Source organism: Grampus griseus (genome assembly GCF_964374135.1).
Source record: "Grampus griseus genome assembly, chromosome: 14".
Taxonomy (NCBI): Eukaryota; Metazoa; Chordata; class Mammalia; order Artiodactyla; family Delphinidae; genus Grampus; species Grampus griseus.
The window spans coordinates 7,162,197-7,295,383 of NC_139008.1; the positions used below are offsets into that span (position 1 = coordinate 7,162,197).

Genomic DNA, 133,187 nt, shown 5'->3' on the forward strand with positions numbered 1-133,187 from the left:
CTGAAATAGTTTCTCATAAGTTAAAGATGCATATTATAGTCCCTACAGCAATCACTAAGAAATGAGTTTAAAAACATAGAAACAGTGGAATTAATGTAATACAAATATTTTTAACACAAGATAAGGCAATAAAGAAGGAACAGAGTTTCTTTGTGTTTACGGGACAGTTCTGTATCTTGATTATGGTGGTGGTCGCATGGTGGTCATACTTGTGATAAAATTGCATAGAACTATACACAACACACACACACACACTTGAGTGCACGTAAAAACTGGTGAAATCTGAGTAAGGTCTGTGAGTTCACAGTATTGTGCCAATGTCAGTTTCCTTATTTTTATATTATACTACTGTATAGCATGATTATGTTGGTAATTATTTGACTATATACATTGTCAAAACTCATTGAGCTCTACATTTATTATTTTTTTAATAAATTAATTTATTTTGTTTATTTATTATTTTTGGCTGCGTTGGGTCTTCATTGCTGCACACGGGCTTTCTCTAGTTGTGGCGAGCGGGGGCTACTCTTCGTTGCGGTGCGCGGGCTTCTCAATGCGGTGGCTTCTCTTGTTGCGGAGCACGGGCTGCAGACATACGGGCTTCAGTAGTTGTGGCATGTGGGCTCAGTAGTTGTGGCTCGTGGGCTTAGTTGCTCTGCAGCATGCGGGATCTTCCCGGACCAGGGCTCGAACCCGTGTTCCCTGCATTGGCAGGCGGATTCTTAACCACTGCGCCACCAGGGAAGCCCAGCTCTACATTTAAATTGGTGATTTTCATTGTATGTAAATTATACCTCAGAAAGCTAATTTTAAAATATAAAACAATTTTTAAAATAAACAAAATAAAATATAAAACAATGAATACTACAGTCATCTAAAGAGGAAGCCAGGGAGGGAAGGAAGGAGGAAGGAAACCATAACTTGGAGGTAACAGATACTGTGCAAGACGAAGAAAACTCACACACACACACACACCCCCCACCACCACCACCAATAACAACAACAACAATAACAGCACTATCGCTTACATCCTCAGAGAGGTAAGAAGATACTGGTACAAATAGGGTACATAAAAAAGGGAACTCATAAATTAACACTGGGACAGCAGATTGGAAAAAACACAAGGATTGAAAGTTCAAGGTGAGAAATCTCCCAGAAAGTAGTACAAAAAGAGAAAGAAATGAAAAATAAGAGAAAAGATAAAATCAGAGGACCATCCGGGAGATGCAACTTCTGAATGATGGAAGTTCCAGACAGGGAAACAGAGAAAACGGAGGGGGAGAGAATCAACAAAATACTTTAGGAGAATCTCCCAGTCCTGAAAGGCACATCGACAAGTAGACAAGAAGTTTGTGCATACTATATATACAGTACGTCACATATGTACAAATAGAGAGAGAGAGAGAGAGAGAGAGAGAGAGAAAGAGAGAGAGAGAGAGAGAGATAGAGAGAGAGAGAGAGAGAGAGATAGAGAGAGAGAGAGAGAGAGAGAGAGAGAGAGAGAGAGAGAGAGAGAGAGAGAGAGAGATATATAGAGAGAGAGATATATATATATATATATATATATATATAGAGAGAGAGAGAGAGAGAGAGAGAGAGAGAGAATTGTGTAAAACATACTCATGTGGACAGAGACCAAAGGAAATACACACAGGAAAAAAGTTATTTTGTTACAATGATGATGAGTGTTTCAAATTTTATTTTAAATTATGCTTATTTGTATAAATTAAGATTAAACACCTTTGCTTGCCCCACCCCCAAGTACTTGCACAACAAAGTCCAAACTTGCCTAATAAAAATTCTGTAATGGCTCCCCGTGACCTTAAGGCCTTACAGGATTGTCAACAGGAAATTTTGAACTTTGTTCTGCCTGCCCGTCCCCATCTCCTGCCGCTTCCTTCCACCTGCCTGCACTCCAGCGGTATCAGAACATCCAGCAGGACAGGCATCTTGAGGAACCCCAGCATCTGGCAGGAACTCCTCCTCCTCCCCGGGTCTCCATGGTAACACTTACCACTTGGTTGTAGCTGAGTTATCCCTTGCCTTGGAAGCCTGTTCTCAGGGAGGAGAAACTGTCTCCCTGGGGCCTGCCACACTGTACGCACTGTAAGCAATTGTTCAATGTTTGGGGAGGCCGGGTAGGGCAGGCATTGTAATGCCTCCCCTTTCGTGTGGCCTTTCTGATTCCCACACCACCACAACACCACCATTCCAGGAGAAATCAGACTTTCCCTCTGTGTTGCCGTAGCACTTTATGTGACCTTGGGTGACTTATTCCCTCTATAACTCAGTTTCCTCACCTGTAAAATGGGGCAAGAATGGTACCTATCTTACGACATTACTGTGAGGATTCAATCAGGTTATGTTTACAGCACCCATGCCAAGCTGGTAAATGCCCAGGAAGAGGAAGCCATTGTGATGATTACTTTGACGTCTTAATATGACATCTGTCTGTTTCCTATGGCAACATGTACAGACCTCACCTCTCCTATGTGAGTATAAACTGCCCGTGGGCGGGGAACCTATCTTGTTGATCTTTGTCTATTGCACAGCACATGGCATGCCGTCTGACTGCAGCAGACATCCAGAAAATCGTCCTTGGATTCACACAGACAAACATACACGGAGCCTTACACATGCGCAGACGTGTGCACACGCTTAGGGACACACATGTGCCAATACATTTTTCTGTGCTCATCTTGGCTGACCGTCGGGTCTGTAGCGTTCAACTGCGCTGCCACCTCCTCCTCTGGAAGTACAGCATTCTCCACCCCTGGCTCCTGGGACCTACTCTCGCTTGGATTTCAATCTACCTCTCTGGAAGTACCTCTCAGCCTCCTTCGCGCCCCAGCTCCTCCCCAACTTGCCCTTAAATGTCTTTGTTCCACATAGCGCCATCTCGGCCCTGCCCTTCTCACTTTGGACCTGTTGGGTGACTTCATCAGAACCAAAGATACATTTGCAAAAGTCTAGAAAAGTCATAATCCGGGTTAGCAGCAGCAAAGCTCTCCGTCCTGACTTCCAGAACTGCAAAACCTGAAGGACTTCCTACCCTCCTCCCGGCACCTCCCTCCAAAGGGACAGTCACAGGACCCACGGCTTCTTTCACCTGTAGCAGCTGCTCATACGTGAGGCTCCCATCCTCCACCCTCCTCTCTGCCCCTAGTGGCGCTGTGTCAGCTCAAACCCCTCCACTTTTCACCTGGACCCATGGTCAGGCCCCCCGTCTATTCTCTTGGCCGCTGCCGGAGTGAGCTCTCACCAGTTCTGTTTCCTCGCGAAGTCCCATCACTGTGGATAAAGCGATGCATACATGGGTAGCGGTGTGACGAATCAACTACGGCAAGACGTTAACTGTCGAATCTAAGGGGTAGGTACAGGAGTGTGCGTTCCAATCCTCTCAACTCCTTTGTACTTCAAAATTTTCAGAAGATGTTGGGGGAAATACCCTTCAATGGTTTCTTTTGGCTTTTGGGATTAAACTCAGACCCCTTCGCGTAGAACATAAGGCCCTCTGTGATCTGGCCGTTGCCTCACCCTCTGTAACCTCATCTGCTACCACTCACATATCCCTTTCCCACAAGCCATCCTGAATTACTTGGATCCCCCAGCAGAGTCGTGGTATTTCATTCCTCTGAGCCCTCGGACTTGCTGTTCCCGATTCCTAGAATGCCTTTCCCTGCGTTCTTCTCGGGTGATCCCTAACCCCCATGCACTCCTCTGACTCATCTCAAGTGACACCTCCTCCAGGAAGCCTTTGCTGACTCCTCAGTTCGAGGCCCCTTATCTGGTTCCCACAGCCCCTCCCGTATCTCAGCAGAGATTTATAGTACGAAGGGCCTCAGATATGCAGCAGCAATGGAACCCTGGCCTGAGGACGGGGCTCTAGTTACCCTACGCCTCCGAATCACCTATGATCTCTCATTTCTTCCCTCAGAGGACGCATCCTCAGGCATCTGCCCTGCCTTTGCGCCAAACACACTTAGCAGGCTGAGCGAATCCTCAGGCTCAAACTGACAAGCCAACCTCGGCAACTCCAGCCGCCGAAGCTGTCCTGGCCCCGGAGCCCCAGAGCCTGCTGGCGGGGGCTGTGCCCTGCTGGTGGTGGAGGCCCCCGAGGAAGCGCTCCAGGCAGGGTAGGGAGGAAGGCGGGGCCTGCGGCTGTACGAGTCGGTGTCCCGGGCCTGGGACGGAAGTTGCAGAAGTACAATTAGTTTCAGTTTTGTTTCTCTTTCAGGAGCCCAGCAACAGCAGCGTCAGGGCCTCGGGGGCCCCCACTCCGGGTCCTGGAGCCCCGGCTAGGTAAGGAGAGGGGCTTGGAGGGCGATTGAAGGGACAGCTGAACTGGAGGGGGTGGGGGAAGGGGGAGAGCGGGAGGAAGGGGAAGGGAGTGGGGAGAGGGACCCAGAAGGCGGGAGGAGGGGGAGGAGAGGGGAGGCTTCCCCCGCGGGGCCAGAGATCCGAGACTTCCTGGGGAAGACCCCCTCCCACTCTCTGAGCTCTCCAGCCAGCCCCTGCTTTCTGGAAGTTTGGGGGAAATCCCCCAAGTTTCTTTATCAAGTATTTCACAGCCACTGTGCAGGGAGCTGGGGGCATTCACAGCTGATCCTCATGTGACTCCTACCCTCCAGAGGCTTCCAGGAAAGCAGGAGGCCTCTTGCAGCAGGAAAGGCTGAAAGAAAAGGGCTGGAGGAGATGGGGCAAAGGCTACGCGGTGACCCTGAGTTTGAGGAACTGGAAGGAAAGAGCGAGGCAGCCCCTTCCTCTCAGGCATCCTTCTGCCTGTTCATTTCAGGATAGTCGAGGCAGGAAGAGGGGCCCTCACAACCCGTGATGCCGCTGCCAGGGCCTAGGAGGCAGGTGTACAGGGCTGTGGGAATTGGGGTCCCTCATACTCCCCCACCCTCCGGGAGTCAAGGCACATCTGCCCACCCAGACCCTCGGCGGGTCCTCTGTGCCCTCCCCTCACCTGGCATCCCACCCCCAGCAGGACCCCCAGGATCTATTCACACCAGACTCGCATCCCATGTGCCACAAGGCCTGTCAGTGGGGGACACCGATCGTTACACCGGCAGGTCTCTAAGGCTGTGCTTCTTGGTGTTGTCATATCTCGCAGGGCCTGACATGCAAAAGCGGCCTTTACTTTTTCATAGTTGCTGAATGTCTGCAGGGAGGAGGGAGGCAGCTCTTTATCTCAAGAGACCAGAAGAAAATTCCTGGCCATTCAGGTGAGACCCCAGACCTGGTGGGGCTTGAGGATGGGGGAGAGGTGAGAGGGCAGGTGGGGGCCACCGTGGAGGTGCCCTCTGTCCTCTGACCCCGACTCCTCGCTTGCAGAATGGTTTCCCAGGGCTCCTCGCCCTCCCTGCTGGAGGCCCTGAGCAGCGACTTCCTAGCCTGTAAAATCTGCCTGGAGCAGCTGCGGGTGCCCAAAACGTTGCCCTGCCTGCATACCTACTGCCAGGACTGCCTGGCCCAGTTGGCCGAGGGCAGCCACCTCCGATGCCCTGAGTGCCGCGAGACTGTGCCTGTGCCGCCCACGGGCGTGGCTGCCTTCAAGACCAACTTCTTTGTCAACGGGCTCCTGGATTTGGTGAAGGCCCGAGCCGGTGGAGACCTGCGCGCAGGGAAGCCGGCCTGTGCACTGTGCCCGCTGATGGGGGGCGCCAGCGCGGGGGGGCCAGCCACAGCCCGGTGCCTGGACTGCGCCGACGACTTGTGCCAGGCCTGTGCCGATGGGCACCGCTGCACTCGGCAGACCCACAGCCACCGAGTGGTGGACCTGGTGGGCTACAGGGCAGGGTGGTACGACGAGGAGGCCCGGGAGCGCCAGGCGGCCCAGTGTCCCCAGCACCCGGGGGAGTCCCTGCGCTTCCTTTGCCAGCCCTGCTCCCAGCTGCTGTGCCGGGAGTGTCGCCTGGACCCCCACCTGGACCACCCCTGCCTGCCCCTGGCCGAGGCTGTGCGTGCCCGGAGGCCAGGCCTCGAGGAGCTACTGGCGGGCGTGGACAGCAACCTGGCCGAGCTGGAGGCCACCCGGCTGGCGGAAGAGGAAGCCTTGGCCTGTCTGCGGGAGCAGGCAGCCAAGGTGGGCACGCAGGTGGAAGAGGCAGCCGAGGGGGTCCTCCGGGCCCTCCTGGCCCAGAAGCAGGAGGTGCTGGGGCAGCTACGGGCCCACGTGGAGGCTGCCGAGGAGGCTGCACGAGAGAGGCTGGGGGAGCTGGAGAGCCGGGCACAGGTGGCCAGGGAGGCGGCCGCCTTTGCCCGTCGCGTGCTCAGCCTGGGTCGGGAGGCCGAGATACTCTCGCTGGAGGGGGCAATTGCCCAAAGGCTTCAGCAGCTGCAGCGTTGTCCCTGGATGCCTGGGCCAGCCCCCTGCCTGCTGCCCCAGCTGGAGCTCCATCCTGGACTCCTGGACAAGAACCGCCAGCTGCTAAGGCTCTCCTTTCAGGAGCAGCAGCCCCAGAAGGACAGCGGGAAAGACGGAGCCAGAAGCCAGGGAGGCGCTGCAACCCCGCCCCAGAGCAGGGACGGAGCCCAGACCCCAAAGCAGGACAGCGCGCAGCCGCCCCAGGAAGATGGAGCCCAGACCCTAAAGGCGGAGAGAGCCGAGACGCCCCAAGAAGATGGAGCCCAGACCCCGAAAGAGGGCAGAGCCCAGACACCCCAGGAAGATGGAGGAGCCCAGTCCCCAAGGGGCGGCCGATCCAACAAGAAGAGGAAGTTCAAAGGCAGGCTCAAGTCCGTTTCCCGGGAGCCCAGCCCAGCACCTGGGCCGAACCTGGAGGGCTCTGGCCTCCTCCCCAGGCCCATCTTTTTCTGCAGCTTCCCCACACGGATGCCGGGGGACAAGCGGTCTCCGCGGATCACCGGGCTGTGTCCGTTTGGCTCCCGGGAGATCCTGGTGGCAGATGAGCAGAACAGGGCCCTGAAGCGCTTCTCCCTCAATGGCGACTACAAGGGCGCGGTGCCCGTCCCCGAGGGCTGCTCCCCGTGCAGCGTGGCCGCCCTGCAGGACGCCGTGGCCTTCTCGGCTGGCGCTCGCCTCTATCTCATCCGCCCCAACGGCGAGGTGCAGTGGCGCCGGGCGCTGAGCCTCTGCCAGGCCAGCCACGCCGTGGCCGCCATGCCGAGCGGGGACCGGGTGGCCGTCAGCGTGTCAGGCCACGTGGAGGTGTACAACATGGAAGGCAGCCTGGCCACCCGGTTTATCCCTGGGGGCAAGGCCAGCCGGGGCCTGCGGGCACTAGTGTTCCTGACCACCAGCCCCCAGGGCAATTTCGTGGGGTCAGATTGGCAGCAGAGTAGCCTGGTGGTCTGTGACGGGCTGGGCCAGGTGATTGGGGAGTACGGGGGGCCGGGCCTGCACGGCTGCCAGCCAGGCTCTGTGTCCGTGGATAAGAAGGGCTACATCTTTCTGACCCTTCGGGAGGTCAACAAGGTGGTGATCCTCGATCCGAAGGGGTCGCTGCTCGGTGACTTCCTGACGGCCTATCACGGCCTGGAAAAGCCCCGGGTGACCACCATGGTGGATGGCAGGTACCTGGTTGTGTCCCTCAGTAATGGGACCATCCATGTCTTTCGGGTCCGCCCTCCTGACAGTTAAAGGGCTGGGACTGGAGAGACACTTCGGGGTGGGGGGACTGGGGGGGTAGAGAGAAGGGAAGCAGGGCGGCCCGAGGGATGTGGTGGCCGAGGGCATTTTCCCAGAGAGCAGGGGTTGGCAACTTTTCAAGGTGAAGTGCGAAACCGCTCTTCAGGTGCGCAGGAATAGGGACCAAGGCGGGTGGCATGGCCGTAACCCTCGGAAGCGGAGGAGGAGGGGTTGGAGGGGTACTGGGCATTAATGCTTCTTGCTTTTGCTGGGGGTGACTGCCACTGCCGCCGCCGTAGAGTCTAGGTTTCCAAGATGTGTAAGCTAGTCCTGATTTGAGTTCTTTAAAACCATTCCTGATGGGGTAGCCCAGGGAGAGTCTTGGGGAAGTGGGTAGAAATAGTCCTTTAAGCCCAGGGCTTGAAGGGTATGTCAGGTATGTACTTTCTGGAAGAGAGCTGAGAACCCCCTCCCCTCTGACTTGAATGGGACGCACCAAGTCAGAAGAGGTCTGGGATTTTGAACCCGGCCATAAATGGCATCTTCCACCAGCCTCGGCTGGGAAGTTGAGGCTCCTCTGATAATGGCGTCCCCCAGTGAAGTGCGGGCTGGACTTCATGGGGGACCAACTGCAGACACAAGCCGAGGCCAACAGGCGTTTACCTTTAAGTCCGTGAAGAGAATGTGCTACTAGAAAATGGAACCCGGCAGGGTTGGAGTCTAAAACACCGGGTTCTGAGTGTGAGACAAGGGGAGACCCTGGGTCTTACCCCCCGACTTCCACCACCCCTCACCTCCAAGCCAACCTGAGGCCAGACCTATGTAGGATTTAAAACCTTTTCTTTTTTGATGTCTTTACACTTCCTGGAGTTTATTTTTAGCCCCCTCTTAGTTTTCTGGCACAATTCCTTTTGAGAAATTGTGGCTGCACTAAGGGGTTGAAGGCATTTGTCCATATTGCCGTTATGGGTGGGGAAAAAACCTAAGCCTAGAGGCCAGGTGCCGGACTCAGGGGCCAAACCGGTTGGAAGACCTGGGAAGTCGGTAGTGGGGCTGGGATGGGCGGAGGGGTGAAAATCTCATGGAGGGATCCCATCAGAAGGGAGCCGTGACCACCGGCCTTTTGCACAGGCTGTGGCAGCGGTGGAACTGAGGTGGACATGTTTAGCCAGGGGCTGTTGAGAGGTGACCAAAGGGAATAATATGTAAGGATCATGGGCAGTGAGTGTTCATGGGAACCAGAGAGATTTTGGACAAGTCCAGATGGAAAATGCAGGACATTAGGTGTAGGGAAAAGAAAATCTGTTTCCAGGGAGGTCGTTGATTGTTTAATGAAGTGAAAGGGGAAATCATCAATGTCAGGTGGACAAATTCAATTATATAAAATTTTGAAATGTATGCACAGGAAAGAAGAACGAAGATTAAAGGAAAATCAATGAGATGAGGAAATGACGGAGCATTGATCTAAGGAGTCTCCAGTATATGGAGCGACTAAACAGATCTACTGGGTCAAATGATCAAATAAGCCGTATACCCAAGGGGAACGCACACAGGCCAGGACACATAAAATGAAACATAAAATAAAATCGACCACTTGCATTCGTCAAAAATACATTTTAAAAAATATGTCGTGGGGAAATAGACCCCTGGCACTATAAATGATGCTTCCTGGTGAACAGTTTGGCAATTCTTGACAAAAGTCAAAGAAGTGATTATAAGACGAAGTTATCTCACTTTGGGGAGTACATTCTGGGAAAAGGATACAAAAGGAAAAAACGTATCTGCACACAGGTATTTGTGGCCACCCTGTCTATTACAGTCTTTGACAGGAAACAGCTCAGCTTAGCTCGCCAATTCTGGCTAGACCAGAATCTAGCCAAGTAGACTGTGTTCTACCAGGACAGTGAGCTGCTGCCTTCATGGATGACAATTATGAGAACTATTTAGGAGAATATGATGTTATATGATGCAATCGTAAGCCAAAAAAAAAGATTTTGGCTTTCTGTTCATGTAATGATAGCCACAAGATAAAAGCATGTCTGAATAGTTACCAAGTGGAAATAGGTTCAAAATGTGTAAATAGTCAGTGATTGGGGAGATTGGGTTCTTTTTATTTCATGCTGTTATTCATATACGCACATTCCTACTTCAGTTATTACTGTCCGTTAAATAACATATATGCTTGACTACTTCAGAAAAATACACTCAAGAATAACTACTGGATTTGTGAATGAATGTGTCCGAATAAGTGAGACTGTTCTGTCAGGGGTAGGGGTGGGGGGCTAGGCAGGAGTCAGGAGGAGAATCCCAGCCAGTCAGGACCCAGCAGGGAGGAAGGTTCGTCAGAGCAGGATCCTGTCTGGTGGCTGACCAAGGAATCTGCCCTGGGAAGTTTGCAGAGGTCAGGTGGTCCCCGTGGGTGGTCCCCGTGGGTGATCGGTCATTGTGGAGTGTCCAGAGACAGGGGAAGGTCTTACTGAGTTCACCAACTAATTCAGACCAACTGGAAACCAAGTGGCGGTTCTGCGGAACCAGATGGTTTAAGATGAGTTGCACGAGTGGGGTGCCGTGTCTGTCTTCTTTGCAGCTCTCTCTACAGAGTCAGCACAGTGACGGCTCCTAGTAGGTGCTCTGTAAACGCCTGTGGAGTGAATTGATGTCTAGAAAATGCCAGGTTGTCCAAAACTTTGGCTTGTGGGAAATCTCCAGTAGGGGGCACTGTGGACACAGCCTACCATAAGCCTCCAGGAGACTGGCTCAGCTCTAAGTCACAAAAGAGGTGAAATTCGCGTGTCCTTCTTATATGTCCTGGGCAGGGGGTGGGGGTGGGGGTCCTGGCCTCTAGGGGATAAATACCTTCAGGTTTGCAGAGCCGCATGGGAGCCACGCGCAGAGGGCCCGGCTGGTGGAATGGCTGCAGTCAAGTGGCTCACCCCTGAGGCAGGAATAGAGAACTTCCAGAGGGAAATATCACCTGGATTCAGGAAGAGAATCCCACAGATGCCCTAAAGATGAAGGAGGCACAGGGCTTTCCATGACGCTGTAGGAAGCCTGGGGAGTCAGGCACTGGACGATTGACAGACTTACTGAATTTTCCTCGTGAAGGGGTAGGGGTGGGAAGACACAGAACATGGCAAAATGTGAAACGGATGAGAAGTATAGCATTGAGCGTAATTTGGAGGTAAAATCCTCAGTGCCCCAACTGTCACCTGGGAATCCTAAATCCCGGCACAGAAAGCACTGCTCAGTGCGGAGAGAGAGTTCTCGGCTCAACTACAGATGTTCAGTAATAGGAACATTGTGAAACATCCGACGTCCGCACCCTGCATTGGACTATGACAATGATCGCTCATTCCTTGTGCTGTCTGGAACTCTCCAGATCGTGTAGGAAAGGAGAATGCCGTTCGGGTAGAGAGAAAGGGAGTAGAGAACCTTGTTCATATTCTCTGTGCTTAAAAAAGGAAGGTGAGGGCTTCCCTGGTGGCGCAGTGGTTGAGAGTCTGCCTGCCGATGCAGGGGACACGGGTTCGAGCACTGGTCTGGGAGGATCCCACATGCCGCGGAGCAACTAGGCCCGTGAGCCATGGCCGCTGAGCCTGCGCATCCGGAGCCTGTGCTCCGCAACAAGAGAGGCCGCGATAGTGAGAGGCCCGCGCACCACGATGAAGAGTGGCCCCCGCTTGCCACAACTAGAGAAAGCCCTCGCACAGAAACGAAGACCCAACACTGCCATAAATAAATAAATTTAAATGATAAATCATATCTTTAAAAAAAAAAAAAGGAAGGTGAATGAGGCAGTGGAGACCTGGGTTGAATGCTGGCTCTTCCAACTAAATAGCTGTGTGATGTTGGTCTAGCTCCCTAACCTCTCTGAACCTCAGTTTCTACATCAGTAAAATAGCGATAATAGTATTCACCATGCCCACCTCACGGGGTGGTGGTGAGGACTGGCTGAGAGGCATAGAGAAGGATTTTGTACCCCATAAAGCTCAAATCTGCAGTCTTGGTTGGGAAAAATTTTAACCGACTTTAGCACTGACTTATTTTCCATCAGGGTAAGCTTGAATGGGGATATTGTGCGCATGCATTGTGAGGGGAAAACTCGAGGACGTCTGGGTAGAGTTGTGACCTGCTTCTCCTTTGGAGGAGACTGTTCTGTTTCGCTTTCCAGCAGTTATTTGGAGAAGCCATTTGCTAAGACACAGCAGTGACCATAGGAGCAGAAGGGACCGATGGCCAGCTTGCTAAGACCAAGGCCAGCTGCGAATCAGGCTGTACTAATGAAGGCCTGATAGCCATAGACATTTAGAAGAAATTCAAAATGGCAAGAGTAGCCCAATTTTTTGGTAATTTAGAGAAAATATAATTTGGGAGAAAATAACTCTTCTTTCGCTGTAGTCTTATTATTATTGTATCTATAATGCCATGTCATCGAATAATCTACAGAGATAATATTCCAGAGGGGCAGACATTCAAGAGAGAAGTCAGAAGTCTTCCGAGGAAATTGATGAGGTTGGTGACCTGAGCTGGGCGAGGTGTGATAAGTGGGTGCCAAGATCAAGGTATTTGACCATTTCTCCTGGGCAGGTCAGCTGAGAACTAGAGTTATCTCGTAAGTCAGGTGGGAGATTGGATGGGGATGCAGAGTTCTGTTTGGGGGAGAAAATAGTCTTGGACTAGCTGGGGCAGGGAGCTGCCAGAGAGAGTGCTCAAGGAGACGTTCCCATTAGGAGAAAGATGAAGTTCAGATGCAGGCTTAGGAAAACAGGTAACTTGACAGAAGGTAACAAACCAGCCTACCCAACTGATTCACGAACGTAGTTTAGTTAAATGAGTCTGGATGGGAACAAAAATAGGTCTAGGAACGACAGAGTGATTGGAGGTGTGGAGAAGGCTCAACAGGGTCTGGCTGACCTCACCCTCACCTGAAGCCTGGGTGAGGAATCTTTGGGACCGGGTGGAGAGGGGACCGCATGTAAAGAGGCAATTAGGAAGTAGTTTGGGGAGGTTTTGGAACGCTATCTGACTTGTCTTCAGAGAAAGTTTGAACTGGCTGCATTAGCAGCTAAGAGAAATGGGCTTGAAAATGGTGGAATTGGGGCCTCTGTACCAGTGGTGTGAGCCCAGCAAGTATTTCTTCGTTGCCACCAGGCTGAAGAATCTGTGTTGTAAACTCTTTCATTCCTTTATACTTTGTATCATTCTTTTCTGTTTCTTAATAAATTCTTTTGAAACATGTGGACCTTCTCTCAGATGGTTCATGGGTCTGGGAAATGATCAACACCCAGGTAGCGGACCTCCCTCGCGGTCCAGTGGTTAAGACTCCGCACTTCCACTGCAGGGGGCGCAGGTTCGATCCCTGGTCGGGGAACTAAGATCCCACATGCCTCGCGACACGGCCAAAAAAAATAAAAATACCCGGGTAGTGAAGGGAATCAGATATCATGGCCGTTCCTTGATATAGCTCCAGAGATGCTACACAGGATCCTTGGGGACATTTCAGAAGCAGGGTGATCAGCACAGTCATCGTCTGTGGTCCCAGCCCTCGTCCCGGGCCACTCCCACCTGTAGGGCAGAGGGGCCCTCTGGGCAGAAGTGTGCATCTTCCAGGCTCACGTTTGGTGGGAGGCAGCCCTCAGGTGATCCGGCCCCGCAGGACCCCGTGGAGGTGTATATGAAGGAGGTGGGCCAGGGGCCCAGGTCAGGATGGCTGTGCCCATCACTGGTCTCTGCTCGTTTTCTGGCTTGTGGGCTCCATCTAACGTGCTGCATTTGTGATCCCACGGTGGCCCCTGCAGGGCTGGGAGGTACCCAGGCTCTAGGAATATCTGCCTACTGGCCCAACCCACCCCCTCTGACCTCCTCTCCAAAGCCCCTCCAGGAGCTCCTGACCCTCCCTTCTGAGTCCTGAGCAGGAAGAGAAAAGATCTCAGGTCTTTATTTCGAATTCACTCAGCCTCCGGCCTCCGCATCAAATACAGGAGTCAAGCAACAGTTATGGAGTGCCACCTACCTGTGCTTCACATCCATCGCCTTCCGGGATGGAAGTAGGCACCATCGTTATTTTACAGACACGGAGACCTAGGCCTGCGAGCTTTGCTCATTTTAAGTAGATTTCGTTTCTGACTCCAAAGGCTGCCCTTCCGACCAGCTCTGAATCCGGAGCCTCATTCATCGATGAGAGAGCTGAACGAAATGAGATCTGAGGTTCTTCCCCGAGCTAACAGGCCAGGACCTATCCCTAAGCAGGTCCAGAATCTAGACCCAGGAAGGGAAGCTCAGTGATGCCCCCCATACCTCCACCACCATCTTCTCAGTGCCAGAGAGGCCCCGCCTCCCCACGGAGCAGGAATGACATGCCACAAGAGAATGCTCTAAGTGGCTCGTGGGGAAGCAGAGGGTGTGGAGGGCCCACCACTGCTGCGGTGACAGCCTGAATAAGAATTCCGCAATTCATCATCTAATGACTCAGCCTGGCTTTGGACCAGAGCCTCTGTGAGCCCTGGGGAGTGTGACTCAGCAGCTGAGGGGGCCGGGCGGGAGAGCCTGTGGGTCCATGTGAGCGGCGGCTGTGGGGAGAACGGCCTGTTCTAGCTCCAGACCCCAAGGCGAAGCGTCTGGCCCTGTGGTCAGGCACATGTGTCCTCGGTTCCCAGCCATGCAGCCCAGCCTCCTCCCTCAAACCTGGGTCTCTCTCTCCTCTGCATTGGAGAAGTCGCAGCCCTGGAGGCGGCAGACCCACTGCCTCTGCTCACAGCCATGGGGTCTGCAGCAAGTTGCCAGGCCAAAGACTCTGCAGGCCTCTCTCCTCTTCGCTGCCCTGCTGGGGTCAGGCCACCTTCGAATAAGGGCAGCAGAGGACACACTGTAGGGGTGGGGAAGCCGGGCTATGTCACAGGCTGGGCACACAGCTCGACAGATGTTCACTGTATCCCTCCTCGTCACTGGGGTCAGGGGAAGGGGGCTCTGGGGTCTCGATTTTGCTCCAGGGTCAACTCAGAAAATGTCTCTTCCCCATCAGAAAGGGCAACGTCTGTTTCCTCTCCCCTGAACACTAATTTAGGGACAGTCTCACCAGAAGAAAAGAGCCAGAGCAAGGAGACATGGAACAGCCCCCGAATCCAGCGAGGGGCCAGGGCACCGAGGCCAGGGGTCCACGTGCAGGGCGGGTGCGCACAGACCCGCTTCTTCCCTCCAGCGCCTGCTTCCCTCCCATCTCTGACGGCCCTGACTACTTTCTCACCTCGATTATTCACACGCAGCTCTTTCCTCACCTGCAAAACCCTTCAGGACAAGAACTTCTGATGCACACTGAATTTTCCATAACCAGGTGTTCTATAAATACTGGTGAGTGAAAAGAACAAATGAGTGAATTTGGGCTAAAATCTAGTCCCTGTCACTTACGTCAGATAGAACACAGAGAGGAGCTGGAAACATTGCTGGGCCAGGCCCGGAGGCAAAAAGGGTTTATCCCTTTTCCTTAGAAGGGAACATGAGTAAGAGTGAAGTTATCTGGAAGAAAAGATAGTAATCTCACTCCGCTGTACTTCTCCCATGTTCCGCAGCACTTTAACCTTCTAACATACTATTCCATTGAATTATTTGTCCTACTAATTGTTATAGTTTGTCTCTTCCTCCAAATTCTACCCCAGGTAGAACGCAAACCCCAGGATGGGGCATTTTGCCTGTTTTGTGCACTAATACCTCCTATGCCCACAGAATGGTGCCTGGGATACGGTAGACTTGGAATGAATGAATGGTATCTATGAAACGTTTACTTGGAGGCAGGCCCCTCTCTACCGGTTATGCATTTATGTGTATTAAAGTCCAGGTAGGTGCATAGTATTATCACCTCTGGTTTAATTATGGGGACGGTGAGGTTAGAAGGTTATGTGACATGAACAGGCTCACCACGAGCTGGGCAGAGGCCAACGCCAGCCGCGGCCGGCCTGGAGCTAACTCTGCAGCGCTCCCTGGCGAGGTGATGCGCACGAAGGCTTCCCAGCAGCCCCACCCCAGTCCAGCTTTCCTGGGCGAGACTTTCTTTCTTTTTTTAAAGATTTTTCTGTTTGTTTTTGGTGTGGACCATTTTAAAAGTCTGTATTGAATTTGTTACAATATTGCTTCTGTTTCATGTTTTGGTTTTTTGGCCACAAGGCCTGTGGGATCTTAGCTACCAGACCAGGGATGGAACCCACACGCCCTGCATTGGAAGGCGAAGTCTTAACCACCGCACGACCAGGGAAGTCCCCAAGGCTTTTTTTCTTTCTCTCCCTTCCCACCAACTTCCTACACGACCCCACTCTAACCCCCAAAAGTTAGCTCTGCCCCAAAGTACAGCTTCTTCTCAGTTGGAAAGACTTTCCTGGCAGGAGAACCACGGAGACATGGGAGCAGAGCGCGGGCCGGGGAGCCTGGGCCTGGCTCTCCCTGCCCGGCCCCTACTCCCCGCCACCTTCCTCCCCCCACCCCACAGACTGCGTGGGAGGCTCCCAGGCCCAAGTTGAGGGCCGGAGGAACTCCCTACATCACTCTTCTGTGCGTTTCGTGCTGCTGGGAGCTGAGCTAGAACCTAAGGAGGTCCCTGCCCACCTCAAGGCGCGAGACTCCAGACGCTGTCTCCTCTCCAGGCCAGCCCTGCGGGGCCCAGGCGGGGAGAGCCAGGCCCCCTCACCTTCTGCCTTTCTCCCCAGTTCCCTTCTTGGCTCCAGTGCCTCCGTGGTTCTCTCGCCAGGAAGAGTCTTTCCAGCCGAAGAGAAGCTACACTTTGGGGCAGAGATATCTCTTGGGGTTGGAATGGGCTGGTGTGGGAAGTTGGCGGGAAGGGAGCTATAGAGAAAACATCACCCAGGAAAGATGAACTGGGCTGCGGCTCTCGGGAAGGCCTTGTGCGAATCACCTCCCCAGGGAGTGCTGGAGAGTTAGCTCCAGGCCGGCCGCAGCTGACGTTGGCCTCTGCCTAACCACTTGCTCCTGTGTGATCCCTGGAGAAAAGAATAGAGATCCAAGAACACCAGGAAGCAGGGAGAAGGCTGCAGGGACTTGAGGACACACACATCCAAGCTCAGGGAGACACGACGCCATATATCTGCATCCGAGGCCTCGGGGAGGCAGCAGGAGAGGAAGGGAAGGATGCTGGGGTGTCTGAGCACCATCTGGAAGTGGTCCATCAGGGGAGGCGGAAGCTGGATTGGGGTTTGTCATCGAGAATCTGTGTCCAGATGTTGAGAAGCAGTGCCACACCCTATGTATGGGTTTGTGGTTGTGGCCAGGGCCAGACATCTTTGCTGGTGTTTAGATGAGGTGTATCTCTATGCTCTGCAAAGCGCACAGGGCTGGGGGACTTGCTGTCAGGGTGCTCCCAGGCAGGGCACCATGCCAACTTTCGCCTCATTAAAGAATCGAGACTGGAATTTCCCTGAAGCTCATTTCCTACCACTTACTACTTAGCGGAGGACCAGAGCTGCCACATCTGTCCTCCGAGGGCAGATGCTGGGTGTGGGCGAGGAGCAGAGCCCTCCAGGAGTGCCTCCGTGCCCTGTTCACCTCTCCACCCAGAGGCCTGTCTCCTAACACAGAAGCACATGTACCTCCCCTCTTGGATTCTTCCTCCCTCTCCTTCAAGAAAGGGAGTCTCAGGGAAGAGATCCACATTTAGTCCCAGCTCCACCGCTCCCTGTGCAGAGGTTCCTTCACCTCTCTGAACCTCCGTTCCTCATCTGTACAAAAGATGCAGTGAGACAGCACAGTGGTTCCCAGATGAATAAACAAGAGGGAGGACACAAACACACTCAGTGCCTGGCACATGGAGGTGTTCGGTCCATGGCCACCCATTCACTCCTCCCCTCACCCAGCCCTTGGGACCACGGGCCTTCTCTCCATCCTTTTAGAGGCAAAACACCCCATGCACCCATCACTCACTCCACCACGCAGCAGGTATTTATTGGACCCTGCCTCTAAATAACCAATGCAAACAGCAAGCACAAAAATGTCCAGGGGGAGCTTCCCTGGTGGCGCAGTGGTTAAGAATCCGCCTGCCAATGCAGGGGACACGGGTTCGAGCCCTGGTCCGGGAAGATCCCACATGCCTCGGAGCAACTAAGCCTGCACGCCACAACTACTGAGCCTGCGTTCTAGAGCCTACGAGCCACGACTACTGAGCCCACACACCACAACCACTGAAGCCCGTGCACCTAGAGCCCATGCTCTGCAACAAGAGAAGCCACCGCCATGAGAAGCCCGCGCTCGATGCAACTAGAGAAGGCCCGTACGCAACAATGAAGACACAACACAGCCAAAAACAAAATAAATTAATTTTTTAAAAAAGTGTCCAGGGACGACATGGCCGGGGCGGAAGGTGGCCGGTCTCCCAGACAAGGCAGCTTTATCATGGTGCTTCACCACAGCCCAGCACCTCCTTCTCGGCTACATGTGCACACCTTGGACAAAGCAATCTCAGGTCCAATTAACATGAACCGGACGCGGAAAGAATAGCTTACAGACCCCCAATTCTGGCTTATTAATTTACAAACAGAGTCACATCCCCAGGCACCTGGACACATCTCTCCTGGGGGCCTCAGAATGTGGCTTTAGTGTGGACATTGGATGATCTTAATGGCAGGATGATAGTCTGAGGCGTCCTCTGCACCTCCAGACACACCCATCCTTGGTCCTAGCCACTGAAATTTGCGGGACGGGACACCGATTGTCCGGCACAGCCTGGAGCCCCAGCACCAAGTTGGGTCTCCTTGGATCCCCCTTTGTGATGAAGAGGAACTTTCCCCTCGTCTTGGCATTTTCCCTCGGGCAGAAGACAATGCAGTTACTTTGCTGAAATGCAATCACAATCTTATCTGCTCCTCTCTGTCTCCTTAATTGGGTTTGGGATATTCACAGACAGACAGTCTCCTAGGTAATTTCTACAGAGGGCTAATATCCTCTCCTAAACTGAGTTTCTTCTTAATTGAATTCTCAGAAGGCGATGTTAACTTCAAGGTACTTGGCTGTCAGACCCAAGTCCCGCCCACGTGGGGCAGTATTAAGGGACACAGGAAGAAAGTTTACACCCAAACAGTTCCTGCCTCTAAACGATGTACAACCCAGTAGGGAAAACAAAACAAACACATGCAATGCAGTCGACGAATAATCCAGTGCTGAACGTGTGATTGTGTGGGTCTGATCATAAGAGGGATCAAGTTCAAAGGACAGACAGCTCAGGATGGCCTGGAGGAGGCTGGGAAGGCTTTGGGGAAGAGGCAGAGCTAAGGCATCTTGGGAGGCTCTGTGGACAGCTGACTTACCTGAGAAAAGCAGGGGAGGGGGAACATTCCAAAGGCAAAAAATGGGTGGGAAAAATGGAAATCAGATGGTCTAGATGGAAGGGGGCAGATGTGACCAATTCACATCCCGCCCCTGTGATGAATGGCTTCCTGCTTCCCTCTTTCACCCCCACTACTTCTGTTCCTCTTCCCCGTGCATGAGCTGGGCTTGTGGAGAAAGTCAGGGACGCCCATGTCCCCCATCCTCCCCAACATACACAAACACACGCGTGTCCAGACGCAGCAGAACTAATGGTCTGCTGGACAGGAAAGCCCTGTCGGAGTGCAGGGAACCTCCACCCCAGGCCAGGAGGAACAGCCCTGGGCCTTCCACCTGCTGCACTGATCACCACCTGATTCAGCCTGAAAACCAGCCCCAGGTGCTAGACACAACATGACCTCTTCCCCTTTCCTACCAGCTCCCTGGGCTTCTCAGAAGTGATAACAGGGAGTTCCCGAGTCAGGGGCTTTCCATCCGGGCTCTGCTGCTGGCTCCCACCTCCACCCCCATTTCCCTGAGTAAGCTACCAGCACAGGCAGATACGGGCAAGATGGAGTTTGGCATGCCATTTCCAGAAAGAGGGAGGACTGGAGGAGAAACCCCCTCAGAGCCCCATTCTGGTGGCTTAGGGTCAGGACCAGACCCTTGAGACACCCAGAGCAGAATGGTTTCCATTAGTGCTGGTCTAAAGCGGGAGCTCAGAATGAGAAGGGGTGACCCCCAATTTCCTGGTGTCCCCTCTGAAGGAGCTAGACCCTGGAAACCAGACAATGGCCCCTCTGCTTCCCCAGACAGCCTGGTCCTTACACAGAGCTGGCCAGTGTGGACCTGAGGACTCGGGAGGGCGAGGTCTCTGCCGGCGAGGCCCGCAGCTCCTGCCAACCCTGGCATGACTGAGGCTGTCTGCGTCTGGGACCAGCCTCACAGAATGGTGAGCTGGCAGGCTGGGCTACACCCTGGGGAAGAGGGAGTGGGCCCCAGAGAGCCAGGTGGTCTAGGCTGTGAATAACAGAGGCCTCATCAGCACCCCAGAGCCACGGGGCAGAAGCACCCAGCACAGGGACTGACTAAGAGCAGGTCCGGGCGGGTGGACGATGACAGGGGAGTCGGGAGGCTCTGTCAGGCTACACACACACACAGACACACACACAGATACACAGACACACACACACTCACACACACACACACACACACACACACACACACACACACACACACGAGCAAATCTCCCGGCCTGCTCTTTGGGGTCCTTCATTTCCAGGCCCTTCTACTCACACGACTCTTTGCTTCTCCAGGCTGACTCATCCTCCCTGAATGCCCCTTTGCCCTATCCCGAAGGTTGGGGCCCTGAACTCCTCCGCACCTGCCCCAGGCCTTGGCTGTATGCCTGACTTCATGTGTCATTCAGGAGGCACTTGGCCCAGCCTTCCTTGGAACTGCTTATCTTTAGAAACGCCTGTCTTTCTCCAGAACAGAGCCCTGAGTCCCTCCAGGGCTGGAGCCATATCTCCAGCCCCAGCACTTTTATATGCCCAGCGGGCAGAAAACACAATGAAAGCAGCTCTGCAGGAATGCCAGCAGATGGCAATTAGGATAGCGACCTTCATTCTTCACAGGCCGTGCCCCGCAGGGAGCCTTCCCGAGCAGTTCACAGCGGGCAGTTCACAGCGGGCAGTTCACAGCGAGCAGTTCACAGCATGGCTCTTTCAAGGCATTCGAGGCATGTTCTGGCTCCTCCAGCCCTGAACCAGCTTCTCATCTCCTCTCTCCCTCTCCACCCATCTCAGAGTTGAGCCTGAAGTCCAAGGTCAGCAGAAAACCAGCTCACAGACGTGAACAGGGCAGGAAAAGTGCTCACGGAGCAACTGGGTCAAAGTTCAGCACACCCATCCTCCTCCCCAGCTCACCGCCAGAGGCTGCAGCTCCCTGTCGCCAGGTGACCCAGCCTCCAGGCCTAGGGCAACACCGACCAGCTGTCAGGTAGACGCCTTCAAGTGTGATAAGGGGGCTCTGCCTCCAACAGCCTCCCCAGGGCAGCAAGTGCTTGACATTTAACATCACTGGCTCATGGGGTCTAAGGTCATAGTCTCAATCCTAGAAGCACCCGAAGAGCTAGTAAAAACAAAACAAACCCCAGTATCCCAGGGTTCCAGTTCAAGATTCCAATCATCAGGGGTGAGTCTGGGTCTCAGGACTTTTCAAAAGCTCTTGGCGGGGGTGGGGGATGAATTTGGAGATTGGGATTGAAACATACACACTACTTATATATACAATAGATAACGAATAAGAACCTGCCGTACAGCACAGGGAACTCTACTCAATTCTCTGTAATGACCTATATGGGAACAGAAGCTTAACAAAAAAAAAAGTGGATATATGTATATAACTGATTCACTTTGCTGTACACCTGAAATTAGCACAACATTGTAAATCAACTATACTTCAATCAAAAATTTTTTAAAAATTTAAACAAAACAAATGCTCCTGGGTGAGCCTCAGGTGCAGTGGGGGGCTGAGAACCACTGGATCAAGGCACAGAATGTCGTAATTCCAAAGTGAGTGTGACTCGGGAGGGTTTAAAACAGTGAATCCTTAAGACCTGAGTTGGAATCAGTTCCTTGCTGGGCAGCAGATCTCGGGGGGTGCGGGGAGGGGAGAGGGGATGAGACCAGGGTCAGAAGAGTTCTGAAGGAAAGAGTCAAGGGTGGTGGGAAGGGGGCAGGGACATGCAGTGAGGGAGGGGCATGGACCCATCCTGGGTTGGGAGGTTAGGGGGGACAGCTGTGCAGGGGACAGCTGTGTGGACAGGTGAGGCACTGAAAAACAGAATGGGGTTAAGAGCTGGGGGCTCTGCAGCCAGCTCCTCTCATTAGCTGAGTGAGCTTGAGCAAGAAATCCGACTCCTTTGTGTGTTGGTTTCCTCATCTGTAGAATGGGGACATCGCCACTCCCCGACTCTGAGCCACAGGAGAACGAACTAAGGTGATGAGTACCAAAGAGGGCCTGGTAGATGGCAACCACTCAGCATACCTTAGCCATCATTACTGCTGTAGTTTGGGGAAGAGAGCAACTCCTGAAACCCTAAAGAAAAGGCATGCAGACCCCAACACCTTAGAAAAGAATGGATTTGCAGATCAGAAGCTGCCTCAACACACTAACAGGGGCAGTCACAGATCCAGGCTGTCTGGCACGAGTTTTCAGAGGCTCAGGGTCCATCCTTCCTCCGGGCTTACCAGCATGGGAGTCCGGGAGGCTAGGGGCCCTGCAGCCCTGACAAGGGGGTTGCTTCTCCCTGTCCCTTTCAGATGGAGGCCTCTCCTCTAGCTCTGGGATTTGCCACACTCTTTCTAAAGGCCCTAAAAGAGGATGGAACTCTCCCCTCTGGTATTGCACACAGTGGGGGACCCCGGGCAGGCCTCCACCCTGTCCCGGCCATGACCTCATTCATCTCTAATGAAGTTCCTGCAGGTTCCAGCTTCTGCAAATCCTGCCCTAGAACCTAGAATTGTCTTACTTGGTTTCCAACAGCCAACTGGCCATCTGGGGGCTGTGACGGTTCCAGCATAGATGGGCTTCTTTACCAGATGCTCCTTCGGTTCTCCCGGGATCCGCCTGACCTTGGCACGGGACCCTGTTTTCCCCGCTAGGAGCTCATCTGCCTAAGAAGGCCAGCAAAGGGGGCGGGGACCATTTCTCCCAGTCACTACACCGCGGGACTCAGACCTCCAGCCTTCCACTGCAGCGCCCATACCTGGAAGCCAGTTCACGCTGGGGCATCCCCAGGGCTGTTTACCTGACTGGAGCAGGAAGGCCCAGTCTCTTTCCTTTCCCCCTTGTTCCCTGGAAGGTGACTCTGTCCCTCGTGCATTGTTTTCTTTCCGGTGGAATTTCTGCTCTTGAAGACTCAGCGTTCTGCGTTCCTCCCACCGCTGCCGTTCCTCACATCCCGGTTTCCTCTTGTCCAGACAGCGCTGGCCATCGGCCAGGACCTCGGCCATTCGTGGAGAGGACAAGGGCTGAGGACAGCAAAGGGTGGAGGCGGGAAGTGGGAAGCTGATCATTCCTCCTTCATTGGAGCCTCAGGCCTCTTCTGCAGGGCCTGTGGTGTTCCTCCATGGGCAGTGTGTCAACAGTGGGTGGCGTGTCCACTATGGGTGGCATGTCCACCATGGGCGGTGTGTCCACTGTGGGTGGTATGTCCACTATGGGTGGCGTGTCCACAGTGGGTGGTGTGTCTACTGTGGGTGGCGTGCCCACTGTGGGGGGGCATGTCCACCATGGGCGGTGTGTCCACCATGGGCAGCGTGTGCACAGTGGGTGGTGTGTCCACTATGGGTGGCGTGTCCACAGTGGGTGGTGTGTCCACTGTGGGTGGCGTGTCCACCATGGGCGGTGTGTCCACTATGGGTGGTATGTCCACTATGGGCGGTGTGTCCACTGTGGGTGGCATGTCCACTGTGGGTGGCGTGCCCACTGTGGGTGGCATGTCCACTGTGGGTGGCGTGCCCACTGTGGGGGGGCATGTCCACCATGGGCGGTGTGTCCACCATGGGCGGTGTGTGCACAGTGGGTGGTGCGTCCACCATGCACAGGCAAGCCCTACCCCCTGCAGTGGGCAGAGAGGCCCAGAGAGCAGGCCTGGGGTGGACACATGGGGAGGTTCTGCACGGACGGGGACAGACCTTGGACTTCCCACTCCCAAATTAGTTCCTCCCTGGATTGGGTACGAGACCCGTCTGGCACTAAGGCAGGCAGGGAGCCCAGACGGTCAGGCCAAGATTGAGGCCAATCTCCAGTGTGGTCTCAGGACAGGGGTTAGGGGTGGCAGGCAGTACTGCCCAACTTGTGCCAACTTGCCTGCCCATGGCGCTCCCTGTGGGGTTGTGGAAGGTGCTTGAGACGGGGTGGTTCATGCTTCCCCTCTCCTGACCTGGACCGCAGCCCACAGGCCAGTTCCAGGAAAGGGCCCAGGTCTGATTCCTGGGTGTTAAATGCAGCCCAGGTCAACCTGCCCTCCCAGCCATGAAGCAGAAGGGGCCCCAGACTTCGTCAGGTCTGGGCCGCCTCACGTCTGCCACCTCAGCTCCCCTCACTCCAGCAGCCCAGCCCCTCCTCCACCCCGTCCCCCCAGGCAGAGCTGCAATGGGAATGACAGTTACGCATTTGCCTGCATCACCCTTTAATCACACAGCCCTGTTAGTTCCTGACACTGATGGGAGTGGGGGCCACAGCGAGGCACCACCGGGCAAGGGACTCAGGACAAAGTCATGTTATAATTCTGGGTCCTGGGAATAGGAGGGACAGCAGGCATTTCCAGCTCCGAGCATCTGCTTTAGATCGAATTTCTTAACTTGGTAATGATGTCTTTTTCAAGCATCTGCTGGAAGCCTGGTCCTGCCCTGCCAGTGCCAGACATGGGCCTTCCTTGCCCCAGTGCCCCAGCCCCACCTGCTGAATTTCTGGGGTTCCTTACCTGAGGACCTGATTCTCTAATCCCTTCTATCACAGGAGTCCTGGTCTCTACCCTCTACCCTCAGGAAACCAATGGGCTCAAGAGAGGACACACACACACACACACACACACACACACACACATACACACACACACACTTTTTAAAGTCAGCTGAAGGCTACTGATTGCTTTCTTCCTATGGGTAGATATACTTGGTCATTTCATTCAAGCCATCTTTTGAAACCCTAACAAGATAGTTATGGAAGTGGCATCATTCTCCCCATTTTGCAGAAGAGAAAAGTAAGGCTGTGGGGAGTAAAAAAGTTACCCAGAGTCTCCTGCTAGTCCTCAGGCCACATCTGCCTCTTTCTACAGAAGACATCTTGTTCACGCCCATGGTGTCTGTCTAGAGAGACTGAAGCATTAGGAAGGGAAAATGGTTTGCTCACGACCATGTGGATAACTGGAGCCAGAATGTCTGGTCACAGTGATGACCACCGGAGAATCCTGACGTGTTGAGAGCAAACACACGTGGCTCAGTAAGCAGGTCTGATTGAATACAGTCTTCCCTCGGTATCTGCAGATTGGTTCCAGGACCCCCGCAGGTACCAAAATGCACAAATACTCTAGACCCTTATATAAAATGGTATAGTGTACTCTGTCCTCCGTATCCACAAATCCTGCATCAGGGGATTCAACCGACTGCGGATATGATCGGTTGGTTGCATCCACGGGTTCGAACCCGCAGATATGGAGGGCTGACAAGAAGGGAAGGGGAACCTTCTGGTTGTGGGTCTCCTTGGGATGCCTTTCCTAATCAGGGTGGGGTCTCTGAGGTCAGGAGGAGGCAGCCACGGGGATCCAGGAGAGAAAAAGCAGGTCTCCGAGGATAACGTAAGGGACAGGAGCAGTTGCAAGGAAGAGCTGGGTGCTCTGGAGAAGGGAGTGGGCCCAGGAAGCCAGGAACTGGGAGGCGGGTGTGGACGGAGTCGGGACAGTGTTTCTATGTGGCCTCCAGCCTGCAGCGACTAGAGGGTGCTGCTTAGGACAGCGACTGCGGGGCAGTCTCTGAAGGCATCTCTGAATGTCACATCAAACCCATCCCAGAAGAGATTCAGAGAAGCTCCTTTCTGAACACCTGAGCTGGAGCATGAGGGGAAGGCAGCCGTCCTGTGACTCCCCTGATCAAGCTGATGTCGTCCTGTTGCCTTTCCTTCAAACGCTGCACTGCTCTCCCCAGCCCTTTCAGCTGCCGCACGACGTGGAGGGGCACAGGAAGGGTTCTGGGTCCCCCACGGATCCAAGCAAGCCAGCAAGACAGGCGCCGACTGCCTTCCTGCTCGCCAAGCCAGCTGAGGCAGCCCGGGGTGACTCAGATAGACAGACATGCAGAGAAGGCCTGCTTCCATATGGCGACGAAGTAAGAGAGAAGGAATAGTCAGTGACTCGGGACGTCCCTGGCTCCCCACTGGCAAATTCCATCTGTGCTGCATCACCAGGCTGCTTCGTTCCTGGGACCTGTGCCACCCACAGGTTCCCCACTGACCCAGGGTCACCACCACCATCAGAAGGTTCCACTTCCCTTCTTGTCAGCCCTCCATATCTGCGGGTTAGAACCCGTGGTTGGTTATCTGGCCGTCTGCCCAGCTCAGTAAACCGGTTGCGTCCAGAGCCAGGACGCAGACTAGAGCAGGAGCCTCTACTTCCAGCACCTGGGAAGAGGCTGCAGTGAGAGCAGACCTAGAACACGGAAGCCCATGAAGAGAGCAAGACGGAGATGGGATGCCTCAGGTAGAAAGGGTTGCTGCCCAGAGATGGAGACAGGTGGAGAGAGGATGAGAGCATTGTCTCCCCTCCCTGTCCTGGGATCTGTGACCCGCCCCCTGCTCCCCCGCCCCATCCAAGCTGCCCTCTGCTTCTCCCTTGCAACCCAGCATCAGTACCTCTTCCTCCGGGAAGACTTCCGTCCACATTTGGGCCTACACCCTGATAGCCTGAGTCTTACAACTTTGTATACAGAGTTTGACAGACGGTTTTAATCTAATCATTGCATGATGTTAATCTTCTGTCCCAGGACGTGTGTCTGTGCCTTCGGAGAAGGGAGAAGCTTATGTTTCTGTGAATCACACCATCGGGCATTGATTGTCAATAACCGTTTGGCCATTTGGGGGAAGATTCACACAACAGCCAGGGTAAAATGAAAGATGTATCCAGAGAAAGTGATAAAAGGAGATTCAGGAACGCTGGGAATGAGGAACAAGTTCTGGTAAACAGGAAAGAAGTGAATCAGAGTTAGACAATCTATGTACGTGGAGAGAGAAGTGGAAGCAGGGTTAGGATCTGACTAGGGTAGACCCAGTGGGAGCGGGAGGCTCCCAGGCCTGCACTACCTCATTCTGGCTGCCACCGGCAGGCTCTGCGGTCACACCAACCCCAGGAATCACACATGCCATCTGCCCCATACATCCCCCTGTGGCCACACTGGGCCCCCTTCTCTCCCTCTGCCTCTTTCTTCCAAGAGAACAGGCTCTTTCTTGCCTGGGGTCTGTGGGGGGTCTCTGGTGCTCACTGAACACTGACATTATGAGAGGCCACCCCCAAGGGAATACTGTCCCCCAACGCCCCTCCAAGAAATAAGGATACACAAGACATGGCGACGGACACAGTGAAGTGAAGGATAAGCACAGAAGTGACTGTAAGAGAAGGGGATGTTTGTAAAAGTGGTTCAACTGTTAGGGGGTGTTATAGGGGAATCAACAGGACGTAGGGGATGTGGGTGGCAGAGAAGGGGACAAAAGGGCCAAGACCAGAAGAGTAGGTCAAAGTCTACTCCACTTTCACCTGCTGAGAAAACAAGCCTCCGTCCTTCCTGGTATGCTGGAGTGTTCAAGACACGAGCCAAATGTCAGTGGCGTCCACATGTGACCCCACAGCTCAGAGAGGAAAATCGTCCCAGGATCTAAAGTCTGTGAAGTCGGCCAGTGGGAGCACGTCAGGCTCAGGGTGAAATCCAGAGGACCTGGCCTGAGATGGACAGAGGGGCGGCAGCCGTTCTCGTGGGTGACCAGCCAGTCCGCTTCCCAAGGCATTTCATCCACTCTGCTAATCACCGAGAGACATCAAAATATATAACAAGGCGCTTGCCTTATGTCAAAGTTAACAGCTCAAGCTGTCTGGGTTCCTGTCCTGGTTCTGCCCCAACCGAGAGTGGCTGCCGCTTAGTGAGAGCCTGGAATATGTCGGACGCTTACAATATTTCATTTAATCCTCACAAAAACCCTGAAGGGTGGGAATGAGTGTCCATCTACATACCTACCTCACATACAAAAACGGAGACCCACAAAGTTTGGTTTTGCCCAAAGACACATAAGTAGCTAAGTGTCAGAACCCTGACCAGGCCGGCTCGATGGGCACTGTTCTCCCATTTATGGTATGTCGCTGTGTGTTCTCAAACACATCCCACGGCCTCTCTGGGCCTCAGGTCTCTTACCTGAAAATTCAAAGGACCGGACCAGATGGTTCTTAGAGCCCTCCGCTCTGAAACTCTATGACATGATTGGAGAAAAAAGCATCCCACGTTGGGGGATGCAGGTTCTACTGTTACGGGAATTTAAGGCGAGATGGCTGGAGGTGGCGGCTGGAGAAAGCGTAAAGGAGAGGGGCTTATGGTGGCAGATTAGGGGAGAGTCAGGCTCGGCGGCAGTGTGAGGAGGGACCTTGGACAGGCCGAGGTGGCCCATGTCTGTCGGGCTGTCCCAGGGCCGTGATCTTCAATGAGAAAAAGCTGACACGTAGCCCAGGCCTCGGCTCACTCCTACAAGATGGGGCCGAGAGCCCAGCCCAAACACAAGCTATTTTGGGTGTTGTATTCTTTGGAAAACCACCAGGTCAGAAATAGCACTGTGAGTTAGTAGGACCCCGGCCTTCTGCCACCCCCGGCTCTCCCAGTGACATTACCAAGAGTCAGGAGGCCGGCTCTTAACATTCCAGGGAGCCTGTGTAACTGATAGGAGGCAGCCTCTTCTTCCCACAGGAAGGCCTGGAGCAGAGCATTTGACTGTAAAAGGGATTCTGCACGAGGAGAGGAGAGGGAAAGAGGGATTGAGTCATGGAGAGCAGAAAAGAGAGAGGGGGAAAACGGGGAGAGAGCTCACATGGCTGAGACTAGAGGAGATGGGCGGGAGGGGCTGGAGATTCCCAGTGGATGGAGGGATGAGTAGAAGCAATAAGAAAAGGGAGTCTCAGAGGGAGAAAAGGAAAGAGAAAAAGAGGGTGGGTACCTGGGGCTTGGAGAGCAAAGGGGAAGCAAAGCGGAAGAGCAGAGAGCTAGAGGGCAACTGCGGGGCAGGAGGTGAAGCGTTGGAGGGAAGACCAGCATGGCGGAGGCCCCAGTGGAAGCAGGGCTACTGGGGGGTGGGATGGGGACAGGGTAGGGGGACAGTCACGGAAAGTGTGAGTCTGATCTCGTCACGAAACACCTGCTCAGAGCAGATGAAAACATCTTTCCCAGTTGGCTAGAACCGGAACTTCCCCCGAAAATCCACAGCCCTATAACTCATTCTCTTATCTCTGACCCTCCAGGAGTCTGAGATCCAGTTATTTCAACAGTAGGGACTTTTGACCCCTTAAGAAAGAGCCAATGCTTGAAAGAGGTGACGGGGTCAAGGCTGTTTGGTGTTCAGGGAAAGTGACAGCTCCTTGAGTCAGGCTGGATTCTGAGAATGGCGTTGCAGGAGGTCTGCTTTGGGGCAGCGGGTGATTGGACTGCACCCTGGTGTGGAGGAGATCTCCTGAGGGCAGAACAGGGGGAGGTAAGGTCGTTTCACGGAGAGGAGAGGCAGGGACCACGATCAAGTCTGGGTTTAGATCCTCTGGTGGCCCCAAGTGATCAGAAAGTCAAAGGGAGGGTCAGAAAACCCAGCATGGTACAGTTACACTAGGCTTTGCCTCAGTTTCTAATCCACACCCACCAGACACCTACAAGTCTCCTCCAGCTTGGGAAAAGACCCCTTAGTAAGTCAGCCCTTTCTGTTTCCAAGGTAAAGCGTACCCCTTCTTTCTCCAACAGGACATAGAGCTGCTCCCAGGTGCTCCTGTGCCCAGGAACAGAGGGGCTTTTCTGGAACGGCAACAGGATCATTCAGGTCCAGGGGTGGGGACAGAAATGATCACTGCCCTGGCAGGACCCAGGCGGTCCCAGAAAACAACAGGGCTTTTATGGCTGAGGCTGGGCGAGGAGAGAGACAACAGCTTCTGGAATAGCCCACGGAGGAAGGCATGAGGCTCAGCTGAAGTGGCTGGAGAGGCCGGACAGCGGGGCACCTGGAGGGCAGGTCCAGCCGCCTCTTTTTTTTTGGCGGTACGCGGGCCTCTCACTGTTGTGGCCTCTCCCGTTGCGGAGCACAGGCTCCGGACGTGCAGGCTCAGCGGCCATGGCTCACGGACCCAGCCGCTCCACGCGGCATGTGGGATCTTCCCGGACCAGGGCACGAACCCACGTCCCCTGCATCGGCAGGCGGACTCCCAACCACTGCGCCACCAGGGAAGCCCCCAGCCGCCTCTCGTCCCACTGCTCTTCCAACTTGGGGCTTGGCACTCCCAACGCAGACTCCCAGGTCCCTGTCCCCCTGTGGCCCCCAAGGGTGAAGGGCAAGGCATTGGGGCCTTTCTGGGGTTAGGAGATGGCTTGGAGGCTTCCCCTTCTCTCCGTGCCACTCCACATCCCCACCTGGTTCCCAGGGGCAACAGGGAAAACAAAGGTGGAGGCAGAGGGAAAATGGGAAAGTCCTCCAGCTGCAGTTGCCCTTGGTATCTGTTTACTTAAAAAAGCTAAAACAAACATCCTGACACATCCACCCACTTAAACTTCCTGTGCTTCTGCTACCGGCTGTCTCCATGGATACTCCCAGTCGAACCCCACCACCTACACAAAACATGACAGTGTGTGGACTCCGCCACCCAAGTCAAGGGCTCCATCCCCCCCAGGACCCCTCTGGCACTACCCCGTCCACAACATCAGGCACACAGCCAAGGGTGTCACCAGACCACTAAATGCACCAGCCCAGTCCTACAAACTGGCCTCTCGCCAACGTCCACCATCGACAGAATTCTTTGGCCACTTTGCCACCCCTAATCCCAGTGCCCTAGAAGCACACCCCGTAAACCCGCCGTGAATTGACGCCCTTACTTCCATCCCTACTGCCGCCGCTCCAGCCCTCCAAATGTTTGCATCTGGAGGAAAAGGATAAGACATAATCCTCCCCAGTCACAGCAGGCAGCCAGAAAAATGAAACCTACACACTGGGCTCCTAATTTCCCACCAAGGCTTTACCCCTTTACCCCGGTTACCCACCACCCCACCCAGCACACCTCAAACCCCAGCCATACAGGACTGTTGACACAAAGAGAGCCCTGGGGACATCACCAGAGTCTGGACACGTGGGGGAGTCAGCCACACATCACCCAGTGGACGGGCTGGCAGGCGCTTGGCAGGGAAGACGGAAAGAGGGGAGGGAGTTCTCCACCAGGCTCATGTCCTAGACAGTCAAAACCCAGACAATCACATGGCACGCTCCGGGCCCTCTGGCTGCTGGGATGTACTCAGGAAGAGGGAGGGGTGTTCTTCCCAGTTTGGCCAGTGCATGGAGCTGGTGGACAAAAGTCTGCAGGATCTTTAGTTTCTTTGATAACTCTGCAGCGATCTGTTTCTCCAAAGGAAAAGGAGGAAGTGTAAATCATTTCCCTACACTGAGCACTGGGGAAAGTAAGCACTGGGTGCCAGGGGTCAAGCTGGCATAACATCCCGAGGCAGAGGGCAGCAGAATCAAGGGAGGCCCTGGGGTCAAGGCAGCCAGGATTTGCTCAATTGTTCCAAGCCCTCTCTGACATGTACACACACAGGGCAGCACGCACACACACACACAGATGCCTCAGCAAGTCCCACAGAGGGAGGTGCTGAGGGGGCCCGGCTGCTGTTCAGACAGACTTCCAGAGCCAGAAAGTGGGCGGGGCCGGGCCATGAGTTAATCTACTTCCGGCCCACATCTGGTATAAAGGGAAGCAGCAGCCTCCAGAGGAGCACAGCCGCATCTGGCTGAAAGACCAAGAGCGCTGTCCAAAGAGCCACACCCCCTCCCCAGCAGAGGAGTAGCCACCGCCGTCAACACCCGAAGCCCCAGCAGCAGCGGGACAAACTGCCAGTCACAAGGCACCTTGAGAATTTCAGGTAAGAGTAAAAGCAAACTCTCTCCATCTCCGGACCTCGGGCTAAGGCAGGGAGCACCCCTCTGCAGACAAGCCCCGGTGTTCCTCTTTCTTTCCCCGGAGACCTGCAGTCCTGAGTTGACCCCGTCATATCAGTGATCACAGGAGAGCAGGGAAGATGGGCAGGACCCCCCAACAATCCCACCACCCAGAAGCAAGGGCCTCACTTCTCTTGGACCCTCTCCATGGAGACATTCCCCCTTCCCAGCGCAGGAAAGGGGTTTTTCATGCCTGCTAACTTGAATGAAGCCATGATTGTGAAAGAGAATTACAAGAGAATTACAAAGCATCACAAGAGAATTAAAAAGCATCGTGTAAATCACAGATGTTATTATAATTTCACCTTTCAGCCTCCTGGAAGGGAAAGGAGATCTCTTGGAGGGTGGAGCCAGCGGGTTCCAAGATTCCCGCAGGTGAAAACGCACTTAAGACTCCCTGGGGCTGAGACAGAGGGGAAAAGACTCAGGATCTGAACCCATCACGGTTTCTGTCTTGCCCTCCTGTTCACGTATCATCTGCTAGCGGCAAACATGGGGAGCCTGGCCGCGGCTGGTGTCCCATCACCCCTCCCCACTCACCATCCTTCCGGAACTCTTCCCTCATCGGATCTTTTTCCACTGGCTCTAGGATGCCGATGTCTCCTGTCTTCGCCTGCCTCGCACTGGGCGTGGCCCTCATCTTTGGTGAAGGGTCTGCCTCCTACCATCACCAGTCTCCGGCGGCCCACCTCGCCGCAGACTTTGGAGTGAAAGTGTTTCAGCAGGTGGTGCAGGCCTCCAAGGACCTCAACGTGGTTTTCTCACCCTATGGGGTAGCCTCAGTCATGGCCATGTTACAGCTGACCACAGGAGGAGAAACGCAGCAGCAGATCCAAGAGGCGATGCAATTCAAGATTGATGGTGAGAGATGGGGCAGAGTGGGAGGCGGGCATTCACGTGGTCTTCCCAGGACAGGGGTGTAACCGACCAGAGGCAGAGGAAGGGCTGACCCCAGCTTAGCTGAGCCAACTCCTGTCCTCCCATGACACAGGGATGGACCACTGCATCTTCTTCTCACCACACCCTGTGTCACTTGGTTCTTGGACAGTCACAAGGTGTACAGGCCAGTGGATCTGGTATAAAACAGCCCTGCCTCACCACTCATATACTGTGTGGCCTTAACCCCTCCGAACCTCAGTGTCCTCATCTGCAAAATGGGGACAATAAAAGTATCGACCACATGGGGCTGTTGTGAGGGTCAACTAGAATGATGCATGTGAAGTGCCTGATAGCTATTGTTATTATTAAAAGAAAAAATTAGGGTTTATAACTTAAAAACAGAGAAAAATATTCCAAGCCAAAGATAAGGGTTAGGACCTAAGATTTTTGAAGAAAAGAGGGAGATGCAGGAAAGATTAAGGTTTGGAATGAAATCTCCATCCAGAGACCTCTGGGGGAGCAGAAGAGTCCTGTGCATGTGGGCAGGGTTAGGGGAAGTTAGCTCCACTGGGAGCCCTGGGTTTGAGATAACCTTAATGTGTCCTTTCCTCCCCGCTTTGGCCCAGAGAAGGGCATGGCCCCTGCCCTCCATCAACTGTACAAGGAGCTCATGGGGCCATGGAATAAGGACGAGATCAGCACGGCTGATGCCATCTTTGTGCAGCGGGATCTGAAGCTGGTCCAGGGTTTCATGCCCCACTTCTTCAGGCTGTTCCGGACCACAGTCAAGCAGGTGGACTTCTCAGAGACAGAGAGAGCCAGGTTCATCGTCAACGACTGGGTGAAAAGACACACAAAAGGTGAGCAGGCAGGGAAAGAAGGCCAGTCCCCAGGGCCTGCAGAGAAAAGGGATTCAAATCCTAAGTGTCCTAACCTCTCCCTTCCAGCATCTTCTGCTCTGTAGACAAGTCAAGTGCTTTAAGAATCAAAGCATCATGTTTTTCCATAATTAGGCTTTCCCCGTGAACCAACTCTAAAGTCATCCCTAAAAAGTATTGCGAGGTGTTATAAGAACAGTAATAACCATGACAAGGGGCACACACAACCCGTCAAGACTGCAGCTTAGGGAGCAAAGTAAGGGGAGACATATTTCCAGGTCTGATCCTGGACAGGATCCCAAGACCACGAAAGTGTGGTGAGCTGGAAGGCTTTCTGAGACTCTTAGGAAGATGAAAGGGGTTGAAAGCAACTAGATAGGTTCACTAAACCTTACCCAGTCTGTCTTCTGACGGAATCCCTTCTGACACACATCCATTGGAGGACTGGGCGCCAAAGAGGACCATCTAAAAGGATTTAAAAATATCTAGCCTCCTGATCGCCTCGATTTCCCACAGGCATGATCAGCGACCTACTTGGCGAAGGGGCTGTGGACCAGCTGACACGCCTGGTACTGGTAAACGCCCTCTACTTCAACGGCCAGTGGAAGATGCCTTTTCTAGAGTCGAGCACCCACCACCGCCTCTTCCACAAGTCCGATGGCAGCACTGTCTCTGTGCCCATGATGGCTCAGACCAACAAGTTCAACTACAGTAAGTGCAGGACCCTCCCTTCCCCAAGTCCCACAGTGACTGCACCTCATCCCTGGGGGGCATCCCCTCTAAGGGAGGAGAAACCCTAGAATACACCCCAGCTGTGACAAAGACTCCCCAGGTAGGAGACACTGGGATTATCAGAGCAGCAGGAAGTAGCTTTTACCTTGTGCAAGATGAAGCTGAAATCCAGAAATTCCCTCAGGCCCATAGTTGACCACTTTGACCCCATCTCTCATCTTCATGTGGTTCTAGTGTGATAACCTGGGGTTCACAGATCCTTCTGGGGAAGAGTGATGTGAAAGTTGAGATTAAGGAGATGGGGATTGGAATGGATTAGTAGCTGGGTACTGGGGAGAAGGCTGTGAAGGTGAAGAAGGCCAACAGGAGACAGAGAACCCAGAAGACACTGTGATTTAGCAGAAGAGAAGGGAAATGGGAATAAAGACATTGAACAGGGGAGTGGTGGGGTGGGGGAGCCTCAAAAGCTAGGATGGAGAGCTGGCTTCCAAAGAGTGGAGGGGACAGGAGGACTAGTTGAAAAGCCACTGCTGGGTTAGAACCAACAAGAACTGGAGCCATTGCCAATGCGCCATCTTGGTGTCTTCACAGCTGAGTTCACCACCCCCGACGGCCATTACTACGACATCCTGGAATTGCCCTACCATGGGAACACTCTCAGCATGTTCATTGCTGCCCCCTATGAAAAAGAGGTGCCTCTCTCTGCCCTCACCAGCATTCTGGATGCCCAGCTCATCAGCCAGTGGAGAGGGAACATGACCACACTGACCCGCCTCCTGGTTCTGCCCAAGTAAGCCACCCTTTGCTCTTGCCACACTTGCCAATGCTCTAGTCCCCTCTGCCTACCCCCTCCCCTCTCCCCTGGTTCCCTGGAAGTGCCACCCCCATGTGGAGTTTCCCAAACGTGACATCTGCAGGGTAGGGACAGGGACATGTGTGGGTGGCTGATGGGAAACACTCCGGCCTGGGTTTGATTAAGATTCCTCTCATCATCCCTCTTCTGCTGGAGGGCAGTTTCTAGACCATGCCCCACATTTACCACCCTCTGAATACCCAGCAAAAGCTAGCCAAAGGAAGAGCCAGAGAGATAGATGATGCAGGGTTGGGGTGGAGGGGAATACATTGATCTACACTCTTTTAGGAATGCCCCTCACTCCCACCCCCTTCTCTTCAAGTTAGCATCTAAACAATGGAGACAAAAGGAATCACTTCCGCAGATGAAACAGCCAGAACCACAGCTTCTAGCTGGCTTCCAACGAAGCAGAGTTTTAAAAATCCTTCTGCAGAAGCAAAGAGGGTGCCGGAGGGTGAGGCTGGATAATTCCAGAATTGTGGGGAAGCTTCCCACCATGCTTACCCCAAATTTCCAGATGCCATAATGCCAGGCTTAGGGAAAGAGGATCATTTAGTTGGTTAGCACGCACTCTCTCTCTCTCAAAAAAAAAAAATAGAGGTAATTAGTTGTGCCCTGATGGGAAGCAGAGCGAGAGCCCCAAAGCCTCGCTGCTGGAGTCCTCCTCAGGCTCAGCTCTCAGAACACAATCTACAGACCGGCTTTTTGTTCAAATATCCTTGCAGAAGAATTTGCCCTGCCCCCTCCCTCCCCAGTCAGACTGAATATAATTGTGCTCAAACTACTGCCTTATTTGAGGAAAGTAATTAGTCATAGGTTCAAGGGGGTGGGGAGATTGCAGGAAAATGTTCATTAGTACTAGAATCTCCCAGCAAGGAGGAGACCTTGCTAACGGATTTGAAAAAACAAGCTTCCCACTTCTACTTTCTTTTTTTTTTTTTAAATCAATTTATTTATTTATTTATTTTATTTGGCTGTGTTGGGTCTTCGTTGCTGCACGTGGGCTTTCTCTAGTTGTGGCCAGTGGGGGCTACTCTTCGTTGCGGTGCACGGGCTTCTCATTGTGGTGGCTTCTCTTGCTGCAGAGCACGGGCTCTAGGCGCGTGGGCTCAGTAGTTGTGGCTCGCAGGCCCTAGAGCTCAGGCTCAGTAGTTGTGGCACATGGGCTTAGTTGCTCTGTGGTATGTGGGATCTTCCCGGATCAGGGCTCGAACCCATGTCCCCTGCATTGGCAGGTGGATGCTTAACCACTGCACCACCAGGGAAGCCCCCACTTCTACTTTCACATCAGTCCCCATCCTGTTGGTCTGTGGGGACGGAGATACTTGGTGGGGTTAGAGGTGGCCTGAGCTTGAGCTGTGTCCTGCTCCTGTCTGCAGGTTCTCCCTGGAGAGTGAAATTGACCTCAGGAGGCCCCTGGAGAACTTGGGAATGACCGACATGTTTAGGCCAAACCAGGCAGACTTCTCAAGACTTTCAGGTAAGAGGTTTTCCTTTCACTTTCTTCCCCTGGTGGACAGTGGGGTCCCTAAGAGGACTAAGGAGCTTCTCACTGAGAACCAAAGCTGATGTGTTTTGGTATCCACCTCTGTTTCAGATCAAGAGCTTCTGTACGTGTCGCAGGCGCTGCAGAAAGTGAAGATTGAGGTGAATGAGAGCGGCACGGTGGCGTCCTCCTCCACAGGTGAGTCAGGCTCAGGTGAGGTCTGGCAAGTCTCAGCCCCAGGCTTCCAGGAGGGCCCGCGGTCTGGCACCCAGACCCTGGGTGAACCAGGAAGACCCCACTGCCCACGTCAACCAGGTCTCTCCTGGTAGAGCTTCGCTTCCTGTGTGGAGCGCATCACCCCGATCCCGCTAGAATACAGGCCTGCTTTCCCCGGCACCCTGCTCCCTCCCCACTGGCTCTGAGGTCCTCTGACTGTGAGGTCCTGGCTTTGCTCTCAGTGGTCAGTCACCTTAGAGGCACTTGCTTCCAATACGCCCTAAAAGGGTTTAGATAAACGTGCCTGCGAGTGACTACCTGAGAGATCTCTACCCAATTCCTGGAGGAAACCAGGCCTCAGAGGACATCCCAACACTTTTAGGGTCCACATCCAGGAATAACTGAGTCTCCTAAAACCCTCCCATCCCAGTGCCACTGTCACTGGATCACCTGTGACCAATCCAGGCTTCCGTGCCCACGTCCCTCCGCTCTAAGACGTGGTCCCTTCTTTTCCAGCCCTTACAGTCTCAGCCCGAATGGCCCCCGAGGAGATCATCATGGACAGATCCTTCCTCTTCGTGGTGCGGCACAACCCCACAGGTGAGCCGGGGGCCTGGGAGACCCCCCACCCCCCCTGCTTTCCTGGACTCGGGCACTAGTCCGGGCAGGTGTAGACACCCCCACTCCCCCCAAGAGGACTCCAGGCAAGGAATCATAGCTCTGTTCCCCTTCCCCTCCTCGGAGGCAGTGCTCTCTCCAGACGGGGTGCTCAGTCTGTCCCCCAGTCCCAGCTTAGTCACTAGAGCAGCTGTGCCTCCAGGCACTCACTCATCTCCCTGTATCTCAGTTCATCCGTAAACACCCAGCTGGGTGAGCTGTGCTGTTCCCCTTCCCCCCCTTCTCATCTCCCATGATTCTTCCGTCCTCAGGAACTGTCCTTTTCATGGGCCAAGTGATGGAACCCTGACCATGGGAAATGCAGCCCTCATCTGGGACGGAACTGGAGATGGCCAAGAAGAAGAAACTCCGGAGCAAAGAATTTTTATTTTAATTCATTTTTCTGGAGAAAGAGAAGATATTTATCTTTTTTTTTTTTTTAATGGTAAATCTTTCGAATCTGTCTCTTAGACCTCCGGCTCTCCCAGGAGGGGGAAAGAGGACCTTTGAGTTAAACTCCCCAGCGGAGACCCTGGGAGAGACTTCAGAAGGACAATGCCCCGAAGGTCTCCCAACAAGACTGCAGAACTCCCAGGATCATTTGCGCGGCTGCTTCAGCCCATCGCTCTGCCCGTTCGGGTCTTCGGACCTGGATCCCCCTGAGGCCCTGGCAGGAGGCGCCGCAAGGCTTACAGGAAGGAGCTTTTGTGTGTTTGCTAGAAATAATTTGTGTTCTGGTCACGTTGCCGTCACTCTTGCACTGTCTGCCGCTGCTGAGAAAGCTGGCTGCAGGCCAAAGAAGGCCAATGGGAGAAACACTCTTTCATGTCAAGGTCCGTCCTCCCCCAGCTCAGAGGCACGAGACCCACGCAGGCCTGGCTGCTCCCTCCCCAGAAACAGCGTGCATATATTATTTTGGAGTGTAGGTGACTTGTTTACTCAGAGAAGCAGCTTGCTGCTTCCCACAAACTTTATGTTGCAGAAATAGAGGGAGAGAGATGAGATTTATGCCTCCTTCTTGGCGCCAATATCCTGGTGGGGAGGGTGGGATGCCAGGCGTGTCCTTGAGCATTTATCACATCCTCGTCCTTGTGTGCTTGTGAGAGAGAAAGGACTATGGAGAAAACCTATTATTTAAACTTGTTCATAGTGTTCCTTTGTGGTCTGTGTCATTGCACCTCAGGAGTGGCCACTTGCCTGTCATTCCCCTCCTGGCAGCGGGAGTGATAGGGCCCACACTGCCACCTGGTGGCTGCCCGAATCCCATCGCTCCTCTCCTGGCCTTTCCACTCCGTGGAGCAGGACCCCTGCCAGGACTGTCCAACTTCAGCCCACGTTAGGGACCAAAAGGATGTGGTGGGTGAAGGCAGACAGAGCTGTTGTTTCAAAATTTTCCAATATACTTAGGAGCAGGAGTGCAAGGGGCTACACGACCTAGCAGGACAGAACTTTCCCCAATTACATGGTGACTCACAGCCGCATTGGTGACTCACTTCAGTGTGTCATTTCCGGCTGCTGTGTGTGAGCTGTGGACACGTGAGAGAGAGAGAGAGACAGACAGAGAGAGAGAGAATGAGAGAGACAGCAAGAAGCTCGGGCTCAATTACCCCCGTTAGCTAATCTTTCTGAAAGCCAACTAGCTGGTGGGTAAGGCATGAAGACCAATGTATTGAAGAATTGCACGTAGGCGTCGAATGAATGTAACCTAATAGAACCCTAATCATCCCACTACACCCCTCAGTGAAAAATCTTCGTTCTTTGTGTGTTTTTGTTCTTTTTTCATGATGCACTGGACAATGAGAGCCACATACAGTACCCTCAAGGATACCCAAACGTGGGGTCCAACGTTCCTGAAAGTGTGGTGAATTCTATGCTTTTTCACTTTTGATATAGAAGCAGCTAAAAAATGTTTTTTTAAAGTAATAAATAAATAAAAATACTCCAAAATCGTCCCTGGCCTTGACTTTCCATGTTTCACACGGTACAAAATCCAAACCCTGTCAGTTCACAGACCTCTCGGGTGAAAGGGATCTTTATGAAACACACACCCACAAGCTCAAGGCTCACTGTCCCGTCATGGGTGAATCCACAGGGGTGGCCACCGGGCTCTGCAAGAAGACCCCCAGGGATACACTGTGCAGGACATGATTCTCCCTTTGGGCATCATCCTCAAAAAGGAAAGAGGGTTCCCCAAACGCCTGCCACCTGCCCAGACACACCTGCTCACTGCCCCTGTCACTTCCCATCTCTGTTCATGCCATTTCCTTCCCCACCAAATGTCCCCACCCTCCCCCATGCCTACCCCACTCCCCATTTCTCAAAACCCAGACCAGATCCATTTCCCCCACCATGGAGAGCCCCTGGATCCAGTCGACATCATCGGTCTCTGCTTGGCATGGACACGTCTTTCTTTCTCCTGGTGTGTAACAGCGCGTGCATGTGCGTATGCTCTTCGAGTGTGCATGTTATCCTCCCCACCCCCATTGACACAGCAGGTTCTTTGAGAACAAGGCTCTTTTGTTACACAGATTCTTTTTTTTAACATCTTTATTGGAGTACAATTGCTTTACATGGTGTGTTAGTTTCTGCTGTATAACAAAGTGAATCAGCTATACCTATACATATATCATCCCCATATCCCCTCCGTCTTGCGTCTCCCTCCCACCCTCCCTATCCCACCCCTCTAGGTGGTCACAAAGCACCAAGCTGATCTCCCTGTGTTATGCGGCTGCTTCCCACTAGCTATCTATTTTACATTTGGTAGTATATATATGTCCATGCCACTCTCTCACTTCGTCCCAGCTTACCCTTCCCCCCTCCCCGTGTCCTCAAGTCCATTTTCTATGTCTGCATCTTTATTCCTGTCCTGCCCCTAGGTTACATAGATTCTTTTTTTCCGGTTGCGTTGGGTCTTTGTTGCTGCACACAGGCTTTCTCTAGTTGTGGCGAGCGGGGTCTGCTCTTTGTTGCAGTGCGCAGGCTTCTCATTGCAGTGGCTTCTCTTGTTGCGGAGCACAGGTTCTAGGTGCACAGGCTCAGTAATTGTGGCTCGTGGGCTCTAGAGCGCAGGCTCAGTAGTTGTGGCACATGGGCTTAGTCGCTCCGCGGCATGTGGGATCTTCCCAGACCAGGGCTCGAACCTGTGTCCCCTGCATTGGCAGACAGATTCTTAACCACTGTGCCACGAGGGAAGCCCCTACATAGATTCTTAATATCCTCCTTAAAATGTTATCCTGAACAGTACTTTATTGTCTTCTTCCAGTATCTTGAAGGCTTTTGCCAGAGGACATACTTCCCCCAATTATTTTCCATTCATATATTCAAAAATAATTTTTAAATGGAAAAAATACCAAGAACTAGCTGTCAAAATTGCATGCTATCCAGCTCCAGAGCCCTGAAGATGGGATTGATAGACCCAGCCCCCCCCCCCCGTAAACCTAGATCATGTCTTAATAGGAACTAATTATTGTCCAGAGGCTCTTGATCAAAACATTGTCTGATAGTTAAGCGGTAGTGAGTTCTCCATCACTGGAAGTGTTCAAGCACAGCCAGGATGACCACTTGGTGGGGATGAGTCAGCAGTCAGGGTAGAGGTGATTTTTTTAAATGACAAGGAACACCTGCTCATACTAAGACATTCAAACTGTTTGAAAGGGTAAAAGTGGATCACTGATTGACATTTTGGTTGTTTCATGGTTTTTAAAAAAAATGTCATGTTGTTACCAACAATGCTGAGACGGACATCCTTGCACATTTATCCCAGTGTACACATGCTCGTATATGCATAAGATAACTTCCTAGCAATGGGACTAAGTATCTTTTAAGAATCTCCTAATCCTGCAAGAATGTGATTATGTTGGTGACACCACCATTTTCAAATGGTACAAAACAATCAAAGGTGATCCTCTTGCCTGGTAAGAATCCTACGTTTTCTGAAGCTTAAAAAAGCCTTCACAACTTTCCTGAATAACCCCACTGCCATGAATAAAGATAGATTTTTAGACCTTGAACTGAAAGAAGCTTCACGTTATAATTTTCCCTAATATTATGTTAGACTTCTTTGGAGCAAATTTTGATTATAATGTTTTGGAGAGTAAATCTAGAAAAGGTCTCCATTCACTGACTCCCTCCCCAGTCATTCGACATGTACTAAGGCCTTCTCACTGCCCTTCCGCTCCTGTATCCCTTTCAGGGTCAGTCCAGGGGCATTCTTGGGGCCTCCAACACAATGCACTAGGATGTTCCAAGGAGATGTGGTTGTTACACCTCCTCCTCATGGTTTCCTCTCTTTACGTTCAGGATTTCTTGTCTCCCACGAGGCTGATGTAGTAAGAGAGGCCCCCGAGTGCCATCAAGCCTGGAAGGAAGGTCTTCCTCTCCCCTTAGAAAGCCAGTGGGAACAAGGGCAAGACCCAGAGGAACGAGGCCTAGAATGAGTAGCTCCCCAAAGCTACTCTCAGCTTTAGAGAGAGATGCTCTCCGTTAACCTCAATGACTTCTCCGTCTTTCCTTTCCTATTCTCACTGTGCAACTGGCAAGCCCTGAAGGACTAAGATATGGTTGTAGAACTACAGGGAAAAAGGCCAGAGAGGCCACTTTGCCTCTTCCTAGCCTTACAGCCCAGCCCGTACACAAAAACTAGATGTAGCCTGAGCCAGTTCACAAGACACTTCTACGCTGAGGTTTATGGCCAAAACTTCAGCTGGGGCTAAAGGATTCCTCTTCCTGCAGGAATACTTCCTTCCTCTCATACAGATCCCGCTTCAGGCTCATAAAGGCTCATGAAGGCCAAGAATTTAGGACACCAGGATCCAGATTTATCTTTTGTCCTCCTTATACCCTGAAAAGATGACCAATGCCAGGCACTGGGCTAGTTGTTGAGGAGCTACCCATCTGTGACAGATTTGCTTAGAGACCAAAAGAGCCTCCTTTTTGCACAAGATGCTTCCAAAAGCAGAACACATTAGAGCCTTAATTCTGCAGGATGTAATTCAAACACTGTCCATACATGCTGAGAAGGCTCAGAAGAAAAGAGTTCTTCAGAAGGTCTCTTCGCCACCAAGGGAGTTTGCCCCAGGAAGTGCCCCATTTAACAGTACCTTCTGTTCTTCTCAGATATTTTGAGGACAAAGACGGTGAGGCAGCCTCACAGTGTGAAGCCCACCCAGTCCTCCTTGGCCACTCTTCCTCTGTCTATTTCTAGGGATGAAAATTCCACAAGATCTGCCTGCATCTATCATAACGGCAGATTTCTTGTTCACCTCACCCACTGGAATTATTTATCTGCCCAGGTGTGGGCAATGAGTATGGATTTTGTAAATCCCTCAAGGGTAAAAAGATTCTATCAGAATGAAGTTTGTCAAGGAGACACCATCTGTTTTCCAAATCATTTTTTTTTTCCAGGCGGTTCCTGAAGTAAGTTTCATTGTACTGATCATGGCGTGCACTTCTGTAGAGATGAGGAAGGTAAGACACAGGAAGGTTGAATCATTTGCCCCAGCCATGCCTGTGCTCCTGGCCACTGCACTGTACCGCCCTCTCTGTGGCATTTGGGAACACAGATCTCCCTGAACACAGAGGGCTCAGACGCAGTCAGGAGCAAAGGTGCTGCCCTCACGGGCCCGTCACCAGGGCATCCTGTGTGCACACCGGTGCCTTACCAGCTGGAACACCAGCGTCCTGAATGTAGCCTTTTCTCCCCTGGCCACCAGAGGTCGCTTTGGCGCCAGTGGAGAGCTTCTGAAGCAAAGCAGCTATGGCTTCAACCGAAATCTTGCCAAGTCTGAACTCCGATTTAACAAGTTTTTCTTTAAGCGTGTAACTGTATACTGGGGGCGGTGAAGCACTTTTAAAACAGAGTAAGTGAGGGACTTCCCTGGCGGTCCAGTGGTTATTAAGGCTCTGCAGAGGGAGCGGGTTCCCTCTCTGGTCAGGGAACTAAGATCCCTCATGCTCAGCGCAGGCCAAAAAAACAACAATCATGTAAGTGATTGATGTTTCTTACTCTCAAGTACAGGCATACCTCGGAGATACACTTACTTTATAAATACTTTATTGCCAAAAAATGCTGACCATCATCTGAGCCAGTAAGTGTAATCTTTTGCTGGTGGAGGGTCCTGTCTTGATGCATGGCTGCTGACTGATAAGGGTCATGGCTGCTGAAGGTTGCGACGGCTGTGTCAATTTCTTAAAATAAGACAACACTGATTGACTGCATTGATTGACTCTTCCTTTCACAAACAATTTCTCTGTAGCCTGCAATGCTGTTTGATAGCATTTTACCCAGAGTAGAACTTCTTTCAAAATCGGAGTCAATTCCCTCAAATCCTGCCGCTGCTTTATCAACTAAGTTTATGTAATACTCTCATTCCTTTCCTGTCATTTCAACAGTCTTCACAGCATCTTCACCAGGAGTAGATCCCATCTCAAGAAACCGCTTTCTTTGCTCATCCAGAAGAAACAACTCCTCACCATGAAAGTTTTATTGCGAGATGGCAGCAGTTCAGTCACATCTTCAGGCTCCACTTCTAATTCTAGTTCTCTTGCCATTTCTACCACATCTGCAGTTACCACAGTGGTAACAAAGATCACTGATCACAGGTCACCATAACAAAGATAATAATAATGAAAAAGTTTGAAATATTGCAAGCATTACCAGAATGTGACACAGAGGCATGAAGTGAACAAATGCTGTTGGAAAAATGGCACCAGTAGACTTGCTCAGTGCAGGGTTGCAACAGTACAAACCTTCAATTTGTAAAATACTCAGTATCTGAGAAGCACAGTAAAGCAGAGCACAGTTAAATGAGGTCTGCCAGCATCTGCGGAGAATACTCACCCAAAAGCTGAAACGTTACGGGAATCACTGCAAAAATGGTTGAAAGAAACATTCTAGAAATGATCACTGGAGTGTAAAGGGTCATCAGGACCGGCTGCTTTGTTCCATCTTAAAGGATGAATAAGGTGGATTTGGGTCTGTGGGGAGGGAATGGCAGCGCATTCCAGAAAACAATATGAACAAAATCACAAAGGAAAAATAATAGCAAGGCAGGTTCCAGGGACGTGTCTGAGAATGAACTCCCAAGTCATCAAGTTGGTTTTCAGACTGCTGCCTCCCTCCTCTGATAACCCAGCCCGTCTCCCCTTTTTCCATACGCTCTCCTGGTCTATCAGGCAGGTCTGACCTACATCCCTTGAATAAGCCATGCTTTTTGTGATCCTTCATGTCCCAGGCTGATAGTCTGCAAACTTAGGAAAAGGTGGCGATGTTGACCACAATGGGAAACCAAGAAATGGGATGGTTTCAGGGGAAGGCGGAAGGAAGTTACTCATTTGGGGCAAGTGAAGTTTGAGCTGACAATGAAATTTTCAAGTGGAGGATCCAGTGTACCTTTCTTCAACAACACTTGGGTACCTGCTGTGTGCTGGGCACTGTGCTAGGCACAGGAGAAACAACAAAGGAAGGCAGTCTATCCTCTAGCAGGAATAATAGATATTAAATATGTACTATTATATAGAAAATTAGAATTTAGCATATTTGGGGTGAGAGGTAAGATTTAAATATCTCGATTAGGTAACCATGTATACCAATCATAATTGAAGCCAATCAACAAGCACTGTGCTAGGTGCTGTAAAGAAATAAAACATGAGTAAGACACTGTCCCAAGAGGAGCTTACAACTCACATGTCTCATCAACAGACAGTGTGGCATGATTACCTAGTCTACCAGTCAGAGTCCTTTGTTACCAGGAACTGAAACCAACTCTGGCTAAATGAAGCAGAAAAGGAAACTGGGGAGCTCAGGGAATTGCCAGGAGGGCCAGAGAACCAGCAGGAGGTCTCACACTGGAGACAGAGCCCCAAATTACAAATCACCAGGTACCCCCACCCTACCTCTTACTGGTACGGGACACTGCCATTGGCGCCACTCCACCTGCGCCCTAGGTTTTGTCCTCTGACCCTCTGCCAGAGTCTTACCTATCCTCGTCACCCCATCCCCCCTCATTCCTTCCTGGACCAAAGTCCAGGTGAGAGTAAAGACTGGCCGAATCCAGCAGACATGCCCATGCTGTGGGCACAAAGAGGGCTGCCAAAGGGAATATCTGGGAAATTCAAATGCTACACTGGGAGGTTGCTCTATCTCCCCCTAGACTCGTAAGGTGGGGATTCTGAAACCCTAGGAAGGGGGTTTAGAGCCAGGGAAGTGAAAAAAAATGGCAAACATCTACCACAGAAAGTATTCAGGACCCTTAGGAATAGCATATGATAAGGTCCCAACTGCTTAGTTAAAAACAAGAAGTTAAAAAAAAAACCCAGAGATGAGTGCAAATGACATCGTCAGGGAACAATGAGTACTTAAAGAATACACCAAAAATGGTGGCGGGGGCTTCCCCGGTGGCGCAGTGGTTGGGAATCCGCCTGCCGATGCAGGGGACACGGGTTCAAGCACTGGTCCGGGCGGATCCCACATGCTGCGGAGCAGCTGGGCCCGTGTGCCACAGCTGCTGAGCCTGCACTCTGGAGCCCGCGAGCCACAACTACTGAGCCTGCGTGCTGCAGCTGCTGGAGCCCGTGCTTGACAACGGGAGAGGCCACCAAATGAGAAGCCCGCCCACCGCCGCGAGGGGTAGCGTCGGCTCGCTGCGCTAGAGAGGGCCCGCGCGCAGCAACGAAGACCCAATGCAGCCAAAAATAAATAAGTAAATAATAAATTTTTAAAAAAAGGTGGCAGGGAGCATCATCACAAGAGAGAGAAACACAGATCATAGACTCAGAAATGAAAGGCTTTGAGGCCACGTGGATCACCCTTCCACCCACCGCAGGAACCACCGCTCCAACCAGATGAGGGAAGAGGGAAGGCTTGGGGAGATGTCAACATGGGCTTCGCAGGATAACAATAAAAACACCATCCATACTAATGAGGGAGAATCTCACCTCTTCTATTTTTCCATTTATACAAATGGCACCACTAATTCTCCAGACTCATCTTTGCTTCTTCTTCCTTCTCTACTTAGATGAGTTCTAAATTCAGGTGATTGGCCCATCACAGGTATCTCTCCAATTTGTCCCTCTCCATTTCATTTTTGTGCCTAGATTCCCAAAACTGCCCCCTAGATGATCTTCCAGCCTTCCATTTGTCCTTTCAAATCATCCCCCATATTACTGTAAGATTAACTTTTTCAAAGCTGCTTTCACCAAGTTATTCAGCAGCTCAGACAACTATAATGACTCCCAACTGCCTACTGCGTCAAATCCGACCTCATCTGCAGACACAAGCTCATTGGACCCACTAACCCATAGATTCTCTACGTGTAGCATTCACTAACCACGAAGAGATAAATGAGGTCCATCATCTTCTAGTTAGTTTAAACCACTTGAGTCTATGATTCTACGTGAGCAAAACCCCTATTTCTCACAATTCTCTCATGGATCTTATCTTCTCTGCAGCTAGGCATGGCATGTTGAGACAAGGAATTCTAGAAAGTGTCATCTTTCCAAGGCGTGTAGGAGTTTACATCTCTAGATCTTCTACACTTCCTCGGGCTGTTGCCTAGATCTCTGCTTTACATCTTTTTTTTTTTTTTTGCGGTACGCGGGCCTCTCACTGCTGTGGCCTCTCCCGTTGCGGAGCACAGGCTCCGGACGCGCAGGCTCAGCGGCCATGGCTCACGGGCCCAGCCGCTCCGCGGCATGTGGGATCTTCCCGGACCGGGGCACGAACCCGCGTCCCCTGCATCGGCAGGCGGACTCTCAACCACTGCACCACCAGGGAAGCCCTCTGCTTTACATCTTTACCTCACTGCTCATTACTTCTTTATACACAACCTTCTCCTCTCCCCTATGAGCACATTTTATTATTTTGCCTTCTGCCCTTCTCACACACTCCCACTCCTTTTCACTCCATGATGACAACTTGCTTTATTGATATGATTCTTGACCTAAAAAATAACACCAAGATAGTTCAGCCAATGTCTATGCCATTGGCAAGCCTATGATATAGGCAGAGGAAAAAGGGAGATGAAAAAGAAAGGAGAAGGGCTTCCCTGGTGGTGCAGTGGTTGAGAGTCCGCCTGCCGATGCAGGGGACACGGGTTCGTGCCCCGGTCCGGGAAGATCCCACATGCCGCGGAGCGGCTAGGCCCATGAGCCATGGCCGCTGAGCCTGCGTGTCCGGAGCCTGTGCTCTGCAACAGGAGAGGCCACATCAGTGAGAGGCCTGCGTACCGCCAAAAAAAAAAAAAAAAAAGGAAGAAGAAAAAGTAGTAGACCAAAGAAGTTGGGAAAGGCAAATAGTAGTAATCGCTACCAATATCAAGTGTTTACAGTGTGTCAGATACTTTCTATACAGCCTCAAATCGGACTTGCAAAGTAGCTATCTTCATTTTTTAAATGAGTAAACGGAGGGTTAAAGGACCCACCTGAGACTATACATCAAGTAGAGAGCAGAGACCAGATTGCATCCCAGGTGATTAGGCCCACCCCCTTGCAACTAAAGCATATGACCTCCATAACAAAGAGTAAGAAGAAAAGAATGCAAAGTGGAGACAGGTAGAGCCTTACCAACATTTGCTTCAAGTGCTACTCAAAAACAATAGCATCATTAGTTACCAACAATTATCTAGAAATATGCCATTAAGTTTTCGGCATGACAAAATTTAAGATTTTCCTCTTATCCATTTATATGCAAACTCCTTTACTACGTGGACACACACACACAAATATACACACTCACACATGCACATCCTCAGTCAAAAAGCTTGTATTACAATTTACATCCTTCTCATCTTTACACTTGTGTCTGGGTTACGATTGTCCCTTTTTAGCTTTAACCCATGCCAACTTTTTAAGATTCTCTTTATTTCTTTCTCTTTCGCCTTAATCATGCTTCTCCCCCTCTTCCTTACATCACTTTTCTTTCAGCCCCTCCTTTTCTCTTTTTATTTCTCGTCTGCCTCATTACCTACACCTTCCTCTTACTTTGTTGCTGCATCTAGCAGGTTCCCAGTAGATGTCTATTCTGAGCTCCATACTTCTCTCATGCCTGCCCTACCACCACCCTTTGTCTTTGCCTTCCTCGTCATTCCTCCTTCCCTACAGACAATTCCCACCCTGCTCCCTCTCAATCGCCCACGCCCCTTCCATTAAACCACCCTACTTCCTCACAAACTCCAGCGGTCACCTCATCCACCTCTCACCCCTTTACCCGCCTTTCTCCCCCAAGGTTCCAAAGCGCGAGGACCTCATTGTCCTCCTCCCCCATCCTCCAACCAGCCCACAAGACAGCCTTGTTACCATGACGACAGGGCTACTCAAAGCTGAAGTCAAGGACCTGGTTGCCATGGCTTCCGCTTCTCCACCTCCAGCCCCGCCCGCGCGCTCCGCAGCATTGGCGCCTGCGCAGTACGCAAAGCCTTGGTTCTCTGAACCGCGGCGGACGGGGCGGGGCTTCAAGAGAGAGGGAGGGAAGGAGGCAAAAGGATAAGAACGGGAGTGGAGCTGGCGCCTACGGTGGCCGAAGAGGGACGCGCAGAGCCGGAGGCTGCAGGATGGTAGGCTGTGCAAAGAGGGAGGGGAGGGGGAACCGAGGGGCGTGGGCTGCACCTGCAGGGGTCCTTGGGGCCGCCCTCGGTGTGAGCCGCTCTTTCTCCCTCCGGTCCTCAGAGGCCCTCACTTACCTGGGCGGGTGGGCTAGCCGGCCTCGGAAGGAAGACCAGCTGGAAATGGCTTTAGGGAGAAGGCGCGGAGAGGGGGCGCATTTGTGGGGAGAGAGGGAGGTGACTAGGGGGCGGTGGGACCGTCCGGAGCCACGGGGGGCGCGCGGGTCGCGATCCAAGGAGTCCCAACCACTGCCGCAGGGAAGTCGCCCGAGGAATGGGGGCTCCGGGGCCTGTTGGCGGAGGGAGGCAGCGGGGGTCGCAAGTCACCGAGACCCTCTGTCCACGTGCAGCCCAGAGCAGCGGCGGCCGGCGGGAAGGGCGGTGTGTGCGAGGGGATAGTTTCCGGGTCCGAGGAGTGGACGTCCTGCCTCACCTAGAGGCGGGGGTGAGGTGGGGAAGCCAAGTGGGCTCGAGGTTTTGCTCTCGTGGACCCAGGCTTTGGCTTCCCGGTTCCGGTGCTCTTGGCTCTCCGGCCCCCACCCCATCCTCTTTCCGGAACTCGGGCCTTCCGTCTTCCTGCTCCCGGCCCACCTCCCATCGTAGCCGCACACGGCTCCCTTGTGCCCCTCTGTTGACCACCCGCCACGCTAGCAGCGCTTCCCCTTCCCCGCCACCAAAAAAACCCCCAGTTCTCTCGAATTCTGATCCTTAGCGGTCTAAACTAGTGCTGTTCCGCACACCCAGGACTCCGGCCCTGGTAATGTACACGGAGAGAAGAGCTCCAGGGAGAGGGAGATGACTCCAGGATGTGGCCCGGACCCGCCCACCCCCCGAACTGGGAAGCTGTGGTTGCACGGGGTAGTGAGGGCTCTGCACTCCCCAGTCCACCCCCCTGGGCTTGTTCCACAAACGTTGCCTAGGCGAGCCACCCTGAATGGCTGTGTCCAAACTGAGGGACTGAAAGGGAAATTGGTCACCTGGTATCTGGGGAAGTGTGGGCATTCAGCAGGAGGCACCCTAAAAGGAGGAAAAGAGGAATATGTCTGGCCAAATGCCTGGAGGGCCGAGGAGAGCAGAGGGTGGAATCCGGGGCTCCCAATACCATGTGCTAACGTGAAGAATACCCCTGAGCACAGGACTGGCACTGGAGGGCAGTGTGCTGGGGACATCAGCAAGGGTGTATGGCTAGGATGGGGTGGAGGATTGAGGTAACTTCTTGAGAACAAAATACCTGATTTCAGCGTGGTGGTGGATAGAAAGAGCAGGAAAGAAAGCAGACGTCTCTGACATCAGCTATGGGCTTCTTGTCACCGTGATAGCATTTTACCCACCTTTGGAAAACAGGATTAGGAAACAGGAGATCAGGAAATAATAATAATGATACCTAATGTGTTACAGTGCTCCCTACGTGTCAGGCACTGTTTCACGTATCAACTCCTTCAATCCCACCTAACAACTCGGGAAAGTAGGTACTTTTATTATTTCCATCTTACACACCAAGAAACTGAAGCCCAGAGACATAAAGTAATTGCCCAAGGCAAATTACTCAACTACTAGAGGCAGGATTTGAACCCAAATGACAGACTCAGAAGCTCTGACACCCCCTACAAGGAAAGGCACCTGCTGGTGGGAGTAGCCAGTGTTGACAGCAAGGGCTGATGTTTTGAAGAAAGTAGGAGCCGTGAGTAGAGAAGAGGTAGATGGGATGGGTTTGGGGCTGTGTATTTCTGGAGGAAACCAGCTCAGAGAACCAAATCTCTGACCCTTGGCTCTGACTCCCCCCCACCCCCAGATGCGATTTATGCTGCTGTTCAGCCGGCAGGGGAAGCTGCGGCTACAAAAATGGTACCTGGCCACCTCAGACAAGGAGCGAAAGAAGATGGTTCGGGAGCTCATGCAGGTCGTTCTGGCTCGCAAGCCCAAGATGTGCAGCTTCCTGGAGTGGAGGGACCTCAAAGTTGTCTATAAGAGGTGACTCCCCACCTACTTTCAGACCTGCCTGGATCCTGCTTGATTGGGGTCTGGGATGGGTTCACCTGGCCAAGAAATAGGCAGTCCCTTAGGTCAGGAAGAGCTTAGAGCTAAGGACATCCGGAGGGCAGCGATGAACTCCAGCCGCCTTTACTTTCCAAATTCACGTTGAAGAAATTCTTGTTCCCTTTTGGCTTTGCTCAAGCCTGACATCTACTTCATGCACCTACCTCTGTCCCGAAGGCCCCATCTTGTCTATTGCACACGTCCCTGGCAGCCTCAGTCAACAGTCATAGATCCTGCACCACTTTCCTAACACACACACACACACACACACACACACACACACACACACACACACACGTGCACCAGCCCTTCCCAGTTCCTCCTCTGAGCAGGTGAATTCGTGGCTCAGGTTTTTGCTGAGTCAAACTGAACAGGTCAGAGGTCGAGAGGGAAAGAGCTTGCGTCTGTGAGAGGCACTAAGAGGCAGAGTGAGTTACTGTTTGCACACCCTGGGGCCACCCCGCCTGTGTCCAGTAGGGGCACAGACTGGGAATGGGGGGAAATGAGAGGTTTGGGCACAAAATGCCTGGGTCCCAAAGCAGCCCCAGGAGCCGTCCCAGCCGTCCCTCCCGTGCCCCTGTCCTCAGATATGCCAGCCTCTACTTCTGCTGCGCCATCGAGGGCCAAGACAACGAGCTTATCACGCTGGAGCTGATCCACCGGTACGTGGAGCTCCTGGACAAATACTTCGGCAGCGTAAGTCTCCCCATCCACCCATTGCTATACGCAGCAATCCCCTCTTTTTACCAAACTCTGGGGTCCTTCCGATCTCTGCCCTGGAAGACTCAGGAGAGGGGAAGTTGGAACAGTGAGAACAGTAGTTAATCTCCCTCTTTAAGCCTTAAGCCTATTAGCCATGCCCCTTAATCAGCCTGGGGGGGAGGGTGGGGACCAGAGTCTGCCACTTAGTCAATCCATCTAGAGCTCAGCTCAAACTTCTCACACAAGGACAGAGGCCATGTTCAGATTTTTATCAGTGGTTCCTGACCTTGACTTTGCTTTGGAATCTTCTGGAGAGGTTTTTTTTTAAAAATAGCGATGCCTATGTCTCACCCCTGGAGATTCTGAATTAACTGATCTGGGCTATAGTCTGGGCACTGGCAGTGAGCTCAGATCTTAGGTGGGGAATAGTAATAACTCCATAATTTGTATTCCACTTAATAATTTACACAGTGCTTTCAGGTTCTCCTGATTGCTCCTCATTCCGTCCTATGAGTAGGTGTTGGTGTCTCCATTTTCAGATGAGAAAACTGAGACTCAGAGAAATTAAATGACATGTAGAGTTAGCTGGTTAGTGTCACAGTGCTGCTTGGAACCGAAGTCATTTACCCCATGATCGAGAATCTCCTTCCCTGCCCTGTCACTGTGCCTAGGGAGGGAAGCTAGCCCAGCCTCTGGTAGGAACTGTGTCGCAGATCTGGGGGGAAGGCAACAGGAGTCAAGGGTAGACTAGAGCAACTAATGTCTCATGATCACAGAGAAAGAGGCAAGAGAAGGAGAAGGAAAAGCCAAACCAAGGACTAAGGCCTAGGGGTTGGGAGGACATAGACCTGGGGCAAGAACCAAGGTGGGCAGGAGTGGTCACGAAGGCCATGGAACCGTGATGAGAAGAAAGTGGGGTGGAGATGCACCTTGACACTCAGCTCTGCCTCCCCCCCCTCCTCCCAGGTTTGCGAGCTGGACATCATCTTCAACTTTGAGAAGGCCTACTTCATCTTGGATGAGTTTCTGATGGGGGGTGACGTCCAGGACACCTCCAAGAAGAGTGTGCTGAAGGCTATCGAGCAGGCGGACCTGCTGCAGGAGGTACGGGCCGGGACGGTGAGGGGTAGGAGGAAGAGGACCAAGGCCAAGGGCACCGTCCCTGCTCTGGACACCTTGCCTGCGGGCCCCAGCTGCCCCTTCCCACCCTCCCTGTGGCGTCTGGCCCCCAAGGCGCCTGGTTGGCCAGCTGGCCCTCAAGCCCTAACTGCTCGGGGTGGGAGGTAGTGGGGGTGGCGGACGGCCGCCTGTGCCAGTTCCTCCCTCCTTTTCCCAAGACCCAGGGTATCTCATCCCAGCCAGATCGCCTTTGTCCCACGCTACTCTTGGCATTTAGGGTTGCTCAGAGAATTGGACAAGGGGCACATGATAGGTCATTCTTTCTTTCTTTTTTTTAAACACACACATACTCAAAGCCTCTGCTTCTCAGAAGCAAAATTTTGCCATGGGGATTTGGGGGTTGGGGTCGAGGGCGCCTGGTTGTTGATTCTCCCTTCTATCCGGCACCCCCGCCCTCACGCCATTACTGCCTGCCCCCTCTCTGCTGTGCCACTGCTGAGCCTTGGTGCAGGGAGATGAGTCACCGGAACCTGCAATGATGAGCAAGCCGGCCTGAGCTGGCTCTGAGGAGGGGGAGAGATGGGGGGCGGCGGGGGGGCTCATCCCTGCAGAAGGATAAAGGGCAGAATCCAACTTGCCATCTCACTGGTCCAGCTCCCCCATCACACACACACATGCACACACACATGCACACTCATACACACGTGCCCTGGCACTCACACACCCACCCTGTTGCTACTGCTCTGCTCAGACCCTAATGACTCATCTCTCTGCAGTCTGGTCCACCTTTCCTCGGGGACCTGATGCCAACTTCTTACTCCCTCCCCGCACCCAACCATCTGCCACCCCCAGCCCTGGGAAAGCCAGTTTCCCAGCCCCCAGTCCCAGTTTTCCTCCCTCCCCTTCGGATACTGAGGCCGAGCCCCTTGCTCGCCAAGCTCCTGGCTTTGGGTTCTCTGCGTGGTGGGGGACTCAACCTGGACCCCACTCCTTGCCATGGTTGGCTCTGGGGGGTGCACCTGGGAGGCGCTCCTGGGAAGCTGGAGAGCTCCCCTGAAGGGTCCCCAGCTGTTCCAGCCTTGGGCTCACGTTGGCTTCTCTCTTCCCTCCCCGTGTGTCTCTGTGCTTCCCCCTCCTCTGTCTGTCCTGACGATTGCTGTCTTGCCCACCCTCCACTCCCTCACCCTGTCTGCCTCTCCTGGCGTCTCCACATCACCCTCTGTCTGTCTCTGCCTTAGGAGGATGAGTCGCCGCGCAGTGTGCTGGAGGAGATGGGTCTGGCCTAGCCTCCGCCCGGGGCCACGTGGAGATGTGGGGAGCTGGTGGAGAGGCAGGGCATCGGTGGCCCTTTTCTTGGTGGGACCCAGCTGCCCCTCCTCTGCTGCCTCACCTTCTTTTGCAGTGAGCTGTGGGCTCAGGACCCTCAAACATTCCCTCCCTCCACCCCCTACCTCCTGTTTCCCCTTTTCCCACTGAAGGTTTTAGGAGCTAGGAGGCAGGAAAATGTGACCAAGTCGGGGGTGCTATTTGGCTTTCATCCCCTGCCTTTGAAGAACTAATGTCACCCCAAACTCCCCCCCACCCTTATAACTGTAAATATATAAATATGTCAGGTTAAAGGGAAAAGGTTTTCAGGGCTCTTCTCTTCTCCCTGCCCCATAACCTACCTCCAGCCCTCCCCGCAGCCAGCCAGGGCAGCTTCTCTGCCTGGGAGGGGGACCTCCGTGTCTCCAGAGGGAAGTCCTTTTCCCTCATCTGTCTCCTCCCCTTCCTTCTTGGCTGCAGTGGGGCCTCCGTTCAGTTCCAGGGGAGGAGCAACATAGTTAATTTTTTTCTAACCTTGCTACTTTGAGGAAAGGGAGGGCTGGGGGAAGGGTAGGCTTTACAGAAGACTGGGCCCTGTCCCTCCTTCACTCCGAGTTCCCGGTGAGGCAGGAGCTAAGTGGGTGGGGTGGGGAAAGTGTCTGATTTTGTTTTCTTTTCCTCTAAAATAAAAGGAAAAGCATTTCTGGACTTTGCCTGGCTTAGGCTCTGTGAAGGAGGGCTGCTGCGATCAGTCAGGACGGGAAAGCAACACTGCCCGTTCCACTCATCCCTGGAACTAGGGTTGCCAGATTTAAGCCCCCCCCCCAAAAAAAATGAAGATACCCAGTTCAATTTATTATGATAATGAATAATGTTTTTAGGATAAGTGTGTCCTGTGCAAATGTATTCATTGTTTATCTGAAATGCAAATTTGACTGAGTGTCCTGTATTTTACCTGGCACCGCCCTCCCCCCAAACAGATTTGTGAGCTCAGTGACCGCTGACCAAGGTGCCTCCAGCTCCCTGAGCTGCCTTCAGACAGGGAGGAGCAACTCCTGGGGACATGGTTTCACTCCTCTGAGGTTTCTTTGTGGTCATTCACCTGGTTTAGTTTCATTTGGGGAGGAGACTCAAGAGTTCAAGGATGTATCCCATCCTCTATGCTTAGAAAAGGCTTGAGAAGCAGTTAAAAGGATGTTTCCGTGGCCGCCAACCCCTCCTCCCCACATGTCTTGTGAGGTACATAGGACCAGGGAATTTAGGGAGCAGTTAAGGGAGGTGGGCGGGTAAGGTAGAGCAGGGGTGGCGGGAGCCACCAGCACTGCCTAGGTGGCCCTGAGATCGTGCAAAGAAGGATTTACTAGGTGGCTCAGAGCTGTGGCACCGTGTCCGCTCTGCATCTCTCTGCCAGGGCCTGGGGACCTGTGACTTTAACCCCCAAGCTGGAAGTGGAATTTAGGGTTTCCTAAAGGACGTGAGCCTATTCTACGCCCCCTCCCCCACGCCGAATACGGTTGAAAGAGGTTCTGTCACTCAGCCTTCGCTGTTGAGCAGGAGATGGGTGTTGTGGATGGCGCTTCCCTCACCGCCCCTTGGGAAGGACCACGCAGGCCCAAGGGGACGGGTGAATAACCGAGAACAAAGTCCTAATAAAATAGTCACTTTTATTTCTTAGCAAAACTATTTCCTCCGTGAGGGGTATTTACAACAGAGTAGGGAAAGAAGGGGTAAATTCACAGCGATCCGGAGAGGGTGGAGAGGCTCTTGGGAGGCCCAAAGGGCGGGAGACAGACACTTCTTCACACAGTTAACTGGAAATCCTTTTTCCGGTTTCAGACCGGGACATCCCGAGAGGGACTAGGTGGGGACGGGGCCCCGCGGGGGCAGGGAACTCGCACAAACTACCCGCCCCGCCCTGCTGGCCCCGAGACACCCGTGAGTGAGTTTGGGATTTCGGGCTTCCGACGCACGAAGAGGTCTGACAGGTCCCGGCGTAGCCCGGGGGCGGGGCGGCCCGCGGGCGGAGGGGTGGACGGGGGCGGGGCTGGGCGGTGGCCGAGGGCGGGGCCGGGCGCATGCAAACACTGAGAGGGGAAAGGAGCGACACGGAGGGGGGTGGCGGCGCGCGCGGTGGCGCGCGGGGGCGGGGCCGGTCACGGGCGCCTGAGCAGCACGTGCTCGATGTAATTCTCCAGCTCTTCCTGCTCCTGCAGCCGGCGCTCCTCTGCCTCCGCCTGCTCCTGAGCGCGCCGCGCCTGGGCCTCCCTGTCGGGATAGTGGCTCGAAGGCGGCAGGGCGTGGTGGTAGTGGCGGCGGCGCGAGGCAGCGGGTGGCTGCAGTGTTCGCGGCCGGATGTAGTTGGGAAAAGGGTGGTAGGGCCCCGGGGGAAACACCTCGTCCTCCTCCCGATCCCAGGGCGGGAGCACCTCGTTCCAGTCGGGCAGCTCGTCCCGAGCCGGGGCTGGGGAGAGGGGCTGGGGCTGCGGGGAGCGGGCGTGAGTGGGGACGGGGGCGGCCCGGGGGGGCGGCACAGGCTCGGGAGGGGCGTTCTTCTTCCGCTTCCGCTTCTCTTCCACCTCCTCGATGATGCTGACCACGTCGTCCGCTGGCAGGTGGAGTTTGGTGGACAGCTCAATGAGGCTATCGATTGTCTGCGGGTCCATCTCTTCGTCGTCGTCCTCCTCCTCCCCGCCCTCCTCTGCCCCCTCGGCCTCCTTTCGTCGGTGGCCGGGCGTCTCCTCCTGGGAGCGCTTGTCTTCGGCTCCGGCTTCTCCGTCCTCCTCCTCGGCGAACAGTAGAGCGTTCTGTCGCGCCCTCTCCGCCTCCTCCGCCTCCGCCTCCGCCTCCGCCGCCTCCTCATCCTCTTCCCCCGCCCTCTCCTCCCCGCCGCGTCTCTCCTGCTCCGCCGCCTCCTGCCCCCTCTCGGTCTCTCGCTCCTCCTCCTGCTGCAGCCCCCGACCCCCCAGGCCGCGCTGCCGAGCCCCGCCCTGCAGCAAATACTGGAGCAGCAGGTCGGAGGCGAGGTCGGCCAGCCGCTCTTCCTGGGCCGCGGCCTGCCGTGTGGCCTCCGCCTGCCGCCGCCCGGCTTCCACCTGCGCCAGCCCTTGCTGTAGAAGGCGCTCTCCCGCCTCAGAGCCGCCCAGGAGTGAGGTCTCCGGCCGGCGCGCCTTGGTAAAGGGAGCGCCCAGGCCTTGGTACGCCTTGGACAAGGGTGCCAGTGCCTCACCTAGGTGTGTTTTGGGGGAGGACACTCCTTCCCCGAACTGGTGGGCTTCGGGAAGGGGCCCGCTCTCGGGCATACGCGCCTGGAATTGCGGGGGAGCAGGCGGCGGCAGGGCCGCGCGCTCCGGGACGCGCGCCTGGAACTCTCCCCAGGAAGCCCGCCACACGCGCTCCGGCCCGGGGCTCTCCAGGTTGACTCGGGTCAGCGTGTGCGTGCGGGTTTCCGTCTCTGCTGCCGCCGTCTCTTGCTGGCGCTTGGCACTGCTCGGACTGAAATCTCGCAGTTCCTGAAGCAGGGAAGCTAGCGCCTCGAGCTCCTCGGAGGGGTCGGCCGCCTCGGGACCATTCTCCTGAGTCTGAGGGCGAGGCGGGGCCGCGGGCGCCTGGGTCTCTGGCGCTGGGAGACTGTGGGTCTGGCTGCGCACGGTCTCGGTCAGCAGAGCTTCTGCTGCTTCTTCCTCTGGCCGCTGCTGGGAGCCGCCAGGCGCTGGGGGCGAGGCCGGGCGGTCGAGTGCCTGCAGCAGCACCGCGGCCAGCGCCCGGGGATCCACGCCCTGGAAAAGCTCTCCCTCGTCCTGCGGCTCTGAATTCCTAGCGGCTCGGACCTCTGGGGCGCTAACATCCTTCGGCCCGAGCACTGCGTCCCCGGCTACCGGCTCTTTATGCTCAGAGCTGGGGGGAGGTGGCTGAGCCTCAGGGTGCCCCGGGGGCGCTGCTCCCAACCCCTTGGTCAGTAGAAGGAAGCAGAGGAGGACAGGAGCCGGCAACCTGAGCGATTTCATGACCGAAGCGCTGCCGGAGACTGTGAAAAAATAGAAGTGACCAAAGAAAGAGAGGGTTTCTGTAAGAATTTTCCGCTCTCTGATTTTATATTCCCTTCCCCCACCTTTAATCAGGAAAGCCGGGGCTTCCCTTATCCCCCTAACCTTACCCTGAAAAGGGACGTTTAGGAGCAAAGGAGGAAGATGTGCCGATCTCTGGAGTCGTGTAAATGGGAAAACGCCTGCAACCCTTGCTCCCCCGGTGCCTCCTCGCCCCCCTTCCCTGAGCCAGCTCACTGGCAGCGCCCACGTACTAAGCAGCAAGGATACGGGGAAAAAAAAAATCTCTGCTCCCTCCCCACAGGACTCCCCGGATGGTGCGTGGGCGACTTCAGCAGCAAGAGAAGAGCGGCGACTCCCCCATTTACCAGGGACCCTTCCCGGGGGCTCCCCGCTGTGTTTTCAACACTCCCAACTGGGGGAGAGAGAACCCTCCCTCACGCCCACGGCTGCTGAGGGTTTGAGGGACGGACAGCAGAGTATTTACCAGCTGGTGCCACGACGCGGGAGGTGGAGAGGAGGGTCGGGGCGGGGTGGGGACAGGGGAAGATCGGGACTCGTCCGCCTCGGCTCCGAGCGGTGGCTAGGATACGAGCGATGGTCGAGGTCTGGCGTCCAGTGGGCTGGGCTCAGCTGGATCCGCGCGGCTCCGGGAGACTCGCTCGCTCAGGCTTCAGCACGCTGGACAGCGCCCGCGCCGCTACCGCCTTATAAAGAGGAGCGCGCGGGGTCACGTGGGAATCGCCCCGCCCCATTGACGTCAATGTTCATTCATGGGGAAGCGGGCGGGCGCCTAGAGGCGGGAGGTCGCCCAGCGATTGGAGGATGCGTGCCTCTCCCGGCCCGCGCCTGCGCGCTGCAGGCCTCTTTGGAGGGGTGTGCGCTATCCTGGCACCAGGGAAATGAATGAATGAAGGAATGAATGAATGAAATGCTGAGGCGGGCGGGGCAGGGGGGCTATGAATGAATGAAGGAGGGACGAGGAGAAAAGGATGAATGAATGAATGGCAGAATGAATGGAAGGGTGGATTCAGAGACGCTGCAAGGCGGGAGGGTGGGTTACAGAGCAACTTGCAGCGGCGGGAGCCCGACGAGCGGAATAGGGTGGGGGCTCTCCCAGCGTCTGACTGGGACCCATAGGAGATCCACACTGGGAAGGGGGAAGAGAAGGATTCCAAAACTGAGGAGGGGGCCAGACTCCCCATTCCCCGACTGCACGGTGCGTGGGGAACACGCCCAAGGACGGCGTGAACCTGAGAGAGGAGGGATGGTTCTGCGCGCCTGCGGGCGCTGTCCGCGGATCTGCGGTGCGGGATGCGGGCCATGGGCAGGGGCACATGGGTGGATCTTGAGGCTTGGGTGATGCTGTCGGAAAGGATCCGAGTTGGAAGAGATAGGGAAAAGATTGAGGATGTGTGTGCCTCTGTGTCGTGTCTGTTCATGGTCTGTGCGTGTCTCGAGAAAAAAATGTGTGTCTGTCCTTCTGTCCAGCTGACTCTGTTGGCCCCTTTTCAGACCACCTCTCCCCACCACCCTCCTGCTTCTTCCCCTCTCGCTGCTACCCCCCAAAGGACGTTTGGAGGACGAGAGCAGACCAGGTGGGGAGGGGGGTGCGCAGGTGGGGGGTGACTCAACTCCATCTCTCTCCATTGCTTAAAGGGAAGATTTAAACGCGATGGAGGGGGGCGTGGAGGGTGGGAGTGCAACGTCAGAGATCGCCGCTCTCTGCCACCAGACCCCTCGTCCGCATCTCCTGCCAGAGGGGTTGGGATTGGGGGCTTGGACAGTTAGAGGTTCCGGGGGGATGGGGGGCGATGACGCACAGATTGCGCAAAGAGAATCCATCAGCGAGCCGGGTCCAGTGAAGGGAGACCAGCCGTGGGCGGGGGTGGGGGAGGACGGAAATGAGGAGGGGGGGCAGGGGAGAGGGGAGGGAGGCAAGGGGAGCAGCCACTGCAGAAATGAACGGGAGGGAGGGAGGCTGGAGGGGGGCTGCGGTGCAGGCAGAGAGCTGTGCGGGGGCGTGGGCAGGGAAAGGGGGGAGTGGAATGACACATGCCAGACACACAAGGACTGCGGACACGGGTGCCTGTGGGCACACACAGGGCACCCGCGCCCTAAGACTCTGGAAACCGGGATCAGAGCTGTATGTCAGGAGCTCAGAGACTCTTTCAGAACCAGTCCTCAACCCCTTCCTCATCTCTTCCTAGCACTGACCCTCATCCTCTCCTCTCTCTCTCTCTCTCTCAAACTCTCTCTCTCTCACACACACACACACACAAACACACAAACACACGCTCACGTGCTTTCCCTCTATAGCCAGCAGTGGCTTCTCGGTTCCATCAGTGGCTCCACTTTCCCAGAAGAAAACCCATCAGCTCTGCGGGGAAAGAGGTGGGGAGAAGTAGAGAGAGAGGAAAGAGAGAAGAGATGGGGGCAGGAGAGGGAGGCAGGCAGGCAGGCATCTGGAACAGGTAAAGCATCAGGCTAAAGAGAAAAAAAATAGGAGAACCAAGGTGACTGTGAAGATGCCAAAGAAGGAGAGGAGGGGGCAACAGACCTGAGACTGTGCCGCATCCCCTCCCCGGACTATCTAGGACATCCCTCTGCCCCTATGGGTTCCCCTCATTCGTCTTCCTCCTCAACCCACTCCCCTTTATCCTCCCTGCCTGGTTACCGAGAGCGGTGGAATGGGGGGGGTCACGTTACCTTCCTGAGGAGGATGAATCAGAGAGAGATGGCTCAGACATCTGTTGGGGGGAGGGGAAGCCATCCAAGAGAGAAGGAAAGAGGGAGGGAGGGAGGCGAGGTGGGGGGGGGGGCAGCCTGAGAGGCTGATGGGGCTAAGAGACCAAGTATGAGATGACGGAGATGGGCATCTAGAGAAATTGTTTGTGTTCCTGTGGGCTTGTATATGTGCACATGCATGTACATACGTGTGCATTGCGTTTGTGTGTGTCCTGAGATTAGTGAAACATAGGGGGAAAGAAAAAGAAATGGAAATGGGGGGACCAGTTGTGTATTTAATCAGCTAGAGAGTGGATGGGCATGGTAGTGTTCCAATTTAAATATGTAATTTTCTCTTCTAATCTGCGGAGCTGTGTTTTTGCCTGTTTCCAGGTGTCTCTGTAAGTGTGAGTGTGTGTGGGTCCTGATCCCTCTGAGTGCCTGTATACCTGTGCGGTTGGGAGTTTGAGTGCATCCAGTCTGGGTATCTGCTGGTGTCTGAAAATTGTGCCTGGCTTGGTGTGTCAATAATACGTGTGTCTTTGTGCACTTATCTGGGTCCTTCCATGTCAATTGATGTATGTTACAGGTTATGTGGACTGCTATGTGCTTTTGATCTTTCCTGCCCCTCCCCCACTTACCTTCACCTCTAGATTTCTGTGCAGAAAAGCGTCAGTATCCTAGCCACTCATCTGCAGCCCCCAAGTTCAAGTCTTGCCCCGCATTTTTTAGAGTGTTCCCTCATTCCTGCATTCTTCCCCAATGCTTTCCTCCTCCACTCCGCCCAGAAGTCCAGGGGAGCTTCTCAGAAATCGACATCCCAAGAGTCTCAGTCATTATGACAGGGGGGAGAGGGCAGTGAGATGGAAGCCAGGGAAACAGATTTGGTGATTCCACAATCTGGATTGTGTCTGCATGGACTCTGAATCTCTGGGTCTGTTTCTGCCTCTCTCTATCCCAGTTCCCTGCCTGGGTCAGCTCGTTCACACGTACCCCACCTCTCAAAAATGTGCTATGCCCTTCGCACCTGGCTGCCTCTAGGGGCTTCTGGAAAAGAGCTGGACTGGGGACAGGTTCCTGGAGTTTGGAAGAGGAGGGAGATGGCAGGAAAGAAAGAGGAATGAGAGACAGAGCTGGGAAAGGCAAAGCTGAGAAGCGGACCAGGAGGGGATGCCTGGTGTTTGCTCTGAGATGTTTGTGTAAATCCGTCTCTTTATCTTTGTTTCTGAATCTCTCATACTCTCCAGGAGGGTAGTAAGAGAAGATGGGCTCCAACCAAGTAATGATCCAAGCTGAAGATTTGGAAAACCCAGGGAGGGGGTAGAGCACTGGGTCTTTTCCCTGAGAAGGTTTGGGAAAGGAAAAGAGGGCAGGGGCTTGGGGGTCCCCGCAGCTCACCTCCCCTCTCTTCCTCCCTTCCCCGCAACCGGTGACTCACCTCTGCAGCCTTTCAATGCGTCAGCTATGGGGGGGACAGGCAGGGAGGGGCACTTTATGAGAAAGGCAGGGGTCTCCACCTTGAATTGAAAGAAAGTGCTGAAGAACCCCGTGGAAATGACCCCATTAGAACACATCATTGCCTATCCCCTGCCCACCCCAGTTCAGGAGGGTGGGGAGTCCTGGGAAGGGGACTGGGAGAGAGCTACGGGCCACTGGTGGGTCTGGGAATGATGAGTAATAAAGGGGTGCTCACCCTGATTTTTAGTCCCAGGGTCCCATTCCTTCATACCCCCACCCACTCCTGGGTGGGGGAGGGGAGACCCAGCAAGCTGGGGGAGGGCAAAGCCGCAGAGATGAGTCACCAAGAAAGGAAAAGAGAAAGAGGGAAAGAGACAGAGATGAGGAGAGACACAGAGACAGCCACTGGAAAGACGGAGAAAGGAACACACACACACACACACACACACACACACACACACACACACACCCCTGAAGGTGGTATCCACAAGCTAACAGGAGAAAGGAAATTTTGTACTTCCATAATCCTGAACCAGCCTCTTCCAGCATCCACCTGTCACACAAACACACACACAACAGTATCATTCAGAGTTACACTGATATCCTGAGACACACCCACTTACACAAACACAATGTCACACCTGGTCCAGCAGAGTCACCTGTCCAGGCACATGCTGAAGATGTGACCAGTGTAATGGAGGTTCAGGTTGAGAGCCCTCGATTTCTTTTACACAGGATGGTGGGAGGGCATAAAAGCCCTAAAGGAATATAACTTCAAAAATCCAAGACTCACAGGCTATGCCTTGCATACGCGACGATACACACAGTCCCCTGCTTCCCCATCCACACGTACATAGTAACCTATCAAGCGCCTCCTCGTCAAGAAGCCACTTGGAGTACCTGATTCTGGGGTACGCCAGGCCCGTAGCCCCGAATATATCCCACCCAGACACCCCCTGATTCGTACACACATGTACAGAAACACAGACACACAAAGACGCCCATGGACACACTCACACGGACGGAAACCACCTTGCGCTGCCTTGCCCGCGTCCGCACACGTCCTGGCGCCCCCGCGTGGTACTTTTCGGGATCGCAGTCTCCGCCGCTTCGGAGCTCTGCTCCCGCGGGGCGGCGCCCAGGCTCCCTCCACCTCTTCCCCCTCCGTGCGGTGCCCACCCAGGAATGGGGAGAAAGCAAGGGCGCTGGCCGCGAGAGAGCCGAGAGCTGGGAGTTAGATGCCTGGATCGTGGGAATGAGGCAGGCTGGTTCTGGATGCCAAGGGGAACTTGCGAGAGAGCAAGAATTTGGAGCAGCGGCAGACTCCCAGGTCCAGGGGAAAGCGAGGCCGGGGGCTAGTCCAAGCGCCGTGCCGCTGCCCGCCTCGGTTCTGAGCAATCAATTCTTTCTGCCGCTTGGCTGGTGTGGGGGGTAGGGGCGCGCAACGGCCAGCAACCCTCCCCAGCTCCCCTCCAGGAAGTCATTAGCCCCAGTGCCACAGGGCTTAGAGATCCTCTCTGATACAGGCTGCTGGGGAAGGGGGAGAGGACAATGCAGCTCATCCCTCCCCACCGAGAAGAAGTGAAACAGACACAGAAGGTGGGCCAAGGGCCCGTTTTATTGCAGTACAGCCATGGTTGAAGTGACAGGGAGGAGGGCAGCTTGGTTAGGTGCAGGAGGCAGCCAAGCAAGGCACAGCAGCGCAGCCGGAACGGGGGGGAAAGAAGGGAGCAGCGGCTGTCTGCTTTGTCCACCTTCTTCCACCTCCTGGCGCCCTCCTCTGTCCATGTCTTTGATTCCATCCCCAGCGAACCCTGTGCTCGCTGTCCATTGTCCAACAAGAAGTTCCAGCTACAGTGAGGTTCTGAGGTATGCTCTGGGCTGGGGACACCTGGTTTCTAGTCTCTGCCAGGCTACCAGCTATTGTGAGCCACTTGGAAGGCACTTGAGTCTGAGCCTCTCTCTCCTCCCTCTGCGGGAGACGTGAGGATCCCGTGTAGGAGACATCGCTGTGCAAATGCAGCTGTTACTACTTGCATTTAAATAGAAGACTGTCAAAGTCCACAAAAAGCATAAAGGAACAAGAGGATGGGAGGGGTGTCCAGAAATATCTGGAGGAGGGGGTTCCAGTCACGCTAGGAGGCAGCCTGGGTAGAAGCAGGAGACAGACTCGCACCAGGCTGAGCGACCTGCCCTCCACTACACCAGGCTCTCCACCCAGAACCCTCTGGTTCACGGGCCTGCTTCGGGTCCCTGGTTGGGGGCATAGGGAAGGGAGCCTGCAAAATAGCACCACTGTGCAAAGTTGGAGGAAACCCCAGTCAGAGGAGGCAGCCTCAGAAAAGTGCATCACCAGAGCGTAAGCAGGGGCCAAATCGGGGTGGGGCATTATAAATCTATTTCCTTTACAGGTCCTTCTCCATATTACACACAGGGCGGGTGATGAAGAGACCATGGAGAAGGGGAATGGAGGGGCAGATAAATGGACAACAGAGAACTAAGAGAGGTCCAGGCACGGGAGACTGAGAGGACGGTGAGGAGAGGAGCAGAGGGCAAGCTCTGGGGGCCTGAGAAAGATCGGGAGCAAGAAAAGTAATACGTATTGGGCAACTGTGCTCCTGGCCGGGTACTGGGCATTGCACACACTCTGCCAGCTTCCATCCACGACGGGGCAGAAGGGAGAAGCCACAAAGGGCAGAGTACACTCCCAGGCTGGGGCACGGACAGGGAAAGGCTCCGAAGCTGTGAAGGAACCCATTCTTTGGTAGGGAGAGGGAATGGGTGGACAACAGAAGCGCGAGTGGCTTCCCCAAACCCGGCGGTTCAGATCAGGTTGTGGGCAACTGCGTTTGGGGGCGCTAGAGTCAAGATGGCAGACAGAGATGTGAGGGGAAAAGGGGAGGGAAGGATGGACTGCGGGTAAGTGTAGGCGGCAGAGCCGACGGCCGAGGGCAGGGGGAGGGGCGGAGCTTGCAAACAGCAGGGGCGGGGCTTTGGGGGGATACGAGGAAGGAGGTGGGTCTAAAGTGCATCTTCTCTCCCCTCCGACTGGAGAGGCCTTAGATGTCGGCCTCCAGCAGGTATTGTTCGGTATAACCCTTGACCAGCTCGAGCCCCAAGCCAGCCTGGCAGAAATCAGCCAGCTGTAACCACAGCTGGGGAGCCAGGAAGAGCTGGCACATGACGTTGAGGTGGACGAGACGCGGGGCCTGGCGCTGCAGATGCCACAGAAGCTGGCTCTGAACCTGCGCGCCTTCGCTGACGAAGGTGTAGATGTTGACGTAGCGCCACGTGCCGTTGCCGCCAGGTGGGATGGGGAAGGGGCGCGTGCACAGCGTGAGCACGCGCGGGCGCGCGCGGCTGTTCACGCGCCACTCCAGGCCCTTGGCCGCCAGCAGGCTCAAGTTACTCTCGCTCGGCCGGTAGGGCTGCCAGTCCTGGATGATGGTCCCGCCCGGAAACACGTCGCGCTGCACAGAGGGCGACTGCAGGGGAGGCGGCCACGACGCCGCCAGCCTCCGACACGGCCTCCGTGGGCAGCGGCGAGAAGGCCCGCAGAGCCGCCAGCCGCGCGCCCAGCTCCTCCAGCAGGGCCGACACGTTGAGCTGGACCAAAAGGATGCCCTGGGGGGGGGGGGGGCACGAGTGATCGCGGGGCGGGCGGCGGGAGGGCTGCGAGCCCGGCTCCTCTTGGCACCGTCACTCCCACATTCACACCCACGGGCTCCCACCTGGGCCCCTCGAGGGCCGACCGTGCGGGGCCGGGTGAAGTGGGGTATGTGAGAGCATGCAGGAACCAGGGGCAAGGCCTCCGAAAACCTGGATCCCCAATGACAGTGGAGATCAATGTGGAGTAGTCAGGGTCGTGGGGATGTGGACCCTAAGAGTGGAAGCGAGGGAAGCTGATCAGTCAGTAGGATGCGGGAGACGGAGGGGAAGGACAAAGGCTCAGATTAGGATGTTTGGGTCCCTGAAGAGAGGCGGGGACGCTAAGCCGGGACGCCTGGGCTCCAGCCTCCTGGAGTAAGGATGGAGGATTTAAAGACGGGCAGTCGGGAGCTGTTCGACTTTCCCTGGGCAAAAGGGCCTGGGTAAGGACTGGGAGTCCCAGGGCAGGGCTCATGGGCGCCCCCACTCGGCAGAGCCGGGAGCGAAGGAAAGCCGGCAACTGGCTGCATATAGGGTGACAACGCCCGGAGGCCCCTCGGGGACAGGTCCGCCCATCCGAGCTCCCTTGTCCTTCTCACCTGCTTGGTGATTAGGTGCTATTGCTTCAGCTCCCGGGACCCCAGCTGGTCGTCCCGGGTGAGTCGTGCCACCTTGATCCCCGGGTGCCTTCGCTTGACCAGCTGCGAGCAGAGGCGCTGCAGCATCCCAGCCACGCCCTTGCCGCACTCCCAGGGCGCCGCGCGCAGCCCCTCCACCAGAGCCGTCTCCCCAGCGTCGATCACGTGCACCGACCCCAGGGCGATCTGCGGGCCGAGGCCGTTAGGGGGCCCCCGCCCCGCCTTCACCCCCGCCAGGGCTCTCCGTTCAAAGGGCTCGCCTCTTCCCACACGCTGAGCACTCCGTCGTCACCACCCCGGGCGCTGGGCCAGACCCGGGGCCTGCCCAGGGAGCTCTCCTCAGCACTTGGGTCTTGGATTCAAGAGCCCGCGGAAAGATCATTCGCGGGCGTCTCTTCCACCTCTTAGATGCTCCAGACCCCTGAGCATCAGGTCCTTGCCCACTCGCCACGCCCCCTTTCTTTGGCTCCACTCCCAGGAGCCTGCTACTCCCAGCTTCCTCTTAGCTCCGCCCCGGAGCCCATCTCTTAGCTGCTCCTGCATTCAGGCCCTCTTGTGCGAGAGTTCAGTCTACTCAGGGGTCCAGACCCCATTCTAGCTGCTCCCAGCCCCAGACTACCCCCTCTTGTCTGCTCCCCTCTTTCTGTGCTCGGAATTCTAAATTACAGAGGCTGTCAGGTTCCTCCGCTATTCCGAGTTCTACACATCCGCCACGCACCCTCACTGGCTGGGCCCCTGGATCCACACGCCCTTCTCTCTCTCTTCTTTTCTTCTTTTTGGGAAATTTCTTCCTGTAATCCTTGCTTCATCTCCCACTCAGGCTACCCCTGCTCTTCCCATTCCTCAGAGTTTCCTGTTTGGGTCAATGGCCTGTGGTACCCCTTTGGCATCCAGCTCTTCTTTTTCCCCTGCCCAGAGACAGGACGAAAGAGAAAGGCCCGTCCCCAAGTCCGGATGATTCCTCATTTCCAGATCTCTCTCCTCCAGACCAACCAAATCAACGAATCAAATCCCCTCTTCTCTCTTTCAGCCAATTAGAATTGTCCACTCACATAACCTACATAAGCCTCAGTAACCAACATCCCAGGGGACACACATACCAGCTACTTTGAGGAGGGTGATTAGACTTTTTTTTTTTTTACAAGAACATGACCTAGGTTTAGGAGATGGGACCAGCAGGGGCACCAAGGGGTGGGTTAGGGATAATTTTAGCTTCCATGTCACAAACATGGCTTATGTAAGCACAGTGTGGTTCCAACACAAACAAGCTTCAAAACCAGGGCTCCATCTCCTGCTTTCTTTTCCGTCTAATTCTTAGGCTTAAGACTCTCCCAGGTAAGCTGGGGTGACGTTAAGACAGCTCAGGCCAGTATCATCAGAGGGCAGGGAGAAGCACAGGCTCTTAGAGGATCTTAGAGCCCCTGCCATGGCCACTAGGGACCGTCAGGTTCAACCCATTCCTTTCACAGAGAGGAAATCAATCAAGGCCCGAGATGGTTAAGATCTTGCCTAAGGTGAGTCAGCTTGGACAAAGCTGGGCTAAAAGTTAAATTTTCCTGGATCTCAGGCCAGTGGGGAGATCTCCGACCCCAGCCTGAAGAGCAAGGATAGGCATGACTGGGTCCTTGGCAGGAGTCAAAGTTTCCAAGTGCTAAGGGTTAAGCTGACTCAGAAGCAGAGATGAGATTGCGGGAGGAACACACACTGCCCTCTCCCCACCGTCAATAATTTCTATGCCAAAAATGAGCTCAGTCAGATTACTTGCACCAGGTTCTGGGGATGATGAGTCCCAGAGAGGAGCAGGTTATCTTGTGGCTCCCATCTGGATCTCCAGACAACCTCATCAGCTGTTCATGGGTCCCTGGAACATACAAGCTGGTACTTCAGGGATATTCCAGCAATTCCCCACTGCCCCCATAAGGGGGCAGAATGTGAGCAACTTGTAGACCGGAACACATCCTACTAGGTGCAGACATTAGGCTCCATTTTCCCTCTTACTTTCAAGATGGGGAGACTATTGCCAAAGAGTGTCTGCATCTCAGATAAAGATGTGTGTAAGGGGAGGGGATTCCCAGGGTCACAGGAAAGAACGGGGAACTTGCTAGTTCACCCTGCATCTTTTCTTCCCCGGCACTCTACTCCTATTCCCTTTGGGGGAGATGCAAAAGTTCTAAGGTCCTTCAACCCTGGAGGAGGTGGGAGCTGAGAACAAAGCAGGTCAGGGGTAACAGGCCAAGTGAAAGCAGCCAGCTGGCCCCACAGCCCTTGCTCCACGCTCTGATCCCTTCCCACCCTCCAATGTGGCTCCTTGAATTCTAACTCCCATTAGGTGTCTAGGCAGAGACAGAGGCAGCCCTGTGCCCCTGGGCACTATGGGAAATGTAGTCCAAGCACCCCCTGGACCAAGCTCCAGGAAAGGGGGCAGCATTTCCTTATCATCCTTGTATCCTTTCTCTCAATCTCATAAATATGAATGATCCACTCTGGCGAGAGGATGATTGGAGTCGTCGCTGGGCATGCCGGGAGCCCATCCCCCACCCCATCTCTCTCCCACCAAACACACCTGAAATATTGATGGCCCTGAGGTCGCAGCTTCTCTGAGCTGGAACACGGAGCAGAGGAAGCAGAGAGAGGAGAGGCGGAGTCAAAGAGACCGCAGCTACACAAAGCGCCCAAAGAAGAGAGCGAAAAGGACTGGAGCCGAGGCAGAAAGGAGACCAAGGCAACCTGGAGACGATGGGGGGTGGGGGAGAGGCACTGATACCAAGTCACAGACATGACACCTCGTGACACAGGGCACAGCAGATGCCAAACAAGTCCTAGCACGCGCCCCCTCCCCAAGGAGACCAGAAATAGAAAGCAGCTTGACACACCCCCTTCTCCCCGTGGTGTGTGGTGGGGAAAGGGGTCACGGGGAGGAGAAAATCAGCAGAGGCTGGAAGAGAACAGAGACTTGAGAGCAGAGGCAGGGGAGACAAGATGAAGTGAGGCAGGGGCAGGGGATGAGGAAGATGGACCAACGAACTGGGGAGAGGGGGTGCCTCAGAGGGCCACGATCATGGAGAAGGGGCGGCTGTATTGGAGGGTGGTCCCCGGTCTTTTGGGGAAGCAGGCGGGAGGGAGATCCCGAAGGAAGCTGTGTACTAGGCAGGAGGCCCCCTGGGCACCAGTCCCACCAGACTGGGACAGGTGGGAGCCAAATGACGATGGGAGGCGGAGGGAAAGCTCCTCTGAACACCTGGGCGAAGTCGGGTCTCAAGTTATCTGGGACGCGGGGCTGGGATGGGTTGGGCGGTAGGAGGCGCAGAGGCTCTCTTCCCCTGAGGGGCGTGGCTTTCTGCTGCCCCCATTCCGCGGGGGAGGAGCATGCCAGCCCCTCGCCCCCAGGCCTGGCTGCCCCCCTACCTCTCTCAAGCCAGGGCCAGGGACTGGCTGCTGAGAAGCCGATCGGGGCCGGCCGCGCAGACAGCGAACGGTACCTAGAGCGGGGTCACCTCGGAGCTCCGAGGGTCAAATTCCGATGACGCGCGGGGACCCGGCCGCCGCCGTCCGGTCCCGACTCGGAGTTCCGATGCGAAGGCCGGGTCTGCTCAGTCCTGCACGCGGGCTCGGGCGCCCAGAGCTTCGGGATTCGGGCGGTACGCGCGGTCGCTGCTCTGCTCGGGCTCGGCCGAGGGGAGGAAACCCCAGTGATGCAGAGGAAACGTGGCGCGGATCTGGAGCGGACTAGGTTGCCACCGGGGGCTGGCGGGCGCTGGGGGCAGGCGGTGGGGTGGCGGGCCGCCTGGGAAAGCGGAGTGGCCCCTGGGCGGCGAGGTGGGCGCTGCTGGGTGGCCTCTAGCCTTGCAGACGAGAGTCCGCCCCTTGTCCCGGTGGGGGGCGGGACTGAGGGTGGGGAGGCGTCTTGAGCGTCGGTGGAGGGGCCTGATTGCTGGCTTAGTTATGGCCCCATGCCCGCAGCATCTCTATGTTGAGTCCGGGAATACCCCCCACGCCCAGTCCCCCTTCTCCGGGAGCCACGCCCCTACCTCCCGCAACGTCAGCCCCTTTCTCTGACCTCCGGCTGCTAGACAAGTAACAGCGGCTGGAAAGGGGACGCGGACCCCAACACCCTGGGGACCTGGTCGGAGAAACTGATAGAGGAAATTGGAAACCCATGAAGATCAGGAAGGGTAGAGACACCAAGTGGCAGAAGCCAAGAGCTGAAAGGAGCAGAGCAAGGCCAAGACGGGTCAGCCGGGCCACCACTCCCCGGGGGTCGCCGAGCAGCCTCACGCCCCCCTCCCAGCCCTCCGCACTGGCAGGCTCAGCTCCACTCAGCCACGGACATCTCAGCCGCGGGCATCTCACCTGCCATCAGGCAGCAAGGCCCCCGCGGGGCAGCACGCAGAGAGAAAGACTTCAATGTACACCTGGGGACACCCGAGTACAAGAACACAGACCTCTGTGCACACGGCTGGGCACCCGTGCTAACCCGGTGGGTGGACGAAGGGGGGGAGGGAGAGCGCAGTGCAGACCCGGAACCGGAGTGGCTGCAGCTCTGCTGTTGACTCTGGACAAGCTGGTGACCCAGGCTCTTACCCCCTGGGAGCTCCCCACCCCATAAAGTGAGACAAAAACACCTGCAGTTCTACCTGCAAGGAACCAGGAAAGGGATGGATGTGAACGTCCTTTAAAACCTGTAAAGTGCTGCAGAGGATGGAACACCACCCCCTTGTCTCCACTCTCGTTCCTGCCCAGCTCCCATACCCCCCGCTTCCCACAGAAGTTGACCTCTCACCTACCTCATCCCAGTTTTATACTTTCCAAGGTAATCACTCCATAACCTGGTAATCCCACTGGCTGTGCTAATGTGAAAAGATGGAGGATCGTGTTCCTGGACTTCCACACACAAAGCCACCCCAAGAGTTAAAGGGATCAGAGTCATCTCTTGACTTCAAGGCCAATAGGCCAATAAATAAGTCACTCAACCTTTTTTTAAAAATAAGACTTCCCCCCATTTCTGATTTTTTGAAACTGCTAACACACTGTGCATCTCACAAAGCTGCAGTCAAGGTGGAATACATTCCAGTGTGGGAAAGGACCTCCAAAAGTTAAAGGTGCTGGAGGAAAACGTCACTAGTGGCCGAAAGGAGATGCGATCACACCCTAATTCCTTCTCTTTCACCAGAAGACTCCCCTCTGCCACCAGAAACGCTTGGATTGGTCCAACATTCACCCACCTCTACTTTCCTCAACCAATCAGAATTGAAAGTTTCCCAAAGTTCCAGTTTTTTCATGTCCAAGCTATAGGTGGTGTTGCATTCTTCCCCCAAAGGCTCAAATATGGTTGTCTTACTGAAATTTTATCGAATATTGATGTTTGACCTAAATCCAATCATTTATTAGGGGTTACAAAACGGCGATATTCTTAATCTGTCATTCTGGGTCCCCCCTCCCGTTGGAATATGCCTATAAAAGGAAACTTGTTCTCTTCTACTATGATTACCCTTAGAGGTAGTTTGTTGAAGGAAAGACCGGATAAATGCTTACATTTTTCCCTTTATTTGTTAACTGTTCAAATAATGTGGTCGTTCCTCAGCATCCTTCGGTGGTGATCAGTTATTACTTTCAGACCGTTATGAACCCATTGATTTTAAACAGGCTTAATGTGCTGCAATCCAGTGCTGTTATTGCCCTTATGAATGTTGAAGCTAGCCAACTTTTTTGATAAATTGATGTTTTAAAGCGACACAGAGGATCGCGCTAGATCTTCAGGAAGCACTACGCGGATGCGGAGCAGGGGATGCCCTGGACCAGCCTGACACGTTGGCTGGTCAAGGGAAGTGCGTCTTAGAAATTCCCCCCTGGGGACTTTCCTGGCGGTCCAGTGGTTAAAACTCCGCGTTTCCAATGCCGGGGCCGGGGAGCTGCTTCGATCCCTGGTCTGGGAATTAAGATCCCACATGCCACGGGGTGAGGCAAGAAAAAAAAAATCGCCTCCAGATGACAAAGAAGGGCAGGGTCCCTCCTGCGCAAGGGGAAGCCTGAGCAAAGCCCAAAGCTGAGAAACAGCCTGCTTGGCAAGAACAAGCAATTCTGGGTTGCACCCATCCTGTAGGTAGGGGCTGGCCAGCCAGGGGTGGGCTTTAAACAGGAGAGTGACAGATTGGCCTTGTGAGTAGAGGTTGCCCTCTGGTGGCCACATGGACAATGGCAGGGAAGGAAGAAGGCCTGCCAGGAGGCAATGAGCTGTGCCCCTAAGGCATATATTCATATATTTGTAAGTTAGACTCTTCCAGATAGGAGGAGAAACCACACAGTGTTGGGGGTTATTATCCAGATACACGGCAGGAGAAATGGGACAGGTAACCTTGACGGCTCTGTACTGTGGAGTCCAGAGCTCTTGAATCTACAATAGATCCTTTAGGCAGTTTAGTGACCCATCTTCTCTCTGTGCACGTGGCACCGGCCCCCAAAGAGAAGATCCCAGAGCACATGTTTGTCACCGCCCAACCTGGAACATTCTTTGTCTAATTTGCACAAAGACCACGTCTCGGTGGATACAGCACCCAGGCAAAAGCAGACAGCACTTTTCTGTGTCTGGTACCCTGTGTGTCTACAGGGTAGGGCTCTGTTTGCGGGGTGCCTCAAATGCTGTGCTGAGGAGTTCACACCTTCTGACAATGAGGATCCGGTCCCAGTGAACAGGAGGAATGGCATGATGAAAACAGTGTTTTAGGGAGAGCATCTTGCCAGCGTGAGAAGGTGTTAGATGGGAGATGAGAGGCAAGACCCCTCCTCTCTGAGGAATGGTCCCAGAGGAAGTCCACGGGAGGGATGGGGGCCTGGAGTAAGAGAAGCAGCTAAGAAGACAGGAAGAAGAAGACAGGAGGCCAGGAAGTGTGACTGGGGTTCTGGAAGGTGGGGAGAGAGGAAGGCGGTGAGGGTGATTCTGGCATCCCTAGCATGTTACCGGGGAATGATAACGTCTGGTGGCAGCGGGCAGTGCAGGATATTAAGCTCCTCGGATATGCAGATGCTATGTTTTGTCTACAGATGGGTTGGCTTTTCAGGGCTGCAAGGACTAGCAGTAGGGGAGGACCCACTGGGGCTGGAGCTCTGGAAGAATGACCAGAAATAGGTCTGTAGAAGAGCCCACATTAGGGTCTGCATGGGTGGCAGGTGAGTGGGGATAGCCCCGGGCGCAGTGGGATTCTCACTGTCTGGGGCTGGAGCTTCCGAAACAGCTGTAATGATGCTCTAATGGACCCTAACCTCCTCCAGCCTGCTGGGTCGACTCCTCTACCCATTCAAAAGGCTCGTCCCCAGCCCAGCCCATCCAAGTGCTGACCGCTCGCTCTCTTCTTTCTCTGAAAAGGCTTCCAGATGTTTCCTCCTGGCTCCATCCTGGGTGAGTGGGCACCCACCCAGCAGAGAAATCCAAGGGTAGAGATGGGTGGGAGGACGATGGCTGACAGTTCTTCTCAATCCATACACAAGGATGCCAGTGCAGCCGTCCCATGAGCCTGAGTACCTCTCATTCACTTCCCAGGACAACCCCGTGTATGTTCAGTGGATGAAAAATCAAGCCGTGCCCTTGTGATCTGTGCACTTCTCTGTGTTGTATTTCAATAAAAATTAGAAACCCTGCAACTCTGAAGTAGGTAGCCCCGTGTTATAAGGAGGAAACTGAGGTTTGAAAAGCTTAAGTGACTTGGATAAGGCTACGGTCAGTTGCTGGTGGAGCTGGGAATCCGATGGTGGGCGTCCGATTCTATGAAGTAGTGGTGTGAGAGAACTACCTTTTATTGGTGCAGTAGTATGGCAGTAGGTGGGGGTCTCACTGCACTGGGATCAGGGGCTGGTGGGGCTGGTGAGTGTGGGGGGAGGGGTAAGGCCGGGGCTAGATGAAGGTGGGGCGAGTAGAAGCTGGGACACTGCAGCTTTCCTTGTGCTCATCAAACAGCTGCTCCAGAGCCTTCACGTAGAGCATGTGAGAGTGGTCAACCTGTTCCTCGGTGGGCCCGGGACACTGGGGCACCGGGATGGGGCAGCCCACTGAGGGGAGAGGGGAGACACAGGTGATGTGCTGCTTATGAAGCTGATGGCAGCCTTCTCCCCTGGAGACGGGCACACTCACCCACAGTGGTCATGGGCCTGGAGAAGGGCACCAGGCCCCAGGAGTTGGCTGAGAAGAGACCACAGCCCCAGAAGATGCAAGGAGAAAAGCCCAGGAGCTTCTTGAAGCCCAGCATCTTCTAGCACAGATGCTGCCACAAGTCTGGGGCAAAAGCCTTAACTCTGAAGATATCATTCTCCCCAAAGGAGTACATGGGCACCAGAGAAGTGCTGGAAAGGGGCGACAAGAGAGAAGACGGGTGGTCAGATCAGCGTCTCAAGGAGTGCCCCAAATTCCTCCCTCGCATGATTCCACTTCCCAAGGCCATTTGAAGCAAATGACAGTGGCTACAAAAGAGATCTGAAAGAGGGATTTACATTACTTGAGGAAAGACTGTGTACTGGGCCTTCCTATATACATCTTCTCATACAGTCTACAACTGCAACATGGTGGCCAGGTAGGTATTAACCCTATTTCACAAGTAAGGAAGCGTGCAAGCATTTGCCTTTGAGAGGGTGTCATAAAAGAATTTGAACCAAGGGCGTCTGAGCCCCGGGGTCCTGTGACTTGCACTGTGATCCTGTCTCTCTCCGCCTGGGAGGAAGCCTGGGGAACTGGCACCGGTGCTTGGCACAGAGGAAACATTCAAGGGGCAAGAGTGCCCTCTAGGTGTGGTCACAGTGTAAGCTCTGGGGACACACAGGCCCACCTACAGGGGTGCGGGTGTGTAGGGACAGACAGTGTGGATCCCCAGACGCACTGTGGCTTCTGAGCATTCAGGGCAGCACCCCTGGGCACCCACTCACCCGTGTCTCAGTGCCAGGTGGACAAAGCCTTTTCGATTCTGGACAGTGAGGCAGTGCTCCCCTGGGATGGCATACAGGGACTCGTGGGCCCCCTAACCAGGACGACCACAGCCTGCCCGACGTGAGGCTGAGACAGAATAAAATCCAGGCTCTGCTGGTCCACGGAACATCCTCCCGCAGGTACGAGGAGGTGTGGGAACAGTCACCACCCCGTCCTTGGCTCCCTAGCCCCTTACCCCACCCCTTAGCCTAGGAAGGGTGAGCCCCCCATCCCTTTCCTTCCAAGCTCCCCTACCCCTGTGCCCATGTCAGTGCGCCCTGCAGCACCTCTCCCAGCAAGGATGCAGGACGCTTGCTCCAAAGCCATTCACCGACGCCCACTGTGAGCCTGGCCAATGTTCAAGCCAGGTCCCTGGGCGGAATGGTGGGTGGGGGTCACTGTGGGGGGGTGGCTGCCTCCTCCCCTTAGCTCAAGACTCAGCAAAGGATAGAAGGTAGCCTCGATAGACTGGGAAATGGAGGAGGCCATTCAGCATGGCCGTCAAGGGCCGAAGCCTGGGGAACTGCTGGGAGAAGCTGGAGCTCTTAGTGGAGAAGTTACAGAGGATTCCCATGGCCATGATCCCATGTGGGTGAGCGACCAGCAGGTAGTTCCGGTCAGGGGGCAGCTCTACCGTTTTCACCAGTTTTGGGGGCAGTGGGCAGGAGGAGGGGAAGAAAGCATAGACAGCAGGCTACCTGCTGAACAGAATTCCCTCCACACCAACAGACTTAACTTAGGGTTAGAGTTCAAGGTCCTACGATGGGGTCAAGGGCACAAGGGGCCCCCTCTGGTACACCATCCCACCCCTCCCCCATTGCCTGAACTTAGGCAGCTGGGGGCTCAGACTTCAGCATAGGGAGGGGTGAGTAGGGGGGTACATAGGGGAAAGGGAGGAACCAGAGCATCTCCTTGGAGGGTGACCTGTTGCCTTAATGGGAAAATAATCCCTTAGGTGCTTCCAAACAGTCCAGTTCCTCATCCACTCAGAACGCCTTCCTCCTTGGGCAGACAGATGAGGGTGGGAGAGTTCCTGGAGTCACCATTTATCACCTCTCACTACTTGGGTCCTTGTTTAGTGCTCACCTGGGGGGCGGGGTGTGTGTCCCGGTCCAGGAAGAACCACACCAAGCAGAGAACAGAGAAATACCAGAGCGACGTGAAGAGGAGGAAGAGAAGAAGGGAACAGAAGGAGCCTGGGGGAAACATGGGAAAGAAAAATGAACTATAGCTTTTGAAACTCCAGTGGCTCCTCCCCTCCACCCTCACCAATGAGATCACTGGCCATCTCCCAGCTGGACCTCTGGCCCCTCCCCCTTCCCTTGACCCTCGGACATCCTGGCAGGTGGGGCTCCAGCCTTTCTCCCCCCACCCTCCCACTTGCCTCCTTCCCCAGTGGACCCCGGGCACCACTCACCCGTGAAGAGGCAAGTGCGCACGTAGCAGTAGGCGCTCAGTATAGTAGGCGCGCAGTACAGCAGGCGCGCAGTATAGCAGGCGCGCAGTATAGCAGGCGCGCAGTATAGCAGGCGCTCAGTATAGCAGGCCCTCAGTATAGCAGGAGCTCAGTACTTCTAGCCGCCGCTTCTTCAGGGTTTTCATACTGCGGGAGGGCGGCGGGGCTGTGGAGACTCCCATTCGCTCCCCTTCTGCCAGCAGGGCTCCAGGACCCGGAGGACAAACGATGAAGATTTCGGTACGAGCCGGGGAAGCCTTTCTCGTCCGAGTGGCCACGCCCCTGGGGCCTCCCGGAGTTGCTTGTAGAGGGCTGTGTGGATGGGGAGACCTTGGGATCCGGAGCGCCACAGGTCTTCACACACTGATCTTTGAACTCCATACGGTAGGTCTGGGCTGGCCGCTGGGCGGGGCTGGGAGCCGGGGTAGGGGCCGTGCGCTGGAGGTCCACCCCCGCGTGCATTAGGAATCGTTGTGGGGAGCGGTCGCAGAAGAAGCCGGAGAGCCCACCGACTGGGTCCCAGCTGAGACTCTTTGATCTCGAGTGCGGCCGGCAGATCCTGGACGCACGCCCCGGGTGTGTTTGCGGGTCTCCGGGAGTGTCTGGTCCCCTCCGAGGCCCGGCCAGGCGCGCGAACTTGCCCCGCCAAGTACAAACACACACACACACCGCAGGTCTGTACCCGCCTTTAATTTCAGTCCTCACCCGCAGTCACCGAGGGCACCGGTGGGGGCCGGCGGCGCGTCTAGATGGGGGGAGGTGCCTGTCGGCGGGGACGCCAGAGCGCGCCATGTGCTCTTTCAACAGCTGCTTGAGCCGCTCCAAGTAGACCTCGTGCTGCGCGTCTACCTGCGCCCGGCTGGGCCGCGGGGTTCACTGCGCCGGGATCGGGGCCCCCACTGTGGGCGGAACAGGAGGCCAGAGGGATGGTCGCTAGCAGCCGCCCGCAGGTCACCTTCTTGCTCGCCGCGATTAACTGGGACAGAGTTCAGGGCTGGCGCGGTTGCCAAAGGCAGCCTGGAGGCGTGGCCGGAATCCAGGATTTCACGCCCCAACCGGGGGGACCTTCACCTCCAGCGCGGGGAGGGTGCAGGGGCCTTCAGCCCGGGAGAAGCAGGTGGGCGGGCCGGATAGCGGAGCGGGTAGAGGCCGGGGCTCGCCGACGGTGTGGATGGGCGTACGGAAGGGCAGGAGGAGGGCCCGGGGGCCGTGGAACAGCGGCAGGGCCACTCTCAGCAGTGGCTGCAGCGCTTCCTGTGTCCTTCGCACCCATGAGCCCGGCGGGTTCGGAAACTGCTGGATGAGCTAGTTCTCTCCGAAAGAGAAGACTGGCACCAGGGAGGCCCTGCGGGAGCAACTGACTCCGGACCCCGCCCGGCGCGCGCTGCGCTCCCTCCCGGGCAGCGCTGTCCTCTTCCAGTGCCAACTTGACAACTCTCTTCTGATTCCGATTCGCAAGCTCAGCGCTCCGGGCTTTGCCTCCCACGCCTCCAGGGGCCCTCCCACGGCCAGGAGGCCCCCAGGCAGGGACAAGAGATAGGAGGCGCTGGCCTTGTCCGAGGTCACTGATCCTGCGAGAGAGGGCGGAGGCTGGGGGACCTGACGCCTGATTCTTCCAGAAAAGAGGGCGCAGGGCTCTGGGAAGGTAAGTAGAGGTGGGACCAAGTGCCCGCATGCGGGAGGAGGAGGGCAGTTAGGAGGTGACAGCAGGGACTGGGGCTCCTGAGACGCAGCGCTCTCCTCACCAGCACACATGATGTAGTCCCGGAAGACAGGGAGCTGGAACCAACAGGGCAGCGTGAGCAGGTGGGGCTGGAGGTGAGGGAAGAGGTGGGAGAAGCCAGTGGCCTCTGTGCAGAAGTTGCTGCAGGCCCCGCTGACCAGGACCCCGTGAGGGTGGAAGCCAAAGAGGCAGTTCCAGGAGGGATCTGGATCTGCGGTTTTAACCAGCTGGGGGACACCCCACTGGGGAGCTGACATTGGACTTCGGGGGTGAAGGTCCTGAGAGTCCATTCTGAAGCCCTGCTCCCAGCCAGCGCACCGTTCCCGAGCGCCTTGCCGAGATGGGGAGGTGGTCACGGATATGTCTCCGGATGGCCCAGTTGTGGACCCAGGCAGAGCAGCGGCCCCCTGCCCCAGGTGTGTTTCTGTCTCCATGGAGTCAGACCAGGTCGAGGACCGCTAGGATCCAGGCCCGGCCCAGGAATACAGGAGCAAGGCAGCCAGGCACACCTGGGCAGGAGGTGGTGGCGGTGCTTGGGGGTGTGTGGGGACTCAGGATCCAGAGGTTCGAGTCCCAGGCACACCTGGGCGGGAGGTGGTGGCGGTGCGTGGGGGTGTGGGGACTCAGGATCCAGAGGTTCGAGTCCCAGGTCCCCCGTTTTCCCCCTTCCCTGTTCCATGGTTTCAGGCGCATCTGTCCAATCTACGTCTTTCTCCCTCTCTCCACCCCACAGACCCCTGCCCTGCCTCCCTCCCTCCCGTACTGGAATGGGGAAGCAGAGTGCCAGGCGCAGGGTTCCTCAGGTCTTCAGGGACTCAGTGAGCCCCCCAAAAGGGGAAGACCCATTGCAGGACGGCAAACACTTGGAGGCCCCGGAAGAGGTGGCTGGAGGAGGATGCAGAGGGGAGTCACCCAGGAGCCACCACGGCCGTGAAGCGTACCTTCTTTGACCCAACCCACTGGTCCTGACCCCTGGCCTGGATTCTGCCCTCGCTTCCGCCCCCGCTGCTGACCTGCACATTGGAGCACTGTGAACCCCGGCATGGAAGAGTTAACCACTATTTGGGCTCACAGGGCTGTGACCAGTAGGACCAAAAGGAAAGACCAGGGCTGTGGCTTGGAGCCTGGGGGTGAGGAAGGTGTTTAACTTTGTGGAAGTCAGGACCGGCTCCCTGTGAGGAGCAAGGTTGGGAGAGGTCTGGGCCAGCAGGGGTTGCCATGTGTGTGTACCCTGAAGAGCAGAGCTCCCCATTTGTCACCCAGACCTGGCGCCTAAACGGTAGGTGACCTGCAGGAGGATATATTCCCTAAGGAGTAGCTTAGGGCTCTGTGGGGAGACCTCCAGAGGGAAGGGTTTTATGGGAGAGGCTAAGGATTGGGGAACCCCTCCAAGAGAGAGCCCACTGGTCTGTGGGCACACCCTCCAGTGGGCTGGGGCCAGTCATCACTGTGACCGTGGCCCTGTTTAACACTGACCAGAGGCCTGCAGAGCCAGCACTTTTTCCAGGTCAGGGAACGTCACTTGTTTTGGGGTTTTTTTGGCTGCACCTTGCCTTGTGGGATCTTAGTTCCCTCACCAGGGATGGAACCCATGGTCCCTGCAGTGCAAGCCAGGAGTCCTAACCACTGGACCACTAGAAGTTCCGGTAAAAAAAAAAAAAAGTCCCAGTCTTGTCTTTTGCAAGGCTGCATCCCATCCCCCCTCTTCCAGGAAGCTTTCCTGGGCTGACCCTTAGGATTCCCCTCTCCTGATTCCACCTAACAGCTTAGATGCAAGAAGCCACAGTAAGGTTCCAGCCTGTCTTCCCTCAAAGAACACACGCCCCCAGGGGGACTTACTTCCCCAGCAATGTCCCTGGAGCTTAGCTTAGGGCTGTGCCACCCCACACGTCATGCACTGGAGAAGATGCCATCAGGTGAGGAGAGAATCAGGGTGGAGAGCTTGGGGGCTTTGCAGGGGTGGGGATGGGGGGTTCTCACCTCAGCCCAACAAGGGAAGTCCTTCTTTCAGTCTGGCCCTCCTCACGTCCTCCCCCAGCTCTGGCAATGACAGGGAGTTAGACATGGGAGCCAGGGAAGCTTCCAGGCTCCCGCTCTGCTCTAAAATCATGTCTCTGCCTTTTCTTCTTCTCTGTTCATTTCCTCTGGAAGACCCCGGGTCTCCCCTCTACACTGGGTGGCGGGAGGGATACGGGGTCCACAGGTAGATGAAAGAATAAATGGACTCAAGAATTACAAATCCTCTTTTATTGAGAGGGAGACTGAAAAACAATAATTTATCACGTGGTGAACACCCAGAAGCCCTCTCCCTGGGAACTCTTGGGGGCTGAGGGGTGGAGCAAGGGGGCTCCCTGAGCTTCCTGAGGGCCGCGTGGTGGGGAGCGAGGTGACACATTCAGTCCCAGGCACACGGAACATACACCCAGGAGGCGAGGAGCCGGACAGACCCCCTCCGAGGAGGAGGGGGGCACAGGAAGGCACAATGGCAGGGAAGCTTGGGCAGAGTGGTGGAGCGTCAGGGGTCCACAAAGGACACCATGATGTAGCGAGTGCCCCGAGTGGTGGGCAGCCCCTCGTGGTAGTGGGTGAGGCGGCCAGGGTGCAGGAGCCCCCAGCCCTTCCGGGGGGACGACACCACGCAGTCGTAGCGCAGGAAGCGGCAGCCACCTCCCTGGGAAGACGAGAAGGGGCAGGAGTGCAGAGTGAGCGGAAGTGGGGACTGGGCGGCGGGCTGACAGAGCGGGGAGAGCCTGACCGGGGGGAATCAGGGAGGGAGGACACAGGAGGTTTGGGCATCAGCAGATGGGAGACCCAGGAGAAAGGGTGAGGCTGCCAGCCCGGAAGGGGTCCAGAGGATACCCACGAAGTCACTGAGAAATATAAAGAAGGCAGACAAGGGGGCGGGAGGTGACCGAGGCGTGTGTGCAGGGATGGTGAGGGGGCGGGCCACAGGGTCCTGCGTGCGGGGAGGGGCCCTGGGGGCGCCCCGAAGTGGAGGGCAGTAGGGACTCACCTCGTAATCCAGGCCCTTGTGGTTGAGGGCGACGTTGAGGGTGAAGGTGGACGAGTCGTGATGTGGCCGCAGAGACGGCTGCTCATCTGGCCGGTAGCGGACCACGAAGTTCATCACTGCCCGGGTCTGTGACAGGGACACGGGAGGAGAGGCTGGAGGGATGGCCATCAGGTCCGGGGGAGGGGAGGGGTTCTCACTGGTACCTGCGGGCTGCCTCCCCCAGGGCTGCCCTCCTGTAGGATCTCATTTTATGGGGCCCCAAACACCACGGGGGCCAAAAAGGCATCATGTGGAGACGTCCAACGGGGACGGGGTGTGGGAAGGTGGAGGTGCAGGGGTGGCGAGTGCAGCGGCCCACCTTGGTGTGGTAGCCGGGGAACAGGCTCTCGGTCATGGGCCCCACGTACGTCCTCAGCACCTGCAGCCACTGGTCCTCATAGCCCACCTGCCTCATGTGGATGTCCACGGTGGGCACGTTCTCGTAGCCTCCAGCCAGCCTTGAGTCCTGTGGGCAGCGGGCACTGAGCCGACAGGGCAGTGCCAGCCTCCCCCTCCTCTTGCTCCCAGGCCTTACAGCCTGTATTCCCTCCGTCTGGAAGTCTCGACCACTTCTTAGCTTGACTCACTCCTCCTGTCCTCTAAGTGTCAGCTAAGATGTCACCTCTTCTGTGAAGCCCCTTGGTCCCCCCACGTCTGGGTCAAGGGTCCCTCCTGAGACTCCTGCAGCACCCGGGCTGCCCATCACAGCCTTTAGAAGCTGGGTTGCTGCTGCTGCTGACAGCAGGTGAGACCCAGGAGGGCAGAGCTCGACCTGCACCACCCAGGTCAGGGGCTGGCGTCTAGGATCCACCCCGTGAATGTTACTTGAACGAATGGATGAGTGAGTGAATACAGCTGTGCCTCCTGTGGGCCCCTCCCCCTTGGGGACCCCTCTTTGCTCCCACTCTCTGGATTCCATTTTCCCTCAATCAGGGAAGTTTCACCTCCCTCCTCCTGGGGCCCCCCTCCCCCCTGCCCCAGCCCCTCACCTCATGCCGGCCTCCTGACCACTGGCCGTAATGCTCCGTTTCTTCCACCAGCTCATCGCACATTTGCTCAGACAGCAGAGGGAACCAGTACACGTCCGGGCAGGGCTGCGGACGGGCGGGACAGGGCGAGAACAGCAGGGCTGCGTCATGCTCGGGGAGCGGACAGGCAGCCAAAGGAAGGGAGAGAAAGCAGGGAGCAGAAAGGGAAGCCAGGAGATGAGAGAATCTGCAGGAATGGGGATCTGAGCGTGGGACGGGCCAGGAGGCGCTGGGCCAGGGAAGGTGGGAGCAGTGCTGAAAACATGGCGCAAATGGCACGGGGGTCCTGGAGCCCCGGGTTCTAGGATAGTGGATTTCAAACTCATCTTAAAAAGTATCATTTCACCCATACACCAATATACCCAACAGACAAGAGAGGACCACCCTGATTAATGCCAGGATGGGGGCTGCAGGCCTGTCTGCTCCGCCTTTGCCCTCAATGCCTGAGCAGAAAACCCTGAGGCACCACTAATCCAGGCGGTGGACCCAGGCGGTGGACCCAGGGGGTGGTGGCCATGCGATGGGTCAGGGTCCTGAGTGGGGCTCACCTGTTCCACGAGTCCCTCCCCTTCCAGGGCCCGGCTGTAGTTCTCGTGAATGTACTGCTCCTTCCAGTCCTGGGGGATGGGGGGAGGTGCACCTTGACCCGGGCCCTCTTCATTCCATCTGCTCCCACCCAGGAAGCCCCCTCCCCAGGCACCAGGAGAGCCTGCACAGCGCGCATGAGCGTGCGGTAGGCCTGGGGCATCCTCCTTTAGTGAAGGAAGGGAAACTACCTTCTGAGCGCGGGGCCGCCTACTCACCAGGGGGTTGTCAAAGATCTGCCAGAGGTCAGGGTGCAGGTGGTCCGTGTCATACCGGGAAGTGGCCAGGAGGCGCCCAAACTCGTGCTGATTGCTGAGGTGGAGGAAGACGCCCTGGCGTGGGGGGCGGGTGTGAGAAGGGTGACAGGGAGCAAGGGCCTTGCCCCGCCTCGAGCCCCAGGCCCACTCACCTTATCCCGCAGGCTCTTGCAGAAGGCCATGTCTGGGTCCGTGTCGCTGCCCGAGAACACCTCCCTCTGGGGCAGCTCCGTCCTCAGGGTCTCCCCGCGGATCACATAGGCCTGGGATATGTAGGGCACGTTCCACACGCCCCTGGAGGCACCCACACCGGTCAGCTAGGTGGGCGAGCCCCACAGTCCTGCCCTGTTCCTCCCAGGGGCCCCTTCCCTCGAGGGCTGTGAGCTGCTAGGTCCCGCTGGCTTCCCCCGTCAAGCCTCTCATGCCCCCTGCACGGTCAGTCCCTGCCCACAGCCCCCCCGGACCCCCGAGACTGGGGCTGTGCGGCAGGATGCAGGGGTCTCATGCCCCCTGCACGGTCAGTCCCTGCCCACAGCCCCCCTGGACCCCCGAGACTGGGGCTGTGCGGCAGGATGCAGGGGTCTCATGCCCCCTGCACGGTCAGTCCCTGCCCACAGCCCCCCTGGACCCCCGAGACTGGGGCTGTGCGGCAGGATGCAGGGGTCTCCGAGGGCCCAGGCCAGGGCAGGGGAGGGGCTTCAGGACTCACACTCGCTTCCGCTGCACCAGCTCTACGTAATCCTCGGAGCGCGCGTAGTACTCATCGGGGCTCAGGGCTCCCCAGAAATTGGACCACAGCTTCCCGTGGCGGGACAGCATGGGCGCTATCACCTTCCTGTGGACGAGCAGAGGTGAGGGCCGGGCGGAGTTGTGCCCCACGCCCAGGGGAGGAGTGGGGGGTTCCCTGGGGACTATCTGGGGGCCCTCTGGCTGAACCAGGTGAGTGACCTGTTCTCTTCAATGAGGATGCGCAGGGTCTGCGGGTTGCTGATGACCGCGTCTGCGTCCAGGCTGAAGTAGAATTCACACTTGGGGTCCTGCCGACAAATATCCCTGGAGGTGACAGACCAACAGACAGATGAGCTGAAACGGGAGCAGGTGGGGGGGGAGAGGGAACTGTAGAGAGGGTGGAACTCCCCCTACCCGCTGAGGAGAAGAGGAGGAAAGTGGGTAGAAGCATCAGCAAGAGGACAGGAGGGAGAAAAAGACTGGGGGGGAGGGGGAGGGCGGGAAAGGGGGAGGCCGAGGCCTCTGTGCCTCCTCCCCCAGGACCCCCAGATTCTTCCATCTGTGCGGGGCAAGGGAGGGACAGCACACGTAGTGGCTGGAAGTGCGCCACTGTGGAGGCTGAGGAGAGGCTGGATGGGGAATGGAGAGGGAAGGGGGCTTGCAGCGGGTGGCAGCCCCTCCCCCACTGCTTTCACCCCCGCCCCCCCCAACGCCCACCCGAGGCTCACTCACATGGCCATGTCCCTGGCCTCGCCTGGCGTCAGGCCCTCCTCGGGCCCCACCAGCTTCACAGCTGAGAAGTGGTCCTGCAGCTGGGGCCAGGAGTCAGCAATGTGGGGCTCGTGGTACACCTCCTGGAGATGGCGGGGGGGAGAAGGGGGAGATGGGGAGACCGAGAGGGCAGAAAAGATGGTGCCTGAGGGACAGGAGCGGGGAAGGAGGTGAGCAGAAAGGGTGCAGGAAGGAGTCTGGGATATAGGGAGTGGGAGTTCTGATGAGGGCAGGGGCGGGGTCCCTTGGGAGGGAGAGGCTGTCAGTTGGGGTGTCTCACGTTGTTGTGCAGGAAGAGGGTGACCCTGTCGGATGGATAGTCCAGGAGCAGCAGCCGCTGGAGGAAGCGGGGCAGGAATGGGGTAGATTGTTCCACAAACACTGCCAGAAGCACCCGGGGGGGAGTCTGGAAGATACAACGTGATGGGGCTCAGAGGAAAGCCCGCCAGTCTGTCCTCCACAACCCTGGCAGGTTTGCGGGTCTCCAGGGGCTTTGCCCCCACCCACTGCTGCCTGGAATGCCCTCCCTGCACCTCCTGCTTCCAAGCGCTCTCCCACCCACGCTGGCACCCCCTCCTCACCTGCCCCCCCGGGAGTGGTCTCCGGTCCTGGTCACAGAACCCACAGCCTCCCTCAGGAGTCCAGCCATTGGGGACGTAGTTTCCCAGGTAATTCAGCTGCAGCTGTTGGGAGAGACGGTGAGAGGCTGAGGCTGACGAGTCCGGGGCCAGAGGTGAGGGAGGTGGGCAGACAGGGAGGGGACAGGGCAGGATGGGGAGCGGTGGCCACTGAGAAACCCTCCCAGCACCTGTGCTTCTGGGGCTGGGGAGGACTCACTACTTGGAAGGGCTGGAGGAACCTGGGGGCTGGGGCGAGGTCTGGGGCAGGGGCTGTGCGGGCAGGACTGACTGGGGCTGGGGCTGAGGGTATAAGCAACCTGGGCACCTTAGTGGGGCCGTTCCCATGGACCACAACAGGAAGTGTGTCATAGGCCACGTTCCGGATACGCACGCGATTCCGACCAAACTTTAAGACCACCTCATCTGGGGAAGAAAGGCCAGGCTTCAGACTCCCTTTCCCCCAAAGCTGCCAAACAGCATGTGCTTCTAAATATGGGCGGGGGCTGCCCCAGCTTCTCTAGAGGATGAAGGACTGTGACCCGTGGGGCGGGGATGGGACATCTTCTCTCTGAGGGCACTGACCAGGCTGCTGTCACCCTGGGGCACCCTACCACTTACTACCTGTGTGACCTGGGCAAGTCACTGGCCCCTCAAAGAGGCAGTTTCCCCATCTGTAACAGGTGGATAACCACAGACCTGCCCTTTGTAGAATTGTTGTGTTAAATGAAATTACAGAAGTAAAGCCCTGGCCCAGAGCCCTGCCACGTAGTATGTCAAACAGACATTAGGTACGACCACTGCTGCTTCTGTTACTATTAGCACAGCGCAACTAACTCTATCAGCTATTCGGACGTTTGATGAAGTTAACATCGAGGTGAGTTGAAGATCACCCCAGTTCTACCAGGAGCCTCTCCCACATTCAGGACCCCCAGCAGCCTCCCATCACCCCTTCGGATTGCCTCTTCCTCACCTAAAGCCCCGTTGAGGTTCTGAAAGATCTGCGATTTATGATCCAGATTAAGGCTGAGTTTCTCCTGGATGGGATGAGATGGGGCAGGTAATTAAAGAGGCGGTGGGACACCATTTCCCACTCTTTTCTCTTTACGTCTTTCAAGAAGCCTCTTTACCCCTTCTCTCCCATTCAGCCTGAGAGGCCTGCCACCTCCAGAGCTTCAAGTCGGGCCCCCTCTTCTGTCCCTCCCTACCCTCAGTCCTGGGTCCAGGTAGAGCCGAGTGTAGAACAGCTGATCGTCATCGTCATCTTTGTACTTCCACTGGCGGACGATTTGGTGGATAGCGGGGGCGAAGCCAATGAATCCTGGGTGGGGGGAGGGGAGGTGCTGACTCCAAGATTCCCAGGGTCCCAGGACCTGTCCCCACTCCCTCTCCAGCCCTCAGGCACCTGGAACACTCCATGCCCCACCACTTTGGACACTCTGCCACTCACCACCAGAGTTGAGGAAGCGCTTCCCCGTGCCCACCTCAGGGTACTGCTCCGCCAGCCCCCACTCGGGCCAGCAGAAGGCCTCTGCAGAGAAGAGCAGGCGGCTGCCACTCTGGACAAACTTCTTCAGCAGCTCCGAGGGGCTGCCAGCCAGAATGACATCGTAGCTGGGGGAGGAAGGGGAGGATGAGCAGGACAGCCACTAGGAACCTCAGTCTCCTCACCCCCTCTTTCTGTCCACCCCTCTTCTTTCTCCCCAGCCCCAGCCCCTTTACCTGTCCACAAACATGATGACCATATCCCCCCTGTCTGCGTATTTCTCCATTTCCTTCTTCAGCCACCTGACCTTCTGTCCTCCACCAACCGTTCGGGCTACATCGCCCCCTCGCCATTCCTGTCCCAGGCCCAGGGTCTGTGGAGGAGACCCAGAATGCCAGGGAGGGGCTCAGGCGGCCAGGCGGTCCCACCGCCCTGACCAGGCTCACCGTGGGGTCCCAGGCATCCAGCCCTCAGCCCACTCCTAGGCTAGACCCCACCCGCACCCCTTCTAGAGGCCATGAGGGTGTTCCTCTCCTCACCCGCACAGTGTAGTTGAAAAACTCCGCTGACCGCAGGAAACGCCGGTATCCTTCTGTCTCGCCTGTGGCCACGGTGATCACCAGCAGCTTCTCTGTCACCAGCCAGGAATTGACACTCAGGACCCACTCGCCCAGCTCGCTGCCCGGCGCGATCCACTCACCGCAGGCCCCCTTCCCCTCCCTCTGACTCTGCTCCGGTTCCTCCCCTCTTTTCCACATTCCCTCTTAAACTCTTCCCACCCAGGGAAACTTGACCCCAGTGAAAGCGGGATGGGAGTAACACCCAGAAACTCAGGATCAGTTCCCATGGGGAGGGTGGAAACAGTTCAGAGCGAGGAGTGGGCGAGGGGCCGTGTGATTCGGCCCTAGAGAGCCCGCTGGGCGTGGGAGAGGCCCGCCTCGACCCTCTCCCCAGGGTCAGCCTGGCGCCACTCGCCCCTCCCCGGGTTCTCACCTGGGTTGACAGGGTCGCTGCCCCGGGGACGATTTGAAGCCGAGGCCTCAAGAGGCGGCGACAGCAGTAGCAGCAGTAGCAGCAGGAGCCGGAGTCCCGGGCCCGAGGCCATGACGGGGAGCTGGCCGAGGGGCACACAGGCCCGCACCGGGCTCTGGCTGTGCGCCTGGACCCGAACTCCGGAGAGAGGCTCTGGGAAAAAGGATGGGGGCTGCTGTGCGGCCCGTAGCTAGGAGGAGCCGGCTTGGGGCTCCGCCCTGGGGAAAAAAAAAGCGTACCCGGAGGTTACAGAAAACTCGAGATGCCGGGCCTTAGACAAGGCGAGGATTGTCCCGGGCGGTGGGCAGAACTGAACGAGCGGGAGGAGGCGCCCAGCCCGGAGGCGGGGTAGGGGCGGGGACTAGGGCTGGCGATCCCGAGCCGAGGTCTTTTAGAGCCAGCCCGGCCCACGGCGCCTAACACTTCAGGAAAGTGAAACGCGGAGAGGGGAAGTGACCCCTTGCGGGTCCGGCGGGATGCGGAGGCGGGTCTTTGCCACAACCCTGCCTCGAGCAGCCGGGCGGAAGACTCAGAAAGAGGCGGTGGGGACGCGCGGAGCGGGTTTGACGGCAGGAAGGGAGAAGGCCGAGGAGTCTGCGGCCCCAAGGGATCTGGGGGTTGAGGTTTAGGCAGAGGGTCACCGGGGACCTCTGGGATTGCCCACTGAAGCCAAGTTCTTTGGTACTCCGACCCATCATCTTCACTGCCCAGGGGAGAAGCTCCATGGGATGCCTTTGTGATGACTGTATCTTCAGACAGACCCAAGGAAAATGACGTTTCTTGAAAGATCACTGGCAACATCTCTTTAAAATGACCCATTTCGAGGGTCCCGCAAAATACACAACTACACCGAGGTCGGAAGTAGTTTTGCCCGTATAAAATATGGCGGAAAGCTTTCTGGTCTCTAAGGAAACATTACGTAGTCAAAGCGGTGGATTACACTGCGCACGCGTAGGGGCACGCGCCACAGGAAGTCGTGATGACCCAACCACAGCGCGTGATTTAGAACGCGTGCGCAGTAGGCTCAGCTGGCGGCTGTGTTGTGAAAATGGTGGAGAAGAAAACTTCGGGTATGTGAGCCCCTGGCTCTTGGCCCCCTATCCTCCTCTAAAATCGAATCTGGCCTAGGATTCCCTCAACCAGTTATTAGTCTTAAATTCCTACCCAGGACCTCGGGTCCTGACGTCGGGGCAGACCCCCAAACCATCCGTTCACGTTTTATTCATGCCTGCTGCAAGCCGGGCCCTGGGGATGGAGAAAGAAAAAAATATCCTTAGCATCCAAGAACTGGCTTTCCGGGAGCTGGGCAGACGCGCAGACTTACCACGGCATTTCAGAGTGATACGTGCTATGGTAGAGGGATGCAGCGTGCCTGGGCTTGGGGAGGAGTGGCATCCAACCCAGCATCTGGGAAGGAGGGGACTGGAGGGAAGGAAAACGCTTGGATTGAGTCCTGAAAGTCACAGTTTCGCTCAGTGCAGGTGCGTGGGGACTCCTTCCCTGCAGCGGGAACCGCACCTGCCAAGGTAGGAGAGCAAGAAAAAGCAAATCGCTTAGGAAGCCAAGTTCACAGTTCTGGGGCTTGCAGAGGAGAGAGGCTGGAAGGCTAGGAAAAGGTACCCTTGAAAGGCACTGTATACACTGCTGAAGAGTTTGAACTCTCTGGAGAGGGCGGTGGAGAGCCATCAAGGTCTTTTAAGGCAGGGGAGTGACCCAGACAAATTTATCTCTTAGAAAGGGAGTTCAGCTTCAATGCGGAGGATGGATTGGAGCGACTAGAGCTGCGCCGTCCAATAGAAATTTCTGGGATGATGGGAATGTTCTTAATCAGCACTATTCAGTATGGCAGCCAGTAGCCACATGTGGCTATTGAGCGCTTGAAATGTGGCAAGATTGAGAAACTGAATTTAAAATTTTATGTATCTTAATTAATTACATCTTTTTTTTTTTTTTTTTTTTTTTGTGGTACGCGGGCCTCTCATTGCTGTGGCCTCTCCCATTGTGGAGCACAGGCTCCGGACGCGCAGGCCCAGCTACCATGGCTCACGGGTCCGGGCACGAACCCGTATCCCCTGCGTTGGCAGGCGGACTCTCAACCGCTGCGCCACCAGGGAAGCCCAATTAATTACATCTTAATTAATCTACATGTAAATTTCAGTAGCCTCATGTGACTAGTGGCTGCTCTATTGTGTAGTGCAGGTTCAGAGATTGGAAGGCCAGTTAGGAAGCTGTTGAGGAATCCAGATAAAAAGAGATGAGGGTCAGAACACTCTGCCAGATTGACTTGTAATAAATACAGTCATGTCATCTTTAAACCCCTCACTGGATCTCCATCACCCTCACCATAAAATCCCCAAATCCAAATTCCTTTATTTTATTATTTTTTTAATGTTTTAATTTATTTGGTTGCGCTGGGTCTTAGTTGCAGCAGGCGGGCCCCTTAGTTGTGGCATGTGAACTCTTAGTTGCAGCATGCATGTGGGATCTAGTTCTCTGACCAGGGATCGAACGCGGGCTCCCTGCATTGGGAGCTCGGAGTCTTATCCAGTGGACCACCAGGGAAGTCCCAAAGCCAAATTCCTTTAGATACTTAAAGGTAAGATTCTTAATGGTCTGCCTAACTTCATATCCCCATCCCCACACACACACACATACTTTATGTACCAGCCATACAGAACTTTAAAAAATTTATTGAAGGCACTGCAGTCTTTCATCCAGGCCTTCCCTCATGCTGGTACCAAGGCCTAAGACACCCCACCCCCATCCCAATCAGGCTAACTTCTATTCTTTCCTCTGGAAAATCTTCCTGACTGACTACCCGAAGCCCCGGTTATGTGTTTCTGTCATGTGCTTTGTAGTACTTTGTACTTCCCTGTCCTAGCATGTACTATCCTGTACTGTGCTTGCTTATTTGATCATTTATATTCCCCACCTGACTGTAAGCTCTGGTTGTATTCCCAGAACCGCCTGGTACTTGGAAGGGAGGCAGTATAGTACAGCACTGAAGAGGATCTTTTTTGATGCTGGGCAGTTCTGGGTTTGAATTCTGACCCAGGTGCTTATTAATAGCTGTGTAAACTTTGGACAGGTTTCTTAACCTCTGAACTCCAGTAAACTGGGGATGATAATGATACCTATTTCATAAGGTTGACGTAAAGATTAAAGAATTCCATTTATGCAAAGAGCTTAGTACAGGCAGATCTCAGAGATATGCAGGTTTGGTTCTAAACCACTGCAATAAAGCAAATATCGCAATAAAGTGAGTCACAAATTTTTTTATTTCCCAGTGCATATAAAAATTATGTTTAGGGACTTCCCTGGCTATCCGGCGGTTAAGACGCCACGCTTCCACTGCAGGGGGCACGGGTTCAATCCCTGGTCGGGGAACTAAGATTCCACATGCTGCTCGGCGCGGCCAAAAGAAATCTTTTTTATTTTTACGTTATAGTCAGTTAAGTGTGCAATAGCATTATGTCTTTTAAAAATGTCCATGCCTTAATTTAAAAGTACTTTATTGCTAAGAAATGCTAGCCATCGTGTGAGACTTCAGCGCGTTGTAACTTCTTTTGCTGGTGGAGGGTCTTGCCTCAGTGTGGATGGCTGCTGACTGATCAGGGTGATGGTTACTGAAGGCTGGGGTGGCTGTGGCAGTCGCTTAAAGTAAGACAGCAGTGACGTTTGCCACATTGATTGACTCTTCCTTTCGTGAAGGTTTTCTCTGTAGCCTGCAATGCTGTTTGATAGCGTTTTACCCAGAGTAGAACTTCTTTCAAAATTGGAATCAATCCTCTCAGCCTGTCACTGCTTTATCAACTAAGTTATATAATATTCTATTTTTTAAAAGTCTTTGTTTTTTCCTTTCCTTTCCTTTCCCTTTCTTTCTCCTCCCTCCCTCCCTCCCTTCCTTCCGTCTGTCCCCACACAGCTTGCAGAATCTTAGTTCCTCAGCTAGGGATTGAACCCTGGCCCACTGCAATGGGAGCTCATAGTCCTAACCCCTGGACTGCCAGGGAATTCCCTGTTATGTGATACTGTGAATCATTTGTTGTTGTTTCAACAATCCTCACACATCTTCACCACGAGTAGATTTTATCTCAAGATAAAATCTAATCTTATCTTTCTTGGGCTTCCCTGGTGGTGCAGTGGTTGAGAGTCCGCCTGCCGATGCAGGGGACATGGGTTCGTGCCCCTAGTCCGCGGAGCGGCTAGGCCCGTGAGTCATGGCCGCTGAGCCTGCGCGTCTGGAGCCTGTGCTCTGCAGTGGGAGAGGCCGCAGCGGTGAGAGGCCCGCGTACCGCAAAAAAAAAAAAAAAAAGAAACCACTTTCTTGGCTCATCCAGAAGAAGCAACTCCTCATCCATGAGTTTTATCATGAGATTTCAGCAATTCAGTCACATCTTCAGGCTCCCCTTCTAATTATAGTTCTCTTGCTGTTTCCACCACATCTGCAGTTACTTCCACTGAAGTCTTGAATCCCTCAAAGTCATCCATGAGGGTCGGAATCAACTTCTTCCAAACTCCTGTTAATGTTGACATTTTGACCTCTTCCCATGAATCACAAATGTTCTTCATGTCATCTGGAATGGTGAATCCTTTCCAGAAGGTTTTCAATTGACTCTGCCCAGCTCCATCAGAGGAATCATTATCTATGGCAGCTATAGCCTTATGAAATATATTTCTTAGATAATAAGACTTGAAAGTCAAAATTACTTCTTAATCCATGGGCTGCAGAATGGATATTGTGTTAGCAGGCGTGAAAATAACATTGATCTTGTTGTACATCTCCATTAGAGCTCTTGGGTGAGCAAGTGCATTGTCCATGAGCAGTAATATTTTGAAAAGTATCTTTTTTTTCTGAGAAGTAGGTATCAACAATGGACTTCAAATATTCGGTAAACTATGTTGTAAACAAATGTGCTGCCATCCAGGCTTTGTTTTTCCATTTATAGAGCACAGGCAGAATAGATCTAGCCTAATTCTTAAGGGCCCTAGGATGTTCAGAAGGGTAAGTGAGCATTGGCTGCAACTTAAAGTTACCAGCTAGCTGCTTTAGCCCCTAACAAGAGAGTCATCCTATCCCTTGAAGCTTTGAAGCCAGGCATTGACTTCTCCTCTCGAGCTATGAAAGTCCTGGATGGCTTCTTCTAATAGAAGGCAGTTTTGTCTACATTGGAAGTCTGTTGTTTAGTGTTGCCACCTTCATTAATTATCTTAGGTAGATCTTCTGATTTTTTTTTTTTTTTTTTTTGGCTGTGCTGCGCAGCTTGCGGGATCTTAGTTCCTCAGTCAGGGATCGAACCCGGGCCCACAGCAGTGAAAGCGCACAGTCCTAACCACTGGACCACCAGGGAATTCCCTTAGTTAGAGCTTCTGAATAACTTACTGTAGCTTCTACAACAGCACTTTAAAAAAATATATTTATTTATTTATTTGGCTGTGCCGGGTCTTTAATTGCGGCATGCGAACTCTTAGTTGCAGCATGTGGGATCTAGTTCCCTGCCCAGGGATCGAACCCAGGCTCCCTGCATTGGGAGTGTGGAGTCTTAGCCACAGGACGCCGGGGAAGTCCCTCTACCTCAGCACTTGCTGCTTCAACTTGCACTTTTATGTTATGGAGACGGCTTCTTTCCTATTTAAAAAAAAAAATTTTTTTTTTAAATAAATTTACTTATTTATTTATTTATTTTTGGCTGCGTTGGGTCTTTGTTGCTGCGCACGGGCTTTCTCTGGTTACAGCGAGTGGGGGCTACTCTTCATCGCGGTGCGTGGGCTTCTCATTGAGGTGGCTTCTCTTATTGCGGAGCACAGGCTCTAGGCACACGGGCTTCAGTAGTTGTAGCGCGCAGGCTCAGTAGTTGTGGCTCGTGGGCTCTAGAGCGCAAGCTCAGTAGTTGCGGCGCACGAGCTTAGTTGCTCCGCGGCATGTGGGATCTTCCCGGACCAGGGATCGAACCCATGTCCCCTGCATTGGCAGGTGGATTCTTAACCACTCCGCCACCCGGGAAGTCCCTGGCTTCTTTCCTCAAACCTCATGAACCAACCTCTGCTCGCTTCACACTTTGTTTCTGCTGCTTCCTCACCTCTCTCAGCCCTTGTAGAATTGAAGAGAGTTAGGGCCTTGCTCTGTATTAGGCTTTGGATTAAGGGAATGTTGTGGCTGGTTTGATCTTCTATCCAGACCACTAAATCTTTCTCCATATGAGCAGTAAGGCTGTTTTGCTTCCTTGTCATTCAGGTGTTGACTGAACTAGCACTTTTAATTTTCTTCAAGAACTTTTCCTTTGCATTCACAACTTAGCTGTTTGGTGCAAGAGGCCTAGCTTTTGGCCTGTCTCAGCTTCTGACATGCCTTCCTCACTAAGCATAATCATTTCTAGCTTTTGATTTAAAGTGAGAGACATGTAGCTCTTCCTTTCACTTGAACACTTAGAGGCCACTGTAAGGTTATTAATTGGCCTGATTTCAATATTGTTGGGTCTCAGGGAATCGGGAAGCCCGAGGACAGGGAGAGAGACTTGGGTCAGCCGACTGCCAGAGCAGTCAGAACACACACACATTTATCAGTCAAGTTTGCCGTCTTGTATGGGTGCAATTTGTGATGCCCGAAAACAATTACAATAGTAACATCAAAGATCACTGGTCACGGATCACCATAACGAAGATAATAATAATGAAAACGTGTGAAATATTGCAAGAATTACTAAAATGTGACATATAGACACAGTCTCAGGCTATGGAGAGCTCAAGCAAACACACTGGATTTGGCCCTAGATGGTCACTGGTGTCCTGAGTGTGAGTGGTTCCCATTGAATGGAAGTTGGTTTGCCAGGGGTTGGTTAGGAGTGGATGGGAGGTAAGGAAATAAGACTTACCATGGACTGCGCTCTCAAAGCAGAGTAGGTATGAAGTTGGATAGACACGTGAGAGTTGATCAGGTTTTTCTATGGAGGGGAAAGTACCAGTTGAGTGGGAGGGGTTGAAGATGCAAGAGTCAGGGAGGACTCGAGCTAGAGGTAGAGGGTTTGGGTTTAGCAGTGGGACTTGGGGGTGCATCCACTTGGAATGGAGGGACGGGGGTACCCATGCAGTTATGATTGAGGGTAGGCTGATGGTTGAGCATCTCTCCATGGTGGCTCAGTTCCTTTTAGGTGGGAAATGAGATTGCTGAGTGTGAAGTCTGAGTGCATCAAGGTCCCAGTGGAGCCTGGAAGCCCCGAGTGTACTGTGGTCTCCGTCACCATGGTTGTGTGATTTCGGCCAGCAGTGAGAGGTCTCCAGGAGGCATTTCATTGGCTGGGTCTGGGATTGGGAGGAAAGGCTGGGGCCAAAAGGATAGAAAACAGGCATGAATGGGGACTTACCTGGTGGTCCAGTGGCTAAGAGTCCATGCTCCCAGTTCAGGGCGCCCAGGTTCGTTCCCTGGTCAGGGAACTGGATGCTGCATGCCTTAACTAAGAGTTCACATGCCGCAACTAAGAATCCCGCATGCCACAACTAAAGGTCCCACATGCAACAATGAAGATCCTGCGTGCCGCAACTAAGACCCAGCGCAGGCGAATAAATAAATAAGTAAATAAATAAATATTTTTTTAAAAAGAAAACAGGCATGAGTGACTGAAACGGCAGCCTTAGGTAGCTGGGAAGGAAGCAGCCAGAGTGGGTGATATATTGGGAGAAGATACAGGGGCCAAGGGCTGGGGGACTAGGATGAGATCAGAGAGCTGTGCCTCCCCAACCCCTGGAAGTCTTCCACACACGGCCCAGAGCCAAGGCCGCCCCAGCTTCTCTCTTCTCTGACCCCATAACTCTTCTGGCCCCATCCCATCTAGTTCGCTCCCAGGACCCTGGACAGCGGCGGGTGCTGGACCGGGCGGCCCGGCAACGCCGCATCAACAGGCAGCTCGAGGCCTTGGAGAATGACAACTTCCAGGACGACCCCCACGCAGGGCTCCCCCAGCTCGGCAAGCGGCTGCCTCAGTTTGATGATGATGCAGACACTGGTGAGTCGGGTGGAGGAGGAAGCGGGGGCCAGGTGCCAGGAGACAAGGCTGCAGGAGGAGGGAAGAGCCTGCCCTGGTCAGGGTTTGTAAGGACATCAGGCTGGGGGATGGGTGATCCAGGAGCTCCTCTGGCTCCTTTGAGCCAGCTGCTCTCCCTTTCTGTGCTTCAGTTTCCTTTCCTGTATGTATCAGTAGAATGAAGAAGCGGGAGCCGATGAGCTCTGAGATCCCTTGAGCTCGGACACAAAGCTCTAGATATAGGGAGGGTGGAGATGGAGGAAGGCTCGGCTTGGAGAAGTGGGGGGCAGGGAAGGGTGGTAGAGAGAGGCCGGCTTAGAACCCAGGTGGGCACCTGGGCAATGAATGGACATGGGGGATCGGAACGGTGAAGCAAAGAACCAGTGTCTTCCTTGGCACGTGCCAAGTAACTCATTGCTCTTGACCTCTAGGAAAGAAAAAGAAGAAAACTCGAGGTGATCATTTTAAACTTCGCTTCCGAAAAAACTTTCAGGCCTTGCTGGAGGAGCAGGTGAGAGGAGCTGGCTGGGGAGGACCCCACAGGGCAGGGATGCACCTGCAGACATCCTTGGCCCCGGCAGGTGTTCCTGCAAGGGGACAGAGGGGTCACAGGGCCAGCCCCCTTGTCTCTGCAGAACCTGAGTGTGGCTGAGGGCCCCAACTACCTGACGGCCTGTGCAGGACCCCCATCCCGGCCCCAGCGCCCCTTCTGTGCTGTCTGTGGCTTCCCCTCCCCCTACACCTGTGTCAGCTGCGGCGCCCGGTACTGTACTGTGCGCTGCCTGGGCACCCACCAGGAGACCAGGTGAGAGGGGCCTCCCCCGGGTCCACACCCTCCCCCTCCTCCCCCCACAGCCTCCTGGACCCTCTGCTCATCCTGGGCCTCCTCTGCCTTGCAGGTGCCTGAAGTGGACTGTATGACCCTAGGCGTCCGCAGAGAGGAAGGCCTTGCATCACCTGGCCTCGGAGAGGGCATCACCGAAAGGAAAGGCGCTCCCCCTGGACCAAGAGAGGAGCCCAACGAAGCTCGTGTCCTGTCCTCCAGGGAAGACCAGTCTTGCTCCCAGGGACTGTGGCAGGGCAGTGGGCCGAGCCCTCAGAGCGCTGTTGTAATAAAAGGTCTTGTGCGAGGAGGAGCCTGCCTGTGTGGTCCTGTGGGGTTTTGGGGGTGAGGCTGATGGGTCTCCTGTCTCTCGAACTCACTGCTCTGTGTCTTTTCCTACTCCTGCTGTCTGCCCCTCATGGTCCCTGACCGTGAGAGATTTTGTCCCATTCTCCTGCCACCCCCAGGTCTTTGCATTTCTTGGCTGCTGCTTTCTTTTCTTTATATGTATAAATGTATTTATTTATTTATTTATGGCCGCGTTGGGTCTTCATTGCTGTGCACCGGCTTTCTCTAGTTGCAGTGAGCAGGGGTTATTCTTCGTTGCGGTGGCTTCTCTTATTGCAGAGCACGGGCTCTAGAGCGCAGGCTCAGTAGTTGTGGCGCACGGGCTTAGTTGCTCTGCAGCATGTGGGATCTTCCCGGACCAGGGATTGAACCTGTGTCCCCTGCATCGGCAGGCGGACTCTCAACCACTGCGCCACCAGGGAAGCCCCTTGGCTGCTTTATGTCACTATTTGGGTTATTGATTTAGTTGTTTTTTTTTTTTTTTTTAAATTTTGTTTCTATAGTTCCTCCGGGTATCTTTTGAGTACCGCTGGCTCCCAGGACTGGTTATGGGGAAGTGGAGTGAGGGGAGGGGTGGGGATGGGGGTATAGAAGGTGCCACAGAAGGCACCAGCACTGTCTTTGTCCTCTGGTTCTTAACCAGATGGGAGAGACTGGGACCTCATTCTTGGTGCTGCCTGTCTGAGGCAGCACTTGTCCTTAGGAAGCCCCTCTTACCAGGGGCTGTGGTGTGTGAAATTATTAGCAGCAGAGAGAACCCAGAAGTTTCTGGGAAGCGTCAGGAAGTTCACAGTATAGAGGCCCGTGTTCTCGGTGGCCCTGGGTGCTGTAACTTCTGTGCTATTAGAGCTTCTTACACCCACACCTTCTCTAAGTGGATTGCAAGCTGTGAGCTCTTAAGTGCCTTGGAGTTGCTGTCTTAAGGCCCCGTACCCTGTTGCAACATAGCCAACCAGGTGCTTAGGAAATATTTGTTGCACAAATTACTTCAGTAAGATATTAATGAGATCCAGCCAAGTTGGCGTTAAGGAACGTCTTAGGCTCTTCTCCCCACTACTGGGGACTTCCTTGGGGTTGGCCCAAATATTCCCAGTGTCTTCCTGAGGAGCTTCCTGCCCTTCCTCTGGAGACTTGGTTGGGCAAGTGGTGTTGGTGACATCTTCGTGTTCAGTGGTGGTGAGGACAGGGTTTAGAGACAGTCCTCAGTGTGGTGGTTTTGAAAAATGGCTGTAAAATTTTTTACTATCCTTTCATCAAAAGGTGGTGCTTGGTCCCCTTCCCCTGGGATCTGGGCAGGCTTATGAGTGCTTGGACCAGTAGAAAGTGGTAGAAGAGTGATCACATGACACTCAAGGCAAGGTGGTAGAAGGCAGTGCAGCTTCTGCCTTGTCCCCAGGACACTTGCTTTGGGAGCCTTCAGCTACCATGTAAGAAACACAACCATCCTGAAGCTGCCATGCTGTGAGGAAGCCCAGCTACACCCAGAGGCCACGTGCAGGTCCTCCCATTGACGGGTCCGGCTGAGCCAAGCCTTCAAGCCATCCCAGCCCAGGCTTCCATCATAGGAGTGAAGATGCTTCCTGATGATTCCAACCCCCAGACATCAAGTTACCCTCAACCATTTGAGTCTTCCTAGCCGTGTCCTCAACATCGTGGAGCAGACACTGGCTGTCTCTGCTGTGTCCTGTCTATATTCCTGACTTGCAGAATCTCTGTGTATAATAAAATGGTTTATGCCTTGGAGCCTTGAGATGGTTGGTTATACAGCAATAGTAACTGGGACATCAGGAATTCAGTCTGCTGGCTGTGAACTCTTGGCCTAGATTAATTATCTTGCTCTCAGGAAGGGAAACTTTCCTAGATCCTAACCTTTCTATTTTTCTCTCCACCGAGAAGTATCGTCAAGAAAGTAAATAGAATTCCCTGGTGGTCCCATGGTTAGGACTCGGTGCTTTTGCTGCCGGGGCCCTGGGTTCGATCCCTGGTTGGGGAACTAAGATCCCACAAGCCACAGGCATGGCCAAAAAAAAAAAGGCCATTTCTGGGCTGAGAAACACCTTCTGTGCTGCACTGTGATCACCTGCGTCGGAATTCCTGTCAGATTTCCACTGAGTCAGCACAATCTCTTTGGTTTGTTTCCTAAATTTACTGACTTTGTTTCCTATTTTGTTGCTATAAAAAGAATCACAGAGGTTCTGCTTGCTGTAAGATTTGTCTACTCAGTGACACACTCAGTCTTCCCCCACTGACCTTGATAGGACAGAGCCAGACCCCAGGGGCTCCTGATGCTCTGATGCTGATTGGGTCCCCAAGTCATTCATTGAACTTCTCTAGGAAAGATCTCCAGAACCCCATTTGAAACCTTAACTCCTCAAGGGAAACCTTGAGCAATTTTTGCCAGCTCCTGTGTACTAGTGGAGACTTGGTCCCCACCTTGGGAAACACCTTGGTCTTTGGGGAATCTACACTATGCCAAAGCTTCTAGAGGCTAGAAGCTTCTAGATCCAGTGTCATGTGGTAGGGCAGCACAGACCCTTCCTGGGCCCGCAGGGGCAGAAGAGGTTAATGCTAGGATCTGGAAGGCTGAAGACTGGGGCGCTCCCACCTAAAGACCTCAATGAGCTTTAAATTTAATTGACAAGGATTAGGGACTTCCCTGGTGGTGCGGTGGTTAAGACTCTGCACTCCCAACGCAGGGGGCCTGGGTTCAGTCCCTGGTTAGGGAACTAGATCCCACATGCATGCCACAACTAGGAGTTTGCATGCCACAACTAAGGAGCCCATGTGCCACAACTAAGGAACCCATGTGCTGCAACTAAGGAGCCCATGAGCTGCAACTAAGGAGCCCACTTGCCGCAACTAAGACCTGGCACAACTAACTAACTAACTAAAATATTATTAATAATAATAATTGACATGGATTAGTTTGGAGAGCCAGGGATTCTGGGAAACAGGCCATTTGGGTCTTCAGTCTCAGACCTTGGGCCCACTACTTACTAATTACTGTACTACCAATTATTACTAGCTTGGACAGGTCACTTTGCCTCTTTGACTCTGTTACAGCCACCTCCCAGAAATTGTGAGGATTAAATGAGACCGTACCAAGCCCAGTGCCTGGCGTCTGGTAAGTACTCAGCTGTTGACATCATTGCCCAAGACCTAAAGCAGTTTGTTGCTGAGTTTCTCATAGCTAGTTCCTCAAAAACTGGAAGATTCCTGGAGTAGCCTTAGCACCTTGCCTATTACATGGTAACTAGCTGTCTGCATTTCTGTTTGCTCCCAGCCTGTGAGTTCTCTGAGGGCAGGGCCCCGGTCTTGCTGCTGTAGCTTCTAGCAAAGAAGAAAATAGTGTTGAAAACGGTACATGTGTCTATGAGTCTGTTTCTGTTTTATAGATAGTTCATTTGTGCCTTATTTTATTGTTTTTTTTTTGTTTGTTTTTTGTGGTTTTTTTTCGGTACGCGGGCCTCTCACTGTTGTGGCCTCTCCCGTTGCGGAGCACAGGCTCCGGACGCACAGGCTCAGCGGCCATGGCTCACGGGCCCAGCCGCTCCACGGCATGTGGGATCTTCCCAGACCGGGGCAGGAACCCATGTCTCCTGCATCGGCAGGCGGACTCTCAACCACTGCGCCACCAGGGAAGCCCTGGAAGTTATTATTTTTTTAAATAAATTTATTTATTTATTTATTTTTGGCTGAGTTGGGTCTTTGTTGCTGGGCACGGGCTTTCTCTAGTTGCGGCGAGCGGGGGCTACTCTTCATTGTGGTGCGCGGGCTTCTCATTGCGGTGGCTTCTCTTGTTGTGAAGCACGGGCTCTAGGCACGCGGGCTTCAGTAGTTGTGGCTCGTGGGCTGTAGAGCGCAGGCTTAGTAGTTGTGGCGCACAGGCTTAGCTGCTCCGCGGCATGTGGGATCTTCCCGGACCGTGGCTTGAACCCGTATCCCCTGCATTAGCAGGCGGATTCTTAACTGCGTCACCAGGGAAGTCCCTCTGGAAGTTATTGAACCGTCCTCAGAAAACTGTACTTGCACCAGGCCTGGTTGATTTGACACAGTTTCAAAGGGCTTGTCAGTTTCTGATATCCACTCTCAGGCCCAGGTAAAGAAACTCTGCTCTAGACCAACTGTCTCCTTGTACAGCTGTGAGAAAGGTCTGGCCAGAGGGTATCTCTGCTATTCCGGTTCCTAGAGCTGGATATTCCTTATCTGCTCCTTGATGGCCCTTATCGGTAGTTGTGACAGTGCCACAGTCTAGAAATCACCTGTCACTCCTCGCCTCTTCTGCTGGATGGGACAGTCCAAAGGCGATGGAGAGGAGAACAGGTGACAGCCTGGGGTCCAGGAACTGAGGCGGCACCCAGGGTCCCTTGCTGGGCCAGCTGCCTCATGACACCTTCAACCCCTGAACAGTTCGCAATACAAATTTATTTATGCAAGTATTTATACAGACCACAAACACTCGGGGACGCCTCCGCCCCCTTAACGGCCCAGAACCCAGACTCAGAAGGTTAAGAGGGGTCCAGCCTCAGGGGCCAGAGGTGAGTTCTGAGGAAGCTTGTTCTTGGCCTGAGAGGATCCAGGGGGCCAGACGAAAGAGGCGTCACCAGGGCGGAGCTCCAACAGGGAAGGCGGAGCCTGAGGTCAGAGCTGGGCGCGGCTTCCGGGCACGGGGCGGAGCCTGAAGCGTGGCTTGGCCCTGAGCTTGTTACCGCGAGCAGGGTCCTGCGCCTGCAGCCCCGGGTTTACGGGGACCCCTCTCCACTGGGGGCAGTGGGAAGGGAATGGGGTCCACAGGCCAGGCCACCTACACGTAAGCGTTTTTCCCGTACTTGCCAAAGCTGCTGTCGCCTTCTTCATCCGAGGCCGAGGTGGGCAGGCGGGCAGCGAGGCTTTTGGCGGGCATTGCCGGGGCCTTGTACGGAAGCCGGATGCTGGCAGGGGAGAGAACCCGGGTCAGAGGGAGATGCAGCCCTCGCCCCGCGCCCCGCCCCTCGCGGCACGCCCTCCCTTACCTGGCGCCTTGGTCCTGGTTCCGAGAGCCGCAGCAGTTGGAGAAGAGGCAGATGCCACCCAGGATGGCGAGCAGGGAGGCGCTCCAGCCCAGGTAGAGGGCGGGGCCCAGCTCGTACCTGGGGACAAGGACGATGAGCAGGTGGTGCTAGCTCAGGGTGGGGCAGAGGCCCACCCACTACCCCCGTGGGTGGGGCTCCCACACTCACTTGGTTCCGGGGTACAAGGGGTCGAAAAAGTCCCGGGTGATGTGGAAGGCGTACCAGGAGATGGTCACAATCCCACAGACACCTGGGGGAGAGAGAGGAGAACCGCACTAGGCCCTGTGGAGGAAGGGCGGCCCGGAGAGCAGGACGTGGGCTTCAAGTCCAAGAGCAAGTTTCACTGGATCCCTTTCGTTTCCCCTCTCCAGCTCATGACTCTTCCGTTTCCTATGTTTCCTACGTCAACTGCAGGCTGCTCGATCCAGCCCCCAGGACCCTACCGCAGCCCACCTCTCCTGTGGTCTCCACTCTGCTCCTCAGCCCCTCTTCCCCCTGTTTATCCCCGATCTGCCCTGGCATTCCTACCTCTAGCGCCTGGACCACAGTTTCCTCGCTGGGAATCTGCTCATCCAAGTCCTCCCCATCCTCAAAAGCCCAAGCAGTCTTCCCCATCAGCCCTGCCTGCCCTGACCCCCCTTTCCTTGGCCTCCTAGAGCCCTCAGCGCTGTGCCAGGTCTTCACCGCTCGGTGCATGAAGGCCTGAAGCCAGCCGGGCCCCCGGACAATAGGTCCAGCCTGGCCGCCCCCTGGGGCTTGTCTTCCAGCAAGCCACCTGGCCTTTCTGAGCCTGTTTCCACATCTGGAGAACAGGACAAGACCTGCCCTGCCTCACAGGCTTGTTGTGAGCTGATGTGTGCAGAAATGTTTTGCAAATTGAAAAGGGATGGTGACTCACATGGTACTGTTATTGTGTACAGCGTGTGTGTGTGTGTGTGTGTGTGTGTGTGTGTGTGCGCGCGCGCACGCATGTCCTAACTCTGGTCTTCCCATCCAGGCTGTAAGCTCTGGAGGGCAGAAACTCTCACCTTTGGAGTCCCTCCCACTGCCTGGCTCCTAGTGCGGGCTCAAGAAACATTGCTGATGGACTGATTTGTAACCAAGGGATCTGGTGAGTATGGGTGAGAGTGGGGTGAGCTGGGAGAGAGGGCAGGTGTCAATGCAAAGGGGAAGGTGAGGCAACCCTGCAGTCTGGGCCACGGGCCACCCCACCCCCACCACGGCACAGCGTCCCCCCATCACTTGCCCCCAATTACCAGCCAGTATGTTTAGGGCCCCTGCGGTGGCCGCCAGCTTGGTTTTCCTGGAGGGCTCCAGATCCCCAATGTTCGTGCAGCGCAGCCCCACCATGCCTAGGAAGAGGCCCAGGAAGCCCAGGAAGATGGCGGTGATCATGAGCGCGCGGCAGGCCTGGATGTACCCTAGGGAGGTGGGACACAGCCATGGGTCCCGGAGCCGGCCCCTTCCCCTCCATCTGCTCTCCCGGCTACGACAGGCAGCCCCTTATACAATCTGCTCAGGCCTCAGTCCCTAAAAGCCCTCAAGTCCTCTCCCTGTCCTTCAGGCCCCATGCAGACTAAGGGGTCAGGCCGAGGGGTCACACGCCCCTCCATCCCAGGAGCTCACCTCAGTGCCAACGAGGCTCAGCGCCGCCTGACCCTCCCGCCTGCGCAGGCGCACTTCGCCTCTACCTCCATTACAGGGCTTCTCCTTGGCGCCACTGACGCTTTGGCCGGATAATGCTTTGTTCTGGGGGCATTCTCTGCATTGTAGGACGTTTAGCAGCATCCTTGGCCTCTGCCCACTAGGCACCAGTAGCAATCCCCCCAAACAGGACAATCAAAATGTTTAGACATCGTCAAAAAATCACCCCTGGTTGAGAACCGCCGTGCTCTGCTGGGTATTACAGACACTGCACCCAAGCACCCCCTCCCTCTCCCCACATCTACCAGGTCCCATTTAGTGCCCAGCGCAGTGCCCGACATCCTGAACTGAGCCTCTTCCTGGAGTGACCGATAGGGGGCAGCAGTGACCTATGGGTCACTGGGTAAAGGGCAGTTTCTTATCTGGAACGTGGGATACCTGGGCCTAGGACCAATCCAGGTCAGTCTAGCGCACATGCTTTCAGTGCCTGTTTCCCCTTTCTCAAACTCCAAGAAAAAGGCTGCTCCCTTTCTGGCCCCCGCTTCCTCCTTCTCTGTCTTTGATAGTTGCCAAGCACTCCCAAGAACCTTGCACCCCTTTACCGGGTGGGGCAGTGCCACCTGTGTTGAAGGGGAAAGGCTGGGTCCCTGCCAGGAGGATGTGAAGCGGCCCAGAGTTGGGGAGCAGGGAAGAGCGACAGAGTTCTCTGGGAGCATTTTCTTATTCCCAGCCGCTCCTTCCGGAGTTCCCACCTTCTCCCCATCCATCCAGCCAGCCATCCCCACCTGGGGCAGACCAGCTCCGGATCCTCAGGTAGCTCTCGTAGACAAAGAGAGATTATTGAAGGGCCCATAAGAGCATGGGCTGGGTGGCTGCGAGGTGAATAATTGATAGGAACCTTCCCAGGACCAGAACCAGCCTGGGAAGGAAGTATCAGCGGGCTCGTGATACACACGAGTCTGGATTCCAGCCCCCCTACCACCTGTGTGGCTCTGGGCAGGACACCTTGCAGTCTTCCAGCTTCTGGAAGATGAGGTTACTAACACTGCCAACAGCGGGGCTGTTATCAGCACTGAAATGGCGCATGTGAAGCGTGCGGCACAATGCCTGGAACCTCAGCCTGGGCAGCTGCGCTCTCTGCCCTCCCGCTCAGCACACCCTCGCACCCCTGTCTTTCATTGTCTTTCGTGCACACTCACGAGAGGTTTCAAGCAGCAGCCCAAGTTGGGGCCCCTCCTTACACCATGGTGTGGTTGAGGGGTAAGTCAGGGGGTGGCCAGGGCTGCTGAGTGGCTGCCGCCAATGTTTGTTCTGGCCACCCAGCGTTCTGGGTGTCTGGCCCAGACTGTACTCAACTTTTACAGAGGGCTTTTTTCGGGGGGGGGGGGCGGGCATCCTGGATGGGATGAGAGCATGAAGCCCCTGTAGATGCCTCAGGAGATTCTGGTAATAGTGGGGGCACGAGAGACCCACCTGGACTCCCTAACGGCTCAGAGCACCTTTGACATACACGGGGGCGATTTCGTGGCATGCTGACCTCGGCTCTTTCCCCTACCACCTGGCCCCTGCAGCAGGGGGCCTGGAAAAGCATGACGCCTCGTGAGCACCCAGTGAGGGCACGGGAGCTGCACTGCACAGGGCTTCTTGTCATCCCCTCTTGGCCTGGCGAGGGGCCGACTGAAGGACTCCTGGGGGACAATGCGGGTGCTACTCATAGGTGAGCAGGGAGCAGGACGATGCTTCAGCCACCACGGAGGAACTTTCTGGGCCAAAAGAGCTGTAGGCTCCAGCCCGCCAAGAAGCTCAAAAAAGTACGTTGACCCAAGAACCCCAAGCACATACACACACACACCCCTGCTTACAGTGGACACTGAGATGTGCAAGAGGACTCCCTTTAAAACAGTCCTTTAGAACTCACCATGGAGGTGAGACCAATGCTCCAGTGGAAGCCTGGCGAAGCTACGGAGACTTTTAAGTATCTCACCCCCCAAGAATCCAAGATGAAGTTTCCTCTTCACCCCACTAGCCCCAGCACTCCCACCCTGAAACTGAAATGCTGAATTTGATGGAGCGAATATAGATGCTCACATCACATTAACATTTTGCGCATTTTATCGCATATAATCCTCACGACCACCCGGTGAACCAGTGCCATTATGACCGTAATCTTACAGATGGGTCAAATGCAGCTCATTTTGTCACCTGCCCGGGGCACAGAGCTAGTCAAAGGCAGGTGCTGAAGCCGGCACTCTGGCCCCAGTGCCTGCACTTGTAGCCACAAAGACAGGGTCAAGTCAGAGCAGGGGGCCACGTGTGGTGAGGCCTCCACCGCAGTTCCAGAGGGCTGCCCCCGGCACTCCCGGCTTCAGGAACTCAGGTCTCCCAGCTGGATTGGGCCTCCCGTATCTGTATGGCGCCCAAGGTCAGACCGCAGGCAGCACCCACCCTTGCCGGGGTCTCTCCAACCTCCCGCCTCCCTCTGCTCCCCTCAGCTCTCCCCACCCCGTACCAGAGAGGGCCAGCATGGACGGAAACTCCCAGCAGTTGTAGACTCCAAGGGAGTCGGTGGCACAGCTGTACCAGAGGTTCTCGAAGATGGTGCTGGTGGTGATGACGTTCCCGTGCACGGTGGACACTCGCCAGCTGCTGTGTGTCAGGGTCACCCCTAGCATCAGCAGCCCCAGGGCTGCGATGAAGAAGCCGAAGATCTCCACAGCCACCGACATGGTGGGACACAGGCCCCGGGGGGAGCCTGGGGCCCCAGAGAAGGGGAGGGGCTGAGCCCCAGGGGAACTTGAAGGGGCTTTGGCTAAGGACGGCGGTTAAGGCAGGCTGGGAAGAGAGAGGGAGGCAGCCTGCAGCCTCTGCCTCTTCCTTGGCCCAGGTCTGTCTCTGGTTGGTCTCTTCCCTCTCTCTGGGTCTCTCCGCTTCCCTGCAGGTCGGTCAGAGGAGTGAGACAAGAGTGCACGGCAGCTGTTGAAGAGGAGATGGACGGAATAAACGAAACGGGCCAAAAGTCCACCCCTCCCCCACGTCTCTGGGCTGCCCTGGGCTCCCCGCCCCACGAGGGTGTGGGGAGAGGACTTACCGGGGAGGGACTAACGGATGCCGCCAAGGAAGGGTTCCCACGGGAGGCACTGGGAGCCGAGGGGAAGCATCCGCCTCTGACTCAGCTTTAATCGGGGGCCAGAGAATGGAGTAAGAGGGACAAGAGACAGAGACGGAGACTGACCACAGGCAGGTCCCCTGCACCTTTCAGTGGGGAAGGGCCAAGGGAGCGGAGCCACCCTCTCTGAATGTTGGTGAGAACAATTCAGGAAACTCAAAGAGCTAGGGCTTGAGGCGTTGAGTCTCCAAGGAAGATGAGGGTCGAAAAGGGGATGGGGAATCTGGGAGAAACCCATGGCTCTGGAATCCAACCAACCTGGATTCAAACCAGGTCCATCATTTACCAAAGGGATGTGGGCATGAAGTTTGAGCCCCTTGAGCTTGTTTCCGATTCTGTGAACTAGAACTACTACTTCTCACTTCACAAGAATCGTGACTACAGATCAAAGCTCCCCGCAAGTATGAATCGCTCGATACTCGACACTTGGTGAATGCCCTGGGTCTGGGCGCCCAAGGGCCAGGGTGAGGCCAAAGGAGGTTGCTTTCCCCCAAACTTCAACTTCCTGAACTTGAAGTTCCCCCCTTGTCGGGATGATCTTTGACTCTCGGCAAGAAGCTTGATCTTGCTAAGGGGCCTAAATCACAAGCCCGGGACGTGATCCTCTGATAAACTAAAAAGCAAAGAGTTATCAGAACTGTCACCAGCTCTATTAATTATGAGAGATTAGAAACCTCTGGGTCCCCACCCCAAACCGAGGCTGAGCACCTGGCCCGGCACAGACGGTCTCAGTTCCTGCCCCAAGGCCACGGCTGGGGCAGCTCTGGTTCTCTTCTGGCAAGTGAGGCTGGGGCTCAGTCCAAGGGGCCCGTCCTACACCCAGGCGGTCACATGGGCATCACTGCGCTGAGGTGTAGTCCCCCATCCCCTCCTCCCCGTGTCAGGCTCCTCTGTGCTCCCCCGGGCGCCTCCGCCCCAATCCCCCCCAAGCTGGGCTGAGGAACGAGAAGTACGCAGTGAAGCAATGCAGTGAGGCAAGGCAGGCCCGTGCTGAGCCTGGCACCGGCCGGGTGTTGGGCAAAGCAGGCTGTGTGGGGACTGGGTCCCGACCTTCCTTCTGCAACTGGGATGTCCTGGGTTCCTGACCTCTCCCAAGACCTCTGCCGACTCCACGCCAAATGCCCATTTCCTTCCCCCAACCAGTGGCCCCTCTCCTCTAAGGAGTGGGATCGGGGGGGAGGAAGGGGAGGGCGCAGGAAGACAAAGGGAGGGAAGGGTGGAGGTTTTGGAGGAAACTGAGTGGGGGCCCCCCTGGTGTGGAAAACTCCACACGCTGAGAGGCAGCTGAGTGGGTCAGAGGAGATGGTGTCCCTTCAGCTCTGCCCTTTCCGCCTCTGGTCACTGCTTTTTCTCAGGATTCTACATCCGGGCAAAGGGCACGCCCCTATGCTGCCTGCCACTGCTCAAGGACGTGGCTGGGCTGGGCTGGGCTGGGCGGGGTGGGGGGGGCGGAGAGGAAGCGTGTAGGGGCTGGGCAGCTCAGCGGACAAAGGAGAACCCCACACCAGCCTGGGGGGCAGGAGTAGGAGGGCACAGAGAGGGAAGGCCCATGCATGACCCCCACCCCTGGGCCCAACAGAACCTGCCCCTTCCTCAACACAGACACAGAGGTTCCCAAGCCAAAGCCCAATTTTATTTACACTCATCCCAAAACACATGATTTGGGGCTAGGGGACAGGTCCCAGGGGAGAGGAGGTTGAAGGTCACAGAGGACAGTGACAGGTGCAGAAGAAGAAAGGGATGGTGAGGATGGGTGGGCCTCTCTTCCAGTGTCCTCCATGGGCTCCACGTGTCTGTCCCCAGGCAGAGGCAGAGACGCCGTCTCGTTCAGGATTTGGACTTGGATACAGCAAGTCCGATGAGTCCAGCCAGTCCCGCCACGCCCAGAGCCATGCCTCCAACAATGGCCATGCCCACTAGACCATCTGGGGAGAGGAAAAGGGAGACCGTCACGAGTCCAAAAACCTAGTCCCCGCAGGGACCTCGGCCACCATCTTGCTGCCCGCCGCTCCTCAACAGAGGATGTGCCTCTGTATCTGGAGTCATGGGGTGAGGGACCCCTGAGGGATGGAGAAAGAAGGGGGTTTGGAGAGGAACTGCTTGGAAGGCACCATCTGAAGAGAGACCAGAGGGCCCAGGCACGAGGGAAGGAGGAGGACTTAACAGTTGAGAGGCACCTGGGGATGCTGGGGGCCAGGGAGACACGAGGGTGGGGAGTGGACAGAGACGGAGGGAGAAGGGCAGAGAGGACGGCCTTCACCTTTCTTCATGGCCTTGTCGATGAGCTGTTCCAGTTCCTTGGCCTGGTTGTTCTGCGGCTCTGTCTGCAGCAGCCCTCGCACATACTTTAGGGCTTTTTCATATTCCTACACTCAGGGAGAATGACACACCCCCCTCAGAATTCTATCCCTCCTCCTACCCATCAGAAGGGCCTTCCCTCCGCTGGCCCCAGGGCTCTTCCCTCTACCTCCACCCCCTCCCTCCCTCCAGCCCCACCCAGTGGAGTAGAGTCCACAAACCACCCCAACTGTGTGGGGTTGATAAGCCAAGGGAGATAACAGCCCAAGGCTTGGGGCTGCACCCCACTGCTGACGTCACACTGCTCCCCACACCCTCGGCATCGGATCCTCTGTCTCTCACCTTCCCTCAGCATCCTGCTATCACCCTGCACCTCTGTGACGTGGGAGAGAGAGACGAGAGGGAGCTCGGCCACCCAGGCGGGGTGGAAGGGCTGAAGGAGCTCTCCGCCTTACCTTGAGCCGGTAGTTGCCCACAGCCAGGTAGAAGACATAATCCCGCTGCTCCTCTTTGCTCCCTTTGGGCAGCAGCTCTAGGGAGGGGGGGAGGGAAGAGGGTAAAAACCCCTTCTCTCCCTTCCTAGTGCCTGTGTCCCAGAGACCCCCTCCACTCCCTGAATACCTATAAGATCCTGGGAGAAAGTCACTGTCCTGAGCCTCCATTTCGGCTCCGGTCACTCCGGGCTTCCCAGCCAGAGCTCTGGGGCAGCATGAACCCCAGCTGCCCCAATGCCCCAGTATCCACACCCCGGTATCAACACTACAGTCAACTTTGGTTCATCCAAGTGAACTGAAAGGAAATCAAGGCACCAGAGAAGCCAAAAGGCATCTCTACTCAGCTGTGGCATCTGCTGTGTATTTTAACTGCAGCAGCTTGCTGACAGAATTGTGTTCAAAATCAGTTTGCGCTCCTTCCCCCTTTAAAAAAACAGCTCCAAACTCACCTTCAGTCACCCCTCCCTGAAAGACCCCACCTGACTCTTAGTTCAGTGACTTCCCAGAGGCTCATGTGTTCAGTTGTACTCTGCATTAGAATTTGCTGCTAAGTGGTTTTGCAGGTGTTTACACATCTTCCCAAGTGTCTGTACTGTCTCCTCAACTAGACTGGCAATGTTTAGAGACCAATTCTACAGCTGTGCCCTGCTGTAGAGGAAACCTGAGAAATAGACAAATGGAGGCGGAGATGATTTGCATTAAGGAAGAGTCTTACTTTTATGGATTTGCAACAGGCATCCTTGGCTAGTACAGTGCTTGCTTATACACCATTACTTGACCAAGAGAAAGGGGGTACAGAGAAATTTAAAGGTCAAGTATTGTGGCCTCTGAAAAATGGTGACCCATCCAAAACCAGCAGCAAATAGGATTCTGATCATAAAAGCACCATGTGCTCACAGGTTTTGGGAACCGTCTTCTGTACTTCTTCCACACCCACCCCCCCCCAAAAGGTTTTCAACAAAAGCTGCTAAATAAGCAACACGGTGGGGGTGGGGGGCAAAGAGCATGGGACTGGGACACACAAGCAGGAGCTTCTAGTCCCAATTCAGCCATAAATCAACCAGCTGTGTGACCCGAGACAAGTCACTTTCCTTACGTCTAGACTACCAGATCACCAAAGTCCAGTGGGGACTGACATGCTATGACTCTGTCTGGCAAAACCATCATCGATGAGCTGGCAAGCCAAAAGTACAGTGGAAGTCAGGCTAAGTATAGCCCTTATTTTACAGTGCGTTTACTGGTAAATAACTGTGAGGTGACTGCACTGTGAGGTCCCATGCTGAAAAAGGATCCCCGAACTTGAGATGGAGGGAGTGAGCCAGGCCAACAGTGGTTGAGGACGATGGCAGTTGGGAAGGGGAGAGCTGGGGAGCCAGCCTAGCACCTCACCCTCCAGCAGAGCAAGGCCTTTACGGATGTCATCGTTGTATTTGCTTCGCACCAGGCACCAGGCATATTCAAACTGCGTGCTCTTGGACACTGAGCCTGCTGCCTTCTCAGACTGAAATTTCTTTTCAAACTTCTGCCATAGGAGAGGAGAGGAGTCATTTAGAGGTGAAGGGAGCAAGCCACACTGTAGCAGGACCTGGGTGTCCCTTTCCCCGTTACTCTGCATCTTCCCCTCTGCCACATTTCCCTTGCGGGTCTTGGGGTCTGGTACCCCAGGTTCTGCCATCTCCATCTCTGGGACCCAGGCATTCTGGTTCTTAGTGGCGGGCTGTCTTGGCCCCCTTCTGCTTCCCTCCCCCTAGTGGTACCGACTGGAGATGCCACCTGCTGGCGGCTCCAGGCACCGCTCCCGGAGCAGCTGACCCCGAAAGGCTGAACAGTAAACACGCTGTCAGAACTGCTCAACAACAGCCCACGCAGTCCCTCGTCGGAGACTGCTTCTCCCATCCCCACCCTGCCGATCTGGACCCTTTCTTATCTGAAAAACGGGAATAAAAATAGTGCCTACCTCCTACCAGAGCTACAAAGATTGAGATCTCCCCTGAAAGGTCATTAGCACCGTACCGGACTGTGACTAATATATGCAAGTTTAAGGTGGTCATTGTGTTCCCCCTGCCACTTTAGGAGCACTGAAAATCGGGTGCCCGCACCCTGACCTCCTAGCTCCTGCATGCACTCAGCACCCGTCAAACTCCAGGCCCCCAGGCTGAGGCGTGGTGGCGCAGGAAACTACATCTCCCATTAGCCTTCGGGGCAAACTGGAACCTCTGGGCAGGAGCCGGACGCTGCAGGGGCTGCCGGGAGCCGTAGTTCGACTTCCCTAGGCAAAGCTGATGCTGGGAAGAGGGTTTGGCCCCTACCCGGGCTCTCCTCAGGGCCCGCCCTTCCGAATCTTCCTTTTCCCTCCCTTAGGGCCGGGCCTCACCAGTAGGTCCTCCACAGACACCAACTCGTTCAGCACGGCCTCCATGGCCGCCGGCCCCGCAATGCTCACAACTCAGACGCTACTGTGCCACCGTCTCCATGGCCCACTGACCGGGGCGGAGAGTTACTTCCGGCGCCCGGCGGAAGCGGGATCGCCCTCCGCTGCGCAGAGCCAATCGCTTCACGTAGCCGCCGCGAGCCCGCCCCCACCCCGTCCCCCGCGCCGCCGCCGCGGGGCAGCGGGGATCACTGATGCGCATGCTCCAACAGGTCCTTCTCGTTCGCCCACGGCTCGCAGGCCGCACCCGGTGCCAGACCTGTCTTCAAGCCCGTCTTCCCGGGTACCCTGCGTGTGCCTCCGTGTACGGAGGCTGCCTCACTAAACTCTGAGACTATGTCTTGGTGGTTAGCCCCCAGACTGAAAACAGCGAAAAGAGAAGGTGGGGAACTGGGCATGAATCCCATAATTTTAGGAACCAGTATAACCCTCCCTCGCTCCCCCCCGCCCCAGTTCTCCCCTCCCAGATATCTAGGACCCTAGAGGCTACGTGATTTTTCAGTGCCTGCAAGAAAATCATAACTAGTACCAGGGTTTCCAGGGCCCCGGCTGACTCTTATAATGCAAGAGGAAAGAGAACAGATATGTTAACTATACACCCAGGACTGGAATACATAATAATGGGGGATGCTATCAATGGGAATTTAAAGAAAAGCGGTTGCCACTGCTTGCAGAGAGGGTCCAGTCTTCTAAATATTATTTAATAAAGCATCCTCTGGGTGTACCCAAGGGGGAAAGGCCTGCCCTGTGGGGTCATGGACGATAAGGAGCTTGGCAGTGAGAAGCAACAAAGCATGGAAAGGGGAAATGCTGCACGCCACTCTGGCATCTGTGTTCTGTACAGTGATGGGACTGGGTAGGTAGTGATTTTCAAATTTCTTTTTACCTTGACCCACAGTGCTCCAGTACACATGTGAATGTAAGTTCCATGAGAGCAGAGACTGTATCTTGTTTATCTGCATCTCCAGCTCCGAGCACAAGGTAAATGTTCCAGAAATATTCGTTGAATAAACAGGAAGTAAAGCCGACAGTAGTAATGACGGCAGGGCAAGTGCAGGGGATTGTCATCCAAACACCTTTCACATTTGCAAGACCCCTTGATTTTTTTTTTTCTTTCCTCATAATAGCCTTGTGAGTTAAGTTGGCAAGTTATTCTTCTCTATTTGGCTTGGACAGTTGAAATTATTGTGATATGAGCTCAGTAAACTTCGAGAGAAACCTCAGTTTAGGGAACTGACTCCATAAGAGTCAAGGAGAAAAATTCACATTCATTCAAAGATGTATTGAGCTGCTACTTTTGGCTGGGCTTTGAGATAAGCAGAGAGGGTAAAAAGATGTACAGAATACGAAGCAGATGGGTGAAAACAGGACCGAGCACAAAGGGCAGCTACTAGCAAGGCAGAGAATATAAGAAAGCCAAAAGGGCATTATTTCTATCAGGATGTTACTTCCTTCGGGTGGCCTGCTGCCCCTTATCCATGTTTGTATCTGTTGCAGTTCTTGGCACAGGCCTGGCACGTGGCAAAAGCTCCATCAGGGTTTGTTAAATGTATATTTGTGGGGGAAAAGGAATGCCTTACTCACATGGCTCAGTTCTGTGCCAGTGAAGACATCCTAAGTCTGAGTTTGTGTTTCTCTGGTCTAGTTAGCATAGCCATCCACCCTGGATCACAGGGATAAGAAATAGTGCCTGTTAATTTTACATCCAAATTATGTTTCTCCATCTTCTTCAAGCAGCATCCAAATGCGAACCATTGTCATCTCTGCCTTGGGAGACACTGACAGTCAGCTCACTGGTCCCCTGCATTCATTCTTGCCCCGTTACTGTCAGTTTACCACCCAGCAGTCAGAGGGACCTTATAAAAACACAATTCTCAATTTATCTGGAACCCTTTAATGCCTTCTCATTGTCCTTAGAATAAAGGCCAAAATCTTGTAGCGAAGCCTAGAAGGTCCTCTCAAGTCTGCTCTGTGCTTACCTCTCTGCCTCATCTCTCCATCACTGCCTCTCCCTGTTAGGCCTTCTTTCAGTTCTGAAACCCCCAGTGGCCACAGGCCCTCTGCACATGCAGTCCCCTCTATCTGGAACATCTTTCCCCTCTCCCTTTGTTTATATGGCTCATTCATTCATCCATTCATTCATGACTTAATTCATTCAACAAATACTCATTGAGCACCTGCTATGTGCCGGGCACTGTTTAAGTGCTAGGAATCAGTGCCGAATAAAGTTCTTGTTCTCATGGAACTTGCATTTTAGTGGGGAAAACAGAAAAAATACTTGAACAAGTAAATACCTAAAAACACAATAATGGCAGGAGTTGAAAATGCTCTGAAAACAAATAAAGCAGGGGAAAGGGATTGTGAAAGAAGAGGATACTATTGGAGGAGAGCTCAAAGAAGCCCACCCTGGAGAGGTGACACCTGGGCAGAGAACTGAAGGGCGTGAATGAGCCATGCAGGTAAATGGCAGAAGAGCATTCCAAGCAGACAAATAGGCAGGTGCAAAAGCCTTAAGGAAGGAACGCACACGGGTTGTTGAGAAAATGAGGGCAGAGAGGTAGCCAGGGGCAGATCATGTAAGGCCTTGTAGACTCTGGGAAGGAATCTGGATTTAATTTGATGAGTGATGGGAAAACACTGGAGGGTTTTGGGCAACACAGTGAAATGATCCATCATAAAGGGATCCCTCTGGTGGCTGCTGTGGTGGCCCAGGCAAGAGGCAGTGGTGACCTGGTCTACCGCCGCAGCAGTGGGGGAGAAGGGGTTCAGGGTATATGGTCAGAAGGGAGAGTCAGCAGGCTCTGCTGATGGATCGGATGTGTGAGAGGGAGGTAGGGTGACAGATAGGTTTGTGCCCTGAGTGACCTGGTGAGCTCCTACTGACCCTCAGTTCTAAGCGCTAAGGCTCTTCCTTAGGGAAGGCCTTCCCTGGCATCCAGACTAGGTGAGATCTCCTGTAGAGACGCAGAGCATTACCAGTCCTACATTTCCAGAATATAAAACGATAACCCGCTCCTTCCTTTCTTAGTTTGCCCTGCGTTTTTGTGAGCCACACAAGTATTGGTCTGGGTGTGGTAATAACATCTGCCAGGAGCCAGAGACTTTATTCTGCTCTCGTCTCTTCTTTTCCCCATAAAGGAATGCTCACACATGACCTGTGGTCCAAAACCATACCAGGAAGGTATGAGTCCATTTGATCCATAAGGAAACAGAGGCTCAAAAAGCTTAAGTCATCTGCCCAAGGTCACAGAGCTAGAAGTGGAGGAGCTGGGATTCAAACCCGAGTCCTGCTTCAGCTTCCGCGATGAAGAGTCAGTTAACGAATAAATAGAAAGAAAGGATATGACAAGTGTGTAAGTACTCTCTAGTTTTTCATCTTTAAAAAATGTAGGTGTAAATTTGTAATTTTTTGGTTTTGCATGGTAGAGGACTTCCCTTAAGCAGTAGATGAATGAGGAAGGAAAAATTCAGATTAATTCGAAACAGGCAAAACAATCCTGACAAACCATTTTTTTAGTAAAATACGGTAGTAAAATTGACAACAAAACCCCCCAAACCACCACCAGTGCTGCTGGGATTGTTGTAAAACTGGTTTCTGCCTCTTGGCAAGCGGCCTGTATTTTTAGTTCACACTATGTGTTAGTTTCTAATTATTGTGTGATGAGCTGATAAATGCCACCCTCCTGTACTAGACTGGAAGCGACAGGAGGGCAGGGTCTGTCTATCTTGCTCATCTTATGCTCCTGGAGCTCAATGCCTAGCGCCAGTAGATACTCAATTTGTAACTGTTGCATAAATGGATATTGTTGTTGCCATGATTAACTTTTTGGAAGAGAATCAGGCAATATATAGTAAGAGCTATAAGATAAAATATTATTTAACTAGTAATCTACTCCTGTGAGGAAAAAATATTCAACAAAAGCCAAAAAAAAAGAAGAAAGAAAGAAAGAAAAGACATGAAGATATTCATTCCTTAAAGAAGATGTGGTACATATATACAACGGAATATTACTCAGCCATAAAAAGGAACGAAATTGGGTCATTTGTAGTGACGTGGATGGACCTGGAGACTGTCATATAGAGTGAAGTAAGTCAGAAAGAGAAAAATATCGTATATTAACGCATATCTGTGGAATCTAGAAAAATGGGACAGATGAACTGGTTTGCAAGGCAGAAATAGAGACACAGATGTAGAGAACAAATGTATGGACACCAAGGGGGGAAAGCGGCGGGGGGATGGGGGTGGTGGTGTGATGAATTGGGAGATTGGGATTGACATGTATACACTAATATGTGTAAAATAGGTAACTAATAAGAACCTGCTGGGCTTCCCTGGTGGCGCAGTGGTTGAGAGTCCACCTGCCGATGCAGGGGACACGGGTTCGTGCCCTGGTCCGGGAGGATCCCACATGCCGTGGAGCGGCTGGGCCCGTGAGCCATGGCCGCTGAGCCTGCGCGTCCAGAGCCTGTGCTCCGCAACGGGAGAGACCACAGCAGTGAGAGGCCCGCGTACTGCAAAAAAAAAAAAAAAAAAAAAAAAAAAAAGCCTGCTGTATAAAAAAGTAAAATTCAAAAAAAAAAGATGAATACCTCTGATCTAGGAATTCCACTGCCAGCTATTCATCAGTGAGAAACTTGCACAGGGGTAAAAAACCCTCAAACTGCAAACAACCCAAATACCTTTTATATGAATTTAAGAATGAATACTTTATGGTATATACACATAGAAATGAATATAGAACATTGAAAATGAAGTACAGACACATTTATCAACATGGTAAATCTAAAAAAATGTAATGCTGAATAAAGAAAATTTATTGAAAAAAAGATAATTCATTCCTGCATATCTGCGAAGGTAAACAAACAAAAAATGCACCAAGGAATGGTTTTATTAAATGATGGCGCACCAATATTACGTTACATCAATATAATAATAAACAGCCTTAAAGTCATAGTCATCTGGATTCTAGGTCTGTGGCCGATAATACTCAATACAAAACAAAGTATGTACTTCTCAAATTCAGTCCTGTGAGTGGGCAGAAAAGAAACGGACATTTTTTGTTGGTGGAACTAAAACCTAGAAGTGGTACTTGGTGGCAGATTCCCTCCCTTGACTACACCAGAAATTGGAGCTTGTTCTGGACTTCTGCCTTACAGCATCTTGTCAGTGGTCAGCCCAGGAGAAGTTCTCAGCAAACACCCACTAAACAGGGTTCCACTACTTGTGTTCTTCCAATCTTCAGTGATCTGTCTCTTCTACTTCCCACTTTCATCTACTATCTAATTAGTTAGAAAGTCCTATCAACCGCAAATTGATTTATTCATCCATCCAACCAACATTTGTTAAGGGTCTATTGTGTACCAGGCACCCTTCTAAGTGCTGGGTAAGAGAAATGAACTAAACAGACATATTCCTTCCCCCATGTAAGTTACATCTTAGTGGAAGAGAAAAGACAGCTAACGAATAAATACATAGGCAGAGGTGATCTCTGCCTCCGTTCTGTCGCCATTCTCTAACAGCCTAAACGTGTTTTCCTCCTCCAACCCAGCCTGGCTGCCAGCTGCATTTTAAAGTGCAAATCAGACTTATCGTCTCCTGATTAAAATACCGTCTAGACTACTCAGGACATTGTTTAAATTTCTTATGCATACGAAGCCCTTCAGGATCGCCTCAGCTTACCTCTCCAGCTTCATCTCCAGGCACCCACGCACCCTGCACACGAAGAGTTTTCGTGGGACGGCCACCTTTCTTCCACCCGAAATGTTCTCCAACCGGAGATCTCCATCCACCAAACACCTGAGCCCCTACGTGGCCCGCAACTAGCAGCCGGGCTCAGGGCCGTTACCCTCCGGGACATCTTTCTTCTATCCGGCCCCCGCGCCTCCAGCCCCTAGGAGGTACAGCATTTATCACCGAGTCCTACAATCCTTTATGTGGACAGGGGCCGTGTCTTGTTCATCTCTCTGCCAAAGGGCAGACACCCAAGAATCGTTCGTGGGGTGAATGAAAGAGTAACGGCAGGCGTTCTAAAAAAGACGCTAAGAACCTCGGAGACGTTTGCACTTCCGGGTGGCGGTTCGGTCGGCACCCGAAGATGGGAGAAGTGGGTACAGGCACCTCCTCAGGGGCTGCTCTAGGAGAAGTGCTCGGTGATCCGGAGGATCCGGGGAGCCCCGAGGGGGAAGGGCGCGGCGTCTGCCTCTGCGCAGTAGTCGCCCTCCGTAGGGAGGCGGAGCCGAGAGAAGCCTGGGGCGGGGCGCGGGAGGGGCGGGGCGCGGGAGGGGCGGGGCGCGGGAGGGGCGGGGCGCGGGAGGGGCGGGGCGCGGGAGGGGCGGGGCGCGGGAGGGGCGGGGCGCGGGAGGGGCGGGGCGCGGGAGGGGCGGGGCGCGGCGCGACTGAGAGGTGGAGGCGGCGGTGCCGAGGCCTGGGAGCCTCGAACCTCATAACTCGCCCTTGTGCCCCGGGCTGAATGAAGTCCTGCTTTCTAACCCATGCCCCAGCGAGGCCCACTGTAAATTAAAATTTACCTGTTGCCTCCTTTAGAGGCTGTCTTGGCTCGAAAGTATGTGATGAGTGCACACAACGTGCCCATGAATCACCTGGGATCTTGTTAAAAGTGCAGAGTCAGATTCAGGAGGTTTAGGGTAAGGCCCAAGATGTTGGGTTTCTAATAAGCTCCCGGAGGACGTTGCTGTGGATTCTCCAACACACTTTGAGGAGCAAGGGTGTGAAACAGTGGGTTTTTTTGGTTTTTTGGGTTTTTTTGGCTGCATTGGGTCTTCGTTGCTGCGCGCGGGCTTTCTCTAGTTGCTGCGAGCGGGGGCTACTCTTCCTTGCGGTGCGTGGGCTTCTCATTGCGGTGGCTTCTCGTTGCAGAACACGGGGCTCTAGGTGCATGGGCTTCAGTAGTTGTGGTGCGGGAGCTCAGTAGTTGTGGCTCACGGGCTTTAGAGCGCAGGCTCAGTAATTGTGGCTCACGGGCTTAGTTGCTCCTTGGCACGTGGGATTCTCCCCGACCAGGGATCGAACCCATGTCCCCTGAATTGGCAGGCACATTCTTAACCTCTGTGCCACCAGGGAAGTCCCGAAACAGTGGTTCTTAAATTCGGTCCCCCAGATTAGCAGCATGGGCATCACCTGAGAATTGTTTAGAAATGTGAATTATCGAGCCCGGCTCCACACCTGCGGAATTAGGATACCTGGGGATGGAGCCCAGCAGTCGGTATTTTTACAAATGCTGTAGGTGGTTCTGATGCACGCTGGAGTTTGAGAACCACTGGACAGCGGAAGAGTCAAATTGAGCCTCATTTCTCTATAGACTTGTGACTGTGATCAATTTGCCTTATCTAGTTAAGCTTCAGTTTCATCAGCTGAAAAATCAGGATGAAAATACGAATGCCTTCCTAGTGAATCTGTTATGAGGAGGGAACATGAGATAATGATTGTAAAACACTTGGCACACATAATAAACATTTTATAATAGTTATCAGAGCCTAGAGAGCTTAGAATAATTTCACTAGTGTGACAGGGGCAGAAAAAGACTTTAAAAGAAATGAGGAATGGGGGGAGGTGTGGTAAGCATATGGAGAAATGACTTTACTCTTTCAGGCCACTGAAGTGGAAAAGACAGGGCTGCAGTGGTAGTTACCACAGCAATGTTACCTCTCAGCCATGGTGATTATCCATAAAGCCATTCATTTAGACAATGAATAATTTCATTTAATTTATTTGGAGTGCCTCTTCCAAATGAGTGAGTTTCAGAGGGCAATAACAGACAAAGTTCCCCCCCCCCCAACAAACAACAGATGTACCTTAAACTATTTAGGTGTGATTTTCCTACTTGTCTGTTCTGGGAATGACATCGCCTTTGCTGTTTACCACTTTGGTCTTAGGATTTGGAAAAGGGAAGGAGGCAAAAATCAGAAAGAGGCAAGAGAAATTTCTGGATCAGTGAGTTTTTAATTCAGCAATGAATTCCAGCTGCCAGAAGAAGAAGTAGAATATCTAGTTGGAGGGAAACCTTCCCAACACATTTTACATTTCATCAGCACATTTTATCAGCATTACCCTGATACCAAAACCAGCCAAGGACACCACAAAAAAAGAAAACTACAGGCCAATATCCTTGATGAACATAGATTCTAAAATCCTCAACAAAATATTAGTAAACTGAAGCCAGCAATACATTAAAAGGATCATAGACCGTGATCAAGAGGGATTTATTCCAGGGATGCACAGACGGTTCAACATCCAGAAATCAATCAACAAGATACATCACGTTAACAAAATGAAGGATAAAAATCATATCATCATCTCAATAGATGCATAGAAAGCATTTGACAAAGTTCAACACCCATTTATCATAAAACTCTAACAGAGTATTGAGGGAACATACCTCAACATAAGAAAGCCTGTATATATGAAAAACCCACAGCTAAAATCATACTCAAAGGTGAAAAGCTGAAAGCTTGTTTTCTTTTTCTTTTTTTAAAGTGAATGGTTTTTATTATTTTTAAAAATATATTAATTTAATTTATTTATTTGGTTGTGCCAGGTCTTAGTTGCAGCTCGCGGGCTCCTTAGTTGTGGCATGCAAACTCTTAATTGTGGCAGTGGGATCTAGTTCCCTGACCAGGGATCGAACTCAGGCCCCCTGCTTTGGGAGCACAGAGTCTTAACCACTGTGCCACCAGGGAAGTCCCTGAAAGCTTGTTTTCTAAGATCAGGAATAAGACAAGGCCACTTTGGCCACTTTTATTCAATGGTATGGAGATTCCTCAAAAAATTAGGAATAGAAGTACCATGTGACCCTTCTATCTCCACTTCTGGGTATTTATCTGAAGAACACAAAAACGCTAATTCAAAATGCTATCTGCACCTCTGTGTTCATTGCAGCAGTATTTACAATAGCCAAGATATGGGGGAATGGATAAAGAAGATGTGATACATACACAATGGAATACTACCAGCTGTAAAAAAAAGAATGAAATCCTGCCATTTTCGGCAACATAGATGGACATTGAAGGCATGCTAAGTGAAATAAGTCAGTCATATATAAAAAGAAAGATACACTGTCCACATATTCTCATCAGTAGGACCCTTTATGGTCATCTGAAGGCTTTACTTTGTCTATTTCCAGGCTCACAACTGCTGAACTGCCTTTTTCTGTATAGTTTGCCAGGATTATCTGAACAGCAGGGAGTGTAACAAATTGGCACATTATAGGAGTGAAAACGTTTTATACATTTAAATCATTAAACCCTTATCTCTGTTCTCTTGATCTTGACCAACAACATGCCACGGAGCTTACACGGCTATAGGGAAAATAAAAGGGCTGCATCTCTCTAAAGATGGGAAGCCCCAGTCTGGACATAGGGCTTTTGTTTTCAAAGAAATCAGGTCAATTATCAGAGGACCTATCTGGTTAGCATGGAATTTGTTTTAAAATGATAATGCTTTCATTAGGGTAGTTGAGAAATAATATTTTCACTAAACTTTTGAATCACTCTCCGCCTGCTGAAGACCTAGGGTATAACTTCCTCATATCTTATGTCATCTATTTCTTCTATAATCTCAGTCCCAGGCTCACCGCCTGTGTAAGACTCACTCTTCCTGTTGGGTCTCTCTTTTACTCTCATGCTACAACCACAATCGCAGCACTTATGACACCAGATGTGTGGGGTTTTCCCACACCGAGCAATTCTCTGTGACACCAGCTGGGTGTCCTACCATTCAATTCAGTTCTGACGCTAGAGTTAGCACAGACCCTGCAGGTGACAGGCTCAGTCCCACAAGACTGGCCCCCCCAACTTTAGATGCCAGTCTCAAGTGATAGTTCCCCAGTTTACCTGTAACTCCTGTCTGACTTGGCTACAAAGTGAAGGTTCCCATGAGCATCCCTCCTTGGATTCGACTCTGCTAGAACAGCTCACAGAGCACAGGCAAACACGTTTACCAGTTTATTATATAATAAAGAATACAGCCAGATGAGAAGATACGTAAGTTGAGGTCTGGAGGGGTCCTGAGCTCAGGAGTTTCTGTTCCCTTTGAGTTGGGGGTGCACCACCCTCCTGGCACATGGACTTGTGCATTAACCCAGAAGCTCTGTGAACCCCAAACATTTGGGATTTTTAGCGAGGCGCCCTCATGTAGGCATGATGGGTCATTAACTCCACTTCCAGCCCATCTCCCCTCTCTGGAGAATGAGGGTGGGCCTGAAAATTCTAGGCTTCTCATCATGTCTTGGTCTTTCTGGTAACAAGCCTCTCCTTCAGGAACCCACCAAGAGTCATCCTATTAGAAAAAAAGACGCTCCTATCACTCAGGAAATTCCAAGGGATTTAGGAACCCTGTGTCAGGAACCAGGGTCGAGCACCAAACATCAGAACAAAAGATGCTCCTACGCTCCTAGTGCTTTCATTAAGAAATTACAAGGGTTTTAGGAGCTCTGTGCCAGGAATAGGGGGCAGAGACCGATACATTTATTTTCTATTATTTCACACTCCCCTAAACAATACTAGCATGATATTAAAAATAATCCAATTTATTGAATATTCTAGATTATTATTCCGATTTCTCACTTACATTGCTTTATTTTCCTGGTTGCTACACTTTAATTTCACACATGAATTCAAACTAATTAGTGTATGAGGAGAGTATTATGGCAGGTCTTTCACTGAAAGTTGTGAGTTTTTTTCTTTTTTTTTAAAGTGTGTAGTTTTATCACTTTCAAGTACTGTAAATTGACCTGGGTTAGTATTAATTAATAAAAACCCTTGAGGGTCATTTTGTAATAGGAATGTTCTTTACTAAAGTAGTGACTATTTGTAGATAAATCAGTATGAAAAAAGATGATTGGAAGTTGTCAGCTCACTTAAATAATTTAATTATTCCCTTGAAACCTGTGTAGTATAGTGAGAAGGCACCATCAATTTCTGATAACCTGGGGAAATAGGAGGAGGTGACATAGGTCACATTTACTTTAAGATAGTAATTAAACAAAACATGATGCAAAGTATATTTTTAAATGTAAATGTTTTTCATTAAAGCATTCATTGTTTTTACACATGCATTCACACATTCATTGTTCTATAGACATTATTCAAAAGTATAAAACACCCTTTTTTAATTTCATTTATTCAATAAACTATGCATGATTCATGCAAAATGATCGTTAGTTTCAAGCCTTTTTCAGTGATTTCCTCCTCATAAGTATGAACTTACACAATGATAGAGCAACAAAATTAGCTGCTTTGACACCTACTGTTGAAGAAAGCAAAAATATTTATTGCAGGGCAGGGGTAGGTAAAAGATTTCTAACCATAATCTACCAAGAGCTGCAGGAATTATTCATACCCTGAGCTAAATAGCCACAATCAGTATTCTTGTTAAGTGAAGTTTCATACGTAAAACACCTTTTAAAACACAAGTACAAGGAGTTCCTGGGCAGTCCAGTGGTTAGGATTCGGTGCTTTCACTGCTGAGGCCTGGGTTTGATCCCTGGTCGCGGAACTAAGATCCTGCAGGCCACTTGGCCAAATAAATAAATAAATAAAAATAAAACACAAATACAATAGTTTGAAAACCAAAATATTTTTTAAAATTTCATAAACTGCTTGACAAAGAAATAGCCATGCTTCTAATAGTTAGAATAGTTTGCTATCTGTTTTGAGCTGAGCTCTGTTTTTTTTTTTTTTTTGCGGTACGCGGGCTTCTCACTGCTGTGGCCTCTCCCGTTGCGGAGCACAGGCTCCGGACGCGCAGACCCAGCGGCCATGGCTCACGGGCCCAGCCGCTCCGCGGCATGTGGGATCTTCCCAGACCGGGGCACGAACCCGTGTCCCCTGCATCGGCAGGCGGACTCTCAACCACTGCACCACCAGGGAAGACCCTGAGCTCTGTTTTTATAAGAGTAGAATGAAGTTGGTCACTGAACACACCATCCTCTTTGCTCCCTAATAGTCCAGCAGACATCCAGGGTCCTTGACCTGGGGGTAGGTGACAGTATCTACACTTGGGCTTTGAAAGGGTTCGTGAACTCCACAAAATTGTATGTGGGAAAAAATGTATACACATATATGCAAATACATTTGGGGGAGAAGAATGGGTTCATAGTTTTCAAAAGATCCTAAAACTAATAACTATAGGAAAGCAAGGACCTTTGTACGTCATGGGGAAGGGCTCCATAAGACACTGAGAAAGCATGAGGGCCAAGTCAGAAGAATCTGTTTTGGTTAACTGGGGAGGCCTCATGACAGAATCGTGCCTGCTGGCTCTAAATCACTGCAGCCTGGTCATGGCTGTGCCCTGTAAACCTGGCCCCTCCCGGGGGCTACGTCTCTGCGTTGCTAAGGAATATCTGAGATGAGTAGTAGCTGGGTAACTCTGCCGAAGGTCCGAATTTAATCTGTAGTTTTAGGGTGAATTGGGAGGATGCCAGTGTGATGAGAGCTACATGTTTGTTTCATATCTAACGTTTAGAATTTTATAGCAGGAATGAGCTGAAGACCTTTAATCCAGCCACTCGTGTTTTAAGTGAAAAAACAAGATTAAAGAGGCGAAGTAACGTTCTCAGAGCTCCTAGGTCTCCTGGTTCTCGGTCCACAGCAGTTTTCCTATGCACTAATATTTCTTTTGATACGTGGTAGATCAGCTTTTTAAAAAAGTAATTCTGACGCACAATCATCTGTTTCTGGTAAAAAGTTAGGTAGCTCAGTCCTTCTTGAAGAAGAATGTCTGCGTGAGCTAGATTACTCAACATGTTCCAGTCTCGAAAACATCCCCTCCCACCACTTGGAAGTGTTCAGATGCTAGAAAGGATGTTCCAGAAGGCCAGCTGTGACTAAAAGCTGAGCAGAGGCTGCTTCCTCTGAAAAAAAATGAGATCATATCAAGCTGGGCAAATCTGAGAGCCAGCTAAGACATTGAGCCTTCCTAAATGTCAAAATTGTGAAGGTATTTTTAAAACATTGGGACTCTTCCTGATTTAACAGCTGAGAGAAGATGAAAGCAGTGGAAAAGCCCAAAGAACTTTGGAGTTTAGATAAATCTGTATGTGCTTGGAAGCTCTTTGTTCAATGTGGAATTGCCTGAGCTTTATGGGCTGAATTGGAAGCCCCCAAATTCATGTGTTGAAATCCTAACCTCCAGTCTCCCAGGATGACTGTATTTGGAGATAGGATCTTTAAAGAAGTAATTAAGTTAACGATGAGGCCATTAGCCAATATGACCGGTGTCCTCAGAAGATGAGGAAATTAGGACACGGACACACAGAGCGGAAGTGTGAGGGCACAGCGAGAAGATGGCCACGTACCACTCAAGGAGAGGGGCCTCAGAAGGAACTAACCCTGCAACACCTTGATCTTGGGCTTCTAGCCTCCAGAACTGGGAACCCTTCCCAGTTTGTGGTACTTTGTTAGGGCAGCCCTGGCAAACTAATACAACATGCAAAAGTCATTTTGCATGAGAAAACTCGTTTCTTTTTCTAATTACACAAAAATCTTCTTTACAAAGCCTTGGTAAGTGCACAATGCAATCCTCCCTTGGGTTCTGTTCCAGAGCCTTCTGGACCTGATTCCCAGGCAAGCCTTGTGCACCCCTGGCCTCTCTGATGGCTTCTGCCATTCTCTCTGAGTGTGGAGTGCAGAGAGAGTTTTTCAGATACTGGAGCTTAACTCCAAAAGGCACTAAAACAAAGGTCTTTGCACACCTCCTATGATCGCCAGGGTTCTGTGGCCCCTCACCATTCCGATAACCCTACCTGGTGTTCCGCTGCAGGGATTTGCGGGGGACAGGGGGTGGGGAGCTCCCTCACTTGGTGAGTCTGGAGGGGCTGGAGGGAGGAGCACAGAGATGGGCTTCGTTCGGTGCCCTTTCTGAAGCACGCGGGGTGGTAGTTGTTGTGCTCAGTGAGGGGCTAGACTTGGAGACCTGTGAGCCCCAATGAACTTTCCTCCCCTGCTCTGGCCAGACCTGGGTCACCCCACTTCCCCTCAGCTCTCAGCGTCCAGAGCGGCCCCCTTAGCTGGCCCTGACAACCCTGCAGGGAGCTCTGGGTGTGGGGAAGGGTCTTTCCTCTGGCCACACACCCTGCAGCCTCTCAGGGCTGGTGGGGCAGGAGCCCAGTCCCAGTTGATTCGCATGAAACGTTAATAAAGGTGTTTAGCCCTAAGGGTGGGGTAGAGAAGCCAACCTTCATGAAAGTGTATATTACAGTCTAATAACAGGCATTACTTTTTGAGCACTTACTGTATACTGGCCTGCAGATAAATTCTCCCTTCATCCTTCCAGCAACTCTCCATGGTGGCTATTATTATACCCATTTTCCAGAAAAAGACACAAGCTCAGGTGAGAACATTGAGGCACAAAGAGGTGAAATAACTTTGCTAGGTTTCCACAAGCTAGCAAGTAGCAGAGCCAGGAATTCCATACAGTAAAACTTTATTCAGGGGACTTCCCTGTGGTTAAGAACCCGCCTGCCAATGTAGGGGACATGGGCTCGAGCCCTGGTCCGGGAAGATCCCACATGCCGCGGAGCAACTAAGCCCATGAGCCACAACTCCTGAGCCCGCGTGCCACAACTACTGAAGCCCACGCGCCTAGAGCCCGTGCTCCGCAACAAGAGAAGCTACTACAATGAGAAGCCCGCGCACTGCAACAAAGAGTAGCCCCCACTCACCGCAATTAGAGAAAGCCTGCACACAGCAATGAAGACCCAACGCAGGCAAAAAAAACCCAACAAACTTTATTTAGGACCCACCACGTGCCTGATATAATGTCAAGTGCGAGAACTACAAAGATAAGGAAAAACCCAGACCCTTCTCAACACAAAGTCATTGTTTAGTGAGGGAAAATGGTAAAGCAATTATTACAATATGATGGGCAGAGTGTTCTCATTCAGTTATGCTGATGATGAGAGCACGGAGGGGAGGGGTCTTGAATGCAAGAAAGTTAAAGCCAAGTTTTGAAGAGGTGACGGCAGGACTGAGTTTTGGAAGCTGAGGAGTAGCTGGCCAGGCATAGAAAGGGATCAAGCACAGTTTAGGGTGAAAGCTAAGAACATGACTTTGGAGTCCGGCTCCCAGTTGGATCCGGGTCCAGTACCTAATAGCTGAATGACCTCGAGCGAGTTTCTCAACATCTCTTAGCCTCATTTTTATCATCTTTAAGATGGAAATAATAATAACCATTTCATACTGTTGTTTTGAGGATCAAATGAAATAATGCACATTACCTGAAAAAAATAGGTGCTCAATAAATCATAAAGGGTTTCCATAAAGGACTGTTATCAGGGAATGGCAGGGGATGAGGGATGAGGCTAGAGAGGCAGCAGGGTTCAGATGATGCAGGGCCTGTGTGCTAAGTTAAAGGAGCTGGGCCTTCATCCAGTGGGCAATAGGGAGCTGTTGAAAGTTCTAAGCAGGAGACTAGCATGATCAGATTTATGTCTTAACAAAATCACTCTGGCAGCACAAGGGAGAATGATATTGAGGGAAAGATGGGGCGATGCATTGATCCTGTGAGGAGTGATTTAGGGAGAGTCTGGATTAAGCAGGGAGGGTGGAGAATGGATGCCAGAGATATTTGATGGTAGGATCGCCAGGTCTGCTAAGTAGAGCGGGTGCAGAGAGTGAGGGGGCAGGATGTGTGGCGGAAGAAGAGTAGACACCCACATGCTGGGGATGATGGGCTTAGAAATCAGGAGGATGTGCTGTGCAGCGTGTGGGGATCCAAGCAGCATCAGCATCAGGATGGGAAGAAAGCAGTTTCTCCCTTGGACTGGAGAGTGAGAAGGAGGTGAGCTTAGGGAGACAGTCGGAGACCCTTTTAAGTGAAGGTTGAAGAGTAGCCCAAGAGATGGGAGGAGAACCAGGAATATGAATGCCTAAGCCAAGGAAAGAGTTTTAAGAAGGGAAGGGTCCATATTATCACAGACTGCTGCAAAGGCAAGTAAGAAAAGGATTGCTTGGATTTAGCAAAAAGGGAAGTGCTGTGGCGGTTCAGTTAGAGGGAACGGAGGAAGTCGGTTGGAGAAACGAGATAGGTGGCAGATAGAGGAGGACACGTGGGTACAGTTTTATATATGTATTTATTATAGTTAGTTGATTATTGTCATTAATCATTAATTGAAAGAGACCTGCACATGGTCAAGTACCAGTGGGGAAAGCGCCAGCAGAGGAGAGACTGACATACAGGACAGAGACGATTAGTAACTTCAGCAGCACTTCTGCTATCGACTTGCTCTTGGTCTTGGGTCACTACCCTCTGCACTGCATGGGCTGTCTGCTCCCTGCTACCAGAAGAATCTTCTCAACAGCAGACCAGTTCCTGACACTGCTCAGTTTCAGATTTCCTTGGTCCTGTCTCACCTCCCATAACTGTTCTACTTACACCAGGATCTCTCATACTTCTGGACCTTTGCACAGATAGCTCCCTTTGCTGAGGGCTAATTCCCTCTTTGGCCCATTAACTCTTAGATGTCTTTCAAGATTAAGCTCAAGTATCCCTCTTGGGATACCCTCTTGGTCTCAGTGAGGCGTCTCTCCTGTGGATTTCTGCAGCCTCTTCTGCTCCCAGCTCTCTCAGCTCCCATCATGTATAATTATAAATCTCTCTATTTCTCTTTTAAAAGCTGTGACTCCTTTGAGGTCAGGGACTAAAGTTCGTGTCTACATGTCCTCGACCAAACTCAGTGCCTGATGATTTATGAATGAAGAAGACACAGACCATACTTCTTGAGACTCATACCAACAATAGAGAAACACAAAGCCTGTAACGGTGCAGTGTGTGCAGTGCTTTGGGAACTCTTCTTAGAAGACTTGAGAAAGTTTTGGCTGGGTCATAAAGGATATGCTCGTTAGGTGGAGAAGGTCATCTTAAACAGAGTGAACAGGGTGTTTGTATGCTGTGGACATTTCCACTTCCTAGGTTATTCAGGCCAACCTTCCCACTGAGGGCAACTAAAATGCTAGCTGACATCTAATAAAGCATTTTGAAAACACTAAAGACCTAACAAAGATAGCAAAACATTACCAGGCCATGATTTAGAAGACAGACTCAGAGGTGGTAAATAAATTTTTTAAAAAAATTGAGATATACTTGACATATAACATGATATTAGTTTCAGGTGTACAACACAATGATCCTATATATGTGTATATAATATCGTGAAATGATGACCACAGTAAGTGTAGTTAATAGTTAACATCCATCACCACATATGGTTATTCCAAATCTTGGCTGTTGTAAATAATGCTGCAATGAACATGGAGGTGCAGATATCTTTTTGAGTTAGTGTTTTCTTTTTCATTTTTCAGATAAAGACCCAGAAGTGGAATTGCTAGATCATACAGTGGTTTTATTTTTAAATTTTTGAGGAACCACCGTACTGTTTTCCATAGTGGCTGCACTAATTTACGTTCCCAAAAACAGTGCACAAGGGTTCCCTTTTCTCCACATCCTTGCCAACACTTGTTATCTCTGCCTTTTTTGATAATAGCTATTCTAAGAGGTATCAGGTGATATCTCATTGTGGTTTTGATTTGCATTTTCCTGATGATTAGTAATGTTGAGAACTTTTTCATGTACCCGTTGGCCATTTGTTGTCTTGTTTGGAGAAATGTCTGTTCAGGTCCTTTGCCCATTTTTTGATCAGATTATTTGTTTGTTTGTTGCAGTTGAGTTGTATGAGTACTTTATATATTTCGAGTATTAACCCCTTATCAGATATATGACTTGCAAATATTTTCTTCCATTCCATAGGTTGTCTTTTCATTTTGTTGATGATTTCCTTTGCTGTGCAGAGCTTTTTACTTTGATGTAGTCTTACTTGTTTATTTTTGCTTTTCTTGCCTTTGCTTTTGGTGTGTGAATGAACTCTTAAAACTGCTTTTGCCCTGAAGGTATTTACCAGCTCAGCAGGGAACTGTTATGAAACTGAATTACAGTTTTGCTTACCTCATGGCTTGATAGGGACAGAAGTGAAAGTCCAAGGGACATCTAAGGTGAGAGATAAGAAAAAGCCAACTATCCCTAACCCAACACACTTTTGGATTCAGGGTAAGGTTAGACCAGATGTAAACCTGTGTTCTTTGGGCACAGGGAAAAGATTCCGGTGAGATAGTAAACCAAACCTAGCCTCCCTGAGGAATAGTAGACTAAATCTGCATTCCAGAGGTGGTATAAGAAAACTCAAGCAGGGAATTTAGCTGAAAGTGGTTCTGGTTTTGATAGTGCCCCAGACATCTGGCAAAAGGGAATGTCCCATTGGAAAGATGGGAGAGATCCAATTTCTCTGCATTCTTTCCAGTATTTGCTATTGTTAGTATTTTTCATTTTAGTTGTTCTAATAGATGTGTGTTATTTGTAATTATTGTGTACATGATTGTAATTTTTGTATGTTGATCTTGTATCCTGAGACCTTGTTGAACTCACTTGTTAGTTCTAGAAGTTTTTTTTTTTTAATTGTTGTTGTTTTTTGAGGGTTTGTTTTTTGGTAAACAATCATATCATCTGAAAATAGGGACAGTTTAATTTCTTCCTTTTCAATCTGTATGCTTTTTTATTTTTTTTAATTTTATTTTTTTTTTTTTTTGCGGTACATGGGCCTCTCACCGCTGCGGCCTCTCCCGTTGCGGAGCACAGGCTCCGGACGCGCAGGCCCAGCGGCCATGGCTCACGGGCCCAGCCGCTCCGCGGCATGCGGGACCCTCCGGACCGGGGCACGAACCCGCGTCCCCTGCATCGGCAGTCGGACTCGCAACCACTGCGCCACCAGGGAAGCCCAATCTGTATGCTTTTAATTTCCTTTTCTTGCCTTATTGCTTTGGTTATGTCTTCCAGTATATTGAATAAGAGTGGTGAGAGCAGAAATCTTTGCTTCGTTCCCAGTATTAGGAGGAAAGCATTCAGACTTTCACCACTAAGTATAATGTTCACTGTAGGTTTTTAGTAGATGTTCCTTATTGGGTTGAAGAAGTTCCCTTCTAGTCCAAGTTAGCTGAGAGTTTTTATCACAAATGGGTGTTGAATTTTGTCAAACGCTTTTCTATATCAGTTGATATGATCGTATGGCTTTTCTTCTTTAGCCTGTTAATATGGTGGATTACATTTAAAATTTTTTTTAATTAAGGTAGAGTTGATTTACAATGTTGTGTTAATTTCTGCTGTACAGCAAAGTGATTCAGTTATACATATATATACATTCTTTTTAAAATATTCTTTTCCATTATGGTTTATCATAGGATATTGAATATAATTCTCTGTGCTATACAGTAAGACCTTGTTGTTTACCCATTCTATATATAAAAGCTTACATCTGCTAACCCCAGCCTCCCACTCCATTCTTCCCCCAACCCCCTCCCCCTTGGCAAGCTCCAGTCTGTTCTCTATGTCCGTGATTCTGTTTCTGTTTCATATATAGGTTCATTTGTGTCATATTTTAGATTCCACATATATATGATATCATATGGTTTTTGTCTTTCTCTTTCTGACTTACTTCAATTAGTATGATAATCTCTAGTTGCATGGTTTTTGAATATTGAACCAACCTTGCATTTTGGGAATTAACCCTACATTGGTTGTGATGTAAAATTGTTCTTATATAGCACTGGATTCAATCTGCTAGTATTCTGTTGAAGATTTTACATCTGTGTTTATGGGGAATATATGTCTCTAGTGTTTGGTTTTGCTGTCATGGTAATACTGGCCTCATAATATAAGGTAGAAGGTGCGCCTTCTTCTCTTTTCTGGAGATTGTGTATAATTGGTGTTAGTATTTCTTTAAATATGGGTAGAATTCTCCAGTGAAACTATCTGTGTATGTTGAATGCAGCAGGTCTGTTTTACTCATTTCTCACTTGTCTCTATATCCATGGTGATGACCCTTGGTCAAACTCTGAGAACTACATTTCTGGAATGTTCACATAGCAATGGGTAGATGTTATTCTATATGCCCCAAGTAGTGGGTTGAGAAGAACTAGGCTGTCAGCATGTTTAAAGTAAATGTAATGATTCATGATGTGCCCCTGGTGCCTGGTTTGGGGCCATGCTTGGTCACATGGCAGGTATGTGACCAACTCCCTTTAAGAATGTTGGATTCCGGACTTCCCTGGTGGCGCAGTAGTTAAGAATCCACCTGCCAATGCAGGGGACATGGGTTCAAGCCCTGGTCTGGGAAGATTCCACATGCTGCAGAGCAACTAAGCCCGTGCACCACAACTACTGAGCCTGTGCTCTAGAGCCCGCGAGCCACAACTACTGAAGCCCACATGCCTAGAGTCTGTGCTCTGCCAGAGAAGCCACCACAATGAGAAGCCTGTGCACCACAACAAAGAGTAGCCCCCACTCACCACAACTAGAGAAAGCCCATGTGCAGCAATGAAGACCCAATGCAGCCAAAAATAAATAAATAAGTAAATAAATAAATTTAAAAAAAAATGTTGGATTCCAAGACTCAAGTAGAATTTCCTAGGCAAGGACATCTCACATATGTCCCTGCAGTTTGCACGTGGAGAAGGTGTGTCTGTGCTATCCCTGTAGAGAGATAAGAAAGTATGCATTTGACCCCTCCAGCTTTTGCCTATGAATATC

General features: G+C 53.3%; 10 protein-coding genes across 10 annotated transcripts; 4 read left to right on the top strand and 6 right to left on the bottom strand.

The window, feature by feature from the left end:
- Positions 1-4,232: 4,232 nt before the first annotated feature.
- Positions 4,233-7,606, top strand: TRIM56 (tripartite motif containing 56; the record flags this gene model as incomplete). The annotated part of the gene is made up of 3 exons (XM_082669555.1): positions 4,233-4,302; positions 5,117-5,228; positions 5,338-7,606. Exons 2-3 carry the CDS (start codon positions 5,161-5,163, stop codon positions 7,604-7,606), a joined length of 2,337 nt encoding a protein of 778 aa, XP_082525681.1. The 5' UTR covers positions 4,233-4,302; positions 5,117-5,160.
- A 23,859-nt stretch (positions 7,607-31,465) lies between these two features.
- On the top strand, positions 31,466-38,211 carry SERPINE1 (serpin family E member 1). The gene is made up of 9 exons (XM_082670780.1): positions 31,466-31,590; positions 32,256-32,527; positions 33,172-33,405; positions 33,940-34,134; positions 34,747-34,945; positions 36,388-36,488; positions 36,606-36,692; positions 37,227-37,310; positions 37,640-38,211. Exons 2-9 carry the CDS (start codon positions 32,257-32,259, stop codon positions 37,675-37,677), a joined length of 1,209 nt encoding a protein of 402 aa, XP_082526906.1. The 5' UTR covers positions 31,466-31,590; position 32,256; the 3' UTR covers positions 37,678-38,211.
- A 10,618-nt stretch (positions 38,212-48,829) lies between these two features.
- On the top strand, positions 48,830-54,965 carry AP1S1 (adaptor related protein complex 1 subunit sigma 1). The gene is made up of 5 exons (XM_082671025.1): positions 48,830-48,916; positions 50,757-50,935; positions 51,589-51,697; positions 52,670-52,807; positions 54,061-54,965. The coding sequence occupies exons 1-5, from the start codon at positions 48,914-48,916 to the stop codon at positions 54,106-54,108; spliced, it is 477 nt and encodes a 158-aa protein (XP_082527151.1). The 5' UTR covers positions 48,830-48,913; the 3' UTR covers positions 54,109-54,965.
- Positions 54,966-56,280: 1,315 nt separating this feature from the next.
- VGF (VGF nerve growth factor inducible) lies at positions 56,281-58,131 on the bottom strand (the record flags this gene model as incomplete). The annotated part of the gene is made up of 1 exon (XM_082671258.1): positions 56,281-58,131. The coding sequence occupies one exon, from the start codon at positions 58,129-58,131 to the stop codon at positions 56,281-56,283; it is 1,851 nt and encodes a 616-aa protein (XP_082527384.1).
- A 7,283-nt stretch (positions 58,132-65,414) lies between these two features.
- Positions 65,415-70,998, bottom strand: NAT16 (N-acetyltransferase 16 (putative); the record flags this gene model as incomplete). The annotated part of the gene is given in 6 exon segments (XM_082669866.1): positions 65,415-65,846; positions 65,848-65,979; positions 66,603-66,620; positions 66,624-66,827; positions 70,244-70,425; positions 70,992-70,998. Coding segments are annotated over 6 exon segments (975 nt in total).
- Positions 70,999-74,388: 3,390 nt separating this feature from the next.
- MOGAT3 (monoacylglycerol O-acyltransferase 3) lies at positions 74,389-80,360 on the bottom strand (the record flags this gene model as incomplete). The annotated part of the gene is given in 19 exon segments (XM_082669867.1): positions 74,389-74,681; positions 74,764-74,881; positions 74,885-74,972; positions 75,549-75,642; positions 75,645-75,719; positions 76,075-76,282; positions 76,520-76,594; positions 76,675-76,784; positions 77,006-77,120; positions 77,152-77,374; positions 77,750-77,807; positions 77,894-78,020; positions 78,116-78,298; positions 78,407-78,615; positions 78,790-78,994; positions 79,104-79,205; positions 79,209-79,252; positions 79,255-79,299; positions 80,345-80,360. Coding segments are annotated over 19 exon segments (2,250 nt in total). The 3' UTR covers positions 74,389-74,526.
- A 645-nt stretch (positions 80,361-81,005) lies between these two features.
- Positions 81,006-88,757, bottom strand: PLOD3 (procollagen-lysine,2-oxoglutarate 5-dioxygenase 3). Its single transcript, XM_082670000.1, has 19 exons — positions 88,286-88,757; positions 87,832-87,923; positions 87,529-87,665; positions 87,257-87,420; positions 87,015-87,127; positions 86,780-86,843; positions 86,135-86,232; positions 85,771-85,872; positions 85,470-85,595; positions 85,151-85,272; positions 84,638-84,742; positions 84,399-84,524; positions 83,842-83,983; positions 83,651-83,764; positions 83,396-83,464; positions 82,809-82,913; positions 82,139-82,285; positions 81,781-81,906; positions 81,006-81,438 (listed from the first exon to the last, which is right to left on the bottom strand). Exons 1-19 carry the CDS (start codon positions 88,395-88,397, stop codon positions 81,283-81,285), a joined length of 2,220 nt encoding a protein of 739 aa, XP_082526126.1. The 5' UTR covers positions 88,398-88,757; the 3' UTR covers positions 81,006-81,282.
- A 589-nt stretch (positions 88,758-89,346) lies between these two features.
- ZNHIT1 (zinc finger HIT-type containing 1) lies at positions 89,347-97,650 on the top strand. The gene is made up of 5 exons (XM_082670926.1): positions 89,347-89,394; positions 96,154-96,324; positions 96,774-96,853; positions 96,978-97,147; positions 97,242-97,650. Exons 1-5 carry the CDS (start codon positions 89,373-89,375, stop codon positions 97,261-97,263), a joined length of 465 nt encoding a protein of 154 aa, XP_082527052.1. The 5' UTR covers positions 89,347-89,372; the 3' UTR covers positions 97,264-97,650.
- Positions 97,651-102,219: 4,569 nt separating this feature from the next.
- Positions 102,220-107,480, bottom strand: CLDN15 (claudin 15). The gene is made up of 5 exons (XM_082671414.1): positions 106,718-107,480; positions 103,821-103,985; positions 102,733-102,814; positions 102,526-102,642; positions 102,220-102,444 (listed from the first exon to the last, which is right to left on the bottom strand). Exons 1-5 carry the CDS (start codon positions 106,932-106,934, stop codon positions 102,318-102,320), a joined length of 708 nt encoding a protein of 235 aa, XP_082527540.1. The 5' UTR covers positions 106,935-107,480; the 3' UTR covers positions 102,220-102,317.
- A 1,505-nt stretch (positions 107,481-108,985) lies between these two features.
- Positions 108,986-112,682, bottom strand: FIS1 (fission, mitochondrial 1). The gene is made up of 5 exons (XM_082671517.1): positions 112,541-112,682; positions 111,556-111,688; positions 110,128-110,204; positions 109,635-109,740; positions 108,986-109,299 (listed from the first exon to the last, which is right to left on the bottom strand). Exons 1-5 carry the CDS (start codon positions 112,583-112,585, stop codon positions 109,202-109,204), a joined length of 459 nt encoding a protein of 152 aa, XP_082527643.1. The 5' UTR covers positions 112,586-112,682; the 3' UTR covers positions 108,986-109,201.
- Positions 112,683-133,187: the final 20,505 nt, after the last annotated feature.

Excerpts from the sequence above, each read along its gene's own strand:
- PLOD3 (XM_082670000.1), bottom strand. The coding sequence starts at position 88,397 with ATGGCCTCGGGCCCGGGACTCCGGCTCCTGCTGCTACTGCTGCTACTG. Across the intron at positions 87,666-87,831 it reads TTTTCAACTACACTGTGCGG|ACCCTGGGCCTGGGACAGGA; the intron begins GTGAGGAGAGGA and ends TCTCCTCCACAG. Across the intron at positions 83,984-84,398 it reads CTGGTGCAGCGGAAGCGAGT|GGGCGTGTGGAACGTGCCCT; the intron begins GTGAGTCCTGAA and ends GGGTGCCTCCAG.
- SERPINE1 (XM_082670780.1), top strand. The coding sequence starts at position 32,257 with ATGCCGATGTCTCCTGTCTTCGCCTGCCTCGCACTGGGCGTGGCCCTC. Across the intron at positions 34,135-34,746 it reads GACCAACAAGTTCAACTACA|CTGAGTTCACCACCCCCGAC; the intron begins GTAAGTGCAGGA and ends GTGTCTTCACAG. Across the intron at positions 36,693-37,226 it reads GGTGGCGTCCTCCTCCACAG|CCCTTACAGTCTCAGCCCGA; the intron begins GTGAGTCAGGCT and ends CTTCTTTTCCAG.
- AP1S1 (XM_082671025.1), top strand. Across the intron at positions 50,936-51,588 it reads CTCAAAGTTGTCTATAAGAG|ATATGCCAGCCTCTACTTCT; the intron begins GTGACTCCCCAC and ends CCCTGTCCTCAG. Across the intron at positions 51,698-52,669 it reads TGGACAAATACTTCGGCAGC|GTTTGCGAGCTGGACATCAT; the intron begins GTAAGTCTCCCC and ends CCCTCCTCCCAG.
- ZNHIT1 (XM_082670926.1), top strand. The coding sequence starts at position 89,373 with ATGGTGGAGAAGAAAACTTCGG. Across the intron at positions 89,395-96,153 it reads GGTGGAGAAGAAAACTTCGG|TTCGCTCCCAGGACCCTGGA; the intron begins GTATGTGAGCCC and ends CATCCCATCTAG. Across the intron at positions 96,854-96,977 it reads AGGCCTTGCTGGAGGAGCAG|AACCTGAGTGTGGCTGAGGG; the intron begins GTGAGAGGAGCT and ends TTGTCTCTGCAG.
- FIS1 (XM_082671517.1), bottom strand. The coding sequence starts at position 112,585 with ATGGAGGCCGTGCTGAACGAGTTGGTGTCTGTGGAGGACCTACTG. Across the intron at positions 111,689-112,540 it reads TGTCTGTGGAGGACCTACTG|AAGTTTGAAAAGAAATTTCA; the intron begins GTGAGGCCCGGC and ends CTCCTATGGCAG. Across the intron at positions 110,205-111,555 it reads AGGCCTTGCTCTGCTGGAGG|AGCTGCTGCCCAAAGGGAGC; the intron begins GTGAGGTGCTAG and ends CCCCCTCCCTAG.
- CLDN15 (XM_082671414.1), bottom strand. The coding sequence starts at position 106,934 with ATGTCGGTGGCTGTGGAGATCTTCGGCTTCTTCATCGCAGCCCTGGGG. Across the intron at positions 103,986-106,717 it reads GTCCATGCTGGCCCTCTCTG|GGTACATCCAGGCCTGCCGC; the intron begins GTACGGGGTGGG and ends CCACCTCCCTAG. Across the intron at positions 102,445-102,525 it reads AACCAGGACCAAGGCGCCAG|CATCCGGCTTCCGTACAAGG; the intron begins GTAAGGGAGGGC and ends CTCCCCTGCCAG.